General features: G+C 33.3%; 1 protein-coding gene across 2 annotated transcripts; it reads left to right on the forward strand.

The window, feature by feature from the left end:
• The first annotated feature begins 4,261 nt into the window (after positions 1 to 4,261).
• Positions 4,262 to 112,586, forward strand: LOC145239814 (MORC family CW-type zinc finger protein 3-like). 2 transcript variants are annotated; one of them, XM_080103342.1, is made up of 18 exons: positions 4,262 to 4,414; positions 6,850 to 6,922; positions 48,326 to 48,458; positions 51,996 to 52,213; positions 59,043 to 59,193; positions 61,217 to 61,355; positions 63,009 to 63,137; positions 67,185 to 67,316; positions 69,059 to 69,156; positions 71,954 to 72,049; positions 74,009 to 74,026; positions 90,787 to 90,921; positions 95,670 to 95,753; positions 98,838 to 98,871; positions 101,385 to 101,477; positions 103,884 to 104,084; positions 106,225 to 106,265; positions 111,885 to 112,586. In XM_080103342.1, the coding sequence occupies exons 1-18, from the start codon at positions 4,379 to 4,381 to the stop codon at positions 112,516 to 112,518; spliced, it is 2,445 nt and encodes an 814-aa protein (XP_079959468.1). In that variant the 5' UTR covers positions 4,262 to 4,378; the 3' UTR covers positions 112,519 to 112,586. The 2 variants fall into 2 exon arrangements, with proteins under 2 accessions (XP_079959468.1, XP_079959469.1); XM_080103343.1 differs by lacking the exon at positions 4,262 to 4,414 and adding an exon at positions 5,044 to 5,479.
• The last annotated feature ends 10,235 nt before the right edge of the window (positions 112,587 to 122,821 follow it).

Consider the following 122,821-nt stretch of genomic DNA (forward strand, 5'->3'; position numbering starts at 1 on the left):
TTCATAGGCAAAATACGACAAATGGTAAAGAAGAGCGAACAAACGTAGATGAACAGTTGTATTTATTTCGCTTTAAATACACGAGGAAAACGTAGAAAAACTAAAGGAAATCGATGATGTTTCTGTAAGCATAACGGTTGAAGGACAGAAAATGCTGTATCTGGACAGCAGCAGAGACCGGGTAGACGGGATTATGAGAAACTGGACAGCAGAAAACACTGAAGATATTGAAACTGGATCCTGACAGCATGGAATGAAGTCATATGGGGATTAAAGCGAACTTTTCTAGGGTGTGGTGATATGTCTAAGGTAGGTTCGGTCCGTGTGGACGTGGCTAAGGGCTGGATAGACACAAACAGGAGCTGTTGGAACAGTGGTTGCAGGAATTAATTCGATTGTTGCTGTTGTTACTGCTACTGGTGTTGATTTCTACTACCTCCGAATTCAATGACAGTTAAGGAAGTCGGGGATGGGGTGGGGAGCAAAAGTCCCCCCCCTCGCTTGAAATAAAAAAATTTGGGTCGAAGTTCACTGCATTTATTATGCAAGGGGCATATTACTGACTAACAAACAAATCACTATGATTAATTAATGACCGAATTTATTGCGGCCAAAAATATCTGAGATGTTGATTGAGAGTATTTACGTAGTTTTTGGTCAACATCTAGATGCTAGTATTTGACTAAGTATGAAAAAAAGGTGTAGATGCGTGTGTTTTTGTATCTGTCTGAAAATTTTTGCAGGGTGTTTTGGGGTCGTGGTTTAACGCCTATGCTTTTGAAAAAGATGTGTTTTTGAATTCTGTAACATTCTAACCTAAACAAGTGGAAAGGCGATCCGATACAGCAACAATCTGCCTTAGGAGAAATTGCAACATTTTGTCACGTACAATCATCGGCATTGTCAATGCAATATTACAAACGTACACCAACATAAATGCCCAGTCTCCACGGCAAAACAAATCGCATGTTTCCTGCCAAGAGATTCGTCCACCTTAGACCTCAAAATGAGAATCTTGTATAAAAAAATAATATCAGCATTGGCACGCAACAGCCAGCCTCCATGTCCGAATAAATCATCCTATTCCTGACAACGAAACAACCACAGCATTGATCTAAAGCTCAAACGCTTCATTAGGGAAATTACTACTAAACGTCGTTAAGCTAAGTGACCTGTGCAACTCATCAGCACCAATAAGAGTGAACAACACAACTACGGTGAACCGGTATCATCTGTATCGCTTTAACTTAAACCAGTAAACAACCTTACAAACTATTACTATTTCTGATAATGCACGCACGCATACACACAACTAGCAACGTCTACGTGATCAACAAAGCTAGCTACTGCTGATAACGTACACACATACATCTATCTGACAACATTTCACTTCTATGAAGCCAGCGCGAGAGACAATTTTCACACACACACAAATATTTTCACACTGCTACAAACAACGCGCACACACGAACACAAAGCACTGTCAAAGCTTTTTACTAGGTAAAGAGAGTTTTCCGTTTATGGACGATGTTTATCGTATTTCAAGTGTTTGTTTCACCATTTGTATTTTATTTATAAATTTTGTGGCCGTCTATCCCATAAGGGCCGCAACAAACTCTATTCACAATTATGATCACAATATATATATATATATATATATATATATATATATATATATATATATATATATATATATACAAACACATACACACAAACACACACATAATATAAATATTTTTGTGCATAAACAGTAATTATTCAAAATATATGTTTCATGGTCGCTAACAATCGTCAGTGTGGCTTATATATATACATATATATATATATATATATATATATATATATATATATATATATATATGTTCAGATACGTATTAACCTTGTATCTCTTTCAGTAAGTCTGATGAGTTGCAGTGCACACCTGTAAACTTTTTTAACAATATAAAGTTTTAAATCGTCTAAATGGTATCAAACAATTTTAGCATTCGAAAAAATATAAATATGATGTAATCTTTTTCCTTGTTGTTTTGGTTTTCGAAAGTATATATATATATATATATATATATATATATATATATATATATATATATATATATATATATATATATATATATATATATATATATATAAACATCGGGAAATCCTACACAGATTAATCAACGTTTCAACAATGTTAAGCGTCTCGTTGGGGACTCAACAACGACTTAAATAATTAACTTTAAAAAATAAATTGAATTTATTCATTCATTTAATATTATTCATTTAATATTATTTATTTAATAATATTTGCCTTTCATTTAATTATTTTAAGTTATTGTGGAACCTCTGACGAGACGATTTATATGTTCGAAACATTTATTAATCTGCCTAGGGTGCTTTTCTGATCTTTACTTAATTTCACTTATGCTCTATGTATGTACTGTGCATTTTTTGAAAAAAAAAAAAAATTTTTTTCGATACATACTACTTAATTCCATATATATATATATATATATATATATATATATATATATATATATATATATATATATATACATACTACTTAATTCCATATATATATATATATATATATATATATATATATATATATATATATATATATACTACTTAATTCCATATATATATATATATATATATATATATATATATATATATATATATATATATATATATATTCAGAATGTCAGAGATTTAACATATATATATATTCTTTGGAAATATGATTTCTCCTATTATATTTCACTTTTTTATATACTTATTTATGAAGCTCAATGTAAAAACAGAGCATATAACAGACAAATGACAAAAGTCTATATTCCAAATTTCATGATGTCATCTTGCAATTTATTCCTTTAATTACATTGACATTCACAATTCTTGACAGCAACTGTTTCGTAGCGCATAATCATTTATTCAATTATTATATAAATCAATGAATCTATTCTGTCCTTAACTCGTCCGAAGAAATAGCAACTATTAATTCATTAAAAGAAAAGAAAATGCATTTGAGTATGATTTAAAAAAATCCGAAAATTGGAAGAGAAGTTGTGATTATCTTTTATTTTATCTTTTATTACGCCAGAAGAGATTCGTTTAACAATTAAATTAATCATTTTGCACTACGAAACAGATACTGTCAAAAATTGTAAATGTCAATTGAATTAAAGGAATAAATTGTAAGATAGTGAACATCATGAAATTCGGAATATAGATTTTTGTCATTCATTCATTATATGTGTGTGTGTGTGTGTGTGTGCGCGTGGGTGTGTATGTGTGTGTGTGTGTGAGTGACCTTGTTTATGCGTGTGCGGTACGGTTTCAACCAAACTACTCTGTCACATTTTTGGTCTACAGACTTGAAACTTAATATACAATGAATTCAGATCTGTGGAATAAATTCGATTTGGTTTTTAACCGGTAAAATAGTGGTTAAGAGGTCAAGTCAAAGTTGAAAATTTTGAACTTTGCAAGCATAAGTCGACTTAAAGTGTTCCTTTGCCCATGCGCAAATATACATTTATGCCCTAAAGTCGGTTAATTTTTAAAGTTAATATACATCTGTTGTTGGCTCAGATGGTAATAAATAAGGCTGGAGCGAGCGCTAAATGTTTTTGTTTCGATTCTAGCTGACAACACCCGAGTTTTTTTTTTTTTATTATTACTTTTGAAATCCCTATTATATATTGGGTACAATATAATAACCAATAGTAAATTGGCTCTATAATAAAGAATACGAAATTTGCATAAATTAAAATATCATATTTAAGCGTAATTTACGACCAAGCAACGTGCTAGTATATATATATATATATATATATATATATATATATATATATATATATATATATATATATATATATATATAGTGCGTTGCGTTGCGTAGACTATTATTCTGGTTACTTTAAATGGGCCACCCTTTACATCTGGTTCTCCTATTTCCTCATTTCTTAACTCACATTGAGAGCGATTTATCTCTACTCTCCTCATTTAGACACCCTAGGGGACGTTATGAGAAATGAATGAAGACCTTTCTAAGAGAGAAAAGATTTCCCCAACATCTCTATACTACTTAATCGAATATCCTCAATTTACTTTTCTACTCCATTTATGCATTTAAATATTTTTTTAAAGGGTGGCTAATTTCACAAAGGGTATGACGAGACTTAGGAAGAGTTGGCGAAAAAAAAAAAAGGAGAAATCGGGGGAAGAAAAAGGAAACCACCTAAAGAAGTTGTTGCCCCCCCCCCTCATCGCTTAGCCATAGCGTGAGTGGCAGGTGCGAGGTGCGGGGGTACCGGCTAAGTTAGTGGAACTCTTCAGCGAAAGGAGGAGTGAAGAGCGGACATCACAAACAACACCGCGCCACAACCAGCGCAAGATGGCCGCTCCTACTCAAGGGATACAACTTAGCAAAGTAAATATTACCAGTTATTTTTTCTCTTTCAAACGAGTTTAATACTTCTTTTGTTATTGTTGAAAGTCTTAGCACTTGTACTATATATGTGTATAAAAACAATTACTTTATTTCATTAAGCGTCCGTTTTAATGCTTCAACTGCGGAACAAAGAAAATTATCTTTGTATATTATAGTATATATTTAATTTCAAAACATAACAAAGTTTTTTTTTGTTGTTTATTATTTGTTTTATTTTCAGCTTAACTTTATTACTTTCATTTTTAATGCATGTTAAAAAAAACTTATTGTTTGTACATACAATTCTATGTATATATCTTACTGCAGCAATGTTAAAACACGAGGTCTCAGATTAACGAGAGGAGAACCCAAATCCCCCCTCCCGCCTCTTGAGGCGAGGAGGGGGGGGGGGTCGGTATATATATATATATTTTTTTTTTTTTTTTTTTACGACCTGCCCCAGCGTAATATAAACACCCCCGGTATTTTTTTTTTTACAACCTGCCCCAGCGTAGTATAAACACGCCATGTTAAGAACGGCTTTCGGAATAAACACCATTCCCAACTTCCCCATATTAAGAACAGCTTTCGTGGTTGGGAGGTGTTTATTCCGAAAGCCATTCTCAACATGGGGAGGTTGGGGTGTTTATAAGACGCTGGGGCATGTCGTAAAAATTTACCGGGAATTTTACATGTTTGAAAAATTTGCCGAGATTAATATTTCTTGGTATCCAGAACGCGATCGTCAATAATCCGATCTCCCCTCTCCTCTTGAATGAGGAAAATACTTGGGAGCACTGAACACGGAACCAAATATCCCTACTCCACTCGCTATCACCTCCATCAATTTCTGATGTGACACAAGGTCGAGTTTAAAATGGGGAGTGTGCCTTCCCCGCACACACCAATAATGGTCACTCTGAAAACGAGTAAAAAAAAAAAAAAAAAAGAAAAAGATTTTGTTTAAACTTGTCGGCGTCCCCCGGTCATGACGCAACTGACAATAAACAGATTCGATCTCCCGAAGGAGGACTTATTGCTCGGGAGGATGTCCTCCTCCCTCTCGTGAGTTTGAAAGGAACAGTTACTCTACTCTGATATAAACACGAAGGCATGTTTTAAAAGAAAATTCGGTGCTTGTAAAGAATAGACACACAAAATATTTCAGTGTTTTCGGAGTCGGTTCCAATTATTAAAGAATCTTGTGTCTGTCCTGGAAATGATCGAAACCGTCTACGATTTGCAAGCCACAAGAAGTAATATAAACAGACACGCGACCCTAAGTATGTTAAGGCTAAAAAATAGTCCCCTTAAAAAAAAAAAATTTTTTTTCGGAAAGGTTGCTTTCAAATCGTAAAGTGTTTCAGCCATTTCCAGGACCAGTCTGAATTCGCTGTCAATACTCGAAATCTTCTGGGTGCCGGTTCCTTGCAACAACTGAAAATTTAATCATAATAATAACGATCTTCTTTTCACCGTGAAAATAAAAGTATATAAACACTTATTTTATGGAAAAAGAGGTCCTAATGCAGAGAGTGATCCGCGCTATTTTTTAAATCGTATTTCCACGTTTAATTAAAGATTTTTTTTTTTTTTATTCAAATGTAAGGTTAAAGTACAGAATAGGTACAAAACACCTTCCCCTCCCCATGTAAAGAATGGCTTTTTCAATAATAACGTTATTATTTCAGCACGGATCACTCTGTATGAGTATCGAAAAAAAAAAAATAAACATGGCGCTTATGCATCTAAGTTACCGCGCTGTCTTTTTAATAGTAACTTAGTTAAATTCCATTTTTACGATTTTGTTTTTTATTAAATTATTGGTAACTTGTGCTGAAATAATAACGTTATTATTTAGAAATTTATTCTTAAAATGGGGAGGGTGTTTTGTAACTAATCTGTACTTTCACCTAACAATTATAATATGTCGTAAAAATTGAATTCAACTCAAAAATACTATTTAAAAAAAATAGCGCTGTAACATAAATGCATAAACACCAAATTGTTAGGTGAAAGTACAGAATAACTACAAAATACCTTCCCCCTCATGTTCAAAATTAAAAAAATGGGTTTCTAAATTGTTATTTCAACGCGGTTTGCACAAGTACTAAAAACATTTCTTTTAAAACTAAATTAAAAATAAACGGTGTCGATTTAAAACCAAGTGAACAAACAACCTAATAGATAAAATACACACGGACGTTTCAACTATTAAAGTATTTCATATTCATTAACTTTTTAATCGTATTTAAACTTTTACTTTTGAGTCAACTTCTTCTGCCTCTCAACTTTCGCTTGACCATTTTCTTGTCATCTTCGTTAGTTTTGTTATTCACATAGTTTTAAAAAAAAATGATTTCGCTATAGATTAGCAGTAATTATCAAATAAAATATTTTTACCGGTTATTATTAATAATAAACTAATTTTTCAGGTGAGCCCATCCTTTCTCCACGCCAATTCGACAAGTCACACTTGGACTTTCAGTGCTATTGCCGAACTTATCGGTAAGTTTATGTATTTCTCCCCCTTTTTTTTCTATTTATTAAATAACGATATTATAATTTATGTATATTTTGTGTTTATTTAACAGCATTTAAAAAACTTTTTTTCTATAAAAAAAAAAATAAAATAATTCTATTTTGGTACCAGGTACTTCTGCAGTTTATGGATCGTGTTTTTTTTTTTTTTTTTTGTAGGTAGGATTTCCGGACTGTGCTGAAATAATAACGTTATTATTTAGAAAGTATTTTTACCGGGGGTGGGGGGTAGGAATCATTCTGTACTTTTATCTAACAAATTAATAAACAAAAGATACGATGAAAATTTGAATTTAATTTAAATCTATCTATATATTAAAAAAAAAAAAAATAGTATGGTCCGTATTCTGCAGAAGTTTCCAAGTTAAATTCAGTTTTTACAATGTCTTTTTGTTTATTAAATTGGGTGCTTATGCACTTACGTAAATACTTTTTTAATAGTATCTTCGAATTAATTCGGGGTTTGATATCTTTTTCCATTGAATTGTTAGATGAAAGTACAAAATAATTACAAATTACCCTCCCTGTCTTAAAAATGGCTTAAATAATGTTAGCTCAGCACGGTAACATAAGTGCATAAGTATAGTAAATATATAGTATAGAATAGTTAACAAAGCTCTCCTCCCCATGTTAAGAACGGGTTTCTAAATATTATTTCAGCATGATCCATAAAGTGCAGAAGTACCGTATTTTTTTTTTTTTTTTTTTTTTTCTCCAAGAATGTTAATTTCATTACACCACTTGTTCATTGCAGTAACTTTTGCTTTCATCGAAACAATACGCTTTCTCTTGATATCGAGCGCTTTTTATTTCTTCAAATAAAAACAAATAACTTATTGTTTACACTTACAGGTTCAAATTTTTATGGTGACAGTTTCACACCAACATTGATCATGTTGACGCTGATTATTTGTAACGAGACTTTTTTTTTTTTTTTTTTTTTTTTTTTTTTTTTTTGCATCTATGTTGCTGCGATATTTTTTAAATAGTACTTCCGAGTGGAATTCAATTCTTACGATATTTCTGTTCATTAAATTGTTAGGTGCAAGTACAGAATAGTTACAAAACACCCTCTCCGCCCCATGTTTACAATGTCTTTCTAAATGTTATTTCATGGCGGTAACATATATGCACTAGTACCGACTTTTTAGCCTTTTAAAAGCGGGCAAAAGTTCTATCCCCTTGTCTTAGAATAAGTGCTTTATGCTAATTTGATGGTTGAATATAGTTACATTTTTGCTCATTCTTGTATTATTCTTATTAATCCATAACTGTGTATTGAACGGATACTGTGATACTTAGTTCACTACGCCGTATCATAACAAAGGCACATACAAAATTTCGGTGCTAGTGTGACACTTACGTCACCCGCGTGTCGTCTAGTGGTGGAATGTTCCCCGATTGTTGGTCTCCGTGTCAAATGTCAGCGGCCAGTAACCTGAAATAGACTCGTCAAGCGCTCCTGCAATCATGCAAAACAAATTAAAAAGACAAGTCGATATTTGTTTTTTCTTGTGCAAAATTCCTTGTTATTCATAAAGGTTACAATCGTACGTTTCGTAATTCACTATTAAGTTAGGGACTGGCCATTTGTTAACTGCAATGTTCTTTTTTTTTTTTTTTTCTTCGATAAAACTAAATAACTACGTGACAGAGTCAATCGATGAGGCAGTCGGTTTTTTCGCTCGTTCGGACCCAGGGGAGCAAATCTCTCTCTCTCTCTTTTTGCGCTCAAAACTCGCTGCTTATATTGTGGGGGCGTGAATTATGCCTTCTCCTGATCTTCTTTTTTTTCTCTGATTCGGCCCTTTAGCCAATCAGGATGCCGGAACCACTGTCACTCAAATCTTCACCAGGCGACCTATACCCAAAAAATGGGACTGTTTTCTTCTGTTGGCAATTGAGTAGAATAGGCGGACCCCCAATCTTGGCCGGCGTGTGCCTAATGGAATTTGACAGGCCATTAAAACCAGAATGGTCTCGTTCAATTAACTTTGAGGGATCATAAAACTGAACTAAATCCAATTCCACAAAGGCCACCTTTTCAATAGAGGCCACTTACCCACCAGGGAGCAGCCAACAATGATCGCTTTGTAAATTGTAATTTCATTGGTACCCTTCCGCCACCCATGTCTTTGGCGATGGTGCCTCGGCTGTCATGGTCGATTAGTGCCTACCGCTCTCTTGGCCAAAAGAGGTGTCCTTTACAAATACCATTATGGCCTTATCTCCTTTTTTTTTTTTTCCGCTCGTTTACAACTGGGTTTTTTGTTCTACGCCTGTTGTTCGCCCCACCGCCACCTCTTTCTCGGTCGCATGTTCCCTCTGTCAGTGGCTATTTTGTTGGGTGCATTTAGCTTGCAGTTTACTGCACCTTCGAGCCTGTCTCACTAGTGCACTTACTGATCCGCACTATTTTTTAAATCATATTTCCAAGTTTAGTTAAAGTTCTATGATGTTTTTTGTTTTTTTTAATTCAATTGTAAGGTTAAAGTACAGAATAGGTACAAAACACCCTCCCCTCCCCATGTTAAGAATGACTTTTTAAATAATGTTATTATTTCAGCACAGATCAATAAGTGCACTAGTACCAAAATTGCAAGCAGATCGTAGTTTTCCGAGAAAAAGTAAAACAGATCATGCAGACCAACTAAGAGAAATATAAAATAGATACTTAGCATAATCCGTGTATTTTTATTTATGTGTGATCATTTATCAAGGCCAAACGCCACTTGAGGACAGGGGTTAATGAGGTGAAATAATTGTTAGTTGGAAGATGAACCTTACGAGAGGATTGAGAATGAAATCAAAAAATTTAAAACTAGAATATTTGAGAGTTCCAATTTAAGTTCTCTCACATGCATGGTCTCCATTTTTAAGAGACAATGAATATCCCCTACAAAGGTTACGCAATCTCGAACTGCACCTCTCTTGAATTAGCTCTGTTTGGAAAGAACGACTGGAAATGTCGAAATAAGCAGAGAGTACACACCTGGTATTCCCAAATAGTCATTCATTTTAGCACTGACTACGTTCAACGTCGCTTAATTTCTGTGATCACCGAAATTAAGCCATGTTTAGTCTGGTCGGTGGTAAAATGGATAACCATAAGGCAGGAAAGGGTACTCTAAGCACTCCCTAGTACTGAACTGAACACTCCATTTTTTTTTTTTTAAATATTTTTACGGGTGCTTATGCACTTATTGAACCACGATATTTTTAGTATATATTTAATAGTATTTTCAAGTTAAATCAGTTTTACTATATCTTTTTTAGGGTTTGTATTACTGTACACATAGATTCGAAAAAGTTGTCAAAAAAACAAATATATAACAAATAAATGTTACCAAAGGCAAGATAAGTTACTTTTCTACCTAACTGGATATATTTTTTGTGTTGTTATTTAATGTAACGTGTTTATTCAGCTCGAAAAACATAGTGTTTACCGATGTATTGGAAAATTCAAGATGGCGTCTGATTCTCTCTTTAACACGGTAAGTTTGGGAAAAGGTGTTATAAATAAAAAACCGGATAAAATACTGTTAAAAACTCGCTTAATATGTTACCGTGACATAGGTTGACATATATTCGGCGGGTTTTTAATAGTATTTTGTATAGTTTTGTATTTATAACACCTTTTCCCAAACTTACCGTGTTAAAGAGAGAATCAGACGCCATCTTGAATTTTCCAATACATCGGTAAACATTGTATGTTTTTCGAGCTGAATAAACATGTTACATTGAATAAAAACACAAAAAATATATCCAGTTTGGTAGAAAAGTAACTTATCTTGCCTTTGGTAACATTTATTTGTTATATGTTTGTTTTTTGACAACTTTTTCGAATCTGTGTACAGTAATACAAACCCCTTTTTTATTATTAAATTGTTAGGTGAAAGTACAGAATAGTTACAAAACACCCTCTCATGTTAAGAATGGCTTTCTAAATAATAACATTATTATTTCAGTACGGTTCAATAAGTGCACAAGTACCGTTTATTTATCAACTTTTTTATCCAATAGTTGCATTATTTTTTATTTTATTTCTTTAAAACCGGGGGGGGGGGGACAAATAAAATACTTTAACTTGACTGCCTAAAACGGAAGTCGACAAGGTATTTTTCTCTAAAAATGTTTCTAATATGAATAAAATTTTATAACCACTTCAGTTCACATGTGTTTTTGTGTCAGCGTAGTTTTATTAATAATTTAACATTTTAATTTTTTTTTAATTCTAAATGGAACATTTGTTTTTAAAAATTAAATTAAAATAAAACAGTTTCTTTTAAATCCTATTTAAAAAAAGATTTTATTGCAAAATAACGATACAAAAAATTCAGCCTCTTTAATGTTTTATCACTAATTGAAAAGAAAAAAAAGAATTTTACTTTAAAATTTGAAAGCATTTGAGCTGCTGAATGTAAAGTAATTTAAACTGACTTAAAAATTCGGGTATGTTTTACAATCCGTAGAAGTACGAAAAAAATGGTCAAAAAACGATTATATAACAAATAAATGTTATCAAAGGCAAGCTAAGTTACTCTTCTACCTATCTGGAAAATTTGTGGTTTTACATGCTTTAAAAAGTTTATTCGGTTCGAAAAATCATATAGCGTCGAGCACGAGCGTTAGGTGAGAACAAGAAAAATGGCCGCGAATTGACATCTAAATATTTAAAGTGTTGATAATGCTTTAAAAATAAAAAATTATACAAAATACTATTAGAAACCCACCCAACATTTTACCGTGACATATTTGTTTTTTTTTCTTCTTTTTTTCTTCGTACTAGCAACTATGAAAAGATTGGAGTTTCCGAAGTTATTTATATTTAGTATTTAGAAGTTAAGCAATATTACCATTAACAAAATTGGTCAATGTACACTAGTTGTTCAAACGGCAAAGGGTGTTTATTCCGAAAGCTGTTCTTAACATGTGGGGGCTAGATGCTTATTCCGAAAGGCATTTTCTTATTTTCAACCTCCCCATGTTAAGAACGGCTTTTGGAATAAACACCCTTATAATTTTATGACCGAACATTATCGTAATAATTAGAATTAACTTTCAAAAACCTTATTTAAAAAATAATTTGGTTAAAACACATTTTAAAGCGGAAAAAAAAGTTTAAGACACCAGGACAACGGCACAACGCAGGGTATATACTGCTGGTGCTGGTTTCTATACATTTTAGTTACTTTTTTAATACTTATTTATTGAACATTTTTTCATTACTTTAATTAATTTTTTATTTTTTTATTTTTTTTTTTTTTACTCGTGACATTTTATTTAGCTTCACTTTGAAATGTATTCGCATTTTTCCTTTAATGCAATAAATTACCGAAATACGATGAGATGAAAACTTTCGTTTATATGCCAGAGTTAAAACTTGCCCTAAATTAAATTTTTATTTTTTTTACCAATAATAATAATAATAATAATAATACCTAGTTTGATATATTAATGAAACGTTAGTAAAAGAAAATGCGGTTCTTTTATATGACGGTGTCGCTACAGAAAAATGTTGTTTTGCTTTTGTTTAGAAACACAAATGAACCAGTGGAACCACAATACTCAAACTTTAATTCATAAATTGCTTTTATATATTTGTTTCTTTGACACTTTTCTCATCTCGGTCATTTGTTAAACAGACCCTTACTTTCTATCATATTATGGATTATCCAAGCCAAAAGAAAACATTTTTCCCCACGGGTTCCTCTTGTCAAACAAAAAAAATAAAATAAATAACGTGAAATAATTATTCAAGATTTGTCAATGAAGTTTTTCTTTCAAAACTTGAATAATATTGTTAAAAATGTATATGAACTGATTCGTTCATGTATAACAATTTTAAATTATCGTAACAAATCTTTTTCCTCTCTCTCTCTCTCTCTCTCTCTCTCTCTCTCTCTCTCTCTCTCTCTGTGCCTACCGTTACAAAAATGTCGAACTTAGTTTTTTTAGTTCTATACTTTTTTTTTTTTCTCCCTTTAAACTTTGACAATTGTTTCATATGAAAATGTACAACCTTGTTTTTCCATACCCGCAATCTCTATCAATAAAATTGTGTGACTACTTCTGTGTGTTTTTCAAAACTAGTAGACTTACACGTCTTTATTTTTTTATTTTTTAGAGTTTGTATTACTGTACACATAGATTCGAAAAGGTTGTCAAAAAACAAATATATAACAAATGTTATCAAAAGCAACATAAGTTACTTTTCTATCTAACTGGATAATTTCTTTAGTGTTTTTATTTAATGTAAGATGTTTATTCAGCTCGAAAAACATAGTGTTTACCGATGTATTTGAAAATTGCAAATGGCGGCGGCACTCTGGTGAACACGGTAAGCTTGGGAAAATGAGTTAAAACTAAAAAACTAGCAAACATATTGTTAGAAACTCGCATAATGTTTCCATGGCATAGGCTGAAATATATTCGGTGGGTTTTTAACAGTATTTTGTGTATTTTCTTAGTTTTAACTCATTTTCCCAAACTTACTGTGTTTACCAGAAAATGCCCCGCCATTTGCAATTTTCAAATACATTGGTTGTTACCCGCCTGTTGCGGACGATCGTCGACCTCCGAACCCTTCTACTGCCGGTGATAATTCTTGGCCCTTGATTGATCAGGACTGGTGGTATTATCAGAAACCACGATAGTGTTCTTCACTTCATGCTCATCCCTATTCATTTCAAACATCGAATGGACTGTTCCTTTTAAGCGCTCTAATTGAAGGTTACCCTCATCCTCATCTATTTTATTAGCATCTTTTCTAGCCCTTAGTATGCTGTTGATGCGGTTTACTCTCCTTTTCCCATACACTAGAAAAGCTATTATCATCACGATCAAGATGATTATCATAGGATATAACCATTTATTTACTTCTTCCCATCGCCATTTTTCTCGTTCGTTATTACTCTTCACTGTTCGTAACTCATCTACTAACTCGCTCATAAGTCGTTCCGACCGGTCTCAGAAGAGGTGGAATTTCGCGAGCTTCTATCTTCGGAAATTCCTTAGTGATAGGGGTCCATACTTCCAACCACTTTACACGCGGTATTTTAATTAATGACAGAAAGTCATTCCGAAGCTCAAACTTCTCTGTAAGTTTATAGGATGGCAAGATCTCCAGAGTTGGGCTGACTGCTGCACAACTCATAGGTAGATCTATAATGGTCATAGGTGGATGAATAAGTACTTCACCTTGTTGCCGTCCCTTGCAGACTTTCGTCAACCTTCGCTTACTAGTTGAGGCCACTGCCCAAACACCATCCGATAGATGTATAGCTTGGGGGGGTGAGTGTATCCATCGACACCTCGGCTCCACAGTATTTATCGATTCCCTCCTCATTACCTTGAAATAATTGAATGACGCATAAGTTGTGTCCGTTGGTTGCATAGATGGGACTTTTTACTGCACAAACTTTCAGTGCATTCATGCTACATGCTAGTGCTTCGCTAGGCGACAACACTATGAATTTGGTTTGGGCGGGGTTAGAAGCTATTCCTTCCGTCTCAACTTTGTATCTTGCTACTGCCCCTTCCCCAGTGACGTTATTAGGAAACGGTATCGGTAAGTTAATTACGTTAAACACCTCGAAATCGCTCTCCACTCAACAAAGGTAACTCAACCATTACATAAATCTTATCATTTTCCATAATTGTAGCACAACTTAAGGCTTTATAATATTCCCATAGACTCTTCTTTGGATCTACTGGTAAGCGTAAAGCATGCGGCAAGTCTGACTGAATCATCCCGAGTATTGTTTTTAATTCTTTGGGAGGTATGATGCTCGGTGACATGTGCGCTAATCAAAGTAAATCTAATTGTGTCCTAACATGTTCCATCGCCAATGTCAATAACTGAATTGATGAGTCGAGTTGGTTTGTCATCATCAGCAATTCCAGTATTTGCCCAATTACAGCTTCTACGGTACTTATTCTTCCAGCCAAAAAAGTCAAACTTCCATTTAGGCTTGTGACCGTATGAGATAGCCAGTTAATTCTTTGTCTGTTCTGTTAGTTCATATCTAGTAACGTTCATTATTGATAAACTTTCCCCTACGACATGCTTTATCTTCTATTGATTTTCCTCTAAACTGCTTATATATTTTCTTAATGCCTCTGTGTCACTTTCTGATACTGTACCAAATAATACGTGTAGTGCTTTACCTACGAAAGGTAGTATAGATCTCTAACTCGTTTTTGGGTCCCTTCTGTTGCCAATAATCCAATATCCCTGAAATATCTTCCAACATATCGGAGTCTTTGCTTCATCTTAACTAATCGTCCTCCTAGTGATACAAATAACACTGGATCGGAATCTGTCCCTAGTTTTGATTGATTTTTCTGCAATTGTCGATTTAAGTCCATCGCTAAGTCAACTTCGTGTTTTAGTTCCCTTTGAACCTTCCGATATGCTCCTAGATCGATGACGAATGTCAAGATCCACTTGGAGCGCGTAATTGTCACCTCGCTGGTCTTCTTAAATATTGTGCTGTGGGTGTGGCGCAGCGCTACTGTCCAACCAGCCATCATTACCATCATCACTATCAGGCGACGTATCCTACAAGTACACATAGTAGAGCTCTTTTATTATTTATTCAATTTTTATTTCAATTATTCAATTTCGTTCCCCAAATAACTTTACGATAGAATTAATTGGATTTTCCTTGTCTTCATCTTCTTTATAACTATCTTTCATTTCCCCTCGTTTTGAGATAACATTGATAGGTCGGTTTATGCTGCTTCTCAGAAGTCTAGGTCCCATCACATCGCCTATTACTTCTGGGGGCTGTGTCGACGGAATCGTATTGCTCTCTAATTCATCAGCCCTATTCTCCTTACCAGCTTCCCTATCTCTCCGTACTGACAATGGAATGTCATCTTCAGATTCCCAACCTTCCGAATCTGGGGGTGTAGTTGTTGTCTCCGTCAGCAAGTCCGTATCCTCTTCCTCAAATTCTACCTCTAACTCCCGTCCAACTGCTATCTCATCATCAGCCCACCTATCCGGATCTTCCCGATCTCCTTCCGGATCTATCAGTATATCAGTCTATCTGACGCGTGAACCCTCTTCGTTTTATTTGTCAGTTGATCCCATATTTTATGTTACCGGTCCCGTTTGTTTTACTATCCTATAGTACGATTTCCATCTAGGATCTAATTTTCCTTTTCTAACCTGTGCTCTGTAGTATACCAGGTCGCCAACTCCATATGTTTTCTTAACCCTTCCATCGTTGACTCTTTTGTTACGCTTTTTCTGTGCTGAGTTAATCCTTCGACGCACTTCACTAAACAGAGAATGCTGCTGCTCGATCATTTTTTTATGATTTTCTTCCCCAGTATACCTTTTTTTTTTTTTTGGTAGTAGATTATCTAATGGTAACACTACATCTCTACTGTGCACCAGGTAATATGGAGAGAATTTAGTCGTATTGTTATGTGAAAATCTGGCCGCTGCTAAGGCCTGATTCAAGAACAAGTCCCAATTTTCGACTTCGTCCTCTGATAACTTCGACAGCGTATCTCCCAAAAACCTATGGAATCTTTCTACTTTAGCATTGCTCTGGGGGTGGTATGGAGAGGTGGTGATATGTTTCACTCCTAAATATCCCGTCACCTCCCTTATAGTGGTATTTACAAATTCTCTGCCATTGTCTGTCACTAACATACGTGGGACACCATACCTAGGGAAAATTTCATTCATAAGTATCTCCGCCATGGTTTGTCCATCCTTCCTTTGCACAGGGAATGCCTCTACCCAGCCAGTTAACCAATCGACCATGCTGACTATATACTTATTTCCCTTGTTACTACTATTATATGGTCCTGAAACATCCATGCTCCACTTCTCAAACGGATATGATGGAATATCAGTCTCCATTAGGGGTGTCTTAGCGCCCTTAACAGCCCGCTTCTGGCAAGTGACACATTCCGTCACATAGGAGTGGGTATGTTTATACATACCCGGCCAATAGTATTTCTTTGCTAAAAGCGAGTAAGTCTTATCAATACCTACATGACCTAACCCATCATGTGCTACCTGCACTACACTGGCCCTCACGTGGCCATCCGGGACATACAAGCGTAACATTGGGTTCTTTTCTTCTCCATTTACATAGTATACCTGATCATCTTCCAACAGGTATTTTCTCGATTTTGAAAGCGGTAATTTCCCTTCTACTAGCAATTTCTTAAGTTCGCTATACTCTTTTTCCCGGCTCGCTTCTAACTTAAGTAGTTTCAGGTCTATCGATTTCCACCCAATCTTATCGGAATCGTCTTGAGTCATTTTCTTCTGGCTCTATTTCATCTTCCATCTCCAAGGGCCTATTCGGCAATTGCTGAGAGTTGAGTACGCAGATTCTATAGTTATTATCATTAACTAGATTCTGATCACTAGCGTCAGCTTCTTCCCCTACCGCTTCGGGAATTCTAGATAATAAATCTGCACACGTGTTCTCTTTTCCGGACAGGTATTCTATCTTACAGCCGTAGCCACTCAGTTGCATAGCCCACAGTTGCACCTTTCGATTCTTCCATTCAGCATCGAACAAGTACTGTAATGGGCGATGATCAGATTTTATTACGAACGTCGCGCCCGCCAAATAAAAATGCAGCTTTTGCAAAGCGTACGCCTCTTTTTCAATCACGGGCCACTTCTGTTGGGCCTTTGTTAACTTGTGAGAGAGAAAGTAAATAGGCATTTCATCCTTTATTCCTGGGATTACAGCTTCTGCCTCTTCATATGGCTGAGTCAAGCAAGCTCCGATACACGTATCACTAGCATCCGTATATAGGACCATAGGCTTGTTAAAATCAGGATAAATCAATAAAGGAATGGAGGTCAGCTCCGCCTTTAACGTAATTAATGCTTTCTGACATGCCTCGGTCTAATTGAACCTAGCATATTTTTTTGTTAGATTAATTAGCGGTATAGCTATTCTAGAGAACCTTCTGTAATAACCTACAGTCCCTATAAATGCTCTAACTTGTCTAACTGTTTGAGGTTCTGGCATTGCCCTTATGATCTTTATTTTATCAGTATCTGGCCTTACTCCAGATTGGTCTATGATGAATTCTAAATATTTAGTCTCTTTTCTCATAAATTGACACTTTTCGATCTTCAATTTCAAGCCATGATATTTCAGACGATCTAACACAGCCTGTAAATGTTTAAAGTGTTCTTCCGGGGTTTTTTAGAAGATTAAGATGTCATCCAAATATGCCATGGCAAAATGTTCAAATCCCCTCAACACTATTGCCATTAATGATTGAAAAGCACCAGGAGCTCCTGCTAGCCCAAATGGCATGACACGGAACTGGAACAATCCCATGTGACAACAGAAAGCCGTTTTAGGTTTGTCCTTCTCATTTACTGCCCCTTGCCAGTAACCTGATCTTAAGTCTTAGGAGGAAAAACATGTAGCTTCCCCAGCATCGCTAAAATATCGTCTATCAAGGGCAGGGGATAAGCAGTAGATTTTGTTATCTTATTAAGTTCTCTAAAATCTACACAGAATCTATTTCCTCCGTCCTTTTACTCCACTACTACTACTGGAAAACCCCAAGATGATTGAGACGGCTCGATAATTCCAGCCTCTCCCATCTCCTTCACTGCTTTCTCAACCAACTCTCTCTTCCAAATAGGCGTTCTGTACGGCCTCATCTTTATTGGTTGATGGTCTCCCGTGTCAATCGACATTTTTACTGTACGTGTATTACCTAACTCCTTATCTGACTTAGCTAACACTCGCTTATTAGCTTTAACTAGTCTTCCTAATCTTTCTCGGTATTGGTCAGGACAGTCTAATTCCACCTTGTCACTAATTGCTTCGCTCTCTACAGGTATTTCTTCGCACCTCACCCTAGTTTTTAATGTTAACACTGAAGCTCTGCCCAACTTAGTTCCTGATTTAATATTAACTGTCTTTAGACTCGTATTTGCTACAACTACTGGAAAATTCTGCGCCTGACCTTCCTGCACTAATGCTGGTAACACTGTCACGTCCTCGTCCTCTTCTATGTGGGGAAGGGGTAACACCTGATAAACGGCTTTGTTATCCCTTATAGCCCCTTCTACCTCACCCCAGCTCGTCACCGCTGTTCTAGGTGGAATTTTTAAATCTTCACGAGACACGAGGTCCACTCGAGTGAGCATCGTGCTACCTAAAATAATTTCTTCCTCCCCAAGGACTAACTTTGGAGGGTCGAATTTTAATACGGCGTTCCTCTGTCTTAGCCAGTCTCCTCCCAGTATCACGTCGTGGGTCATTTTTGGTGCTACATACAGTGTGTGGGATGTCTCGGTCTCCTCCACTTTTATCTTCATTTCCAGCATCCAATCTAACCTGAATCTACCCCCATCTGCTTGAAACGCGTTCACCTTAGTTGGCATAAATCGGTCGGCGGGGAGTCTTAGTCTTTGCAACTCTAACGAACTAATGACTGAAATTTCCGATCCGGTGTCTATCAGTGCTCTGAGCGTTTCGCCCTCTACATCAATATTGCAGGTGAGTTAGTCATCTTCGGATCATATTTGACATAACTTAATCCCTTCTCTATCCTTGTCCGAAGGATTCTTAACTTTTCCTCTTTCTACGACTTTCCCATAAATGCCCATTCTTCCCGAACCCCTGGCACGTCTCCTTCTTCCAAAGTGGACAGCTAGTTGCGGTGTGCCCTCTTTCCTTACACTCGTCACACCGTACGAACCCCTTTGCCTTGCAACTCCGAATTAAGTGTTCCTCATTGCCGCACTTAAAACACTTAGGTCTCAACATACAGGTCCTCTTTGAATGTCCTGGGCGGCCACAGTTGAAACAGTGCACCCCGTCTCTGCACTGATAACTATAGTGCCTCTCTTTTCCGCAATTATAGCATTTTAATTTTAAAGCCCCATCTATGCTTTTCCGGACATTCCTATCTCTCCTAGGGGTCACCTGCCCTTTCGCTACTGGGCCGAACCTAACTAGTTTAAAGATTTCTTTGTTGGGGTCTTCCTGGGTTTTAATTTGGTTCTGGGTGGATTGTTTCTGTCCTTAATCCTACATTCATGTGCCCTGTGCCCTTCTTTCTGGCAAACAAAGCACAATAGACCCCTCTTTAAGTTAGGATGGGGTATGTATCTTCCCCCTACCCTTGGGTCCCGGTGTTCTGGATTCGTGGCTTCTTCCCCCTCAACTCTGAAGCTCAGGGCATTTTGCTCGGATGTGTCCTCGTCGACAGCATCCGTAGCAGACCTTCAACCAGTCTGTCTTGTTCTCCTCTAATTTTCCTAATCTCTGGAGGAGAGCTTCAGCTCGTCGAGCCTGTGCAAAGGCCTCCTCCAACGTGTTAGGTTCTGCTCTTGCCACGTCCTGATGCAACAGAGAATTACTCAATGCATCCGTGAAGAACTCTGTCAGCTGGGCCTGGGTAGCCGGATCATTTCTCCGATCTTGATCCGGGTAGGCTACCTTAGCAAGAACGCTCATGCGTCCCTCTAGGTGAGCAATGGATTCTCCATCCCTCTGCTTCACCCCTATCAGCGCTCGAGCTGCCTCTGTTCGGCTCAAGTGACTACCGAAGTGCTGCTGGATGTCATGTTCAAACCTCTCCCAGTTGGTTTGGGATCTGTACTTATCCAATTACTCCCCAATCCATTCTCGGTATAGTCATACGCCAGTAAGATCATATTGGGCCCCCGGCAGGTTATAGATGCGCCCTTTCTTTTCTATTGCATTGAGCCAGGGTCCCAACTCCACAGCTAAACCTGTGAACAGTGGAATTCTGGATCCCGTTACATTAAGTTTTGGGGTAAGCCGACCCATCATCTTCAATCCCGCGACCCAACTCCTCTGCAGCCCTAGCAGATTCCATATTAAAAAAAACAATTAAGCGCTCTTTGAAAAGCCCACAAGAAGTCCAAAACGAACAATGACAAAGCAAAAAGAAGTGAAAAGAACAAAAATAGTGGTTTTCCTACCTGATTGCTGAGATATTCCTGGTTCTGCGCTGCTTTTTGTTGACTCGCTTGTTGGGAAGTCCCACCTGTTATAAACAGTAAACATCCTGGTTTTTTTTTTTTTTGGTTAGCTAACACACCTTCCTGATTTCAATAATCCTGGTAAACGGTTCCACATGTCACCCCACCCCCACTCTCTCACCTTCACCCGCCTGTTGCGGATGATCGTCGACCTCCGAACCCTTCTACTGCCGGTGATAATTCTTGGCCGTCTAAGTTACGGGTATGAGGTAGTGACTGAATTATCGGTGGATCGTCTAGTTATACGTCCTGGACCTAGTTTGTTGTGTACCCTCTTAACGACGAACGCCGTCGAAAGAGGGCCGTGGATTTGTGGTGTAGTTTAAAGAAGAACAGGACAAACGATTATACACACCATATATTCAAATGAAACAGTAGAGTTCTTATCACTCTTTCAGAACTTTGAAGGAAGCGATGTGTTAGCGTTCTACAAACAATGTCGAAGGCGTCAGCTTTCAAACTTATTGAGTGTTGGTCTCTGGGGGTCTGGGTGGATGCGCATGTCTCAAAAAATCCTCGGCTCTATGCATCTATCTTTTCATCTGAGAGTCTGTCGCTCTGGCATTCTCGGCTTCTTCACCCCTGCCTCTTCCCGGCAGTCTCTCTCTTTCTCTTCTTCACCCCTGCCCTTCCCGGCAGTCTTTGTCGGCTTCTTCACCCCTGCCCTTCCCGGCAGTCTCTGTCGGCTTCTTCACCCCTGCCCTTCCCGGCAGTCTCTGTCGCTTTATCTCTCTAACTTGGATATATATATAACAGCCTTCAAGTTTGACCTCTGAATCCGACGCAGATATGATTTCACTGAAAGATATATATTTAATTGTCAATTCATGAGTTGATTTCGTCATTCCTAAAAATAAACAATCACTTCCCTCAAATATCCGATTGAGTTTCAAACACAGTTATTAATCTTCAACATACACAGAGTTCTCAGGTTCTTGAATAAACAACTTGAAACCAAGTGGTTTCGTCTTACTTTCTAACGGGGGGGGGACATAAAAATGGGGACAACTTTCTATAATTCAAATATACTAAATTTGTACTGAAGTTGATTCATAGCAACAACATTTTCTTTTTTTTTTATATTGTTTTACAGATTATATATCTAAAACAGTTACACATAGTTGTCACCCCCCTTACTTCGTTACATTGGTAAACATTGTATGTTTTTCGAACTGATAAACATGTTACATTAAATAAAAACACTAAAAAAAATTATCCAGTTAGGTAGAAAAGTAACTTATCTTGCCTTCGATAACATTTATTTGTTATATATTTGTTTTTTGACAACTTTTTCGGATCTGTGTGTATAGTAATTCAGATTATTTTTTACTATTGAAAAAAAAAAATTTAGTACAAAAACAAACTTTTTTAAAATGGTTGCAAAATCAAATCCACCTAAATGCATATTGGTTTCTTTATAAGCTCATTTAACTCTATTTTTAACAGGTTGAAAAATATTTCAAGACCTTTTGAAATTTAAAAAGAATTTGAAATCCTAAACTATCGAATAGAAAATCGTTTAAATTGACATTAATGTAATTGGTTAGTTAGAGTTAGGGAAATCATACACTTGTCACGTGCTGAGCAGTAAATATCTCTGATACTGGATGACGCATCTTCAGGAGGAATTGCTTCAGTTTCAACTTTATTCCTTGACTGTCACTGAAGTGGCAGGTCCTCTCCAACAGAAGAGGCTCATATGCTGGCATCTACTGCTAGGTTTTTAAGCCAGCAAGACTTTCTTTTTTTTTTTTTTATCAAATCCAATAAAACGCTTTTTCCACTGTCTCTTGTGGATATTTAAGCAGGATTCTAATCATATTGTTCTTCGAACAAACTCGTTTTGGAAAAAGATTGCCTGTGCATCAGCAACCATGATTTTGACACTTAATCAGATCAATATTTTATAAGTTCTTGTTTTCACTGTGATGATGCCTCTAGGTTTTCCTCCTGTGGCACGGCTCTAACACTATTCTTTTCTTCACACTATACATCTTGGCATCAATCTGTTTAGATTATTGGGAAAAGGTAATGAATTTACAAATCCTTAACCACTTCTCAGATCCTTTGCTAACTATCATTTCTCATGAGATTTGCTATAGCAATATAGTAGCTCCAATTTGTTTATTCTGGTGCATTTTGATTTATCTACGTTTCATGAATCTACTTTGGTGTGACATCTACACTTTGTTATGCGATCTACATCTTGTATTGTGATCAACAATGGACAAGAGCAACAAAAACTTCTAAGTGTTTTTTAAAACAAAGCCTGGAACTAGCAGTGACAGCCGATAATGTCTTTTCATTGGAAATCATCAAAATTATATTCGTCTTCCGATTTATCGAAGAGGGACCTATGTTTTCAGTGGCGTGCGTCCGTTAGTCCGGACAATTGCCACATAACCGTCCATTAGTTTTTTCTGAAATTTTGCCACAAACTGTATTTTGTCAAATAGATGTGCACCGTGAAAAAAATTTATTTTTGCAAAAATTCCAGTTGCATGACTAGGGGCTCAAAAGAGGTTAAAAATGGCCAAAAGTGACACTTTTTAACCCATAACTTTTGATCCATACATTAGATTTTTCTGAAACTTAGCCAAAATGTGGAGCCCATTGTTCTTAATATAAATCCAGTATGGGTGACCTTGACAAAATTCTGGTTCACGTTCCCGGGGATTTTAAGTGCTAAAAATGCCTATTTTTGTGGCTCTTTTTTATATTTCTCAAAAACTTGATATGTCTGACTATAGTGTTTTTTCACAGTGGTCAACTCAAATATACATGTGTTAAGGCCTGAAACTGCATCGTTATCCATTTACACCGGGATTTGGCGACCCCAGGGGCTCAAGAGATCAAAAATACCCCACAATGGCCAAAATTTACACTTTTTGCCCCATAGCATTTGATTCATCCATTAGATTTTCCTGAAACTTGGCCAAAATGTGGAGGCCATTGTTCTTTATATAAATTCAGTATGGGTGACCCTGGTAACATTCTGGTTCGCATCCCTTTAGGACTTTTATGGCTAAAAAAACATGCTTTTTGGAGCTCTTTTTTCATATTACTCAAAAACTTGATATGTGTTGGAGATGCCCCTCCATGGGATTAATGAACTCTCTCATTATGTCACTTCTGGTAACAAGTATCGGTGCCCGGCAGTCAGAGATTGGTACATGGCTAAGCAAGTCGTGTGCAAGAACGCCCAACAGTTTAGGAATGGTATTGCTCAACCCGCCTTGCCTGTAATATATGTGAATGCATGTTTGTTTCTAAGAGTCCTATGTTACTTTTGTTTTTATTACCATTTAACACTATAACAACTGGTGACGAACGGATTCGATCTTCACATGGGTTAACTCCATAAAAAAGGAAAAAATGAAATTAATTTGACTTCAAAAGAACTTCGGATTTACAAGCTAAGAATTTGGCTGGCAATTACTTTCTAAAAACAAAATTCTAAAAACAAAAAAAAAAAACAAGGTAAAGCTCTCGAGTCAATTGTAAGTAATCTTTTTGTCTCTATATATGAATTGAAAAGAACTCTACCAAACACATTTTTGTTAATGCTGTAAAAAGTAATTTGGTTGTTTATTGAAAGACAAAAAAAAAAAAAGAAAGATGTTGACCCAAATTCACCACAAAACAATTCTAATTGTAACTTGTCTACTGTTCATTATTATGCAAATTCGGACATTTTTCAAGTGAAGAGAAAAGTTTTTTTTGCCTTTTTTTTTTTTTTTTTTTTTGCTAACTTTATGCAAATTTTTAATGGAAGAGGAATGGTTTTTCCCATTTCTTAAGGAAAGACTTTTTCATTGAGTGAAATTTTCTGAACTACTCTATTTTTAACAGTGTGTTCTAAAGTGAAAATTTTTTTCTTCCTCGTGGGGACAAGTCCCGCACACACACACACACACACACACACACACACACATTTAAAAAAAAAAAAAACCTAGCCATTTTGGTTAATTTCCGGACAATTCCGCAATTATTTTTATTCTTTTGCAACTGTATTGTATCACAGTATATTTTCTTTTGTTTTTGTTTCGCAAGTAAAAATATTTTTTTTTGTCCACCCTCATATTGGGTTATCTCTAAGGTTTTTACCAAGAAGCAAGGGATACATCGCTCCCTCCCCATAAGCACACACTCAAGGAAAGGACATTTTCTGTTTTTTATTATTTTATCTCTCTTCTCCAGTTAAAAAACAGAAATAAAGTTTTTTTTTTTTTTTTTTTCGGGAGCTTGGAAAAGCAATTACAAGATGGAGGAGGTTAAAGCAGTATTAATACAGCTAATCAAGGCCCAGATGGACCAGCCACAGACAGCTGAGCAAAATTTAAAAGAACGTAATAAACAGCTCCAGTTACAATTTCAAGAGAGGCAACAAGCATTGGAGGAGAGAATGCTACTCCAACAACAGACAAGAAGAGCTATTGTTAAAAATACTCGCTAGAACGGAACACCGGGGCAACAGTTTTGCTTTTTCCCAAAGTACAATATGGAGCGCTATAGAAATGTTCAACTACCAACCGGAGTTGGATGGGACGTTTTGATGCTTTCTATTGGAGATATGAGGACGTATTCACTGTGGACTGTTAAGAGTGGAGCAACGCTAAAAAAGTTTGCCTACTTTTGAGGAAATTAGGGACCACAGAACATAGCAAGCTTGTGGATTATATTCTCCTCAAGAAGACGAGTGAATTGGAGTTTTCTGAAGCGGTCAAACTTTTATCCGAACTGTTCAGCCCGAATACTATGCTCTTTCATAAAAGATGGAAGTGCTTTAACCTGCAAAAAAGTGACGACGACGATTATCTGACCTTCACATCCATGGTAAATAAACACTGCGATGATTTCCGTCTGTCTGACTTCAGATGACTTCAAGCATTTAATTTTTGTGCAGGGTCTAGTCTCATCCAAAACTGTGGAGATTAGACGATGTGTTGTCTCTAGACTTGAGAGCGAACAGGGCCTCACCCTCCAGAAGTCAGCTGAGGATTATCAACGGGCAGTCTGCGTAAGGAACAATTCAAGACATGTCAAGGAGTCAGGTGCAACATTCATTAGGATGACCTTCAGACCAGAAAAATATTCATTCCAAAAAAGCAAAGCTGGAAGTAAGAAAACTACACCTAATAAGTACCACCCAGTCACAAGACCCGGATCCCCTACAAGCCGATGCTATTGCTGCAGCGGGAAACATTGGTCAAGTCAATGTTTTACAAAGATAAGTACTGCAACGAATGTGGCAGGAAGGGCCACAAAGCAATCCAGTGCAGGAAGAACAAGGACAAGAACAGCGTCCAACAGACTAGATCTGACTTGGATTCGGATAAGAACCAGATCAAATATGTCACAGTTAACATTGCAAATAAAACTGCATCTACAACTGGATTCCAGATCAGACCTGTCAATCATTAACCTTAAGACGTGCAAAAGGTTGAGGAAACCAACCATGCGGGAGACGAACAAATCAGCTCGAGCTATGACAGGCGATAAAGTGGAATTAGAGGTAGAGCTCACATTCCAGTTGACCTTAAATGGTGTTACTAAAAAAATGAGTGCATGTACATAGGACATCCGAAAACCTGTTCGGTACTGATTACATGGAGCGATTCAAATTGTGGGACCAACCTATGAATAAATTCTGTCATAGGGTAGAAGATTCGTCTACGGAAGCGCAACAACTGAAGGACGAGTTAAAAGTGGAATTTCCAGAAGTATTCTCACCAGGACTAGGAAAATGTACAAAGGCTATAGCAAGATTCAAACTAAAAGAAAACACTCTGCCTGTTTTCAAGAAGAAACGAAATGTCCCATTTGCAGCAACAGAGAAAATCAATAAGGAATTGGATCGGCTAAACGAGGCTGAAATACTATCGAAAGTAAGGAGCAGTGATTGGGCAGCCCCTACTGTATATGTGACCAAGAAAACAAACTAGATTTGTGTATGTGCGGATTTCTCCACGGGTCTGAACGCAGCCCTCAAAGATTACCACTATCTACTCCCTACACCAGAGGAGATATTCAACAAATTAAACAGTAGTAAAGTATTTGCTAAGGTGGATTTGAGCGACACATATTTGCAGATCCCTGTTGAGGCGAAATGTTCAAAACTTTTCTGTATAAATACACACAGGGGACTCTACAAGTTTGAAAGGTTAGCTTTCGGAGTCAAGGTCGCACCCGTAATTTTCCAGCAGGTCATGGACACCATGCTGGGTGGCCTCAATTTCGCTTGCGTCTACTTGGATGATATGTTCATAGCCAGTAAATCCACAGATGAGCACCGAAAACACATACATGAAGTTTATGAAAGAATTCAAAGTTTTGGTATGAAAGTAAAAGAAGCAAAGTGTGACTTCCTAATGAAGGAAATACGTTACTTATGTCACATTATTGATGAAAATGGTAGACGCCCCGATCCTGAGAGGGTGGAAGCCATAAATGACATGCCGGCTCCCAATAACGTGCAAGCACTACAAAGGTTTCTGGGCCTGGCTAATTTCTATCAAGTCTTCATCAAGAATATGCATGATTTGCGCGCCCCACTAAATGAACTACTGAAGAAAGAGAAAGCCTGGGACTGGACGCCAGAATGCCAGAAGGTGTTTGAGAAGATCAGAGACGTTCACTTCAGATTTTTTTTTGACACACTATGATCCAAGGTTGAGAATAATAGTAGCGTGTGACGCAAGCTTATTTGGTGTAGGAGCTTGCATACTTCATATAATACCTGACGGTATCAGGAAACCAATTGCACATGCATCTAGAATGCTACTAACGGTCAAAAGACAGTACTCTCAAATTGAAAAAGAAGTCTTGAGTATTATATTCGCTGTGACTAAAGTTTCATAGGTATTTACACGGCAGAAAATTTACATTCCAGATGGATCATAAGCCATTGCTCATGAATTTTGGTTCCGAAAAAGGCTTACCGACATATACGGCTAACAGACTGTTGAGATGGGGTACATTATTACTGAATTATGATTTCACCCTGGAGTACTTGTCTTCAAAACAAATTAGCCATGCAGATAGCCTATCTAGGCTGATACCATTGAAAAGGGATCTGTTTGAAGATTCCATCATTGCCACTCTTCGGATGGACGGGGAAATAAAAACTATGATGGGCAACACAATCAGAACTCCCTGTGTCCCTGCCGGAGATTAAAAGGGAAGCGGACAAAGATGACTTCATCTGTGACATAAAAAATAAGATCGCCATAAAGGGCGATGTTCTGGAAGTATTTTCACTTTGCAATGAGGTTTTACTATATGGTGGAAGAGTGGTGATTCCCAAATGTCTCCAAAAACGAATTCTATGGGATTTTCACATAGGACATCCTGGGAAAAATCGTATGAAGAGTTTTATGAGGAGCTATGTCTACTGACCTAAAATGGACAAGGACATCAATGAGAGGATAGACTCGTACACAGGCTGTGCCCTTGTGGCTAAATCACCACCGATTACGTTTAAACCTTGGCCAAAGACCGACCCGCCATGGTCTAGGGTGCACATCAATTTTGCGGGTCTACTCGAGGATAATTATTACTTAATCATAGTCAATAGTTTCACCAAGTTGCCTGGGGTATTGAGGTGCGGAAGACCGACAACTGAAACGACTACAAATTTCTGACATGAACTGTTTGCACAATTCGGGGTAGTCGATTGCATCGTAAGTGATAATGGAATCCAGTTTATGTCTGCTGAATTCAAAAGTTTTTGTGATACATTCCAAATTAATCATATCACCACTTCCCAATACCATTCTTGGTCAAATGGTCAAGCGGAACGTTTTGCGGACACTCTTAAGAGAGCACTGAAGAAGGCTCAAGGGACCCCAACAGATGATGCACTTCAACAATTTCTGCACCGTTTGTCCATTTTCACTGGGATTCGGCGTTCCCAGGAGCTCAAAAGGGTTCACAAGAAAAGTTTTGCATTGCAGAATTGAAGAATCCGGTGTTCCCACTGTTAACGAGTCCGACAGGGGGAAGCGTGTTGCTTGGGACGATTGAATTGCAATCGTGAGAGGTGATTGGGAGAGTACCACGAAAGCGCCGTAATTTCTTACGCTGCCCAGCCACCATGATTGGGCCAAAAAGAGCAGACAAATGTGATAAGTTCAAATCAAATTACTCAATTTTTAACTATGACAGAAGTAATATTTGTTTTTAGGACTAACTCAACCTTCACACTTCTCACATTCATCATTTCTTCACTATTTTTGTTGTGACGTCATCTCCCATGCAGCAGCAGAAGGGGACTACACATGCGCGACTTGTTATATGCTGAAACAAGCCATATCTTCTTTGCAAGTTATTTTTTAAAATAGTTACATGCATGGAAAAGTAATAAAATTGGCATTCGAATGTTACTTCATGTACGTTTATACATTTAATATTTTATATTCCAAGTTAAAAATGAAAAAATACAATAAAAAAATTGGACCAGAAAGGGAAATTTTTAATTGCTTATATTCCGATTAAAATTCGCAGGGTTACATTTTATTGGATATTCTTGAGATGTAAATATGCAGTGCATACAAATATTCTTGAGATGTAAATATGCAGTGCATACAAATGGCAGACGTTGTAGGTGATCGATGCTTGGTTAAAGGAAAAGCGCAGAGTTGGCACAGAAAACTCAAAGTATCTTTGGCTGGAGTTCAGCAACCCAAGATGTGTTTTCTTTGTTTAAAATAAGTATCTCCTTGAAGTCATGCTAGGAACAGTGTTTGTGAGAACACCAATGTCCAAGATTCTTTGCAAATGTGCTCCTTTGGATGGAAATTGTCTAGCCATTATCTCCATGGATAGCTTGAGTAGTCAATTGGTGGGTGGTCAAATGATGATCACTAGCAAAGGCCAGAATCAGCTGGGGGGGGGGGGGTGAAAGGTTTCAGGAGATGAGAAGGGAAGGAAATTACAGCCCGCTCATTGGGGAGGACATGCATTTGAAGTTGGATGCTCAAAAAAAGTAGTTTGCTTTTATTGAGGACTCATAGTCAGTTGAGCTGATGAGCCCTGAGAGCTTTTAGCTAAAAAGTTATATTGATGCAACTTATATATTTTGATTTGGTCAGACACAATTTTTATTCTGCAAGTCTGCCATTCAACCTAAGTAAACGAGTGGCACTTGTAATTTCCAAAAACTATTTATTTGTTTATAAATTGGATTTGGGATGAGAATTCTTTGACTGAATTTGACATCGAACTTCGACTGACACAGTAAATGGGACAATTATGGTTTGTATAGTGAACGCATGTGTGCATGTTCATAGAGATTTCACAATCTGTTTAAAACAAGAAAAAATAGTTAATGTGTCATGTGATATGGGTTTTTTGACCACTGCAACTGAGATCAAAATTAACTTTGAGTTATTTCGAAATTGATAAGATATATCGATATGCATCATTAAGTTTCACATAGATGATAGTTTCAGAATTATTTCTATGTATAATATGTAAATATTTGTTCTAAAAAAATGGTTCGGAAAATTTTTAGACCTTATGTTTTAAGTCACTAGTAAAATAATGAATTTCATTTAAGCTGTTAAGTGAGTTCATATTTCTATCTTAAAAATAAAAAAAATCTAAAAATGGTGCAATTGATATTAATTTTTTTTTTTTGTCAAAAAGATTTTGAAGTCGCAGGAATCAACAACCTTGATCAGGCTCAGTTTTTCATAAGCAAAATTGTCCCAACCTCAAAAATAGAAGCAAATCCTTTAAAAAACACTCCTTACTTGTTTTGTTAGATTTGTTAATGTTGAGAATTGACTTATTGATAATAAATGAATGTTTCGAGAAAAAATTTGTATAATTTTCATTCTTCTTTGTAAAAAAACATGCCAAAATTGTACAAAATTTTTTTACTCAGGTTGGGTGGTTTTTTTTTTTTTTTTTTTTTTTTTTTGCATAAATTGCAAAATATCTTCAAAAAGGCTAAACTCGCATATTAAAGTATATACTTTTTGAAATCCTTGGTTTATGGCCTATCTGATGCAATAAACAGATTTTTGTGAGATTTAGTCATTTGCAGAATAATTTACCCTGAAATATCCTATAGTTACAAAAATATTTTTTAGAAATATTAGAATTTCCCCAATTCTTTTCACAATTATGTCTTCAAATAGAAAGCATTTGTTGCAAATGGATGTTGAATGCATACTATGTTGTTTGAGAATTGGCCATTCAGATGTTCCCTGTGTCCGTTTGGGATTTCCTTGGTTTTCTTTTGTTTACACTTTCCTTTATATCATTTAAACTTTTTTTCAATGTTTTTTTGTTGCAGTAATTGTTTTATGTCATCAATATTTACATTTCAAATATACATTTACATAAGAAGGAAATCAGCAGTGTCCATTACACAAAAGCAAATCTTCCAAGTAATCATTTATTACAGGTCGCAGTTTCCACTAACCAAATTCCCTGGTTATGATGCTTGTATCAGTAAATGTGGAAAAAAATTCAATGTAATCCAAGATTCTTCTGACTAGTTGGAATTCTTCAAATTGCCATGGATGCAATTCACTCGTTTAAAGAGTCGGCACAAGAATTTGCTGCTACAGAAGTAAAGTTGTTTGATGCTACTGTTGTTGTTGGTGGTGGTGGTGAATGAGTGAGTGAAGATGTTATAACAACAAAGAAAAGAAGAAAGCATTTTCGTGATCAGTGTGCACACGTTAGCAATAAAGCATATAATGTAAGGATAAAAATTCATGACACCATGAAAGATTTAAAGTTTAAGTAGCATGTGGCAAGACTAGGTGTTGCAGATTGTATTTGTATTAACAAGCAGACAGACTGGACGGATCCTGAATTTATTTCTGATGGATCAGCAGATGTGCTGAAGATACTCTGAAGTTGTGGAAAAGTCTAGTTGATGATGATGGTGTGGTTCCTACTAAAATTAGTGACTTTAAGACCAGGCAAGTTGTTACAGCGAAACCAATTTCTGTATCAGACCAGAAAAGTATCACCATTACCCATGCCTGCATCAATGGCACAACGTAGTTCCTTCAAGTTATGTATCGTTGCCACATAGACTACCAATAATAGATTGAGAAGTATGAGCTACTAGGTGACCTAATTCATGCCTCCAGAGAAAAAGTCCTTAACAAAATTCACGGGGGAACTGGTCTATCTGGATAAATGTAATTATATGCTGGTAGAAAAGGTGAGACATCAAGGAAGACATTTTTCCTCTAATGAGGTTATTGATTGCATACAAGAATTGATTCCTGGTAATCACAGGGATGATTTGTTGCTTTTGCATTGCCAGTTTTCAACAATCCTTAGTGTTGTATTTTCCTCAAGACAAGTTAACCTTGATAAGATGAAAATTCTTTACCAAAGTACAATGAGGAATATGTGTGATCATTTTAAATAGGGGAAGCTAAATCCCTCTTCATGGGATAATTCAGTATTTAGTCAAGTTGATGGCTGCAGATTAGGAAACTTGTCAGGAATGTTTGGAGTCCAACAATAAAGGCATCCTTAATTATTTGCAATTCCTTTCAAGAAAACCATCACCAACTGAACAGTCAACTGATGTTATTTGTAGACTGCTTGAATGTTCTGATCCTGGTGTTGTAAAACCGTCCAATCAATTGCATCCCAATAAGTATTAATCGCACTATTAGATCTTTATGCAAAACTTTTCAAGCTATCAAAGAAATTTTGTTTCTTTTATTGAAGATCTCTTACTTGGTTGATATTTTGTAATATGTATACTATTTCGTATTCACATTATTAAACTTACAACAAGCCCTGAATTATTTTTCACTGATATGCCCAAATATCTAATTTGCACTTGTAAGATCAAAATCCCAAATTTAAGCTGTTTTTGCCGTTGGCTACTCACACCTCTGTTTGCAAGTCCATACGTCTGTACAAACTCTATGACCCCATTTGCAACAATCCTGAACATGACCTTTCTGCCGATCTTTAAAAGTGATATCACTTAAAAAATTGTCCAATTCTTTTAGCATTTCCTTTCTTAGAGGTGAATCCTTTCTGCAATTCACCATCTTGTTATAACATGTTTTTTTCCTCCACATTTCTCTGATCAAGCAGAATAATTTTACATGCAGCCTTGGACACTATAAGCCTTTTAATTGCACCATAACTGTAATGGTATTCATGGCAGGTTGGTTTGTTTTATATTAGGGATCCGACATCAATGTCAATTAAGTTAGCTAGTATTAATTTTGACAGGGGTCACACTGAGTGCATGAAGATTAAGGTTATCGTGATAACCTTAATCTTTAAACAGAATCATTCCCAGAAACTGGTGACATAAAGTTGAGGCAGGGGTCAAACATTGTAGACAAAATGAGTTTAATAATCACTAATGACATTTAGTTTTCCAAATCAGCCTCTCAATGGAAGCCATGCAAACAAGAGATGGCCAATAATGTAGAAATAATCTAAGGCAAATGTTACTTTGATGTCTGTCTGTGTATGTCATGCATTTTGTAAGTTGGAAAGTTATGTTTTAGAAGTAAATAACTAGCTTGGGAAATATTAGTCTTTGTCTGTACAGTCCATTCTCTTCAAATAAAAAACTTTGAAAAAAGACTTCTTAGCCGCATCAGACCCGGTCAAGATCAGTACCATCTGAAAGTTTTGTCAATGTGAGATTTAGAAAAAAAACGCTCAATTATTTCATATAGAAATAAATATTCATAACAAGGGAGGGTAAAAAAATTTCCCTCTTTTTAAATGACTTCGACAAGTACGCAAATGCGTCAGGCATTCTTTCTTGAATTGGTTTAAATAAAAAAAAAATGTTATTTCGCTGATCGCGTCATGGAGCAGTGGGTAACAGTCGAGTCGTAAGCTTTTAGTTTTCATGTTCATCTAATATAACAGTTGCCTTTTTTTTTTTTTTTTTTAAGTTTTAACATTTAAACAATTTTTATTTGCCATAACATTTTTCTTATTTCGAGACTTACGTAATGTGATTTTTTTTTTCCTTTTAAAACAAAAACTGAATTGTTTTCAAGTTCGCTTAAACTGGTTTTCACATACTTCTTTTTCTCGCTGATTACATTTTCGTGGGTTTTTTTTTTTTTCTCATCTCTCTCCACCTGGGCTGCGTCTAATATTCTTATTACACCACCTCTCTCTCCACCCGGGCAATGCCGAGTACCCCCTGCTAGTCTATTATATAAAAAGGAAAATTTGTGGCTGTGTGTGATTGTATGCCTGCCAAATACTTTTGATAGACACATTGGACCATGACAAACCACTAAAAAACGCATCGAAGCACAAAAACTAGGAACTCGTGACTTCTGGAAAATCTACAACAGTGTAGTAAATAATGGGCAATCAACAATTCCCCCACTAACCAACAATCACGAGGTTCTTTGCTCAGCAACCGAGAAGGCTAACATGCTTGCCAGTCGGTTTGCCTCAAACTCCACACTGGACCCTCTAAACCACCCCCTACCTCAATTTCCTATGCGGACAGACGTCACGCTAGACGATCTGATAATCACCCCTGCTCAGGTGCATGCTATCATAAAAAACCTTGACACTTCAAAAGCATGTGGACCCGACCTCATCCCAGCTGTGCTATTAAAAAAGTGCTCAGCCGAAGTAGCTCCAGTTCTCTCCAAACTCTACAACAAATGCCTTAATGAATCTTGCTTTCCGGGCTGTTGGAAAACTGCTTCTGTGGTACCAGTATTCAAGAATTCTGGCGAAAGAACTGACCCATTAAATTATCGCCCTATTAGCCTCCTCCCACTTTTTGCCAAAATATTTGAGACCTTAATTAACCATGCTCTAGTCCAGCACCTTACAGATGCTAAACTTCTGACCGACCAACAATATGGATTTAGACAATCCCGTTCCATGGCAGACATCCTCACTGTAATCTCTGAACGCATATACCATTCACTGGACAAAGCGGGAGAGGGCAGAGCGGTAGCTCTAGATATATCTAAGACTTTTGACAGGGTATGGCATGAGGGTCTCCTCAGGAAGATTAGATCTTACGGTATCACTGGTAGAATACTTAACATAATTAAATCCTTCTTAGATAAGAGAAAAATCCAGGTTGTCCTCGACGGTCGTACATCTAAACAATATGATATAAATGCAGGAGTGCCCCAGGGATCTATCCTTGGACCTCTGCTGTTCCTGATATTCATAAATGACCTCCCTGACAAAATTGCCTCTGAGATGGGTATATATGCTGATGACACCACACTCTATAGCAGGCACGACAGGAAAACAAATGAACATATATCTAAAGTAATGGCAGAAACACTAGAGGATGACCTCCAATCAGTAGTGGAATGGGGACAAAAATGGATGGTCACGTTCAATGCCGCCAAGACAAAACTGGTTTCATTCAATAATTACAAGAAACCTTCTCTACCACCTATAGCAATGGCCAACAACTCTTTATCTGAGAGTACGTCTCTCAAGCTCCTTGGCCTAACGTTCACAGGAAACATGAGTTAGAACAATTACATCGAGGGCATTGCCAGGAAGTTGGGCTCTCTCTACCGTGCTAGAAAACTTCTAACACCCGAAAGTATCCTGTACCTCTATAAGGCCACTATTCGCCCATGTATGGAGTATAGCTGTCATATTTGGGCTGGTGCATCGGCTACTAGTCTCTCGCTCCTTGACAGGGTTCAAAAGAGAGTCGCAAATCTGATAGGCCCTAAACTGGCATCTAAGCTTCAGCCTCTGTCCCATCGTCGAAACGTTGCATCCCTCTGCCTGTTCTACAAGTCTTATAATGGCAAATGCTCTGAAGAACTGCAAGCACTTGTGCCCCCACAACATGAACACCCTCGACAGATCCGACAAGCTGCAAAATCCCACCCCCACACTGTAGAGATCCCTAGATGTAAAAGATCTTTCTACTCCAGTAGTTTCTTCCCCAGAACTGCTAGACTTTGGAATTCCATTCCAGGTCACTGCTTCCCCAACTGTACTGACATGCATAAGTTCAAGTGCAACGTGAATCAACATCTCGCTGCCCTAATCCCTACATAGTACCCCAGTAGATGTTTCCCCTGATAGTAGCCCCCTACACCAAAGTGGCAATGTGCCTTGTTTGGGGTGAAAATGTAATAAAATAAAAAAAAATGACAAGATAGATCAATCTCTCAGATGAAAAATATCTAAAAATTGGCCCTAAAGATTAATTCTGGTCTGGTCAATTGGGCCATTTTTTGCAAGGAGGCGTCAACATTTTTTGCAAGTCATACGCCTGCCAACTTCAACGTACATTTATAAAACGTTATTTTGAAGGCCCGTGACCTAAGTCGCTGTGGCCGAGATAGCTAACATGTTAGCTTTTTTCACCTTTTTCTCTTTTGCATTACAGATTCGAGCCTGCCTACACTCGCATGGGTACTCGCGTCTATTTTGGTTGAAACATTTGGAGTGGAGGGATACTCAATAGGCTTTGTATACCACCTCTCTCCATCCAGGCAATGTCGGGTAGTCATGTTAATACTTAATAAATCCTCAACAAATAAAGCAGATGCCATGAGTAGCGGATAAAGTGCTCAGTAATAATCAGTTTTAAGTGACATTTTTGGAGGTTGATGGTTCAATCTTCAATACAGGCGATGCTAGTAATATAATTACTCAATACTTCTACCCAGTTAAGACTGATATAACAAGACTAATCTACCTCCATAGATTAAATAAAGGGTTCGGTTTTAAATTCTATTAAGATCAGAGAATAGAAAGTGGATTTTGGGTTTACTTTCGGCAGCCTCGTAACTCTCGCTTTTATTTTAGTCCTTTAATTTTCACATTCCATGAGCGATGTTTTTGACAAATAATTGCCATTTTCTTGGTCTGAATCCATGTAACACTCATCGTTAACTAGTTTCTGACCTTGAAACTTTTTATTTTTGTTTTTTTAAGCTCCTTACCTCAAGTGGCTCCACGTCTTGTCTGGAGCAAAAAATAAGATTCCAGAGTTCGACAAGACGCACTTGAAGGTCATAGGTTACATCATCTCAAACAATGTGAGAATAGCATCCGAGATTAGAATAGTAATCTAAATAATATAAATGTTTAGGGATTTTCAATTGCTGATATTTTTCCAGCGTGTCCTGATTGACAAGTGGGATCAGGGGAGGTCATTTTGTCTCACACATTGAACAAAATATCCCCTTTTTTGTTTTTTGAGATTAATTGTGATTTTTTACTTACTGTCAGTATTACTCATAATGTACCTAGCATATGTTTTCCAAAGCGATTATTCACAATAACAAGCCTGTCATTTCGGGGGACAGGTCAGATTGCTCTCACCCTAAATTCAACACAGACAAAACATTCCTTCGCTTATTCGTCTTGCAAAACTGGGGTGTTAGTATTTTAAAGTTTAGAATTTGCATGAGAAAAATCTTGATTCAGAAAGTATGATGTATTTTTTTTTCTGTTCCAAGTGGCTTTTTTAACCCTTTTCCTGGAAATTAGAAATATCAATCGACTCTATACAGTCTCGTCCAAAGGGTTGACTTCAGTCATATAGTTGTTTAGAGGAAAGGGCAGGTATATTCTAACATCACAATCATCATTATTGGTTTAACGTCTGTTTTACATGCTGCCATACACCGGACAACTTTAAGAAATTGACTTTCAAACTAACCTATCTCTAACCAGGTCTTCATTTGTCCCTCTTTTGCTCAGGTCTATTTCTATCTATTCCTCCCATATTTTCCTTGGTTTTCCCTTCTGAACTGAACCTGCTATCTCAACTGTTCTACATCTGCTAACCTAATAACTCCATTTTTTGGGTTTTTTTTTTTTTTTCAATATGGCCAAACCAACGAAATCTGCTCTTCTGCACAAGTTTCCCTCTTCTGTCCAGACTTGTTCTTCTTCTGACGTCATCAGAACTAAGACAATCTGTAAGACTCGCATTACACAGCCATCGTATCATTCTCATCATTACTCTCCATGAAACCATGTCCTCACCCCTTATTGGCCAGGTTTCATTTCTATACCTGATCACACTGTACACATATGCCTGATTGATGTTTCCTTTGATCTATGGTGGAAAAGCTGTGCTGAAGTCTCCTGAACTTACTCCAGCGATTCCTAACTCTTACAATCACACTAACACCTGTTTCAGTGGTATCACTTAGGTAACAAAACTTCTCAACAACTTCCAACATCTCTGATGTATTCTGGAATTGTTTAAATTTTACCAAAATTTGGATTTGTTGAAACACGAGTTTTGTGTATTTATTTATTTTTTTATTTATTTTTTTTTAATGGAAATCGTGGTGCTAATGCACTTACTGATCCGTGCTATTATTTTAATCGTATTTCCAAGTTTAATTAAAGTTTTATGATATGTTTTTTTATTCAATTGTAAGGTTAAAGTACAGAATAGGTAAAAAACACCCTCCCCCTCCCCATGTTAAGAATGGCTTTTTAAATAATATTATTTCAGCACAGATCAATAAGTGCGCTAGTACCGAAATCGCTCCAGGCAAAGCATAAGACCACTTAATATAAGAAACTAAAAAAAGATACTGCAATATCAAAAACTAGCCAACGATAAGTGTGAGATGGATAATTGGTTGACCAAGAAAACAACAATTCTTCCCTCTTTTGTCAAACATTACTAATCAACTGTAATGACTGTAGGATAAATTATGAGAAGTGAGAGTTGCTATTGGTTGTTACAGTTGCTTAAAACATTCTTCATATTGTTTAATCTTTTTATCCTTTTTTTTTATTCTATTTATCTAATGTACGATGTACCGAGTTGTCTAGTAAAGTGATAAAAATTATTTTCTTTAACCATGGAATTTTAATGGATCACATTATTAGATAGGGAATTGATCTAGTGACCAATTTGGTGAACTTAAATTTAAATTAAACAATTGTTGGATTGTAGCTAACAAAACGGATTGTCAAAATATTGCAGATGATGAATTTTTATTTGTAAACATTTTTGAATTTTTTTAACTGAATTGTTTGACAGATGCCATTGGAAACAATGGATTCTCTTTCCGTCTAATACCCCAAATTAGAAATCTATATATTTAAAGTAGTAGCGTTTATGTGTGTCTGTGTGTACAACTTTCCTACAGCCCACACCACTAAACCGATCATGACCAAAACTGACATCATGATGATCTCTGACCTAGGGATGGGGCACACCATTTTTCAAGGTCCAGTTCAATGGTTAAGGTCATATTTAGTGTGGCTCTTTATAAACTCACCCACCTAGGTATGATGCACAATAAGTCACCATCATGGCGCCAGTCAACTTTGTGAATTTGAATCAGATCACTCTCCTCCACCCCTATCCTCTCAACCAATTAAACAAATGTTAACGATTGTGATTCTTACAATTTTTATGTGTAACAATATAAGCATCAACTTTGATATAATCTATTTGCTTTAAAGTTCATAGTTGGATTTCAGTCACTTCAGGAGGTAGTTAAAAAATTTTAAACGCTATAATAAATAATTGCTCTTACAGCATCCACTTATTGCAAGGGTACCTGCGAAGCAAAGTCCCGTGCTAAGCGCAGATATCTTTGCTAGTGTTTTAATGATTTTAAAATAACTTATTAAAAACGAGCAGGGCTGTTCAGTGTTGCCCCAAGGTAGTAGTAATTTATCAATGACAATTGATTTGCTACTTGTGATTAAATGCCTTAAAAATTAGTACAAACCTGATTTTGTGCAGCAGGTAGTATTCGATGGCAAACAAAAAGAATAAAGAAAAAAATGGTTATTGCTTCTAATAAGATGTTGCTGGTTTGAATAAAAAGTGTAGCTTGTTTTTTTCAGAGATAGCGCCAAATTTGGAGTATCAAGTTTTGACAGGAGTATCAAATTTAACTTTCAGAAATTGTCAGTTGAAAGTGCAGAATAGTTAACGGTTATTGTTATTACACGAGGTGAAGCTTACTGTAAAAACCAAAACAACTAATTGAGGTAAAACTTTAAAATAAATAAAATTAATAAGAAAATAAAAAATACCAATTAAATCTTTACAAACAAATATACAAGTAAATTTTTATTAAAAAAAATATGGGAGATGAGTTTTTCTTAAAAAAAAAAAAAAAAAAAGGTGAACTAATCTGCTCCCTTTTCTGAATCCGTAAATAAAGCATGTGTGTGTGTGTCCATAGATTAATTCCTATTTTAAGGTTAAGGGAATGTCCTTTGTGCACATCTTGTAAAAGCGAAATCATTTTTATTTTTATCAGTTGAGATAAGGCCTCCTCCTTTTTGGTCATGACATTTTAATTTGCATATGTGATTATCCTTTCCTTTATTAAGATTAAATCTTTTGTTTGCGTGTGAAAATAAATATGCGTACATGATTATTGAAGCAAGCTGGGCACACTAACATGTTTATTATATAATCTACATGTGTAGTGTTGCCAAAGATGTGGTAAAAGTCATTTTATTCATTTTTATCATTTGTTTGCAGATTTTTTAAATTTAGAAATAAAATTTTAGTTGCCAGGGAGACAACTCAAAAATGAATTATTTCCCTTGCTGCATTGGATTTTCCGGTCATATTTGAAAAATGTTTCTATGTTATCAGTTGTCGAAATGGGACTACATAGTATTTTAGATAAATAGTATCAAAGTATATTGTTATAGTGTCAATAACACAGTACTATGGTAACAAATGAAAATTGGCTCGTCAGAAGCAAAGTTTTATTTGTCAGTTTAAATACTATTTGAGTTTGACTTTAGAAAGCCCAATAATATCACTTCATATTAACCACTCCAAGAACCTGTGCCTTGGTGTTGCCCAGGAAAAATTAAGGAAAGCAAGAACCACAGTTCGTAGAAGTAAATTTAACAGAAAGGACTGGAAAGACCTGTTTTACCCAAAATGCTAAGCATTTATTCATGATAAAAAAACATTTGTAAATACAACTGTGGTTTAGAGTAAAACTAGCTGGACTACTCAGCATTAAAAACAAATAGGAGAGTTTAAAAGGTTTGTAACATCTTTATATTAAAACTTCTTTGTACCTCTCAGCCCATCTCTCTCTCTTTCTCTTTCATCCTTCCCCATTTTTTCCACATTCCCCCCATCTCTTTCACCTCTACTCAGCCCATTCCTCTCTTGTTTTAAATGTATTGATAATAATAATGTTAGTCATTCATGTCCCCTTTATATAATAAATAACATTGGAAATAACTGAAAAGCTGAGCTGTTGTTCTTGTTTTTCTTTTTAAATATTTATATAGGGCAATGCCAATCAAGAATATATCAACTTTGGGTATTTGTTTTGTAGTTTTTGGTTTTACTTTTAGCTGCAAACATACGATTGTCTTTTATATAATAGAAGATAAAAATGAATAGTTAAATTAGATGTACTTTTTTTAACATAGCGTGGACAGCTTTAAGCAAATGCATATGAAATGACGTTGCCAATAAAGAAAAGAGACTAAAAAGGAGAAAGAGGACGATCATGGGAGAGACGTGGAGAACGGAACAAGATAACGTTCAAGATCATGTGAGAGACATGAATGACACTCGAAGACGATCATATGTGGGACGTTACAGAGTTAACGTAAAAATAAGGAAATAAACGTCCTCTTTGCTTTGCGACTGAAAACTGTTGGTTTCCAGACAATGGTGCACTTTTGAAAAGCGTAATATCAAAACTAAAACCAGATTTTACAAGCATATAAGAAAATACAAAGCAAGACTAAATTCCATATTTTATCCCTATCTTTCAGTTTGTTAGATTTTATTAAAACTATCAGTGAGTTGAAAATGTGATTTCATCCTTCCACTTCTATGTTTAAAATCTTTTTCATGCTAGAAAATACAATGTTACAAAATGTTTCTGTTCTGTTTTTGCCCAGGAGTGATACGTCACAAAAATCTTGGTAAGAGTTCATGTGACCCAATCTGTTTATCCTCTAAAACAAGGCATTCGTCTATGCAAAATGGGACACATGATCATCAAACATCTTATCACCAAAATTGAATATCTGACACAGACTGTCACCAGCTAAGACATGAAATTTCATCTCTCACAAAACAAATAAGAAATGATTAAAAAAAAAAGAACTTTCACAGATCAAAAATACTTTCAATATATATCTTCTGTGAAATTGTTGTGCAAACAATATTGCTTTTGAAATTTCAAATAATCTGGTATTCTTTTCAAGTGTAATACAAGTTGAATGTGAGAAATATTTACCTGATGTCTGCAGCCAAGGAAATTAGAATCATAACAACTGAGAACTGACTGGTTGATGGATAGAACTCGTTTTCAAAAATTTATGGTAATGTAATTCCATAGGAAAGTATGCCATTATGCAAAATTTGTATTTGAGGTGACCTCTATACACCATGCAATATACAGCATAATTACATTGATGCACCATTTCTCATTGGATCACTGAAGTTAAGCAACATTGAGCCTGGTCAGTATCAGTTAAGTGATCATTTGGGAATTGCAGGCTCTGTATGTAGGAGGACGGTGACACTTCTAGCAGTTCCTGCACCTCAGCTGTCCACCTGTGGAACTCTGTTCTGCTGATTTGCTTTCCAGCTGACTACAATATTGCCATCTTCAAGTCCAATGCAAACAAGCTCTTGTTGAACTGTCTTCTTAAATAGTCTTATTATACCAAATTTGCACTAGTACCGATTACGTTATTGTCCCAATGACTATCATGCACATATTATCCCTTATCCTCGAGTGGCCCCTGGACCTTGATAAGTGGTGACTTCTTTGTAAAAAAAAAATGCTAGCTCAGGCTGGTTGAAACAAGAAAGTGAGGCTAGCTCTGCACAAACCAGCTTTGCTTTAAACGAACTTCAATATATTATGGCAAAGAGATATATATTTTGTTTTGGTCTCCTATGTGGCAAGAACTGGTCTTATCCAGATATTTAGTTGTGATAAAAACTTTCCGAAGTGTATGTTTCTTTTTGTACTAGAATGGTGAAGTGTGATATAACTTATACTAGAATGGTGATGTGTGATATAACTTATACTAGAATGGTGATGTGTGATATAACTTATACTAGAATGGTGATGTGTGATATAACTTATACTAGAATGGTGATGTGTGATATAACTTATACTAGAATGGTGATGTGTGATATAACTTATACTAGAATGGTGATGTGTGATATAACTTATACTAGAATGGTGATGTGTGATATAACTTATACTAGAATGGTGATGTGTGATATAACTAATGTTACATAACCATTATCTTTAAAGCTTCTCTCTGGTTGGCAAATTCATCAAGCATTTCCAAAAATGTCTCCTAATGCAGGTTTCATCATAAATGATGGTTCAAAACAAAAACACCTTGCTTGATCTTAATCCTGATTAGCAAGTCTACCCGGTTTGCTGAGGGCTATAACAAAAATAGGTTAAAAAGTGTGTAACATCTTTATATTAAAACTTCTACGCCTCTACATTTATTTTCCCCTTATCTGTTTTTCAAATCCTTCTCCCTAACTCCTCTTTCACCTTCACCCAGCCCATTCCTCTCTCTCTTGTTTTAATGTATTGAAAATAATATTAATCTAAGTCATTTACTTCACCCTTATATAATAGATAACATTAAAATTGACTGAAAAACTGATACTCTGCCCTAACGAAACCTTCCCCAATTGACCGCAAAGAATGAATAATTTCTTTCAAATTTTAGATGTTATTTATTCAGGGCAACACTGATCAAGAATATATCAACCTTGTGGGAATTTTTGTAGATTTTTACTTTTAGTTGAAGAAACACACATACAACTGCCCTTTATATAATAGTAGCATTACAAGTGTATGCTATATTTTCGTGGACATCGGCAATATTAGATACCTAATGTGCTTCAAGTCATATCTTTTTTATTTGTTGGTCAATTTTTAAAAGAATTACATTGATGAAAAGAGAATAGAATAAGCATTCCAATGATGTTAATTTATTTTGCTTTTATGCATTCAATGTTTTTATGCTCCAAGTTAAAAATGAAAAAATTACTTATCGCACAACTTACTAAAATAATAACTTTGATATATTGTCTGGGCTGATTTTTTTTTCATTATGACACACAAATCAATTAACTCACATTTTTCATAATTCTTAGATATGTTAACTAATTTCGACAATCATTTTTATCATTTTAATCGACATCATCGCCCGCCCCCCCCCCCTTACTAAAATAATAACTTGGAAATATTGTCTTGTCTGGTTATTTCATTGCAAACACACTAATGCATTAAATCATCATTTTTCATAATTTTTGGATATGTTACTAATTTTGACAATCATTTTTCATAATTTACACCATCCTTATCGCCCTCTCTTAGTAACATAATAACTTTGATATATTATCTGGACTAATTATTTTATTATACACACACCCATCAATAAACTCACATTTCATCATTTTCGTAATTCTTGGATATGTTACTCATTTCGACCATAATGTTTTCTAATTAAAACCATCCCTATCACTCTCTCTTACTAAAATAATAAATTTGGCATATTGTCTGGGCTGATTATTTCATTGCAAGCCCACTAATGCATTAAATCACATATTACCGTTTTTCATAATTCTTGGATATGTTACTAATTTCGGCCATAGTTTTTTTTTTATAATTTAAACCATCTTTATCGCCCTCTTTTACTAACAAAAATAACTTTGATATATTGTTTGGGCTGATTATTTCATAAAAAAACACAACTATCTATTAACTCTCATTTCATCAATTTTTATAATTCTCGGATATGTTAATAATTTATTTTTGTTACTGAACAGAGTGCCCCTTTTGGGGAGCTGATCCCCCCCCCCATTTTTTTACTGACCTCATGTCCAACTCTGCCCTTGTGAGGGAGGAGGTAAGTAAACAAATAAAAAAAAAAAAATCAGGGCATGTTGTAATTAAATCAGAAATTACTTTCTCAGTTATTTTTGTGATATTAAAACTGTGTTACATTAAATGTAGTATTTATTTACAATGCCTCCCCACGGGACAGATTTAGACACCAGGGTCATTTTTTAACGTGGAGAAAAGGAACAAAAAAATTGTCTTAGTCGTAAAGAGAGAGAAGAAATTGAAATGTTGCACCTGAAGAACAGATGGTATTTATTTGCTCCCCCACCGAGCAAATTAGGCACAAGGCCGATTTTTAATGTGAGGAGTGAAAGGGAAATGGGGACCAACTCCCCGGGGAGTAGGGGAGTTGGATAGTGACAATTGCTATGAAGGGTTGCCCCTACATTGACCAAGGTCTTATATGTGAGGTTGCCCACACATATGGTCTTTGCTTGCAGTATCTGCCGGAACAGATACTACACTTTGATCTCGGCCCGAAGGCCAAGAAGAACAAATCACTTTTATTAGCTTTGCCTCAACAGTGACACCAATCTTTTTTTTGTTTTCAATTAAGCGTGACACACAAAAGAACACACACGTTATCGTATTAATATATAGATTAGGTGGTTTGATAAATAATTTCATTGTGATGCATTTTGTAAATTTTTACCCTATTTCCACCTTAACATTTTTCTTTAAAATGATTATCTTTTAAGGTTTTCAGTTATGCTGAAAACGAATATTGCATTTAAATTTTCCACAAATAAGTAGCTTTCTGAATATTAAGCAATGTCATTTCTTATGTTATTGCTGTGGCCATCTTGGTACGTGTGTTTGCACCTAGTTTCTTGGGGGTTAGGTTTGCGTGCTTGCGCATACCAAGATCACCACCAGCGATAACATAAGAAATGACATTGCTTAATATCCGGAAAACTACTTATTTGCAGAAAATTTAAATGCGCTATTCGTTTTCAGCATACCCTAAAACCTGAAAAAGTAATCATTTTAAATGTTAAGGTGGAAAGAAGGTAAAAAAATTACTATTTTATTTTTATTTTTTTGTTTACATAGTTGAATTTTCAGTAAAACAACAGAATCGAAATGACAAACATTACCATCAACTGGTGAATATATAGTTGTTGCTTATCAGGATTCCTGGTATCCTAGTACTGTGAAAGCTACATCAAGGATTCATGTAGAGTACGATTTATGGTTGCATCTCAGAAAATAGAGGTATTTTTTTGGCTAGATAGAGAGGCTTTACAAAATTGGACTAGTCCCAAAATGCGTAAGTTCTGGTCAACTATGGGAATTTCCATCTTTTACAGAAATCCAAAATCTATACGAAAAATTTTCTTCGATTTATTCATATATCTACTCACTTTTTTTTTTTTCTTTGAGGGGACTAGTAAATACCGGCCATGAATGCTCTTTAGGCATTCAATGGTTACATCCAGATTAAGCTCTCCTTTGGTGAAGAGGCAGGAAAATGCCTATTCTCAATAAAGCTATATTTAAATACTACTATAATACTTAGTTTTGTTCATGAATAGACACCCACTGTATGATACCATGCACCAGTTTAAAAAAATGTTAATTTGTACATCTGCATTTATAATTCATGGCTTATGGTAAAGAGATACATCAGATTTGACTGCATAATCAGAAAGAGCACACAATTTTACTTAAGAGTGCCAAGTTTCATGAGAATAGCTTGAAAAATAAATAAATGGTGGCGAAATTACCAAATTTCTTGAAATGTTGAGATCCGTAATTTAGCCCACTTTTTCTAAAGAAAAATGTCCACAGAAAAGCCTAAATTTTGGCACTTAAAATTCTCATATCTTTTGAACTACTTGATGGTATTTGCATAATTAAAAGGGTTTTAAGCGTCTTTTACATAACTCTTTTCATGCAAGTTGATAAAATAACAATTTGAAAAGAAAAAAATCAACTTGTAATAATAGATGAATATAACTATAATTTTATTCCCATACTCATTTCCTTAGCTAATGAGACTGTGCCAACCTTTGCTTTCCTTTTTTTTTTCTCAATCAATATCATAGAAAACTTTGTTTTTATACTTTCTATAAGCAATATTGTTTATTTTACAAATTCAACTACTGCATTTCATAAATCACAAACTGTCAAAACAAACTCCTTTGAATTTAATATCTGAGAATTTGCATTCCAATCTTCTATATTTGAATGGCCCACTATTTATAACTTTGCTGGCTCTCTTGTCATCAGCATAGCTATTACAAATTATAACTTTATTGTCATTAATTGTAAAATGCATTTTCTTGATGCACAAAGGGTGGTCTTCAATAACGCACTGTCCTCACTGCTAATTTTGAGTTCTGCATCATATCAGCTCAAACAGTAACATCGACCTTAGTCCAGACACATTAAATAACAAAAAGAAAACCATGTGGTTCTTATCCAGAATTCCCTCTATATTAAAAAACAAAAATAAAGAAAAAAATCTGTATGATGTATATACCCATGATGAAACGAAAATATCATATTCCAAAAATCACATAAATTGATCAATAGTTTTATTTTTAAATAACATCAAATTTTATTAGTAGGGGAGTGACTCTCACCATTTTGAAAAAAAAAAACTCTAAAAATAAGAGAGATAAATCAATAATTCAAAAATTGCAAAATTTGTTAGAATGCCTATGAATTCCCATTAATCGCTTAAAAACGTTTTTTTGTTTTTGATAAAAATGCAGTTCAATTAATCAGCTAAACAATTAGTGATCTTCAAGATAATTAAGACATAATATATTCTAATATGCAGAATACAGTTAGTATGGGATTATAATAATGTAAAAAAATAATAGGTGTTATTTTTTATTTATTTATTTTCATGACTGAAAATAAAGAAACATGAAAATTTGTATACAAATCAATGGAGTCTTGCTAAGCTTGAATTGTAAATGCTAACTCTTAAAGCCGATACTCCCTATTTATTTGCCTCCTCACACGAGCAAAGTTAAGTACAAGTTCAGTTTTTAAGGGAGGAAAGGGGGCACAGTATTGGGACAAACATTTTGTCTCAGGATAGGCACAGAACAAATACTACACTTTAATCCAAGCTTAATGGTTTGAATACTTTACCGTTGAATTGTTGCTTAAAAATAGGTATTAATTTAGGGATGGGAGTAAGTAACGTAAGGTGGGTTGTCTTTAGTTGAGGACAACTTTAAAACTTTTTTTTATATTGAATATTACACTAAAATGTAAAAGGAGAGTGACTCGCTGTTCCAGGTATTACTTGACTTACCCATGACTAATTTGAAGATTGAACCTCAATCCCCCAAATTTAAGTTTTCTTCAAAAAATAATTTTTTTTTTTTTTAATTTTTTTTTTTTTTTTTTTATTGCGAGAGGTACCAAAAATGAAAGTGGTTTTAGGTTGTGTGTTTTTTCTCTTTTCTGATGTTTATTTTGGTTAGATTTTATGGATTAAATGCATTTCTTTCTATTTTTCTTTTTCTTTAGACAATGCATACGATCCTGATGTCAATGCATCTCAGTTGTGGATCGATAAATACACAATCAACAATAAAATCTGTTTATCATTTGTCGATAATGGAAGTGGTATGGAACCCGATAAACTTCTCAGAATGCTTAGGTAAGTCTATTCCCAAATCGAAGGGCAGTGAACTGTTTTTATTTTGTGTTAAATGGTGAATTACTTCCCTTGCTGAATATTGGCATAAGTTTAAAATGTGGCTAATTCACAACTTTTAGAACATAATTTTTATTTTATTTATATTTATTTTTTTACCAAATTATTCAAAGTTCAAATTTTAAGTTGTCATTAGATGACTCTTTCACCTTTTGAAATGTTTATGAATTTTCGGTACTTGTACAGTTTAATCAAGACATTAAAAAAATGAAAAAAAAAATGAAAATATCAAAAAAAGGTTATATTGTACATATCAGTTTTGAACTGAAGATCTCTGGAAAAAAATTTCACTTAATTTGATCGTGTAGTTTTTTTTTTGTTTTTTTTTTTACAGTGGAAAAACACGTTTTTATGACTGCACGTTGAAGGTAGATATCTTTGAATTTTTTAAATTTTTGTTTGGAATTTTAGAACACGCTACAGGGAGATAACTCAATTTAAAGCGCCGACACTCTCTCCTCATCTTTTGATACTAGCTGTTCTTCCTAAAAATCGAACCTTTTGCTCAATATCATAAATTGTTTTTTTGCTGTAAAAAAAAAAACAAAAAAAAAACTACTTGATGAAATTAAGTGAATTTTTTTTTTTTTTTTTCAGAGAACTTCATTCCATAACGGATATGTACAATATAAACTTTTTTTCAATATTTTCATTTTTTAATGTCTTAATTAAACTGTAGAAGTACCGAATTTTCCTTAAAATTATTTATCAGTTTTATTGATTCGGTACTAAAGTTGATAATTGAGGGAAGGGATGACTTTCGTTCTCATCTTGGGATGAGAGGCACCAAAATAGCGAGCTCCAACCATCAGCTTCACCTTTGTAAATCCATGTCTTCAGTTAGCGACCTCCGTGCTTCCTCCAGCCAGCAGGTGCAATTGAGGCTACCAAATAGTGGATGAATTCTTCATAGTATTAAAAAATGTAACCAATAAAATCTCTTAAGAAGAATCTCTGATGCTGTTGATTCAAATGAATCAGCATGGTATACTACCTTTTGACCAGCTTCATTATAGTGTTGATATTGTTTTTCCAGATTTCTCCCCCCCCCTCTAAAATTATATACTTATAAGAGGGATCACATGATGGTTGCCAACATCCATAAGTAAAACTGGTTTTTATGTACAGCATAGCAAAATCCGTAGAATACCGGTAGAATCCTGTGAATTGATGTGAAAATAAAGTTTTGTTTTTTTTTAATTTTCCCCTTTACTTTTCCTTATTGTTCTGATGGTATAATATAAGTTTTATTCCTCATCTTTTGTTTAATACATTTATTTGCTCCTTTTAATAGTGTTGCACTTATCTTGATAAGCTCTTCTTTGTTAAAGATTTACTCTTTCATAACATAATTATATATGTATATATAATTTTGTTGGAATAGGACGGGGCATCCTGCTATTCACCCGCTATCTCATATATTCTAACTAAGAGATCTTTTTAAAATTCTGATTGTCCTTTTAAGTGTAATTGTTTGTATCTCTCTTGCTTTGGGTGCACCTGGTATATTTACTGGATAGTTTTTTTTGTTTTTTTATTTTGTTTTTTCATGAATCCGGTTGCTCTTATAATCACTGGAATGATGGAAATCTTCCTCAGATTCCATTTTCTTTTCAAGTCTTGTATATTCCATGTCTTGTATAAGTCTTTGGTATTTCATTATCTTTTCCCTTTCAGCTCTGTTTAAATCAGCATCGTTGGGGACACTAACTTTTACTAGGGTTGCTTCTTTCTCCTTCTTGCTCCATGTCGCTGTCTGGTTTAATGCTCCATTTTCTAGGTACATAGCTATAGGAATTGCATAGTCATAATGGATGGTGTACTAACTGTTCTTTCTGTTCCCAGTACTTTCTGCTGCATTTTATATTCAACTTTTTACAGATGGTTCAGTGGCAATATTTACACAATTCATTGTGTCTCGTTGTATTATAGCCGTTCCCCCACAGCCAGACAATGTAGCAGCTCACAAGGGCTCTCAAGTATAAAATTACGACCTGTGAGACGTTGGCTTGGGTTATAGCTGGTTGCGATGATCATGTCCCTTGTTTGGTACGAGGTAGGTTCAATCCACTGTCGGATTTTGCAGCGGTTTGCTTAATCTGTGTCAGATAATAGGCTTTCTTGTGTGTGTGGCGTGTTTGCTCAGTTGGTAGAGTGCTCGCCTTGCATGCAAAAGGCTCGGGTTTCAAATTCTGAGTTCGGATGTGTCTAACTGATAAATCCAAAATGAGGGTAAAACTCGAGTCTTAGACTTCCGATTTGTTGGCGTCATGGCTCCTGTGAGCTGTGACGTGTGGCTGTGGAAATAATGATATATTCTCTTTCATTCTGAAGAGTTTTTTATATGTAAGAACTTTATTAAAGACAGTAAATGATAATCTTCAACAATTTATTCTTCAACAGGATACAAAAAAAAAAAAAAAGAAAATATTAGGAACTCCTTAATCTGCAGAGTTTCAAAGAATGCATTCTTTTCATCAGAGGAAAGATTTTAGTAAAATAATTATTATAGCGAAGATATGATTTTGCTGATACTAATAAATTGAAACTGCATCATGAAACTAATCATAGATGCATAAAAAGTAGTAGAAAGGGTTTATGAAACGCAGAAATGAAAGAATATGCAGTTTTTAGATTGATACAGAAGATCATTAGATGCCATGTTCTCATAAGTAAGTAGTTTGTTAGGCAATATTGACATCACAATCTATTCTTAATCTGGATCACTGTCATTTTTTTCTTTTCTTTTTTTTTTATTTAGATGTATGGCATAATCACATTGACACACTAGTCTCCATTAAATCACCAAAGTTAAGCAGTGTTGAGCCTGACAGGTACAAAATGAGTGACCATTTGGAAATAGTAGTTGATGTATGTCATTCCCCTGACTGGGGACCATATGTGAATTTTTATTTCTCAAAGACTTTCAGTGGAAGTCTTACATTGGATGAATGCCACAAGTATTATCAGTTATTTGAATACAACCTAGTTGGCGGTTGAGGTCGTCATGCCATGGAATTTTTTACTTTCCTCTTAGCCTTCTCCATTGCCCTTGTGCTTTATTTTTTCATTCTACATGTGCACCTGTTTGTAAGGTGATCTGCCCATCTATGTTTTGTTCTGTTTATGATTTATTTTCGCATTTCTCCGTGAAGGATCATGAGAAACCATTTTTGTTTGTGTCCAAATTCTTCACCCTGCACCCGGATGTTCAAGTAACCATCATGCCATCCATCAAAAGATCAAATAACCCAGTATTTATTAAATATTGGTTAACCTAATTTAAAATAATGTCCATACTGATTTTTTTTTCCTTTTTTCCTTTTTTTTTTCTTTAGCTTTTTCTTTTTCCTTTCCTGTATTTTTCTTTTTTCCTTTCCTATTGTCTCTTTTTTTTCCCCCCATTTTTTTGTTTTCTATTTTTTTTTCCTTTCTGACAAACAAAAACATTTTTTTTATATAACTATCTTTTTCTTTCAGTTTTGGGTTTTGTGAAAAAATTGCTGTTGGTGGTCATAAACCAATTGGACAATATGGTAATGGATTTAAATCTGGTTCAATGCGGCTTGGGCGTGATGCCTTGGTTCTTACACGGACCAATACATGCATGAGTGTTGGTCTGCTATCTCAAAATTACTTGGCGGCTGTCCGAGAAGAGACCGTGCTCGTCCCCATTGTGACCTGGAAATTACCACAAAGTATCCTTTTATGGTAGTTGAAGTGGGGGGGGGATAAATTTTACTCTTTGCTTTTCTTTCAGTTTGTGTTTTAATTATTGTTTCTTTGTATCTATCTTTCAAACATTCAAATAATACTGATTAGTTGTTTGGATTAAGGAAGTAATCTTTCAAACATTTTGAAAGGGTCTAGGAATTTTATTTTTAAAAATTCTCTCAAGCAATCGTAGAGCAAAAGTTTGAACAATACTTTTGGAGAAAGGATTTTAAAACAACTGTTTGCATGAAGTATAGTTATACTTCGGTGGAGATCTGTACTCTCCAGGTGCTTTTCTTATAATTCAGTCTTGGGATCTACGAATTTGATTTTAACGAGTCCTTGGGAAAATTTAATGATTAAAATAGTGTTTATTTATTATCTTCTCTGCCTCTCCCAAACAGAACATAACTAGAATTTAAAAATGTATCTTTTAAAGAATGTTGATCCTAAGATGCTACTCTTGATGTACCATTGACAACTTCTCCAGGTGAGAGGTGATAATGAAGTTCTGACCTGAGAATCCTTGTTCACAGCCAGATGTATTTCCGTAATACTTGTCACAAAATTAAGCCCTTCTGTTTTTCTTTTATTTTTTTTTCTTTTAAGTGCAATTCTGTGGGTTTTAGAGGGATTTTTGTTGGGTGGGGTTTGCTTGTTTTGAGTTTTAGAATATAATAATTTTAGTAGCACTGCCTTGAAATCTGTGCTGATTCAAATCCATTTCACGGTTGGTTGGTGTTGCTAATTGATTCTCACAAAACTGAATAAATCAAAAATTGTTGATGATAGGTAAGGATCTGGAAGAATGACACAACTTGGTAAATAGTGGAAACAAAATATATTGAAAAGAAAAGTAAATACAAAAGATAGTGTGGCTATACATCAGTACAACTGCCAAGTGCATATGACTCGTGCATAGCTGGTGTGTTAACACCGGGGAACATATTCTCTTGCTCTTGATAGTAAGTAGAGTAGTTCATTATTATCACTATTATGAAAATAAGAATCAGATAGAAAGAAAATTTATAAATATTGTGTTATGGACAAAGATTCTTCATAGTCGTCTCCATTTCAATGATGACTGATGACACATCTGTTCAGTCTGTCATTTTCTCTCAAAGCAACTACTGGAAACTGAAAATGTAGTTTATACTTTTTAGTGGTGTGTTGTTTAAAACAAAATGTAGGGTCCATTTTATTATATACTGGGGGGGGGGTACCTGACGTTGCATGGGTTTTTAGAGGCGTGTGTGGTTGGGGGGGAGTAAAATGAAAACAAAGCGAAGTACTAACCCTTTTTGTAATATAGTATAAAAACAAACAATGTTAAAACTATTTAAAAAAAAAAAAAAAAAAATTGTGAAAAAAAACCATTAAAAACATGAACGTGATGCAATACGAACGCTCCGGCGGTTCCTGGATGTTTGTAAAATCCCAAAATGGGCTCGAACTCGAATCATTGAGGCGTAAGCGCAAAAAAAAAACAAAAAAAAAAAACGTGATGAATTAACTAAAAAGGGAATTAGGTCAAATATCAATTCCGCAGTGAAGTTTGTTTTGGTTTAGTATCAGTAGTCCCGCATCACACTGAATTCAAAATGAATGTTTTTGTTTTCTCGAATTCTAAATGAATTTATTTGTTTTAATTTTAATTTAAGTGTAATGCAAGTGAATTCACGATACCGTTGCGTTGTAACAATAAACAGTAAAGAATTAATTCTTTGTGTAAAAATAAATGTTGAGTTGAAAGCAATAATAAATAAAGGTCATAGTTAGATTTCACGGTTAGAGGCGTTAAAACCGGAAGTAAAAACCGGTTGCGTCTTGCACTAAATGAAAAAAAGCAAAAAGAAAACAATAATAATTGCGTTTTCGCGTTTTTTTTTTGTTTTTTGTTTTTTTTTATTTTTAATTTTATTTATGGGAAAAAGCATAAATCAGGGGGAAAACAAAAAAAACAAAAAAAAAAACGGCATAAATAACCTTATACGATTCCAAACTGGTATTTCCTCGTACTGTTCCTTGTGAATGCATCCGCTGCAGTGTAAATGGGGAGCGGGGAAAGGAGGAATCTAATAGAGAGAAAAGATGTTGCAACTTCCATTGAATCTAACCGATTTTGGCAGTGGACTCTCACCGGAAAAAATATAGGAATGTACCATTGTCGAGGAACTGTAGAGGTCTATAACACATCTAAGATAATGTGCTACAGTTTGTACGCATTACATTTGCATGTTATGTCATGATTTTTAATCCTATTATGGTCAAAGTCGGAGGGGAAAAATGAGTTGATTTTATTTATATATATGAATATATATATTTGTATATTTTGGCAGCAAGTCATTATTCAAGCACGTTTGACTGATCATGAGAGTTCTTCCTTTTTCCGATTTTGTTGGATAACTTTCAATTCGCTGAGTGGGCTTTTTTATTTCGGCGGGCATGTTGTATATTATGGCGCCCAGTAGTTGTTGTTCGGCCTTATTCTTCTCAAGTGCTTTTAATCGGTACATCCAATTAGTAATACACACGGACGAAAAAACGCTTTGGATAATCACAGATTTCATGCTAGTTCTACTAAAATAGCCATATTTTTTAAACCAAAGCACTTCAAGTCTTCAAATTACTACTGTTTTGTTCGGAAATGAATATACTTTCAAATGAATTAATAAATATGAATGTACATTATATATTTTAAGAGTTTTGAGCAAATAAAGTGATAGAAATGTGAACGTCATAAAATGGCGTTTTCGGTAAGGTTTTGTAATGACCCCCCTGTTTTCTAAAGGTCCGTACCGTGATTGTATGAAGAATTTCGTCATGAAATTTGGGAATCAATAAGAAGAGGTGTTAATCTTAATACTGTCAAGTGTCCGAAATATTTTTGACCATTTCTTTTTTTGTTGTGTTAAAAATAAGACTTTAATATGCCGAGTATCGAACATTTTGAAAAAAAAATTCTTCGGACACCCAGTAGTAAGTAAATCAATCTTTTTACTATCTTTATCAATTAAAAGTATTATTTTATGTTGAGTAGGACCGCGGTAATTGATAATTTAAAAGGACCTACCCGAAAAAAAAAATTGTTTCTATTTCGAGAATTTGGTCAAATGAAGTTAATATTACTAGAAGCAGCAGCAGCTCTAGCCTGTAGAATCAGCCATAGCACAGTGTATAAACAAACACGCGTTCTTTAATTTTTATTCAAGAACGAATTAAGAAAAACAAAATGAAACATAATGAAAATAATTAAGAAAAACAAAATGAAACCATAATGAAATATAAATATAAATGTTCTTATGTTTAATTAGAGCTATTTTGTTATCAGAATAACATTAGTTTAGAACTATTCGGTTTTCAGAATGTATAATTAATCCCAACCAATTCGGCATTATGAATCTGTTGCAATTGCTCACATTTTTCGTCAAATTTAAAAACATGGTTAAAAAAAACAAAATAAACTTTTGTAGATATATAGCTTGCATGCACTTTTATTCTTTAAATTAGTTTTGAACAGCGAATTAAAACAATGTTTTACTGCGAACAGCCACAAATGTTTTTTTTTCAAAATCAAAATAAGTATCAAAATCTCGTTTATACATAGATTTGAAAAAGTTGTCAAAAAACAAATATATAACAAATAAATGTTATTAAAGGCAAGATAAGTTACTTTTCTACCTAACTGGATAATTTTCTAGTGTTTTTATTTAATGTAACATGTTTATTCAGCTCGAAAAACGTACAGTGTTTACCGATGTATTGGAAAATTAAAAATGGCGCCCGGCCCGACTCTCTTTGACACGGTAAGTTTGAGAAAAGGAGTTAAAAATTAAAAAAAAAAAAAAACTATACAAAATACTGTTAAAAACTCACTGAATATATGTTAACCTATGTCACGGTAACATATATTGAGCGAGTTTCTAGCAGTATTTTGTCTACTTTTTTATTTTTAACTCTTTCCCCCAAACTTACCGTTTCAAGAGAGTCGGGCGGCGGGCGCCATTTAAAATTTTCCAAAACATCGGTAAACACTGTTTTCAAGCTGAATAAACATGTTACATTAAATAAAAACACTAAAAAATTATCCAGTTAGGTAGAAAAGTAACTTGCTTTTGATAACATTTATTTGTTATATATTTGTTTTTTTGACAACTTTTTCGAATCTATGTGTATAGTAATACAAACCCTCAAAATCTATATCAATATTCTTGAAATTTTAAAAGCAGTTAGAAAACACATCAAACTACAATTAGGAAGCTTTTTATTTCGTTAATTTTTTTTTCTACTTATTAAGCGAAAGATATTTTTACAACCTGCTCCAGCGTAGTATAAACGGCCTATGGAATTAACACCTTCAACCTCGAAAATAGAAATCAACAAATTTATGGAATTTTCTTTGAAATTTCGCAACGCAGTTTCTTATTAAATTAAAACTAAATATATAATATAAAGCCAATAATTATGAATCGCTAACAGTAAATATGAGTGATGAACGCTCTCTTTGAAAAAAAGCTCTCTTAACTTCACCTCTAATCCAAATTATGTGTGGCAAGTCTCCTCCTAAAACACTCTTTAACCCTAACAATAACACTAAGTTCGAGTGGCAAGCCCCCCTCCCCCTCCAACAAAATACCTCTGTAAGCCACATACAAGCATCTAAAACAAACAAAAAATAGATCCTTCCTTAAAGAAAATACACATAAAAATAAATTGGTTAACTGTCCTAAAATGCTAGAATGGCCAGGAAATGGTGAATTATTTTACATTAAATTTTTGTGAAACTAACCGCTCCCCCCTCTAATATTGTTTTTGTTAGCTTTGTCTCTGTCAAGTTTTCAGTATGTTCACACATAATTTTCCTTAGCCCTACAATTAATTCAAAGTCCGAATGGCAACCCTCCACATATTCTCATTGCATAGAAACCCTCTTAAAACTACACATAATCATCTTAAAAAAAAAAAAAAAGCATGCATATTTTCCCATAGAAAAAAAAGCAGTTAACTGCCCTAAAATGCTAGAATGATCTGTAATAGGAAATTATTTTACATTCAATTCTAAAATAATTTGTTTATCTTTCATTAAAGTTTTTCATGGCATTTTATACATAATTTCCTAAAAAGGTAGAATCACATTTTGGAGGGGTGGTCAGAAGGAGTTGAGTGGGGTTAAACAGAAGGTGTTAATCTACAATAATACCAAAGAAATATTGCAATATATTCATTTTTAAATGGTCTTATGTTTAGATTTAAGTTTTTTGTACATAAAGCACATTACAATTCAACTTTGAGTTCTCCAACTTCTTTTCTGTTTATGGATACATGGCATTTTTAAGGAATTGCTGCATATTTATGCACATTTACTGCAGATTATTTGGAAACCATAAACTTTGGGAGATTTTCAGTTGCATATTCTGATTCCTTGTACAAAAATACACTTATACAGTAAATTTCATTTTTTAGTCTTGTGTTTTAACAAAGATATGACATTTTTACTGAAAAAGTAGTGTAAAAAATGTGACGAAACGCATATGGTCTTAAAGACGGGAAAATATCCAAACGTGTGAGGCACAAAAATAGCCATAACTTCCTTAATTTTAATCAGATTTAAAAAATTTAAAAAGATTCTTTCTTAGCTCATCAAGCTCTTTCTACGCATACTAATATTGAAATATTTCAAGCTATTTCAATTTTTTCATGTGTATTGCTAATCCAATCGTTGTACGGGGCGATTGTTGTTGTTGTTATTTTCTTTATTGAGGCTTGGTGTATTTATAGTTAGTTCTTTTTTTTTTTTTTTTTTTTTTTTTTTTTTTTTTAATATATTGGTTGTAAGGTGGGTGCAGGTTGGGTAGGGCCGAATTATTTATTTTTAATTTTGATTTTATTTATTGTTGGTTGTTAAATATGGTTAGTATATTATCCCGATATTAAATGAGATCCGGTTAATAAGAGGCTATAGTTTTTTAATTAGTATGGTTTCTACTAATTTTAGTCTTTGTGTGCAATTGTTAAGGTATGAAATTTAGTATTGTTAGTTGAGATGTTTCTAATGTTGGACGATTGTAGGTTTTTTATCATGGAATGTTAGGTGTTTTATGACGCTATTCTTTGCTAAATGGTAAGTTAATCATCAGGAGAGTGTTGTCATGGTGTGGCATATCTATGCGTTGTATGAGTTTTTAACATGGGTTCGAAGAGATTCTTCGAAGAGGCAAATAAATTCATACCCTACATTAGTTTGGTTTAGTGTCATGTTAGTATTATTATATAATATATATATGTTCACACAAAGGAGATTGTTTGTTAGTATATTCTGTAATTAGAAAACAAAATTTTGTTATTTTATTAGCTGTTCAACTATAAATTGGCATGATTAATATTACCCTATGTAGTACAGGGTGTAACAAAAAAAAGTTATTGCAATTAGATTTGTACACATACTTCTGATATGGTGTTCTGGGTTTGTTACTAGGAGAGAGAATGTAATTATTCTTACTCCCATGCTGAAATTGGTAAGCAAAAATAAAACTGATGAATGAATAAAAAAAAAGTTGCTAAATTTAAATGTAAAAAAAAAAAATAATAATTTTTATAAGTGCACATCAATAAGTAAACTAAAGTATATACAAAGCAGAATTTTATATACAGCTCTTGTTTATGGGGTTATATCGATCAAAGTAATAGGGGATATTCTTTTATTTTATGAGATGTAAAAATTATGATAATCTGATTTACTATACTACTGAATGTTAACTTGAAAAAAAAAAAATGTCACTGTGCTTTGTAATTTGCCTTGACACTTTCTCTCAGAAATTCGTTCACCAAGCCAAGGTAGTCTAAACAGCCTTCGCGCTATTTTGAAATACTCTATTTTCCGTACAGAGAGGAGCCTCTTGGATGAACTGGCTTCACTAGAAATGCTGAAGACAGGAACAAAGATCATAATCTACAATCTGAAAAGGTTAGTTTCTAAGAACGAAATTTTATTTAATTATCAGAACGAAATTTTGTAATTGATAAATGGAGTTTTCAAATGAAAAAACAATGGTTGCTACTGATTTTTTTGTACATTCTAATAAGTTAAAATGTTAGCTTCCAAATTATGCAGTCGAAATTACCTGAATATTACTGAATTATTAAAAAAAAAAAAACAACTTTAATCATATTAGCAGGTGAAAAATTGCGGCTATCTTGTTTAAATCGAAATGGAAAATTACCTCCCTTTTGAACCCTCCTGTGTTTTACATAAGCAAATACAACCGTTTCCTTCAATTTTAATTTCTTCAATAATTTTCTACCATATCAATTTTCTTAATTTTTTATATATAATCATATTAAAAAGATGAGAAATACGTAGATACCATTGTTTTTATGTGAAATTCAGTATTACGATTTCCGAAATTTCGTTTATTATATCTTATATATTCACATATGGTTTGTTGCGCATCATGAACAAAGTTTATATACCTAGATCAGTGGTTCTAAAACAATTTTCTTTGGGTTACATTTACAGAATAAATTTACTTGTGGCAGGCACACCAATATTATAATCTGATGAATAAAAATCAAGAGAGTATAAAACCATGCAGCTATATGAACATTTTAAATATATAGTGCTTGTCCAGAATTTTCCCTTCATGAAAAAACAAAAATTAAATAAAATCTGTACATGCCTGTGACAGAAAATATACTTAAAAAGTTACGTACAATGATAAAGTAGTTTCATGTTTAAAGAAAATTAAATTTAATGGATAAACAATAATCTTGTGACATAAACTTGAAAATAGTCTTAAGGGACAAAAAAGGAGGAGCAGGGGGGGCATTGAAAATAAAACTCAAATTTGCTTAAAACTTCTTGATCAATTTACGTAATTTTTTATGGATGTTTTCTTTGTCACAAGTATGTGTATCATGCAGATGTTTCTGTATTTTCAATTTTCAAGCACTGAAAATTTTTCTAAATCTTTGATTATATTTGAATCTCTCAGCCACTTTTGTGCTATACTGTTTGGAAACATCAGTGTAGGTCATTTTTGATTTGGAAACTTATAATCAGTCACTGTAAATTCAGTAGTCAAAAATTACATGATACTCTTGTAAATCTTATGTAATCAGACTTGGTGGGTTCCTGACTTAGTTTCTATTTTCTTGCTTTCTTAAGAAGGTAATGTTAAGTACTAGGTCATTTTTTGTGGATGTGTGGAGCATATCCACCCCCCCCCCCCACTCATCTCCAAAAAAAGGACTTGCACCAATCAAGACCGAGATGAAATGTCTTGGCAAGTTGTGTTTGCGTGATCTGCAAAAATTGTAAACATTTATCTGAAACATTTCATTGCATTTCTGGATCATGTGTTACATTATGCACTATGATGTGTAAATAGTTTCATATTTTATGATGGTATTTGACCTGTAATTATGCTTAAAATTTTTGTTTTGATAATGTTTTCTTCGCCCTTTTTTTTTCTTTCTGTATATGAAAGTATGAAAGACCTTTTTTATCCTGATCTATTGCTAATAATTTTATGTTTTGTATAACTAAAAATAAACATTGTTTAAAAACAGTCGTAAACTTGTATATTGATATTTGAAGCCTTTACTTGGTATATTTGAAAATCTTTTTAAAAAATATATATATCTAGCTCTACTTGACACAAATATTGAGCTGTTATTGATTTTGAAAGTGAAAAATATTTGTAAACTGAAAATTATGGAAAATAATCAAGTAGAATTTTAATAAAAATTCCAAGTCTCCCTTCTAAAAGAATGACACAATGTTAACTTGTTGTTTAGAGTTTGTGAATTCAGAATAGTAAATTCATTTTATTTTTAAGTCTGTGCTTATTTTCCGTAATTTTTGGTGTACACAAATATGTTTTACTAATAAGTATATCCATAAGTTTTCCTAGTATTTTATTTTAAACTGATATATTTCACTTCAAGTCTCAAAAATAAACACAAAAATATCTTTTTTCTCCCTCAAGAGGAAATGATGGTAAGCTCGAACTGGACTTCGAAAGTGACCCCGTGGACATCCGAAATCCAGAAAGTCACGAGTTCGATTATTCCTCCATTAACCGTCCACTCAGTCAGTACTCACCTGAATATCGCAGATCCCTTAGGGTAAGACTTTCTTTTTTTTGTTTTGAGTTATTGAGATGGATAGATTTTCAGTTGAATGATGAATACGGAGAGAATTGAAAGTGATGAATGGACTGTTATTTTCTTATGGAGATGGTTTATCGCACGCATTCATAGGTATAGGATTTAAAGGTGGCCCTGCTATAGTCTCCAGATATAAAGTTTTGGGAAAAGTGTTCTCCCAGATGTGGTATTGCTCCATTTTAGGACATAACTGATTGTCATATAGAGGATTGCTTTAGGAGTCGGTACTATAGTAGAATAATCCAATCATTTTGGCAGCAACTTTAACAAAGATTGGATACAAGTTTTCCATTTTAGATCTAGTGTGAAGTTGGATGAAGACCAGAAGCTTCCTCAAGAAGACATGTATTCATTTCGACTTTGATAGAATAAGGATCTAAGCATTGGTGTTGAAAGATCTTGGTTTTGGAGGTATTGGTGTTAAAAGAAACAACCCTTTTTTTTTTTTTTTTTTTTTTTTTCTTGCGCCATGTGCTCTGTTGATCACTAATGCTCTTCTAAGTGCTGTCATAGATAATTATTGTCTACATAGATATCAACAAAGGATCTAAGAGCATGATGTGGCAGATCATTAATGAAAACTAGTGGGACCTGTGGAAATTCCACAGGGGTTTGATTCATATATAATATATTGATGTTGGCATTTTGTGGATATTCAGCATAAATGGAGATGCTCTGATATTATTGTAGCTATTTTGTTTAAACTGAAAAGGTATTTATCCAAGCTAGCAGGGACGCCCGGCGTAGCCAGGTCGTAAAATATGCTTAAATATGATATTTTAATTCTTGCAGATTTTGTATATATTATAGAGTTATATTGATTTTTATATATTATAAAGTTGCGATTTCAAAAATAAAAAATATCTATATGACTTCGGTTCATCAGCTTGAATCGAAACCGAATCCCAAACTTATGAATATATATATATACACATATATAACTTTAGTTCCTTCAGCTATAATCGAAACCAAAACTTATGAAGAATTTTGATTAAATTATTTATAAAAAAAAAAATAGATTACTAAGGTGCCATCAGCTAAAACCGAAATTAAGTCTTGTAAAAAAAACTCTTGATAAAATTATTTTTTAAAAATAGATTATTGGAGAGCCATTAGCTATAACCGAAGCCAAAACTTATAAAGAATTCTTAGTAAAATTATTTATAAAAAAAATTAAATGACTTGAGTGCCATCAGCTATAACTGAAACCAAAACTTATGAAGAATTCTTGATAAAATTATTTATTACAAGAGATAGAAGTACATAATAATTAAACGGCCCGAATGTAAGCATGACATAGAAAATAACACACACACTATCGTATTAATATCTAGATAAATTGGGCCCATAATATAACGTTATACTATATCAGGGTTGATGTTATTTCATTTGACTTCTGTCAACAACTACTTTTATAGATCTATTAGGATGCAAAGCTAAGCATACATCCAGAGCCCACTTCCTTTTAGCTACCATAACAATATTTTGCTTTTATCTAATGTCAAATTTTCATTTTCGTGACTCTTTTTTAGTTATCAATTATTACACAATTGATATATTTTTTGTGCTTTGTTTATTTATTTATTTATTTATTTTTTTCCTTTATTTTAGGAATATGGTTCGATTCTGTTTTTGAAGCCGAGAATGAAGATAATTCTTCGTGGCAAGAAAATACAGACTAAACTGATCTCCAAAAGTTTATCACAAACAGAAACAGATATTTATCGACCAACATGGCTGGTATCCTTTTGAAAAAAAGCTCTTATTATTCAATCTCATTACTTGATTTCCAGTTCTGATTTAGACAGATTTAAAATGTTAATTTTACAAAATGACACGATCCGGCCTGCAGTACGGCAATGGATGGAGAAATTTGCTGGTCTCACTGTATAAACCTTGCACAATGTCTCAACTGTTACAGCCACGTCACCTGCAGTCGGTCATCTGAAATGCTTAAAGTTTGCTACATGTCAATGGCTCAAAGCCACACAGTAGGCTGTTCAAGACATGGAGATCGGTTAATAAAGATCTGAAGTTGACAGATGGCATAATGGAAATGGCAACAGACGGGAGAAATAACCAAATTTTTGCCTTTGTAATGGTCTCATTTCAAAATAGTAATTCTATGTGTAAAAAAAAAAAAAAAAAAAAAAAAAATTATGAGACTTCATCTCTCACCTCTTTGGTAACTGTTTTGATTAATTACAGAAAAAACAAGGGAATGCAGGTCAAGAGCAGCCAACTCCAATGGATTAAAGAGTTCATTTCAAATCTCTAAGAACAGTACTGTCTATTTGGATTATTTGAACTACTGCTTTTATTTTTATTTTACATTTGACCTTAACGTGCATCTTTTTGAACTTGAACTGTACCTTTTATTTAATCCAAAGGAGTAGATTGTTCTTGTTTCATCAGCTATTAACAGTGCAACGGTTAAAGGCATTGATTAACAATCAGTTCTAAGTGACAGTCTATCTCCATGGATTAAATAATAGGTTTAATTCGAATTCTGTATAGTTAGTCCAGCACACAGGCAACAAAATGTGCTCAATAGCCAGAGAATAGCTTCTCTTCATATCCCTTCTGCCAAAATATCTGTTGGGGAGGTTGTCACATACTTCTTTTTTCTTGAACGATTACATTTTCGTACTTTTATCCATTTTTATTTTTGAAATTGTTGTGGGGATATCGATGAAAGTGCTCAATATTCTTAGTATAGCAGCTGTGTCCAAACTGTACTTTACATGACCCACACCACACCCCACTCCACCCCAAGCCCATCAGATTCTGTGGTCGTTAAGGTAGAAAAAAAATGAATATTTTGTTTTAAATTTCACTATTATGCATCCAAGTCCCTGTTCTTTAAGACAGTACCGGAATCATTTTTATTCAAATTGGATTTCAAAAGATTTATCAAGACATACAAACACACACACACACACACACACACACAAAACTGAGATTTATATAATAGACTAGCGGGGGTAACCGGCATTGCCCGGGTGTTTGGAGGTGTGTAAGGGGAGGGGTAAAGTAAAGAATAATTGAAGTAATAACCCTGTTTAAATATTATTTAAAAAAAAAAACGATGTTAAACTTAAAAAAAAAAAATCGAAAAACAAAAAAAAAAAAACAGCGATTGAACATAAAAATTCTTTTAAAAAATTTGATTAAAAAAAACAGCGAAAAGCGAAAAAAAAAAATGGCATAAATAACCTTGTTTTAATATTAAGTTTAAAAATCAAAAAAAAAAAAAATTTATCTTTTACCTCAGATTGAACCTGCAATCTTAAAATAACGACGCTGTCACTTTGACTATTTTGCCATGACCGTGTGGGCGAATGTTGGTCGGTTTTTATAATATTTAAATGAATTCAAGGGACACCGTCTTTTGCGCATGGTTACGCATGCAGAGAAGCTATCTTGTCATGAAGAAACGATTTTTTGCTGCCCCTCCCTGGAGAAAAGTGTCCAGTTGTTGGTGAAGGAACAAATATTTTTAGCCAATTTTTCAATATTTGTCGTCGGAAGGTTCAAGCTTCAAAATGATACCTATCTGGTGAAAATCCGTCGCCTGTGCGGAAAGTTTTTGCGAGACATATAAACACACATACACACAAACACACATTATCATTCACTCAATAAAGATAACTGTCATAGTTACATACGTAATTCCTCAACTTGGTAATATGATAGCAACATAAGCAAATACTATGGATAACAAAATCTAAGTTGAGTATAGGAATTGTATACGAAAGAAATATTAATGGAGGCAAAAATCAAACAAAATAACTCATTTTGTCGCTAGGTAATCTCTACTATTATATAAAAGGAACTTTGTCTGCGTGTGAGTTCATTGCCTATGGACTTGGGGAAACAACCGAGCTGATTTTTATGAAATTTCACACAAAAGTATTTTACGTGCGTGGCAGTGTTCTTAGTTTTTGTACCAGAATGTCTTGTATGAGTATCAATAATCGAAATAATCCAATGAAATAAGGAACGGACGATTTGGACCAAAGTTAACACCTTACACAGCCTAATATCGCAAGTGCATTTGAGAATTTTTATTACCACACAAGCCGAAAGGCCCAACATAAAAATCAACAGTAGGTTTTCTGATATGACAGAGGTGCATTCAAAATGAATGTTTCTGCTGTAAGCACAATTGAACCATGATACTTGATTTTTTCATTTTTAAATGCAAGCCATTATCACTACATAAGTAGTAAGGCCAAGCATATAAAATCAACAGTACAGTTTTTTATATATGATGGGCACGTTTGAAATTAATGTTTTTGTTTAAAGCACAATTGAAGAACAATACTTGATTTTTTTGCATTTTAAACTTTACTGCAAGTGATTATGTATAAAAAATAATTTTATAAATCAACAGTACGTTCTCTACAGTGCAATGTAAACTACAATGTATTGTGGACTAAGTCACTGCGGGGGAGGCATGTGAAGTTACCCTCAGTGGACTGCAATGAGTCCTCAACTAGAGCAGGCAATCAATCGGTTTAATTGAAAAATGGACAATTTTGCCAACTTTGATTATAATAAAATATGGGAGGGTGAAACCTTCATTGATCCTCATTCAGGTCTGGACAACATAGTGTCATCCTGCTACTAACCTTATAAACATATGCAACTGTCAGGTTGAAGATTGCCCATTTGCATTTCAAACGCCAGCTCTTGTGATTCGAAACAAAACTGGTTTGTTAATCATTTGTCCATCATAATGTGGTAATTTCTACTGAACTCTTTTAGGGTTTCATCTATAGACCCTTAGTTTACAGAGCAGAGAGCCATAAAGTAAGGCATTAAGAAAGGCTCTTACCACCTGCCGACTAGGCAATCTTCACTTGAAAATAATAGTTTTCCAAACAAGAAACACTCAGCTTCACACAAACCCTTGTCAGACACAATATGATTACAGACTCCTTGTGGGCAAATTAAATTTAGCCTTGGTCGCTAGGTCATAGGTTCTTTATAGGCAAACTAAAAGTTATGAACTATTAAACGGAGCAGCAGTTTCACAATCTCAGTCACATACAAATCCACTATGAAATTCCTACAGCTACATAGCTAGAAAATGGGGCTATTAAACCTGACATAGTGATATGGAACAAGAGGGAGAAAGTGGCAGCCCTAGTTGAAGTAAGCGTCCCTAATGATGCTGGCCTTAACAGAGCAGAGAGGAAGAAAATAACAAAATACCAAGGACTTATGTACGACATGAAAAGAAACTGCAATCTTAAGGAGATATCAATCATACTAGTCATTATAGGAGCAACCGGGCTAATGAAAATGAATTTCAAAAACTATCTGGTGAATAGACCCGGTGAACCAAGTGCAAGAGAAATACAAACAATAGCACTTAAAGGGTCAGTTAAAATCTTAAAAAGATCTCTCGATTCAGATAACTAAACTAATGGGAAAATGTTTGGCATCCGGTAGAATGCCCCATCCCCAATAAAAACAAAGTGATAAGAAAATTAAAACAAAAGAGTGTATAGGCAAAACCTTTTTCTTCGAGATACTTTGAACACTTATTAACTCATTAATTTTGGTTGTGCTAACAAATCGTAAATAAAATGTTTATACTTTTATATGGATAGACTTTGTTATTCTTTTGATATTGACTTTTCCATTACAAAAAGGCCCTGGAAATAAAGTTTAACTTCTAACTGGTAAGCAGAGAATGATATTTTTTATTTAAAACAAAATGAGTAAAAAAAATGTCATATGTCCAACAAAAAAAAACTTTCCTTTACCACTCTCCAGCCAAAACCAATTTTACTGACCTTTGGATTCAGTCCAAATAAAAATGACCATAATACTGAAAATTATGGTGTGCTCATGTATCATAGAAATCGACTCATCAAGGCATATGAAAAAGTTGGTTTACAGAGGCAAGTGAGTATTAAGCTTTTGTTTTAATACTGTTAGTGTATTCTTCAATACTGTATATGTATATATATGTTTGTGTGTTCTAGGTTAAAGATAATCAAAAGTAAGAACTAATGAATTTAACAAGATTATTAACGATAAAGAAAAGAGTAAGATATACTTTTATTTATACTGTATATAATATTTTGATTGCAGAAATTCCCCTTTGAATCAAATTACCATAGGTTTGCAATAACAGATGCCACATACAAATTTATTATGTCTAAACTAATATCCACCATCTTATGTAACTTTTAATTTTCTCATGCATGAATTCTGCAATAATGGATTTTTGTCACCACTTAACATGATCACAGGCTTCGTTCAGGTGAAAGCCGATTTTATGGAGATCTCTGTATGAGGTGTTTGCTCATCACATCAGTTTTCCTCTGTCGCTTCCCAATAACTTCTAATCTAAAGGCACGTTTGGCAATGATGTCATGGTTTACCCTCAGCACGTACAGTAAACAAGATAAAAAAGAGTAGCTGTTTTGGCTAACCCCACCCTTGCACATTAATTACAATGGTTGGGCAAGCCCACTACGCATCCCTTATAGGGGATACCCTAGTGTGTACCATGTTTGAAGACTTATTTGTAGTTGTACAGCATGATACAATACTTTGGCTTGTGCATTTTTCATCTTCCGCCAGTAAACCCACCTTCACGTTAACCTATAACATGGTTCCTCTGAATCTGAGAATTCTAATGCTTCTTTGGCCAGTGCCATACTTAAATGGTGATACATAATAGTGATATTTTTATATCTGAAGCACAAAAAATGTTTAATATAAAATCTAAATGTTTCAAACTTTTATTGATGCTTTGTATAACTCCAAGTGCAAAGGAAACTTCAAGCATTTATGTCTATTTTTTTCATGTTTGCATATTTCAGAATTATCCCATTATACAGGACTAATCATTGAGAATTTCGTTTTGTCTTTTTTTATGTAAACTAGACTGGATTTCCTTGTGAAACCTCAGTTTCTTTAAGGTTTTAGTCTTATATATATATATATATATATATATATATATATATATATAATCCTGCACATACTTTGAATTCTAACGGCTACATGTCAAAAAAAATTTTCACTCGTTCTATGTTATCCATACTTTGAATGATAACGGCTATTTATTCATTTGAAAAACGAATAAAAACCTCCTTTTTACATTACAAACATGACAAATATATTTTTAAATATTATACTTGTATTTTATTTCTTCAAATTAATCATCCCTAGGAAGTCTTGAAATAAAGACAAAACATTGATAAACAGATAAATAATTTTGGTTTGTTCCATTTTCATTTCGTGTGTGTGTGTGTGTGTGTGTGTGTGTGTGTGTGTGTGTGTGTATATATATATAGATAGAGAGAGAGGGGAAGTCACCAAAGATGATTTTTTTTTTTTAAAAAAACATCTTTAATATCAAAAACAAATCTGTTTTGAAAATAGGTAGAAACAATTGCATATTTGTTTTTTAAAACAAATTTGGAACATTTATTAAATTATATTTTGAGCTTTATTAATATTTTATCTAAACTAGACTGGATCTCCTTGTAAAACCTCTATTTAGTTATTAACCCAACTTTTGTGTGCTTTTAAATAAAATTAAATAATATATAAGCAAATTACCAAAATCTGAAATTACATGTTGGTTGTATGTCTTTGTTTTATCTGTTAATCTTGAATTTTTTTTTATTTCTCAGGCCAATGAATTGGGAATTGGTGTTGTCGGGGTCGTGGAGGTTGACTTTTTAGATCCTATTCATAATAAACAAGATTTTAAGCGAACTGACAGATACAAGTGAGTTTTTGTTTTTTGTTGTTTTTTTTCTTGATTTCTTTTTCTTTTTTTTTCTTTTTTATTTTTTTTTATTTTTTATTTTTTTGGATTTTTTCTTTTTTTGATTTTTTCTTTTTTTGATTTTTTTTCTTTTGATTTTCTTTTGATTTTTTTTTTCTTTTGATTTTCTTTTTTTTTTTCTTTTGATTTTTCTTCTTTTTTTTTCTTGATTTCTTAAATTTTTTCTTTCAATCTTTTATTGTCTATGCCCAGACTATTCCTGGATCGAATATGGCCATCTTAACTAAAAGTAGTAAAGTGTCATAGTTATTGACAATTTTGTACATCTTATCGAGGTTTGCTTATAATTGAATAATGGTAAGAAACTGAACATTCATGGCTGAAACTTGGACAAGTCAGGCATCAACTGAAGTTTATTTGTACTAAATATTGTTAGACTGCATTGAAGTGATTGTGAATTTTATTTTTATTTTTTCACATCAAATGCATTTGTCGTTCATCTGCCTTACTGGGGCAATTTTTGCTCCGTGTGTGTGTCTGTGTGTCTGCATTGTAATGAACCAAAGGTCATTGGAATACTGGAATTAAAGAAGTCAAACTATTCTACAAAGCACTCTTAGAGAAAGGAGAATTCATTCCATTGCATGCTGTTTAACTCCCGTCCGTGACTAGTGATATCTGTCGTCGCAATGATCACCTGGTCACTGAAAATGTCAAAGGGGGAGAGAAAGTTAATTACATGCTAAGTGCATAACATAATTATATTATTTTGTTAGACACCTTTTTATGTGTTATATAATGTGTGTGTGTGTGGTATCTGATCACTTGGTTGCTTCTGTCAAGTGTCATTTCATTAGTCTATCTATCATATCTTGTTTGCTTAACACTTCCACTAAGGTCAAGAAACCCTTTGCTTACTACTCTGTTGTTCATTTGAATGCCTACTAGACACTATCCTTGAATGTCTAAGATTTCTCTGTACAGGGATTTGTCAGAAAAACCTGGCATAAGGATACTTTCCCGATAAGTAAACTCTTGCTAAATATTCCAAATCACAATATTTGTAGCCCAACTAAGATCTCCTCAGTATGGCTAATCCACACACTCTTGTAGGAAGAATGTTACACCTTCTCCAACCTCAAGTAACAACATGAAGCTGGATACTCAGCTAGGTTAGATGAATTCTTGTCCTGGAATCTGGTAAGACCAAGAGATGACAAAAAATATATAACATTGAAATGGTCAATTGGGAAGAGGAAAATTATGTTCACAACTTCTTTATTAACTCAGTGTTTGAGATGTAAAGGAGAACTTTAATGAAATATTCGAATATCTATGGAAATTGAAGGGGGGGGGGGCTTCATTTCTCAAAACTTTGAAGTAAAGCAAAACAGAAAGTCTAAATATTGACTCTTCCAATTCTAGCTTACACAGGTGGAAATAACTTATTGATCTCTCTTGGCACATTCTGTCTTGTCACTAAGATGTACGAGTCAACATATCTAATAGCGAATCTACCTTCATATATATATATATATATATATATATATATATAGTGAGAATGTGTGTGAGGACACTTTTCAACCTATATATTAAATGAATTTTTTATCTACAGACTTGAAATTTGGTATATAGAGTGTTCAGACACGTGGAAAACTTTTTAATCGGTTTTCATCCAGAAAGGGCTCAAATTAAAAAATTTGTGGAGGGGGGGGGGGGCATCTGATTGTTATCTGTTTAACTGTTTCACGAATGCGTATGCATGAATCATTCAAATGATAAATTCCTGATAAGAATAAGTAAGTTTGAAAGCACTATTTAAAGATTTTATCAAGCTGACTAATGGTTATCGTACTTACTGTTTTTAGGTTTTGGTTTTAGCTCGTTTTTTTTTTACTTACAAGAAGTGAACTGTTTAGAAAAAACAATACTCGCATGCATATGTCTCAATTTCTGTATGAATTGAAATATAATATTTATACATATTTTATGACTGGACAACGCTGGACGGCCTGCTTGTGTGTATGTATATATATATATATATATATATATATATATATATATATATATATATATATATATATATATATATATATACACACACACACATATATACATATAAAGGGCGAATGAACTCTTTTTCTGGGTCAACGGCCAACTAGCACCATGTATATTTGTGTGTGTGTATATGTGTATTGGGGTGGAGAGGACTCCCGTAAGCCGTGGTGAAGGCAACCTTTCTAGGAAAAGCAAATCTCTGATTTAAAAAACCATAAAGCAGAAGACCATTACCCGCATTAAGCTGGTCTGCAGTTTAATTTGTTGCTGGCTATCTTGCTCTTGCTTGTTGCTGGATCTCAACATTTTGAACCAAGAGAGAGACTTAGCTGTCGTACAAAGCTAAGACTCTGTAACATCATATTTGTATAGATACTCCCTCAGACATTTGGGCTCATGGATTTTAAATGTCTGAGGGAGTGGCACTCGTCTGACAAGACGTTGCAATCATCATATATATATATATATATATATATATATATATATATATATATATATATATGCAAGCTAAATCTTGCTTTCTGACATTTGCATCTACAGCAAATTCTACCTGACCACTAATATTTACTAATAACCCTATGTACATCAATATTTGTAACACTTTATTTTTTTTTTTATTTGCTTGTGACCATATATACTTTGCATCATGAAATTGATGCAGCTCATGAGATCACAAGACAATAGTGAAAATGTACAAGTATAAATAATGCTTACATGATTTGTTTTTTGTTTGTTTCAGTTCATTCATGTCATCACTTGGCACCAAATTAAATGATTATTGGAATGAAAAATGTGGAACGGGAGTAACGGGAAAAAGTAATTCAAACCCAACCAAGTGAGTTATTTTCTAAGACATAAAATTTTAATGAGTCCCTTTTTTATCCATCATTTCTTCAATAATATTTGAAAGTGTATCAAAAACTAAATATCAACATATGTAATATTTGGAAATATTCAATTTACCTTGATACATTTTTTTTTTTTTAGGCGAGTAAATGTTTCCTCCCAGGAACATCTTAATATGTAGAGGATCATGTATATATATATTGTGACTATTTTCAGTATTTACTTCAACAATTCTAAATACATTAGGAATTCTGAAGATACTAGGTACTTAATCTTAACATTTTTTCCTTTCCCTTTACAAAACTCAGTCATTTTCTGCAAAGTCAAAAACAAAATTTCCTTCTATGAAACAACCAAACCAAATATCATGAATAAATATTTGAAAATATTTAAAAAAAAAAACCTGGAGCATCAAAACTTACCAAAATTGTTGGATTTGGCATTAAATAACCAGAAAAGGGTTAATATGACGTCAAACCAAACAATCAGTATGTCAGTAGAGAATGTTAGTAGCATGCCAAGTATGTTGTACAGAAACTTTTGGATTAAAATTCATTCCCAGAATAGTTTTGTACCACTTATATGTCCCCCTACATGGATATGTTTAACTGTATTTCTAAATTCATAATGGTCAGTTAGTCAGTTTGAGTGAATCCTGTGCACATAAATAAACATGTATGCATATCAGATTTTATATGAATAGAAATATGGAGATACATTATTAGAAATCTACATATGATAAATAAACTACACTGAAACGCATTTCATTTCTGATGATTCTTAATAAGCTTTACTCATGTAATTGAATTGTTGAAGTACGTATTAAAATCAAAAAAAATGTTAAGTATTATTATACAGACTGGAACGATAAACTTGTCGCCCTAAAGAAAACAACATTATAGCTTTATTTGAAAACTTTTATTGAAAAAAATCAAGTTACCTGAATTGATTCTGTACTAGAGCTGATATCTATTCAATGTAGACGCTTTCAGCCTCAATCACTGCCTCGATACAGGTCCAGAACTAGGAGCATGCCTTTTCCACAAGCGCCAGCGGGAACCTAGCAGATGGCGGCGATTAGGCTGGCTTTGGTGTTGTGGGAGGTCATGTTGGTGATGTTCTTGCTGTGTGACCAAACGAAGTAGTTCAGCAGGTTTAAGTCTGGGAGTGGAGGGACTAGTGAGAGAAGGGTACAAAGTCGTAGCACTCTTTCTCAAGCTAAGCCTGGGTCTCTTTGGACTTGTGAACTCGTACTGTGTCTTACTGCCACACCCAGGGTCTGCCAGCAGCCACTTGATTGCACCAGGGAATCACCACACTTTAGTACATCAAGGTACACTTTGGTGTTGACTTTCAAGCCGACTTCGTAGATGTGTGGTGGCATGATATGGCCCTCACTTGAAACCACACCAAAGACCATAACTGTGGCTGAAAACTTTGTTGAGCTATGCTCTCAAGTGTTGAACTATTCGGATTTTCATTTTGGGGGTGCTGGTAATGGTCCTGTTGTCATAACTTGGATCAGTAGAGAGCATGAGTTGTACAGCGGCACATCTCTGATCTCACTCATTGAACATTGTGTCACTTTCAGACATGATAGAAAACTTCTATTGCTCTTGGGATTTGTACACAACTGGCCAATTAGTAGATGGTCTGCAACAAAAAAGAAAAACAGTTTTCATCAAACAGAAATGGGATCCTTTATCTTTTCTAGGGCGACAATGTTATCGTTCCATCCTGTATCATATAACTAAATAAAAATGTGTTTGTGTGAATTTGTAAACAAAATTATATGCAAGTATTGTACGTGTACATTTTTTATAGATAAATCCACCTACAAGCAAAATAAAGTTTGTAATTTATTACTCTTTAAAGGAAATGAATTTTTAAATTGCAAAAAAGAAAAAAAAAAAACTTTATCATAAAATTCTTTTTTTCTTTTTCTTAGAGCCATTCCATTCGCAAGGTTAGTATTGAATTTTCTTAATATTATTTGATGATGGTGAAAGAAAAAGTGAATGATAAGATAAGTGGTGAGAGAAATTTAATGATATAAATATTTGAGATAAGAGAGATGGGGTTCTATTATGACATCACAATATATTGTACAGTAGAACACCAGGATATGGCATTAAAAATTAGTAACAAAATACAGTACAGTATCCTAGGGCCACCCGATACCAGGGTTCTACTGTATTCTGAAATCTTTTGTGAAATCTAAGTAAAAACATTATCAAAATGTTTGAGTTAAATTATTTATTGAACCTGTCCCAGGACAAATAAAATTAATTCTCTGAACAAAAATTTTGCACTATTATATGTCTCGTATAATGGATCAAATTCTGTACAAATTTGATCTATTTTAATTTTCAAATGGAGGATTGGGCTCATATTATGCTACCTAAAAAGTCTTTAAAATATCACAAAGAAACTGAAATTTTGCAAATATTGATTATCTCATACCGAATTCGTTTAGCTATTCACATCCTTATATATATATATATATATATATATATATATATGTTTTTTTTTTTTTTTCGTTTATCACTCCTATGTTACAATTAAAAAGGTTACTGTTATTACAATCAATACATAATATTCTGAAATACTGTGAATAGAGTACACCTCAATGATTAAGAGAGTTTTGTTTGTTTTTTAAATAAATTAATGCTTGATGTTATTAATTTGGAATTGTGTGTGTGTAATGGAATATTTGTGACATTTATTCAATTTGAGAAAACATTAATTTGTTAAACTTTCATATTGTTCTGTGTATTTTATCAGCTGTGTTGCTTTTATTCGGGCAATAATATTCTTATTTTTAACTGTTAGTATTTATTGTTATTTATTTTATCCCATATAACAGTTTCATTATTTTCATGATGTATTACAGTGTTCGTATGGACTTGAAAAGTCCTTGAATTTTTGCTTTTGCCTTGAAAAGGTCTTATTTCTATTGTTACCTTGAAAATTTGTAAAATGCCTTGAAAACTTCTTGAAAATTGTATTTATATTCAGTAAAAATTTGTTAAAATATTAAAAATAAAGTCGAAATAAATACTATCAAATTATATTTTAAGTATTAATCAAAATACCATTAAAATGTTTTTAAAAATATTGGGTAGTTTTGTGAGAGATTCAAATCTCTGTCTATTTTTGTTCTCATTTATAATTTAATGGGGGGGGGTGTAATGGCAGACGCTATAAATAAAATTACACCCATCCTTTCTACAAAAAAATACTTTCCTTGTGCGGATAGGACTGTCTAATATTGAAACTCTAAATTTTGATAATTTAAAATTAGGCCGGCTGAGAAAAAAAAAAAAAACCTTGTTAGGAAATTAGAAGCTGTAAAGAGAGTTAATATTTGAGATGAAATATAAAGCATTTAAAACTTTTTAAAAACCACAAAAAATGATGCAGGTCGATTGCAAAGTAACTTTTATTGACTATGGTAACATTTGTTTGTTGTATATTTGATTTTTTTTTTTTTTTACCACTCTTTCGAATTTTTGTGGATTGTAAAACAAACTCCAAATTTTGTTTTGAAAACTTGAATTTTGTCTGGAGAAAGCTTTGAAAAAGTCCTTGAAAATGGAAATTCAAAATCTGTACAAACCCTGTATTAAAAAAGTTTGTTTTGATTTTACATATTTTCATCAATATTAGTTAGCAGCTAGTGATGAGATGATTCCAATACAATTATCAATTCTAATTCTTTTAAAACCTCTAAATATTTTGCTTTATTTTTGGATTGCTATAAGAATACATCTAATATGTTCATATATTTCGACACAAGTAAAATTACACTTGTGAAAGTGATCTATAGATTTTAGTTTTACTGGTAGTTTAAAATCAATCATTTTGTAAATAGTACAAGTAAAAGAAAATTAATTTTAAAACAATAAAAAGAATCGTTGTTGGCATCAGGAAATAAGCACATATTTTTCCGATTCTGATTAATAGTCGCAAAACTAATTGTAATGTGTCGTGTTTAATATGTTTATTTTCAGGTTTCAATTTTACATATGCATTTATCATATTAACCTCTAGAAAACTTATTTTTGGATTAAAAACTGCATTAATCATCTGCTTTGCAATTAATTATGTTATGAATTCGTTGTTTTTGAAAAGTAAATGTTTTTGATGTAATATGATTTGCTTATTAAAAACATTTACTTTTTCTTTTTTGTATCGAAATTCTTTTTTTATCTAATTCATATTTTTAATGTAAAATAATAAGGATTCATTTTTTTTTTTTTTGTATTATAGTAAATTAACACCTCCAGCTATATCACCTCTCTTTCTCTCCAGAAACTATACTTTTGTGATTATGTTTGAACACGCTGAAGAACTTGACAGAAAGGAAAAAATTTGGCATGATTGATTTTGCATATAAATTTAACATAAAATTATCCCCCATTTCCTGGCCACTATAAAATTTTAGGGCAATTAACAGCTTTAAAAAAAAAAAAAAATGGGGGATTACTTTGTTAATTTTATATATGAAACTGATCTACTGTTGTGTTGCGGAGGTTCATATTGGGGATATGTTGAATGGGGCTCCGAAAAGGGGCTGATAATGACATATCTATTACACACACGGAGCTGGGACATTTATACAAGAGTTCTTGTTAACAAAGAGGAGGGGATATACATTACTTGAGGGGGGAGTTATACAAGGTTCATTAAAATGATGAAAAAACACATTTACCTTTTCGGTTGTAAAGATGACACAAAGATAACGGTTACAAAATATAGGCGGTGATTTCTTTATTCATCTGTCAGCTGATTGATGATATCAGGAATTCAAACTTGTATAACTACATGGCCTCTCTTCTACCCTTTGCTTCTAAGGGAGTAACTCCGCTAAGTCGCTCCCGACTCTATCACTGTCACAGTGATTGTGTTCTGATTCTCTCTCTAATTCTCCTAATTTCAAACAATATATTTATTTAATAATAATTCTTCTAATTTCAAACAATATATTTATTTAATAAATAAACATCAAATTTTCTGTTGAAAATATTCAATATATTGAGAAATTACTTTGTTTATGACGTCAGAAGTCTACTGTCAACCATCGTGACTATATCACATTTTCTACATGTCTGTGCAAACACACTTTTGGCAAACAAAGAATTCTCCATTTTAATTGTTCAATATCTAACCTATTTTTAATTATTTATAACTCGTATTGTCCATTCTTTTTGCTGACATATTTAATATCCAGTTATTCTAAAAGAATGAACAATCGCCTTTTTTCTGACATAAATAACTTTTAGTTATTTCTAAAAGAATTAACAATGGACTGCATTTCTAGGATTTCAATTATCCACTTGCCTACAGGGTTCGATTCTAGCCTTTTCCTAATATTATTTTCAATTATTTAGTCTGCCTTTTTACTTACATGTGAAGGGGACAGCCCTTCTCATGTAACACTACTCTAAATTTTAAAATAATGGAGGGGAGGTCTCCTTTCTGTCAAGTTTTTCTAGTTCATACATAATCACAATATAAAGTAGAATCTCATTTCAGGAGGGAGAGCAGTGGATTAACTCAAATGAGGGTGTTAATCTATAAATTTACTTGTTTGCCTTTATTAATTGAACTGCATAATTTTAATGACAAAATTTCAGATTAATCAACGACTTTCTTAAATCTTTGTCAACAAATATTAGAACTGTTGTTTGAATTTTAAACTGTCTTACATTTTTTAAATGAGGGTGTTTCGTTGTTAGCAGTAATTCTTTATAAAATGAACCTTACAAACCAAACACTTTTTTCTTAATATTAAATCATCAAAATATTAAAATCATCTCTCAGATGAGGATTAATGCAATGGATAGCTTATCAGTTAAATGTTGCTAAATATTGAGAAAACAATATACACTTTTTCTTTTTTTTTGTCTACCATATTAGATGACTATTGCATGTTGACCATGGTAACACAAAGTGACCTTCTCCATGAAACTATTATTTACGTTTTTTTTTCAATGTCCCATTGCAGGGCTCTACAGACAAATTTATTTTTAATTGGCCTTTGACAATTACGTTTATTGGCCACATAGAAAAGTTTCTAGCCAAACCCACGTGATTTTTGGGATATGACATCTTTGGACCTTAACAAATGTGTACATCATAAAGATTTTTCTGAATATAAAATTTTTTTTTTTTTTTTTTAAATAATAAATAAACATCAAATTTTCTGTTGAAAATATAAACATTTGGATTTCTTCAAATGTTTTTTTAAACAACCTTCATTAAAAAAAAAAAAGGGTATGTTTATTGTTTTAATAATTTGACTTTGCTCATTTTATTAAAAAAAAAATAATGGCTGAAAAGACATTTTTCACTCTGTAATGAGCTTTGGAAGATTGTTGATGGAAAAACACAATTGGTAAAAGATAAACATTTGATTATTTGTAATCGCCACTTGGAAAAATCGCTCACAAATGCGAATGCTGAACTCAATGTAAAGCCCTGCATTGCTTGGGATCATCTTTTACCAAGTAATTCCTAGTCGTTTTTGGTCTGCTACATCTGTTTAAGCAACAGGTGTTTTGTTCAACATGTATAGACATATTATACAAAACACCAGTTGGATATTATACATGATGCCAATACATAGATAAAAACTCTGTGAGTGTCTGTTACATACTTTTCAAGTTTTAGATAGACATAAAAATTTGTCTTTTAGATAATTAATGATTATCCAATAGGCTGTAAATCAATTAACTTTTAAGCTTGTTGCTTAATGATATACTTGTTAGATTAGCAGGATAATTAATCTTGTCCAATTTAAACTCCCATCAAGATGGCCTAGGGGCTCTTGCTACCCTCTGTTGTGTTTGATAATATATCCTTCTAAATGTTAATCGATAACATTTCTCATGATCTTAGCTTGTACAGGAAGGGTCAAATGTTTAAATCTTTTGTGATCCCTTGTTTAAAATGAGTTTCCTGTTTCCATCATAACACCATCTTTGTCTAAGCAAATATGTCCCCCCCCCCCAGTAATATTTCACTCAAGAAACATAGAAAATTATGTTCATGAAATGTCTAAAACATCAACTATTGTGAGCATTCTGTGCTACCATAGTTTTCAATAAAGACAAATCCTAAATTAAATATTTATTTATTCTTATACTGAATATGATTTGATCAACACTCGTTTCCTGAAGGCTTTTTTTTTTTTTTTTAAGTTCTGGGGTTGAGTTGTTTTAGAAAAATCTCTTTTGTTCTACTTTGATATAATCTGTAATCAAATTTAAATAAGTCATTCATCTTTCAGCTTTCTCTGTATTTCTCCCATCCACACTCATTCCATGTTGACCCAACTACTTTCTAATGGTTCTTGATATGAGTATTTAGAGAAAGAGTGACTCTCTTTGTGTTGTCATCTAATTTACATGTCTCTCTATGCACCATAAACATGTAAATTAGATGGCAAAATTAGTATTTTTATTTCTATTATAGAATAATAAAGTATAATAGTCTATATAGTAATAAACATAAAAGACTAATAGAGATTTATTATTATTACTTATGCGAGAAGAATGTCTCCAAAGATGTCACAGTTTATGAATGTTCAAATGACATCAAAGTAAAATGAATAGTGGTTCTTACAACTGTTCATGGGTATGTTATTCATATATATATATATATATATATATATATATATATATATATGTGGTGACAGATCAGAGTTATAACATTGAGATTTAATGTCAGTTTCAAAGCAAAAAAAAAGCTAACACTTACTTCTAAGAGAATTAAAAATGTACATTGAACAAATCAGTTTATTGTTTTGTGAAAACTGTACATCATCAAAATGAAACTTCATGCAAAATCTCTTCAAATGTCCAGAAAAATAACACCAAAATCTAATGGCAAAATTGGTTTGACAAATATCGAAAAACAGTTTTAAATCACAGAAAACTTGCATTCAAATATTCAGAAAAAAATATTGAGTTTCATTTTGCATCAGAAGTTGATTCCCATAAGAATAGATCTGAACTAGATAAAATAATTGTTTTCTTATATTATCACATACACACGCACGTACATACATTAGGCGAAGCTCTTTGTAAATAAAAACAAATGGAGCACTGTGAGAGTGGCAGTTGATGTTTGTTTAAAGTATTATTAGATATTATTGCCAAAGGCACCAATCCTTTGGTTTGTTGGTTAGAGCTACTATCAACTATATGGTTGTTGGTTCGATCCCCGGCTCTGGATAGGTGTTGATCTAGCCACACTGAAGAGCTGCGATACAGCAAAACAGTCTGTTTGGATGATTATATATACATATATATTGAAATCTAGATTTTAAGAATCTATCATGCCAAAATTTTTACTTTTTTTTTTAAATTTATTAATAGCATTGAAATTTAAAAAAAAAAATTTTTATTTATGTTAAAAAGAAAAAATTAACTGAATTTCACCATAATATAACTTTGAAGGTTCTTTTTGCAAATTTTTCTATAATCCAATCTTAATTTTTTTTATTTCTCCATTGTTTTGACAGAATGTTTTCTGGGTATGTATATATTTATTTCTGGCGTGTTATCCTATTGTTATGACTTCCATCAGATTTTTATTAACTTGTATTATTTAGCCTGAATCGCAATAACAGAATGTTAAAATAACATTAAACGACATTAAAAAAAAACTTTTTATTTTATACTTTATTTGAAGAATTGATACAATATATTTCTTGATTTTTTTTTTTTTTTTTTTTTATATATTTATATTACGCCTGTTTTTAATTGCAAATATCGCTCCATACATGACCAGGTATATAATCACCTCCTACCTGGTTTAGAGAGTGGGTTAGTCTATTGGAATGCTATCTACTTCAATCCAAATTTGTTTTTCTGATAATTGGAAGGAAAATTCATCCCCTCCATATATTATTGCACTTTTTTCTTTTGCTAGATACACAATACACACTAACATGACTGTCTTTTAAACTTTATGATCTTGAACCACCGTGTTCACCTGTTTAACGTCCATTTACACACATTGTCTCTTTTTCTTTTGTTCTTTCAACAGATTTTCTTGTATTATATCTTCAACACATATTATAAATAGTTCCACACTGAAACCCTTAGTGTGGCCAAAATAGACTTTACATTTGAGGCCATTGATGGGACGTTTGGATGTGAGTTTTTGTAACTTTGTGACCAGATAGTTTATGATCATTTTTGTAACTTTGTGATCAGATAGTTTATGATCATAAATGAAGTGCATGATGTGGATTGGCAAAGTTTCTACTTTCTTGCGCAGTTTTACAGTCCAGTTGATACATTCAACTCCCTAGAAGACTATAGAAAGGACATCAAGTCCAATCAGAATCCTCAAGGGTTTAAAGCAAGGTGGGCCTTTCAACACTTCTATTCTGCATTGTTATGGGATTAGTTACTTGGGAAACAGAACAATGTAAGTCTGGTCTTTTGTCCAATCTAAGCTATACGAATGACATAGCTGCAATGAATAACTCCAGCTCTGATTTGCAGTTATTTCTGGTTAATCTTGTGAAGTACTCATAAGTTGGTTTTCTATTAACATAGCCAAAACTGAATGTATGGTCAACATCAACAAATCAAACAAGTTTGATAGCTTGTTTACTTTCAGCACAAACTGTCTTTATCTAGCGATGGACAAACGGCTGTAAATCACAGAATTGGTTTAGGTTGGAGACCGTCTTTACAAGAAAAAAAAACACGTCAACTTCTTAATGCATACTATAGAAATATATCAATTTTGTAATCAAATTATTTTGTGGCAGGAATTTTTTGTTTGTTTTAGAACTCGACATTAATCGATTAATAGTTAAGAAAAATCACATGTAATTTATGTGGAGACAAGAAACATGTTCAAAATTGCACAATTTAAGTTATGTTTATCCTTAGAAATTTTAGGAAACCTAAAATATAGTTTGTTTGCAGAAAAAAAATGAATCAAAATAAAGGTTTAATAACAGTGGAAAGAAAAAATAGGCTACTTTAAATGAAGTATCTATATGCCCATATGAGTCTTACTATGAATGGCCGCCGAAATAATTTTAAGAGATGTGTATATATACAAGGGGCATTCCAAAAGTAAGATCTATTTTTTAACTAAAAAACTAAAATGGTAAAAAACTGAAAACAGGAGTGGTTCCATTAAAATGAGCAACCTTTTGTGCTCTAGAACTTATTTTTCTACATAGTCACCACCATCCTCAATGCTTTTTTGCCGGCCTCTTTTGATTCCTCGGTTGTAAAAGTCTGCAATGTGCTTTGTCATTCACATCTCTGTCCCCAGTCTGAAGTTGATAAACCTTTCCCATGACTGTGTGCTGATATCAATTGCGTCAGTTTCATAAACGTTCGACAGGCATCTTTGAATGTTGATTAGACAATTTTCTGAGGAATTCAATGATGCATCTGTTTCTGACACACGTCCATGACAGGAGTTGCTTTCTTAGTTTCACACCATGAATATCTGCAACAAGGAGATAAAAATTTCAGGTTACGAATGCATAAGTTCAGTCATCATAATGATGCAATTTGCAATGGTCTACTTGGGCAGAATAAAATGAATAAATAGGAGGAAATACTTTTGAAAAGTCTCTCATACAATAACTTGCCGGTCATATCAAACATTACACAGGAGGCCATCAAGCCAGACATTGTTATATGGAATAAACCTGAATAGACTGCTCTCATTATTAATGTAACTATTCCAAATGACTATGGTCTCAATAGAGCTGAATGCAAAAAGATAATGAAATACCTGAAGAATGATTTAAAAACAACATAATTTTTTAAACAAATAAACATTATACCGGTTGCAGTAGAGAAACTATTCTAAAAAAAAAAAACTTTAAAAATATTTAGACATCATCGCTGGAAGACCAAACTGTAGCAAAATATAGATAACAACCATAAAAGGGACAATGTCTATTGTTAAGAGCTCTCAGATCTAAATTTATTTTGTAATGAAATTAAATATTAGCTCCAGAAAAGATCCTCTTGATCTCTTCGAATAAACTGAATTAAAATAAATTTTTTTTAGTCTTTTTTTTTTTTTTTTTTTTTTTTACTTTTATTTTGGTTATTACTTTTGCTATTTATTCTCTTTGTTAATTTTCTGTAAGTGAATATTTACATTCTTGTAATAATTAAATGGAAGAATGTTATTTAAAAAAAACAATCAGTTTGTCACAAAATTGATTAGATATTTTACAAAGTTTCAACGTTTAAATTTCATAAATACTTGAACATTTTTTTTTTTTTTGTTACTAATCAATTCATAAATAAGCAGATAGAGGCTGATATGCCTACCAGTTTTTTCATTTCTAGAAAATTATTTTTTTTAAGTGCTTTTATTTTTATTTTTTTAAGTGCTTTTTAAGACTAGTTACAAGAAAATGACGTTTTGTTTTTAGAAAATATCACCAGCATTATTATAAAAGTCGAGCAAGATGAGATCAAATGTGAAGAAAAAAAATTGATCTCCCTTGAATAATATGATGGTGGCGATATTTAGTGTACAGCTAATAGTTGAATTTATTTTCTAAAAACAAAGCGATCAGATGAATTTCCATAATTTTTGGTGACTGGTATTTATTTTCTCTCAAAAATACATCATACAGCTTTGTTGCTATATATTTTTTTTTATTTATTTGATCTTGGTAGAACCAAGGAGAAACACTGGGTTTTAAAACATAAAATCTATTGATTACATTTTTCTCTAAATTCAGCATTTGACTTTGGTATTAAATGTGCCATTGGGTCTTCCAGCCTCTGCGGTGAACAACACAAGGCAATACCTCACGCCTCATATTCATTTGGTCCAGTCACTACTACAACTACTACTAGTGCATGATTTCACATCTTCTGTTCCCAGTTGCTGGGGTTGGACACCTTGTGGCACCACTGGTGTTGATGACTACAATCATTGGCCAAGTGCTCTGTGAAGTTTAGAAAGTGAGTCAACTATGATGTGGTCCAGCCATCACTTTGGCCAGCCATGGTATTTGTCTCTGACATCAAAAGACAACATTCTGTGTTGCCAAAGGTTGTCATCCATTCGCTTCGCATACCCAGACCATCTCCATGCCACAGAATAACTTTCAAAGAGTGGATGTCAGGATATCCTCTCGGATTAGCTGTGTGCCTCTCGTTCATAATTTTACAAGAGCAGAGCCATCTGACCATGGCATTGTCATTTCTTACAAGCCTGTTTTATCATCAACAGTGACAGCCCAATCAATAGGATTGATATCAATCATGTTGCAAGCAGTTAAGTCAAGTTTTTCTTGGTTTTCTATGCAGCCTCATGCCTAGGGTATGCATACGTATTATTGAGTTGATATTGAAAGTCGCATTATTTTAAGTAAATTATTAATTAATAAAATTCTTAATTGTTTTAATTTGTAAAAATCATTCTTATTGTCTGTTACACACGCACAATATTTGATCAAATATTTTCGTTAATATAGATTTAACTGTATTGAAATCAATAAATTTTATTTACTTTTTTGGGGAGTGGGGGGGGGGGTATTCAAACTACCGTTGTCATTTTATTTTCACATTTCTACTAATGTAACCTTTAACTCTGTCATCTTTGTTAAATTGGGAAATCCATTTCAAACTGAATAAATCAACAGTAAGATGTAGATTGTTCACAATCCCTTAACTATGACTGGATAGAAATGTTATTAGTTACTATTGTCGGATTGAACCTTCAACTTCTGGAAGACTGTCACTTAGAACTGGTTGTTAACCAACATACTTACATGTCTATGTTGACAATTTTAGTCTGAATTTTTGCTGCCATAAAGGCAATCTGGTCTAGATGCATATTATTATATATCACAAGACTTTCCAGGATTGAATGAGGAGTTGTATATTCTTTTGTGGCAAAACCATAACACCTTATCTTATACTAGCAAAGTTCCGACCTTGAAAAATAGTGTACACCATCTGTAGGTTGGAGATCATGTCAGGTTTGATCATGATCGCTCCAGTGGTGTGCGCTGTAGGAGAATATATATACATACACTATGACCTTGACCTTTACTTTGGAAAATGGTGTGCACTATTCCTGTGGGGGACCATTATCATGCCAGGTTTGGTCATGATCGGTCCAGTGATGTGGGTTGTAGGAGAGTTGTACACACAGACACATGAACGCTACTACTTTATATATATATATATATATATATATATATATATATATATATATATATATATATATATATATATATGAACAAATGATTAATAAAATATATATATATAGAGAGAGAGGGAGTTTGTATTTTTTAATTATAAGCCAGATTAAGAATTCTGTTAAGATTCTTTCAGTAATATTTAAAGTTCATTCAGTAAAATTTGCTTGTAGGTTACTGAATTGCGCAAATGTGATTAAATTGCATTTTTTTTTTTTTTTTTTTTTTAATTTTACTATTTAGCTTTTTTTTTTTTCTTAATATTGCTTGGTTGCTTGCTTTTTACTATACTAACCTTGACACACTGATTTAACCAATGTTTGTTACTCAACATTTTTTATATATATTTTTTTAATCGCACAAAATATATGCTAAAATATTCCTTTGGTTTTAGGATTGAGTTATACTTGGAAAATAAACTCCATTTTAATTGTTCTAATTAGCCGCAATTGCAATTAACTCAATAAGTGACCCATTTCTTACTAGATTTCTATTTATCCCTCTTATTGTATGCTGTTTGACCACCTGCTCTTATCTTTTACAGTATCTATCTCTTTCTCTCTCTCTCTCTCTCTCTCTCTCTCTCTCTCTCTCTCTCTCTTTATTAACAGTCAAAGATAATAGAGAATAAAAAGATTGGAATATGCCATTATCAACAATAAAACAATATTACAATTGTTATTCTTTAACTCATAATTGTAGGTGATATGAGTAGAAAGAACTCCATATTTGATTTAACGGATCATTTTATTCACACAAAATATGCTTAAATATGCCTAGATATTGTGATTGAATTTTGTTTAGAAAAACTTCATCTTAATTATGATTGGTTGGAATTCGCAATTTTTTGATCAGTTTATTCCTTTCAACCTTTTTCATTGAATGCTGTTTGAACTCCCTCCCCTTTCTTATTTTTGATACAATGTCTGTCACCTTCACTTTTATCTGTTGATATCTCTCCCTTCTTCTCTTTCTGTCGACAATCAGGGTTAATAAAACTTACTATGAAACAGAATTGTCTATTAAAAACAGAAAATCAGCACAAGTATTAACACTATTTAACTTATAGTGGTCCGAATCTGACTAATTTTGAATTTTGTCTTTTCTTTTTAACTAGCTTTACAAACTTACACATTCCAGGTTCAAAAATTTAACCCCAAGTTCAATTTGTTATATTTTTTTCTTGTATTTTGTGAGTGGTAAGATACAAATATGGAGAAATAAATTGGATGAAAGCAATTCTAATAAGGTCAGCAATATGAAATGATTTATTAACAATTTTATAACTGAGAAAATTACTCTAAAATGAGGTTTTAATCGTCTGTCACTAAGTCAATATCAAGAACAGTTTCCATTAATTTTCCTGTGTTGACGTCTGATCACTAGCAAGGGCAGATAATTTTGAGCAGGAAAACCTTTCTTGGAAAGGGAGATAGCTTTCAGATACAAGTTATTTCCCACTTGCAAGTTGATAGGGGAGGAGGTGCCAAAAAGTTCAGTTGCAACTGATTGTTTTTGTTATAAATATGACTGAAGGAAGCTTCATTAATCTTTTGGCATTAATGTTTAGAACCTGAACGTGTGGAAATTAATAGAAGCAGGGAGAAGTTCATGTTAATTTGAGTTCTCTCTCTCTCTCTCGGCCACTCATTCTTGATATCTGTTGCAATTTGGAGGGGAGGCATTCTATACTCGCCTTCCCTATCACGAGAGAATATTTTGAAATTCATTTCCTTTAGTTTTTTTTTGTTTTTTTTTTATTGACTACTTATGTTCCTATTGATCATCCAGATGTCTTCTTTTTATTGTTTTGTTTTTTATGAAAATCACTCCAGACAAGGCGTAAAGCACCTTGATGTGAGGCACTAGCAAAAACGAAAAAATGATTATTGAACAGACATGAGATGCCTATTCACCTTAGTTTTGAAAAGACCATAGTCATAGATAGGAGGATAGGAGGAAAACCGTCAGCTGGAAGAAAATTACATAAGCCTGCAGTTCTTGGAAAGAAGGTGCTGGAATGGGGAGCTATATTACAATGGGGTATCGAAACAGAAAATTGATGGAGACCACTAAACCAATGAGTTAAACAAGCTGGAACAAAGGAAGCAGGAAATATATCAGACAATACTGAGGAACACATGCCATATTTACAGAAAAGACTGAGACTAGCAACATCGTATCTATGAGAGAGAAGAACCCTCAAATTGGACAGAAATTCACCAACATAAACATAACAATACTCCTATTTTTGCTCTGCATAGACAACCTTCCTCTTTGAATTGTTTTTGTGCCATGTCCAATTCTGTGCTGTTATTTTCAACATTTTAAGAGAACTCTCTCACAATTGCAATCTTTGACTTTCAGTGCCCTGTAACACAAAAAAATGTTTTTTCCCTACCAATGAATGATATTTCTATGCATGTAACAAGAAACACATTTTTAAACAAAAACATCAGTCAGTTCTAAGACTATAAATTCACTCAATGGGTGAAAGTCTTATCTGGGCCTTCTTCATATTTTATGAAGGATTCCTGAAATTATGCCATGAAAAAGTGAACTCAAAAACTATCTGATGAGGCTGACGTTTTGCATGGTGGGTGTCAAAGAATGTCAGATCCATACATCAAATTTGGAAAAATTGGAATTTGTGATTCTGTCAAAATTTTGATCTTGACCAGACTTTTCATGGTCAAAATCATATAAGATATGGGACTTCATTGGTTGCAATGTGGACCAAGCAGTGAGGCTCTCTGATAAACAAAACTAAAATTATCAAAGAAAAGAATTTTGACCTAGATATCCTCAAATTAAATGAATTCTTAGGCTATGAAGTTTGATGATTAGTCAAGCGGTGTGGATGCTATGTTGTATACAAACAAACGGTGACAAATTCAACCGAATACATAACCTCCTTGTAAATGAGCATTCACTCGTTTTAGGCTGATTTGAATTTAGTCACAGTGACAATTATGTGACCGCAATTAGTACTTTTTTTTTTTTCTTTTTTTTTTTTTTTTAGACATCACCACATTATCAAGGCCAAGAGGCCACTCAAGGATAACGGTTAAAGAGTGTACAGTAGAAATTGGACAATATAGTAATCATTAGTAATGAAAATTCGGTAAATTTGATAACTTATATGGAGCGGCTCATCAAGAACTTATTTACGTTAGACTTGAACACAACCATATTGTAGTCAGCCGGAAAGCAGGAAAACGGAAGGCAATTCCACAGGCGTGCAGTTCTAAGAAAGAAGCTTTGTTCATGGAATCTACATTTAGGTTTAGGCACAGATAAAGAGTGGGGGAAATTATTGATAGTGTTTTCAGCTAGTCTAGTGTTTCTTGTGAAAGTTAGGTGAGGGGGGACCATAGACTGAAACTCAGTCGAACACTTTCCATGAAAATAACGATACATCAGAGACAAACTCGCAACATCTCTTCTGTGAGATAGAGGTTGCAGGGAAAAGAAAAGGACATCTCCTATGAGGCTACGAAGTCTATTTTGAACTCTATCAAGGCAGGACAAGTCCTTTCTAGCAGCTCCTGCCCAGATGTGGCAACAGTATTCCATCCTTGGACGTACCTGGCTCTTATATAGATAGAGAATTGCATCAGCAGTGAGATATCTACCGGATCGATAGAAATATCCCACCATTTTTCCAACGGCCTTGGCAACAGATTTGATGCACGTGTTCCATTTAAGATCAGGAGTAATGGTCAAGCTCAGAAGCTTGTCAAAACTTGAGGCCTCCTGAAGATGAGAGCCATTCATTTCAGTTGATGCCAGATGTGGATTAGAATGTTGATGATGTAAAGAGAGAAACTTGGTTTTAGATGCATTAAAAGTAACCAGCCACTCCTTTCCCCATTGTACTACGTGCTCAAGATCAGAGGAGAGAGAATCGGAGAGAACTTAGTCGTTTACTGTCTTAGATGTGCTACCATAAATGGTAGTGTCGTCAGCATAAATGTCTACAAATGATGTAAGGATGTGATTTGGAAGATCATTAATGTAGATCAGGAAAAGAGTTGAGCCCAGGATGGACCCCTGAGGGACACCAGCATTAATACTGTGAGCTTCTGATTTTTGCCCCTCAACTACTACACTTATGAACCTATCAGAAAGAAATGATTTAATAATTGAGAAGACATTTTCAGCTATACCATAGCTAGAGAGCTTGTGAAGTAAACCTTTATGCCATACCCTATCAAAGGCCTTAGATATGTCGAGCAATTGCCCTAGAAAGGTTGCCTCCGTCGAGAGATTCGCTAATCCTATGAGATATAACTAAGCACATCTGCTGTAGATCTAGCAGAACGGAAACCATATTGAGTACTGTAACAGAATAGTACTCCTTATAGGATGAAAACTCCAGTTTAAAACAAATCACTACATTTTATTTTTTGGGAGTTGCAATGATACGCATTTTCTTCTGCTGAACAATGGATTTGCAAATAATAATTCTTAGCCTAACCAGACCAAAACACAATCTATCAGCTAAGAGCCCTGGGGCCCATCTTGCTTCTTTAGAGAGTCACACAAACTTCAACTGAGTATGAGATGCCTAAAAAAAACAACTGATTGCCCCTGCCCTTCCTCTGAAATATATATTCTGGCCTGTCGCAAGATAGGCAGATCAGTTAACCACTTAAAAAGGCTAATCTAGAGACATTTAAAAAAAAAACACTGATTAAAGGATGCCATCATCCGAGATAGGTAACTTTCAGGGTTTGCATAGGCTTGAAAAGTCCTTGAGTTTTAACTTTTGTCTTGAAAACGCCTTATTTCTATTATTACCTTGAAAATATGGGAAATGTCTTGAACTGCTTTGACAGTTGTATTCTTTATGTCCAGTAACAATTTGTGTGGAAATATTCAAAATAAAATCCAGATAAATACTATTAAATTATTTTTTAGTATTAATAAAAATATTATGAAAATATTCAAAATAAAATCGAAATACATTGTTTGAAATTGCATAGTTGATACAAGAGTTACGCTCCATTATTGCAAAACAAAATTACTTTAGGATAAAGACACATAACTTTATTTTTTTTATTTGTTTTTTATTTGTTTTTTATTTTTATTTACTTTTGCTTTTTATTGGTGGTGGTGGTAGGGGGTATCAAATCTCCCTCTATTTTTGCTTTCATTAATTTAATTGCAGCTGCCATAAAAATCTCTTCTTCTGCTGACAGGACTTTCCAATGGTGAAACTTCACACACACCCACAAAAAAAAAAAAAAAAAATGCGATAACCTAAAATGTGACTGGCCGGAACGAAAAGAAAATGGACAAGACAATATTATTTTTTTATTTATTTATTTTTTTTTTTTTTTTTCAAATCCTTGTCATTTCTTATTTATATTGCATTAAGTAATAGTTGGAGAATCTCAATACAGAATACATCAAGGATTTTTTCTTTTAAATGAATTGATATTAGTTGTCGACTTAAATTTTTTTTTTTTTTTAAATTTATGTTTATTTTGTTTTATTAGCATGCCACCAGAACCTGATTGGCTGTGGGTACAGTGTGATAACTGCCTGAAATGGCGCCGTCTACCTACAGGGATAGGCTTTAGAGACCTGCCAGAAAAATGGTACTGCCATATGAATCCAGATGCTTCGCACAAGTAAGTCCATTTTTAAGAAAAGCAGATGCAAAAATATTGTTTCTAAATTGTCAATATTTTTTTTCTCTTTTGTATTTACAAAAAATTTGAACACATCCAGATTAAAACTAAGCCAGATTTTAACACAAAAGATGGCCCTATTCACCCCTAATACTGAAACAAAGAAAAGAGTGAATTGGCAGTTGAGTGAACCTCTGCCTGATAAATACACGCCCATTGGCTGCGATCAGTGAGTGTGTGAATAACAAAGAATTTGATTGGCTCACTAGCAATGTGGAGCTATAAAAACATGCTGCAACATTAATTCCATGAATAGCCTGATGACTCCTCGCACGGATGAAACACAGAAAATTCAGTGTAGCTTAATTGCCATATATATTTTAAAAACTTACTACCTAGCTTTACTCAAATATTAAGCACTGTTGGAGTAAATACTGAAAATAGAAAAAATTTTATGCAGATACATAATGATATATTTATATTACTAAATTTATTCATTAAGCTCTGTGTAGAACTTTTAGAGAAATTAAAGTGAAAATTCTAATTTAGTTACCTTGCAAGTTCTCTTCCGTTAGGAAATAAAACATTGTCTGCATTTCATTTCTTGTGTTTACACTTCATTATGTAAGATACATTTCTTTCGCATTTGAAAGTTTGATCAACATAGCAATCTAGTTGTAAGAAGTGGTTCAAAATACTTGGATTAGTGTAAGCTAATATGAAACGTGTCTTTAAGTATAAATAAGTCTGTGGACCAAAAATAATTATTTATTAAAAACTATATATATATATATATATATATATATATATATATATATAAATTACAATTAAATTTACCAAAATGATCCAAGATGGTAAAACTAAAGTATATTATAAATATTAAAGAATTAATATTTATAAAGTAATCTCAACCAGATGTAAAAGCTCAATAAAACCAAATAGGAGATAGAGCTTATAATAAGAGCAAATAGTTAATAAAACATGTTAAAAAACACTTTGAAAAAGAGTTAAAAACATATTTAATCTGAAAAGAGAACACTTAATAAGTGGATAGTCCTTAATCCGCAGAGTTTCGAAGAAATACTTTCCTTCTCATCAGAGGGTAGAAATTAGCAAAATGCGGGATCGGATTTTGCATACAAAAGTATTTGATGAAACTGCAAGTAAGTCAAAGATCTTACTTGATAACAAAAAGTGAAGCAGAGGGAATATGGTGAAGAAAAAGGTGATTTCACGTGAATGGATAGTCAGGTGAAAGGTAAATAATCCAATGACGGTAAAATCCAAAAATGTAAGTCCAAGAAAGTTCATTTAATTTTCCATTCGCACAAGTAAAATCCAAGGAAATCGCGTAATTAGAAGATGGTCAAAAATAATCCAATAGGCCGAAATCCGTGGAATAATTCACAAATATGTACAAAGAAAATGGGAAAAAATTCCTATAATATTAATAGAAAAATAAGATATGCTTTTAACACGACTGCCGAGAACAAAGTGTAATTAAAAAAATCAGTAAAGAAGAAAGAAAAAAAAAGATTCAATGGTGATAGAATTAAATATAAATTAGAAAAGCAAATGTCAAAATGACCCAGACAGGATAACGTTAAAAGACGCGAATAATATAGGGCAAAATAGGAGGTCAACTGAAATGTACAGGTTATTACTTAAGAAAATGTCAGCAAGAATAATTAAGACACTAAATGGCAAACATTAATAAAAAAAATTTTTTAAAATAAATATAAAATATAAAAAAAAAATTTTATATTCATTTTTATTTTTTTTATTTATTTTATGGAACTTTTTCCATTGCACCAATTTCAGCCACAGCAACGTGTGGCAGGGTACAGCTAGTGTGTGTGTGTGTATATATATATATATATATATATATATATGTGTGTGTGTGTGACAGTCCCTTTTAAGAAACTCGTTTCTTATCGTTGAGCACTTTCAGTTGAATGAAGTTGGCTCTTATGCATAGATCATCGTATAACAATTAAATCACTGTGACTGACGTAAAGAACATTTAAAATTAAAATGCTTAAATTCAACTTTATTTCATGCGGTTAATGGTAGCTGATTGGATAGTCTTTGCTAATCGAGCTAGATATGGCTCGTGTTGCAGAGTTTGAATCTGTCGACTGGTGTTAATCGTGACACCCTGCACTGAAGATTCCCGAAAGGATGAAATGCTAGTGTCTGTAGGTATTTAATTATTATAGTAAAAAATAATTATAATTATATATATATATATTATTTGTAAGCATTATATTTATTTTAATTTTGTCAACTTATTTGATTTTTAAATAATACCTTGTAGATTATTTCTAAATATTTACATTTTCTGTGAAAAGTTTTTTAGTGTAAATAAACAAAAGCAATTCATTGGCTGCCAATCACCATATCATTTCTTGCAGTCCTGCCATAAAACATCAGTCGACATGAGTTTCAGGAAATTTGAGACCCCCCCCCCCCCCACCTTTTTTTTTTATAAAGAGATTGTACCTGAAAATGTACTATGGAATACACACACATTAGATCACTGTGTAGAAGTTGTGACTAAACAAGTGAGATTTACTATAAAAAAAATTTATTTTTTAAAATGACCTTGTTTATGTCCTTAACACTGACACATTTTCCCTTTCTTGTAGAGTGATAGCATTTTTATGACTTCTTATATACATAATACACAGAAAGTTTCAAGCAAACTACATCACAGTATTAAAAATAAAAAACATTAAATTACATTATTATTTTTTTTTTTAAAGATATATACCCCTTTTTTTTTTTTTTTTTTAATTCTGACATCTTTGTTAAATTAATAGCAGATGATAGCTACTCAACATGCGACTATGAATAGACTGTAATTCCTCTTTCATAAATTTTATGGAATCTGTTTTACTAAAGAAAGTAAATTAATTGATTATAATTGTTCAGGTACAGTATTTGTATATTAATATTTTTCATTTCTATTCATTTTTGTTATTCAAAAATTTGTGTATTCATTTTTATTAAAGTTTGTTAATTAATGTGCTTCATTTTCTTAAAACGTTTCAGCAATTTCCGTTACTAACACATCGCAAATTATTTATTGCAAAATATGCTCTTTTGTCTTTTTCCCTTCGGCGCCCAAGTTATTTTGTTTTACTGCTTTCATTTGATTTATCTACAAAATTATCTTATACATAAAGTAAAGTCAGTTTCTCTTACCAATACTTTTGTGATCAATATCTATTTTATTATAAGCTATATAAAATAAAAAATAAACCTATTTGATCAGTCACACAAGGCATATAATTGGTCTGTGTTTTTTAGAAAAAAAAAAAACTCATTTTCAATCAGTGTCAATATTTAATCTGATCAACATTTTTTTTGTTTTAATTAGTAATATGCTAGGAGTTGGAGGAATTAATCCTTTATCAATCACATCGTCTTCCATGTTTTTTTTTGTTTTTTTTTTTTTAATGAAAATAGCTTCAGACATGGTAAAGCCACTTGATGTAAAAAGCTAATATATATATATATATATATATATATATATATATATATATATATATATATATTACTTGAAGTTCAAAAACTAGACAACAATGTGTTTCATGATTCCAATTCAGAAAACCACAATTCGTCCTTTGTCAGAAACATAGCTTATGCAATATGATGACTAAAGGACAAAATAAAGGAAGTGAAAGTTACGAGGTTGACGAATATAAATCCAAGGTTCACTTTCTACTCCCTTGCTGTCCAGATCACTGAGTACTAATTATATAAGAATATAACATAGCACTTTGAAATCCTTAATACTGGTAACTTATTTATTAAAATGAGCTTTGTTATCAATATTTTATTTAAAACTTGGGCACTTGTACAGTTTAGTCAAGACATTAAAAAATGAAAATATCGAAAAAAAAAAAAAAAAAAAAGATTATATTGTACGTATTCGTTTTGGACTGAAGATCTCCAAAAAAAAAATTCATTTAATTTGATCGAGTAGTTTTTTTTTTTTTTTTTTTTTTTTTTTTTTACAGCGAAAAAAACACATTCTTATGAGAGCACGTTGAAGTCAGCTATTGTGAAATTTGCTGAAGTTGAACAACATGCCACGGGGAGATAACTCAATGTAAAGTGCTGACACACCCTCCCTATCTTTAATACTAGCTTTTCTTCCTAAAAATCGAACCTTTTGCTCGGTATCATAACAAATTGTTTTTCGCTGTAAAAAAAAAAAAAATAAAAAAAAAAAAACTACTTGATGAAATTAAGTGAAATTTTTTTTCGGAGAACTTCGTTTCATAACGGATACGTGAAATATAACCTTTTTTGACATTTTCATTTTTTAATGTCTTGACTAAACTGTACAAGTACCAAAACATGAAATTACTCAAGAAAAATTTTACTTGATAGATATGATATAGATTAAAGAACAAAAAGTCGACCCTCAATTAAAATTATTTCAGAATTTATTTTTTAATTCTTAGAATTTTATTGATTAATCACCATATAAAAAAACAAATATAATATGAACCTTTTATGGCAATCTCCATTGGTAGAGGATCATTCTTAAAGATTTTCAAGTTACTTTTCTAACTTAAAAGTAGTGAATATACCGACAACTTATCAATATTGTATCTTTTTCGTATTAAATCTTAGTATTACATCTTGTTCATATTACATCTTATTAGTATAGCTTGTATTTTTCTATTAATCAGTTTTCCTTGTGATGTTTTATTAAAAAATGATCAATTTTACAGTCGCTGTGATGTAGAAGAAGAGCCTGAAGATGAAGATGAGGCATTACGTCGACCTTCATATGAAAAAACATTCAAAAGAGCTCAGTAAGTTGTGTGCTTTTATGCTAACATAATTTCCTTTTCTCTAGAATCTTTCACCCTTAGTGTGAGTTCTGCACATTTTAGCAGATTTTCATTTACATTGATTTTCTCACTTCCTCTTCGTTTCCCATCTATCAATGCTTTTCTTTCACTTTTAACTTTTTGGATTAATTGGAATTTTTTTTAGGCGGAAAAAAACGTGTTTGTGGTGCTTTTTGCACACAGTGGGATGGGTAAAAAGCTCCTTAGATGGGTAAATTCATCTCCATGCCTTTTTTTTTTTTTTTTTTTTTTTTTTACATTATTGTTTAGAAATTTCTTTATCTGTGTGTGTGTGTACCAAGAATAGGGCATTCTGGTTACCTGATTATGCAAATATGAGTGCCGTTCCAAACTAAACTATCCTATTGTTTTTTAACTCAGAAAGTTAGGAGCTACGAAGACAGGAGTAGTACCACAAAAACAAGCAACTTTTTTTTTTGTGCTTTGGAATTTTTTAGTCATCACCATTCTCAATGCACTTTTGCTTGGAATTCAATGACGCATCTCTGCTTCTAGTGCACGTCTTAGTCTCATACTGTTAATATCCATAACAGAGAGATGAAATTTTCAGGTCATAAATGTATAAGTTCAGTCATAATAACAATGCAATTTACAATCCCCTCTGATCCATTCGGGCAGAATAAAAAAAAATGGGAGACATTACTTTTGGAATATCCTTAGTATAAATAAGCATAATAGACTTCTTTTAACGTGTCCTGGTTCTGATAACATAGGTAGTAGTCTTCGGCTGCTTGCAAAGCATTTAGGTTTTGACTCCGTTTAAAACACTCGCTCATTCTCACCACATTAAAGAGCCATGATACAACAAAAACACCATCTGTAGATGATATATATTTGTGTCTTCTGTTCCGCCACGTCACTGCTCTTCTGTGCTACTGATATTGAAAGTCCAATTACCAGAATCAGATGCTTCTATTATGACTCCTTTATAATATTCGAAAGAAACTGAAACCTTGAGAATATATATATTGATTTCTAAGTTTTATCGGAATTGTCATTATCTAAATTCCCAACTTTTCCTTATTGGCATGAAACTGAATATAGCACAAATTATCCAACCTCAAGTCAAGCAGCTGTTCCAAAATTCATAATGATTGGTTTTTGAAGTTTTTAAAAGCATATATACATATCTAATTTTATATACATAAATATTTAAAAGTTTATTGCAGTAAGATACTGTGAAAAGCAGATTATACCAACCTTCATCGTCCAATATGTTTGTTCATCATGATATCATCTTCCCAGGCATTGCCTCTTGTTTTTGTAGGAAAAAATAGCGTCATATCTGTTCTGTGGTTATATCGTCCTACCAGACATTAGCTCCTCTTGGGATGAAGATGTAAAATATTGTGACAAAAAATTGTCACAATCGGCTGTTCATAAACAAACCCAACACTTATATAAAAGCAAAAATATATGTCATTTCTGGGAACGTTTTGCTTGTCTGACCTAATTTTTGATTCCTCAACACGTTAAAGAAAATGCTTTCAATTAATCACAAATTCAAGTATTTAATTTATTTTGAGGCCAACCAGAAAACTTGTAGAAAACATGATTTATCTCACATGAAAAAAATCACTTGGAAATATAGGATTTTCTCAGGCGCCTCTTTGTCATCATCAGAGGAAAACTCTGTCTTCAGTTTTGTAAGCTGATAGGCTTATAAGAGTAGTTGTTGATGAGCAGAAATTTGAAACCCATAGTATTAATGCTCGCATCCCTAAAGGTTCCATCGTGGGCCCAACTCTTTTCCTGATCTTCATCAACAATTTCCCAAATCACATTCCTAGATCATTCGTAGACATTTATGCAAATTACACCACAATCTATGGCAACACTTCAAAGGCCGACGATGATAAAGATCTTTCTGATTCTCTCTCTTCTGATCTTAAGCACATAATGCAATGGGGAAAAATGTGTCGGGTTAATTTTAATGCATTAAAAACCAAGCTTCTCTCCTTTCATCATAATCGCTCTGACCCCAATCATGCCCCAATTGAAATGAATGGCTCTCGTCTTAGGGAGCACCATGTCTTGACAAGCTTCTGGGACTGACTTTCACTCCTGATCTGAAATCCACTCTAGTAGGTATCTCACTGTCAATGCAATAAGAGCCAGCTACACTCTAAAATAGAGTACTATTGACACATCTGGGCAGGAGCTGCTTGGCGCACCCTATCCAGTCTTAAGAGCGTTCAAAACCGGCTTTGAAATCTAGTAGGTGATGCCCTTTTCTTTTCCCTGCAACCTTTTTCCCACAGAAAAGACGTTGTGAGCCTGTCTTTGCTCTATTGTTATTTTAACAGCAAGTGCTCAACTGAACTCCAATCTATGGTTCCTCCCTGCCAGACTTTCACAAACAAAAAACAAAAACACTTGACTCTCTACAACCACTATAAACGATTTTCCCCACTGCCTAAATCTAAATGCAAATTCCATGAACAATTGTAATGCTGTCCTGCTTCCAGGTTGAATACAACATGGTAGCCTTCAAGTCTAATGTTAACAAGTTCTTGTTGAGCTAAATAATCAAATTCTACCCAATTAACACCATTAGCGATTATTATACTACCATCTTACATGCATTAATCCTTATCCTCGAGTGGCCTTCGGGCCTTGATAAATGGTGATACCCTAGTACAAAAAGAAAATAATATCATATACTGTATTAATGGCATAATGCTATTACCGTAAACTCATGGCAGAACACACACACACACACACACACACACACACACACAAAGTGAAACAAGCAAACTTCTTTCACGAGCACTACTTAACTGTTGCAGTTAAATGACTCCCATTCTCTTTCTTTTCTTAAACATTTTTTCAAAAAATCAATACCTTTTCATTCATAGTTTTTTTTATTATTTAGATCATCATAGGAATAAATTTTTATTGCACCATGAAATAGTTAATCAATGAGTTTTATTTTAAATATTGAATAAAAATAATGGGGGGGGGGGGCATATGCATTTGCCAAAATGTATCTATTGATGATCATTTTTTTTTTTATTATTACAGAGAAGAAAAGCGGCGAAGAAAACAAATTGAAGAGGTACATTTTTACTTAATTTCTTGTCTTCAGCTAAATAAAATCATTTGAGACAATTATAAAATTTTTGTGTTCATAGATACTGCAAACGGTCAACAAGGCAAACATCTGTTTCAGCCTGTAGCATAGCTTTTCCATTATATGTTGCACAAGATATTTGAGAACATTATTTTTACTATAGCAGGAATATTATTAGATTGTTTTCTATATTTCATAATTATCAATGGCATCCGCTATATATTTCATAATTATCAATGGCATCCCCTATAACTAAGCAACAACTGAAGACACCTACACTCTGCAGTTTTTATATAAAAGTCATTTTGCGTGTGCGCGTTCCTTCCTCATAGGCTCAGTTGTTTTGGAACTTATCTTTGCAAATTTCACATAAAGCTAATTTATATGTCTGGTAGTGTTCTTAGATATGTTTTGTATAGAAATTTATCCAATAAGTATTGAGAATCGAAAAAAAAAAATCCAATCTTAAAAATAGACTTTTCTCTCTTATAAATAAAACAAAAAACTTTTTACAGGAGAATATTTTGTTACAGTGGCCAAGGAAAATAATAAAATCTCAGCAAATCATTTCTTTAAAAAAAAAAAAAAAAAAGATTTATTATCACCTGGAGATATAGCTCAGTGGCAGAGCATTCGACTACTGATCGAATAATTCCCTGTTCAAGCATGGGTGTATCTCACGATTTCATTTTAATTTTTTCAATTTACGATAAAAGAAGAGGTACCATTTAAAATCGCCACAAATTATTTCTTTCTTTGCATATTTTGTAACTAAACATTAATCAGAAGTGACTTTTCCGGGGCATTCATCATCAAACCCAAATATCAGTTAACGTGATATTGTAAACAAACACAGACGGAATTTGATGAACGACATTAACATTGTTTTTGTTTTTGTGTTTTTTTTTTGTTTGTGCAAATTAGTCCACTGGGCAAATTATTCCTTGTAACATATAATAATTAATAGAGGATTGATTCTATAATAATACATACGCAATCTGCATAAATTAAAATATGTTTAAATGTATTGTACGACTGGGTAACACTGGACGTCCAGTTAGTGTGACTATAAAAGTTGAATAATTGAACTCTCATTTACAAATTTCACAAAGAGTTAAATGCTTTAACGGTATTACCATTATAAAAACATAAGACATTCTTGATGCACTGATAACATGAAAATACCTAAATTTATTTAGCATTTACAGCATACTGTTGGTAGTAATTCAAGAACTATAAAATCAATTACAAAAGAACATGCGACAGACAATCTGAAAAACGTTAAATACAAAATCTTCTGTGAAGAATAAAGTTCATTTCATGTTACAACAAAGTAAAGGAACTGCCACACCAAGGATCATTTTGTGATATTATTTTATTAATCCTTTTCTTTATTTTGTTGCATACAAGCTAGGAGATCATAAAAATGAATGATGACAAATTTTTACAACTTCTTAACTCAACAAACCTCACCCTTTTGGAGTACTATGCATGGAGCAAAGTTAAGAAAAGGGTTAATAAGTGGCATCAATATGAACAAGGACCATGGTAGATCTATAAAGTACAATATAAACTAATATTTATTGTGAACGAAGTCATTACGGTGTTGCATGTGATGCTTCCTTCGGTACATTGCGGTGGGTCCCCAACTCTAGCAGGCAATCAATCAATTTGATTGAAAAAATGGGCGATTTCGCCAATTTCAGTGACAATAAAAGTATGGTGGAAAATTTGTTGATCCTCTTTCAATCCCGGACAACAATATTCGTAACTATGAGTAATAGTAACATGAAAACAATCATTAAATTAAACTATGAGTAATAGTAACATGAAAACAATCATTAAATTAAAAAAAAAAAAAAGACTAAAGATAATGAGTCTATTTTGCAAAGCAGTATGCGAGTTAGTTAATCTCCAAACGTCAATTGCATAGACATAACTGTATAGAGGAACTTAGTCACGTCTTTGAAAACATAATTTCATAAGTTTGATTTGAAAATTTGGAAAACCAAATATTGTTCTGTAAGTTTTTTTTTTTTTGTTTTTTTTTTCTGCGACTTTTGTTGCAACAACTTATTCATAGAAGACTTTTTGTTTTTTTATGGTATTAATCCTCACTCTGAAAATTGTCTTAACAACAAAAATCTCAGAAAAAAAAAAATAATCATTTAATAAAAAAGTATGTAACATTACTTAGTTTTCTAAATTTTCACAACAGTTGATTATATTGCTATTGGGATTATGGAAATGGCCTTTTCTTTCACTGTCAGTACAATAAATGGTTCAACTTTATAAATATATAAGATTAAAAGACAAAACATAACAAGTGTTGCATTTTTGAATTTGAGAAAAATTACAAGTTCTATTATGTAAAATCTGAAAAGATCTGGTGCAAATAGCAATCGAAATGTGGTTCTAAAAAAAAAAAAATCAGAATTGTATACAAACCATGTAAAAAAATTTGTGCTGTTAACCAATTTAATCTATTTGTGTTTCAGTTTCAAAAACAGCAAGAAAAGGATACTCAGTTAGCGGCAATGAGACGAGAACTTGAAAGACGTGAAGAAGAACTGAAAAAAGTTACTGCTGAGGTATGGAAAATATCTTTTTGTTAATCTAGCTGGTCTGGAAACAGCTCAACTGAAAACTGGCCAATCTTTTCGTTAATCTTGCTGGTCTGGAAACAGTTTGACTCTGAAGAGACAAATTATTTTTTTTGAGAAGTAAGCAAAGAAAACTGTATTTTCTACTTTTAGTCGTTCTGTCTCTTTATCGTTTATTTCACAAGTGAAATCTATATTGAGCCTATCAGTGTAATTTTTATAAATATCTTTTGCATATGGTTTGACATTAAAGTAGAATAATATCTACTAACTTCTGAAAATACATGTACAATTATTTTGGAGTAAGAAAAAATAATGAATTAAAAAAAAATTAATGTATATTTCGGCATATAGGACGACCCTTAAAATTAAAAAAAAATCATCATTAAAAACCAATATTTCATAAGATACCGGGTGTTGCAATCTCTAGCCTAGGCTAAACAAACATGGTTTTGTGATTTAGCAGTCGTCTTATATAACCGATATATGATAAATTTATTTAAATTTGCTCCAATTTTGTACCTCGTCTTATCTGACGGCCGCTTTATATGCCAAAATGTATGGTATTTGCTTCAAAAAGGAAATAATCCATTCATTTCATATGAATCAGATGCTTCTACTGTTGGCATTGGGTTCTTAGTAATTGACTACCCTCCTTGTTGCTTGATCTGTGTTAGTGTCCTTTTTTTGTATGTGGTGATTCAGGTGGCAGAGTACTCACCTCACATGCAAGTGACTTGGGTTTTGAATCCTGAGTTTAGATGAGCAAAAAGGAGGGTGAAACTCAAGTCTAAAGACTTCTGATCTGTGGCTGTCATGGTTTGTGTGACTTGCAGCATTATCTGATTAGGGAAATAATTTTTGCCACTGGAATCAAGCAGTAGCTATCGGGAAGGGGTGTGGTTGAGATTGTTTCATGATTGCACGTGCAGCAACCTTTATATATAATATCTATTGTCTCTCAAAACTGAACGCAGGCCACAATGATGCATTACTGTGTTCGTTGGGATATCCATCCTTCATTTAAAAGAAAATCCAGTTTCTTTATGTTGATGAAAAATTTATCTGTCACATTAAAAGTCAATAGCTCAAAGTCATTAACTGGCAACTCCTCTACATACATAATCACAGAAAAATGTTTAGAAACCAATTAAAAAGATTTAAAATTATAAAAACCAAACACTCTACTACTAACATTTCCTATGAAACCAGTAACAATAGTTTAAAGTGTTTGATGTAATACAATTTTATCCTGAAAAGCTAATTCTGACATCACAGAATTTAAATTATATACGTTTTTCCTGGAACAATGTTAGACCAATCTTTTGCTGTTAAACTGGCTTCATATGCATATTTTAGGTCTACTTTTTTTTTTTAATTCTATTTTTTGTAGAACTTTTTTGTTCTTTTACTTTTGTTGCTTAAAGATGATTCAACAAAGAATCAAAAATGTTCATGATAGATCTAGAACATACATTGTTTTGGATTTTAACACAAAAAAAAAACAGTAGCAAAAAAATATCCTATACTCTCCCAGAATATAAAATAAAAATATATTGATTAAATTATCTTAAATATATTATCTGATAAACCTCAAAAATGTTCTCAAAAAATCATTTTTTTACAATTATTTTTTTATCTATTCAGGTTATTCATTAAAGTGCTTTACACTAGGTTAGGCAATTTCTTCCAAAAATATATTCTAAAAAAAAAAAAATTCCTTGAATTGCATGAAATGCAATTTTATATTTATGAAAACTAGAGGTGAGTTGAGGGAGTAGATATCCTAAAAATGTCTTTTATAAGAAACTAGCAGGATTACCTGGCATCTATCTTTCTCTCTCTCACTCACTCTTTCAACCCCATTTTTCTCCTTTGCTCACCCGATTCCTCTCTCTGGACCTACACACACAAAACTCGAGTCAGCGTAAGGAAAATAACTCTGATCAAATGTCAGTTACTTCCCTTTATACGATAACATTAAAAGATGTGTGTACATCTTGATAACATTAAAAGATGTGTGTACATCTTGATAACATTAAAAGATGTGTGTACGTCTTGATAACATTAAAAGATGTGTGTACGTCTTGATAACATTAAAAGATGTGTGTACGTCTTGATAACATTAAAAGATGTGTGTACGTCTTGATAACATTAAAAGATGTGTGTACGTCTTGATAACATTAAAAGATGTGTGTACGTCTTGATAACATTCAATCGTATAAATGGCTTTTATTTTTTTATTTTAGATATTATACACCCCGGGGTTTTGCCAATGTAAAAAGAAAAAAAAATTATAAACTTTGTGTCTGTTGTGTATTTTCAAGTTTTAACCGAGACAGTTGCCCTTTATATAATGAATCCAGTCCAAACATTGTGTCTCTCCCCTTCCAGGTATCGAGTTCAACAGAAAATAAACCCAGTTCAACAGAATTATCACAAGCACAGAAAGCCCTCGAAGAATCAATGCACAAACAGAAAGCTCAAGAGAAAATCATTCGACAATTGCAAACGCAAAAGACGCAAATTGAAAACCGACAGGCTGAAATTATCAGAGCAGCTGAAGGATTGCAGTTAGCGAAGAGAAGAAATGAAGTAAGTAATGCCCTTCACCATTATCCCATCCTTTTTTGAAAGAATTGGTCTTTTAATAAAAACCAAGACATTAAAACTGTCCTCATGTGCAGTCAGTTTCTTAAAATTCCTGCATTATTCAAATATGACAAAAGTTATCTTGTGAGATTTTAAAAGTAAGACTTTAATAGCATTGAAACTGACATCAAACTTTGATTCTTATTAGCCAGTTTTAAATTGTTATTGTTGTACTATACTATTAACAACACTGCTAAATTTTATGTAAAAATTTATGTAATCCCATCCAAACGATTGGTAATTTGGAAAAAATTTTCACTTATATCAAAGATAAATATCGCCCAGGAGAATATCTTATATTTTTAATTAACAATAAAACAAAACAACCAAACCAAACTCTACAAATAAATATTTGAAGATATAAAGAACTTGAAGCATAAAAACTGTTTCCAAAATAACTGGATTCTGCATTAAATAACCTGAAAAGGTTGATATGCTGTAAAAGAAAGCAACCAAACCAAAATTAATAACATAAAAATAAAAAGGTGCTTCTTTAGTATAATGGAATTTCAAATGCATTTCAGGTAAAACACTATTAAATTTTATAATTTATCAAATTATGGAGTTTTATCATGTGTTTTCTTGTGGAACAATTCTCTGCGACCAATTCTGTATGACCTTTCAATAAAAAAAATTGCCATTTCAAAATATATTATGTTGAACTGAAAGTATGATTTTTTTGTAAAAACTATATCTAACACATCTTCTATTGGATAAATTTTATTTTTTACTGATAATTATTTTTCTACTGGATCATTTTTCATAAATTTTGGAATTCGTACTAATTTTGACATAATACATAAGTGTGTACTAGTATTTATGCATTTGTTTGAAATTCCATTATAACGCAGGAGCATTAAATAAAAATCTACTTTAGAAAACATTTAGAGTTCTAGGTTTCAAATAACGAGTCTGAATAAGTTAAACTACAATGTTTTGTGTTTGTATGTTTTTTGCCTATAGGTAACTTGGATAGATATATATGAACTAGAATAGAATTATATTCTAAATAATAGTTCACTTTTTGGTCTATGGATGAGTGGAAATGGTCTATAGTTGCACAAGTATGTCATAAGCGCAATATTTTTTGTAACAACTGAATCCTTACAATTCTAAAATTAGTGTTTTGTAAGTGAAATTGTTGGTACTGAATGAAAGAGTAATGTTTGTTTAGTATTCAGCAATAATCTAATATTCCATGAATTGGATTGAGGTCAGCCAATCAGAACACAGCAAAAATAAGTTTGAGAGAGCATTCTGTATTTATTAAATGAAGTTGTTTTTGCTGAAAGACAATATAATTGGATAACAAAATGAAAGAATAACACCCTTAGCTTGAAAACGTATAAAATAAAGAATTCCTGGTGATTGACGGGAGAGTGGAAGTAGATATTTTTGAGTGAAACTTACGTCTTTCTTTTTCTTTTTACATAGGCGTCATTACTTATCCAAGCCAAAAGGCCACTCGAGGATAAAGATTAAAGAGTGTACAGTAGTCAATTGGACAATATAGTAATTGTTAGTAATGGAAATTTGGTAAATTGTTAACTTAAGTGGAACGGCTCATCAAGAATTTAAGTTGGACTTGAAGACGACCATATTGTAGTCAGCTGAAAAGCAGGCAAATGGAAGACAGTTTCACAGGCGTGCAGTTCTAAGAAAGAAGTTTTTTTTTCATGGAATTTACATTTAGGTTCAGGCACAGATCCTGTGGAGAAAATTATTGATAGTGTTTTGATGTACTAGATTCAAATATGGATTCTGTAAGAAAAAAAGCTATTGATAACTAGGGCTGTGACAACTTTCATTAAAAGTATCATTGATTTGTGGGCATCAGGATTGTTTGAACTAACTAAGGAAATTATAAAATCCAATGAAAATGACTGTCAATTTTTGAAAACCTGCATCTGTTGTGATCATATTTGAATATTGTAGTGCTTGAGTTTATAGTCATGTGGTGTCCGAATTTAGATGGGGAAAAATCTACTTGATTTTATTATATATGCATGAATTTTAAGTGAAATAAAAAAAAAAAAATAAAACAATTATTAAATTCAAATTAAAAAATTTTCTTTTGTTATAGAATGCACGTGATTCTAGTTGGTCTCCTGTAAGTTCTACAAGGTAAGTAACCCCCTTTTTTTTTTCTTTTCAATTAAAAACTGTTTAAATTCTTTCCGAGTTTCATTGGATGAAGTAGGAATAAGGACTCTGACCGACTTCGCTACAGAGAAAGAACAGCTTCCCCTCGACACTGGTTTGACCTTTATCTTCGCACACACAAACAAATATCGCGACAAAAAAATATTTTTAATCTAATTTTGTGTGTGTGTGTATATAAAATAATGATAAAAATGAATTATATTATTATATTGTGACGATAACTTTTAAAATCAAACTTTGGATTGCTTTTATTTTTTTAATAATAAAACAAGTTATATTATTTACTTGCAACCAAGATTGATTTTTCTGTAGAGTGTGTTTATATATTTACATAACTTTTTTAAATCCACTTTCACCTAAAACAAGATACAGTGCCACATGAGTAGCAAGACATTTGTTCACATTACACTTGAACTTCTGCATGTCAGTACAGTTGGAAAAGCAGAATCCCAGAAGGGGATTCCAAAGTCTAGCAGTTCTGTGGGAAGAAACTATTGGAGTAAAAGGTTTACTTACACCTAGAGATCTCTACTGTGAAGGGGTGGGATTTAGCTGCTTGTCCGGGGTAGTCATGTCAAGGGGATACAAGTGCTTGAAGTTCGTCAGAGCATTCACCATTAAAGTACTTCTAGAACAGGCAGGGGAATGCAACATTTCATCGGTGGGACAGAGGCTGAAACCTACATGACAGTTAAGGACCTATCAATTTGGCAACTCTCTTTTGTACCCTGTCCAGGAGTGAGAGACAAGCAGCAGATGCACCAGCCCAAATGTGACAACAGTACTCCATACATGGGCAAATGGTGGCCATATAGAGGTACAGGATACATTCAGGCATAAGTAGTTTTCTAGCACGGTAGAGAGAACCCACCTTCTTTGCAGCAGCCTTGGCAATGCTCCAATATTTCTATTCCAGTTCATGTTGCCTGTAAACATTAGGCCGAGGAGTTTAAAGGAAGTACTTTCAGGTAATGTGTTCTTGGCTATTGGTGATAGAGAAGGTTTCTTGTAATTGTTGAAGGAAACAAGCTTAGTTTTGGCAGCATTAAATGTGACCGTCCATTTTTGTCCCCACTCCACTAGATTGGAGGTCGTCCTCTAGTGTTTCTGCCATTTCCTTAGATATGTGTTCATTTGTTTTCCCCTTGTGTGTGTCTGAGTGTGTCATCAGCAAATATACCCATCTCCGAAACAATTTTACCAGGGAGGTCATTTATGAATATCAGAAATAATAAAGGTCCAAGGATAGACCCCTGAGGTACTCCCGCATTTATATCATATTATTTAGATGTACGACTGTCGAGGACAACTTGGATTTTTCTCTTAAAAAGGATTTAATTACATTATGTATTCTTCCAGTGATACCATATGATCTAATTTTCCTTAGAAGACCATCGTGCCATACCCTGTCAGAAGCCTTAGATATATCTAGGGCTACCACTCTACCCCGCCCCTGTTTTGTCCAGTGAATGGTATATACGTTCAGAGATTAGTTAAGATATCTGCTGTGGAACATATTGTTTGTTGGTCAGGAGTTTTGCAGCTGTAAGGTGTTGAAGTAGGGCTTGATTAATTAAGGACTCAAATATTTTGGCGAAAAGTGAGAGAAGGCTAATGGGACGATAATTTAATGGGAAAGCAAGATTCGTTTAAATGCCTTATTAAGGCATTTTTTGTAAAGTTTGGAGAGAACTGGAGCAACCTCAGCTGAGCATTTTTTTAATAGCACAGCTGGGATGAGATCGAGTCCACTTGCTTTTGAGGTGTCTAGGTGTTTTATGATACCATGTACCTGAGAAGGGGTGATTTTCAAATCATCTAGTGTGGCGTCTGTCCGCAAAGGAAAGTCGAGGAGGGAGTGGTGTGCCGGGTCCAGTGTGGAGTTTGAGGCAAACTGACTGGCAAGCAGGTTAGCCTTGTCGGTTGCCGTGTAAGCAACCTCATGATTGTTTGATAGTGGGGGAATCGTTGACTGCCCATTAGTGAGGGTGCTGGCTCCATGCCTAACCTTCCCACAAGGTACATACAGCAACTAGCCTTCCTAAATGGTCACCCATCTGGTAATGGCCAGGATCAACATTGCTTAACTTCGATTATCTGCTGAGAACCGGTGTGTGCCGTACTTATTAAATGTACATGAAAAGAATTATATGGATTTGATGGACGCTGAAAAATACATGAAATAAAAAAAATTTGTAAAACATTACGATAAATGCTGACTGCATTCTTTGATTCATTTGAAATTCTATGACGATTAGTTGCACAAAAGTCAGCAAATGTCTGCACAAAAATTTGTATTCTTTGCAGTGAGTTGCTGAATATTCCTTGACTTTTTAGCATAAATCGAGCTTTTCACCTGAAGTAGACGTAAGATTAGATGAACAAGCAAGATTCTTTATAGATCACAATCTGAAGTCGATCACACACAGCTGTGATCTAATGGGGATATATATACCCTCTGGCTGAAACAATAGGAAGGCATTTACTGCTCGCTTATTTCTAATGCAGCCTCAATATATGATGTGCAACATTAAAGCATTGTTACAAAATTATTTTAACGACAATAAGTTTTTTTACTCTAGAAATTGTTTTTTATTTAATGTCAATGTTTTACTTTGACAGAATTACATGGGATGCTTTCTTTTCTTTTTTTTTTTTTTCACACTATATTGAGAAATGTGTTAGAATTTTTTAGATGAGAATTGCTTATTCTTATTGGATTCTTCAGATTACTGTTCTCATCTTGAGTGTTTTTTTCATGTTTCAGTTGATGTAAGCCCTGATCTTCAGATGTATCTTGTCAAACTCATGAATCATGGCTGACAGAACAAGACTATGCTACCTTGTAGATTAAATAAAAGCTTCTGTTCAAAATTCCATGCAGATTCCTGAGTTCAACAGAAAAATTCTTGAATTCGACAAGATATACCTGAAGAAGGTCAGAGGTTTCAGCAAACAAATGTTGTGAAAATAACATTCAAGATGAAAACAGTAGGTCTAGCAATACACACGGACGATAAAATGTTTTAGATAATTATGGATTTCAAGGGGGTTCCACTAAAATCGTTATATTTTAAAAATCAAAGCATTTCAAGTTTTCAAAATATCAATGTTTTGTTCAAAAATGAATACACTTTTAAATAAATTAATAAATAATAATATACATTATATATTTTAAGAGTTTTAAGCAAATAAAGTGATAAAACTGTTAACATCATAAAACAGTGTTATTGGTAAAATTTTGTAATTACTCCCCCCCCCCCGATTTGTAAATGGCCATACCACGTTTCTCTTGAGAATTTTATGGAATTTGGAATTAACTAGAAGAGATATCACTTTTAATAGATTCAGGTGTCTGAAATTCTTTTGACAACTCATTTATGTTATGATAAAAAAGACTTCAACATGACAAGTTTGGAAAATTTTGAAAAAAAATTTCTTTGGACACCCACTGTTAAATAAATCAATCTTTTTACATTTATCTGTTTCAAATAAAATTGTAACCGGCTTTCTCTTGTGGTACCGAGTAATTTAAAATAATGATACCTGGAAAAAAATTGTTCTATTTTTAAAAAGTATCTAAAAACGATCTGCAGGAGCAGCAGCATTAATATCAGTGATAGTATTGCTGACAGTAATACTATCGCTGATATTAATTACTTTACTGTAAACAAACGTTTTTGTTTTGTTTTTTATTCCAGAACGAATTAAAAATTTTAAAAATGAAAATATGAATATAAAAAAATGTTCTTACATATTTAGTTGGAGCTCATATTATCAGAACATAATTAGCTTAATTAGAGCTATTCGGTTATCAGAATATATAATTAAGGCAATCCCAATCACTCCGGCGTTATTTTTGGTCAAATTTAAAAGATACAGTTGTAAAGACACAAATATATAACGTTTACACTTTTATCCATTACATTAGTTTTTTACGGTGAATTAAACGTTTTGTTTAAAAAAAAAAAGATGTGAAATATGTTTTTTTTTTTGTTTTTTTTTTTTTTTGCTTCATGTGTGCGAGCAGTACCTCCCCTCGCCAATATTTTTTTTGTCTTCTTTACAATTTTTTTCAGCAGATTATACTTGAATGAACACTAATCTACTCAATTATATATAAAAATGCAAAATCAATATATAAACATTTGTAGGAGATGCTCAGTTTCTAGTTAAGTTCCTATTTACTTGCATCCCCACGAAGACAGTAAGACACAAGGTCAGTTTGTAATGCAAGGAAAATCCAACTTCCCAAAAAGGGGTAAATTTGGATAGAAACAAACATAAAAATTATCTCAGTCATGAAGGATTTCTCCTTCACTGACAGAGGGCAGAAAATGTGAAGTGTAGCATCAGAATACTACACTATGATCTTGGCCCGAAGTCCAGGTAGAGACAGAAAAAAAACATCTTAAACTGGAAAGTTTAATGAAATAATGTGTCACTCAGACAAGAAATGTAATTGAAAATAAAAACTAAATTTATCCAAAATTTGTGAACGATTTATTAGCCTTAGCAAAAAATGGTTTTTAATATTTAAATAAGTGGGCAAAAAATACTTAAGTTTTTCAAACGTTACGTTTTCTGTTAGTGACGTCACTTATGTTAAATGAAATTTATTTTTGTCTATTTGTCGTAATTCTTAAGTTTCACACCCCTCATTTACATACAAATGAAGACTATTTATTCCAATAATACAAATCACATGACAAACTACAAAACAAACATTAAAAACAACAAAACGTTTCCAAAACAAACCCATATCTAATGCAAGTATATATCCCATGCCATAATTGTCATCACATATATATTTGTGAAACTCAATGTCAACTAAAGAAAAGTTTCAATGAACAGAAGAGATATAAAAAATAGTAATTCTCTGAATGCATTATTCTTTTATTCATTACAACATGGTCATTCTTTTAACTTTAAACAAGCAAAACCCATTAAATTCATTTTAAATAAATCTTGATGAAAACTTCTTGAATCGGCATTCATTGCAAACACGAAAAGCGTGGCGATTTCTACAATTTATCTCTTTTGATCAATAAACTTATCTAAAAAAAAGAACATAAATTTAGATACAGGTTAACATATATCACAGAAAATAATACAGATAATAATAAAAAAAAAAGTCAGTTAAGAAATAAATAAAGGAACATTCATTTCATATATACACATCTAACATTTTGAATCTAACAATGAAATTCATGACAAAAAAGAAATTGCATATCTTTGTAAATTTCTAATGGTTTTATGCAGTTGACAAAAAAAAATATTTACTTCATGAACACTTTGAATGACAACAGCTTCTTTGATTCAGAAGTGGAACAAAGACATCCATTTCACACTACAAATACAAGTATATTTTCAAATAATTTTTCAAATCAACAATCACAGGAAGTTTTGAAATAAAAACGGAATATTGATGAACATATAATTTTGGTTTGTTCCTTTTTTTCATCTCATCTCTCCAGAAATATTATATATATATATTTGTTTATTTATTTACATATATTTATTTATTAATCTAAAATGCCTCTATTTTCATTTTTCTTTTTCTTTTTTTATTTTTGTTAGTTCTGTCAATCGACGTGTCTCTGAGAGTGGTGATGCTGATGAAGCATCAGGGGCCAAGCGCATCAAAACAGAAGATGGCAGCTTCATCACTGTGAACCTCAATGCTGACACACCCGCTGGTCCTGATCTTGCAACGCGAAGAAAACAACAAAAGGATGTTTCTGGCAAGTCTGTCGAGCCCACTTCTGTAATAGACTTAACTAGTGACACAGAAGAAGATGACAACAACAATGAAAACACAAATAAGGCTGATAATAATAATGCCAAGGAGAGCTCGGAAACCGAGACCCCTTCATTAGCTGTGGAAACCGCAATCGATGAAGAAGATGCTCCTTTGTCTGGCACACCAAAAGACGTTCCTTCAAGTCCGCTGAACAATGGTGATGGGTTAAATATAGTTTCTGTTGTTTCCAATGCTAGCTTGACAAAAACTAACACACATACAGGCAATACCACCGACATTGCCAACTTGAAATCAGAACTAAATGAGGCTAAACAGAAATTGGATGACCTGAGGAACAATGTGAAGCGGTTGATCGAGATAATTGTGCCAAATATTGATTTTGGAGAGCACAAAATTGACGATGTTGTAGTGGAAATGATACGGATTAATTCGCAAGTGAATTCGTCATAAAAAAAAAAAGCAAAAAGTAAAATTTTCTTAATAAAAATAGAAAAAACACCAAAAAATATTAGGAAACAGCTCTTTTTCTTTTTTTTTTTCTTTTTTTTTAGGAGAAATTTCATTATATTTATTTGCTTTTTTCTTTTTTTTTTCTGTTTTTCTTTTCCTTTACACTTTTCTTTTATTTGTTTTTATTTCTTTTCCCTTTTGTCTTTTTCCCCTCTTTTCCTTTTTTTTTTTCTTTCTTTTTTTTTCTTTCTTCCCTTTTTTCTTTTTCCCTTTTTTTTTCCTTTATTCTTTCTTTTTCCTTTATTCTTTTATTTCTTTTTCCTTTATCTTATTTTTTCTTCTTTTTTTCCCGTTGTCCTTTTTTTTCACCAATATTTTGTTTTCTTTGTTTTACTACAATTATTTTTTTTTTTTCATTTATTCCATTTTTAGTTTTTTATTTTTGTTTAATGTTAATGAAGTTTGGAAACATGCTGATCATAATGCATATCAGCACAAGTTATGGAATTAGCATGTTGAGTTTAAAATTCTCATCAGATCCATTTCATTTACTTATATGCTAATGACATGGGGAAAGGTATGAACCCTTTTTCTCGGCCAGGGATATAAAATAGTTCATTTACAATGAATCATATTGTTTCAACATTAACACCTCATCTACAAAAAAAAATGTGTGATATGCCATAAACAAGAAAAAATTTTTAATTTTTCCCAGGTTTTTGTATAAACCTTTTTTTTTTTTTTTTTTTTTTTTTTTTTTTTTTTTGTAAACCCAGACACTTTATTGTTTAAAGAAGTACTTAGGCCAAGTTTTGTAAATTTGAGACCTAATCAAAGGTTTTTTCATTTTTCCTCTTGTATATAAATCAGTAAATATGGTCAACAATGACTATTGTTGTACCGCATTGTTTTTGCTGTTTCTCTACACTTACCCTGACCCTCTTCACCCAAATCAAAAGTCACGGACTGTGTGTGCCATATTTTCAGAAGAATGGAAAGTGTTTTTACAAGAAAGAACATGTTTCAAACGGCATTCAAGTTTGTAATTATTAATTGAAATTAGACATAATAGTTAAAGTATTTTCTCTCTCCCTCTCTTTTTTCTTTCCGCATCGCTCTCTCTTTCTGCTTCTCTTCGTCTTTCCGCATTTCTCTTCCCTTTCCTCTCTACTTCAGTGCCAATATACTAAAAAGAACGAATCCTATGATCAAACACGACAATCTAAAAGAAAAAAAAAATTGACATATATTTAAATATTCAATATTTTTATCAAAAAGCTTGAAAAAAAAAAATGAAAACAAATACGATGACAATTTTCATTGCAAATATTGTATATATTAAAATAACAGCAGGATTCTATTTCCACTCAGTCCTCAAGTCCCACATTTTTTTTTTTTTTTTTTTTTTTTTTACAAACTAATAAAATGTGGTTATTTTCTTTTTCGTAAGTGAAAAAAGAAAACTGCTAATTTCAATGAACAACCATTTTTTAGCATTTCATGTTCAGTTCTTTTTTGTCTTCTGCTGGTATAAAAAAAAATATAAATTGACTGAATCTAGAATTTTTTTTATGTTAAATAAATGTGGAAGAGTATGATAAGGCTATAGCAATGCAGGGAACTGGATGTTAAAATAATGTGATGTACAAACAAAAACTTGTACAATTTTTATGTCTTCGTACATCCATTTTTTTTTCAGATCAACTTTCCTTTGTCCATTTTTTTTTTTTTTTTTTTTGTCCGCAAGTCACATCACTTTGGCACCCGGTTCCCTGCATTGCTATAGCCTTATTATACTCTTCCACGTTTATTTAGCAGCAAGTCTTTTAAGCAAATGGCCTTTCCCTCTTAATGCTAAATATTTATATTGAAACTATTTTAGAAAAAGAAAAAGCTTTATTTTATTTCCGCTTGTTGCCTATCATGCAAAACACTTTCATTCTTCTATTTCTATTGCAGCTATTAACCAAATGCGATACTTAAAAATGCATCTGATTTCTTTTTCTTTATTTCTCAGAGCATTTTATGAAAAAATCTTTGATAAGATTGCGATAAAACTGCCCATTTTGGATCGCTGTTCAACCACAAATTCTAAGGGATAATTTCTCTTTCTTTGCGACGTTCCAAAAGTACAGGCTGAAACGATAAGTGTCGTCCTAAAGAAAGCAACACTACAGTTTTATTTTAAAACTTTTATTAAAAAACTCAATTCAGATAACTTGATTATGTAGTGGAGCTGATATTTATTCAATGGAGCTGTCTTCAGCTTCAATCACCACCTCGGTATAGGTTCGAAATTGGAAGCATGCCTTTTCCACAAGTGTCAGCGAAAGCTCGGTGAATACTCGGCAGATGGCGGCAATCAGGTTGGCTTTGGTGTTGTGAGAGGTCATGTTGGTGATGTTTTCGACGTATGACCAAATGAAGTAGTCCAGCAGGTTCAGGTCGGAGAGGAGGGTAGTGAGAGAAGAGTACGAAGTCATAGCATATCTTCTGAAACCAAACCTAGGTCTCTTTGGACGTGAGCCAGCGTTGAGTCCTGCTGCCACACTCAGTGTCTATCAGTGACCACCTGATTGTACCAGGGAATCAGTACATCCAGGTACACTTTGGTGTTGACTTTCAAGCAAACTTTGAAGATGTGATGTGGCCCTCAAAACAATAACTATGGCCAGAAACTTTGTTGAGTTGTGCCCTCAAGCATTGAACAATTCGGATTTGCGTTTTGAGAGTGTTGGCAATGGTCCTGTTGTCATAACTTGGATCGGTGGAGAGCATGAGTTGTACAGCGGCACATCTCTAATCTCACTCATTGAACATTGTGTCGCTTTCACACATGATAGAAGGCTCCTATTGCTCTTGGATTTGTACACAACTGGCCAACTAGTAGATGGTCTGCAACAAAAAACAAAAAAACTGGTTTTCATCAAACGGAAATGGAATCCTGTTGTCTTTTCTAAGGCGACAATTTTATCGTTCCATCCTGTAATGCCTCTGATTTTTATTTATTCTGCCCGAATGAATCAGAGGATTGCAAATTGCATTGTTATGATGACTTAAGCATTTATGATCTGAACGTTTCATCTCTGTTGTGAGATTCTAAGAAAGCGTCATGGACGTGCGTTAGAAGCAGAGATACAGCATTGAATTTTTCCATGTACGAAAAATTGTGATGAGCAACATTCGTTGGTGCCTGTTGTACGTTTACGAGGGCAATATGGTTGGCTTTGGCGTTGTGAGAGGTCATGTTGGTGATTGTGGTTGAATAAATGTCAGACTCTTACAACCAAGGCATCAAGTTCATCACTCATAAAAGTGCCAAGAGAATGGTGATAATTAAGTAGAAAAATGAATATTGGAATGCAAAAAAGTCGCTCATTTTAATGGTATCCCTCCCATCTTTGTAGCTCTTCAATGTTTTAGTTTTTGAATTAAAAATGGGAGGCCTTACTTTTGAAACAACCCTTGTGTTATGAACCATCGCAAACCCAAGATTGTCTGCAAACTGTTCCTGTCGTAAACTATTGCACAATTCACTGCCACATGTAAAAACTAACTCCAAAATATTGACCTACAAGCAGAGTTACCCGACGTTGTCCGGGATTGAAAGATGATCAACGGATGCTTCACACTCCCATATTTTTATTGCTATCGAAATCAATGAAATAGCTCATTTTTCAATCAAATCGATTGATTACCAGCTCTAATTGGGGACCCATCGTGAATCACCTGGATGAAACTTTATATGCCTCTTGCAATGACTAAGTTCACAATATACTGTAGTCTACATTGCACTGTAGAGAACGTACTATTTTTATAAAATTATTTTTATATATAATGGCTTGCTAAAAATTTAAAATGAAAAAGTCAAGTATCATTGTGAAATTGTGCTCTAAACAGAAACATTCATTTCGAACATGCCCCTGTCATATCAAAGAATCTAGTGTTGATTTTATGTCGGGCCTTTTCGGCTTGTGTGGTAATAAAAGTTCTCAAATGCATTTGTGAGATTAGGCTGTATAAGAAGGTAACCTGTTCCTTTCATCGGATTTTTCAATTATCGATACTTATAGAAGACGTTCTGACGCAAAACTTAAGAACACTGCCAAACACATAAAATACCTATATGTGAAATTTCATAAAAATCGACCCAGCCGTTTTCAAGTCTATAGGGAAGAAACTCGGACACAGACAAAATTCCTTTTCTATAATAGTACCATACTTTAGGGTAACTGCGCCAACTAAAAAAAAAAAAGTGCCCCTTATGTGTGGTTGCTAAAAGAGCACTTTTAGCTAGTTGCCACAATTACCCCAGAGTACGGTAGAGAAGATAGAGATAATGTCTGGTCTGCTTGTTACTGTCATACCTTGATTAACAATCCTATTCAGCTTTCTTTTATATGCATTGAACAACTTCCTCTCCATTGAAACTCTTTCTCCCAACTACCCTGATAAACTTTCTTTTTTTTTTATGTTCTCTTCTTTACATCACATCTACATTTTTTTTCTCATCTAATATTAATCAATTATTCATAGAAATTAAAACTGCAATAATATAAAGTACGAAAACCAACATCTTTTTTTTTTAAGTGGATTTTTATTCAGTCTACCGTTCCCATCTGGGATGCTAACTCACAATTTTTTTTTTTTTTTTTTTTTTCAGACTACCGTTCCCAACTGGGATGCTAACTCACAATTTTTTATGCTCATGTAACCTCTGACCTTTGTGTATCTTGTCGAACTTTGAATTTTTTTTTTTTTTTATCAAATGCAGGCATTTGAGATATTACTTTCTTTAATCTACGGAAGTGCTAGAGTTGTCCACTAGGATTCGTGCGTAACGGATAAAGTGCTAAAGTAATAATCAGATTACTTCTCAGTGAGTACATCATTTTAATTGTACTAACTAAATGAAAGTAATTCTGATTTTAATTTTTTACTAAGTAGTTACTTCCCGTATGCCGATTCATTCGTCAAGGAATCTATATAAGGGAGAGTTGTTTGTGTGTATGTTGTACAGTTGTAGAGAGAGGAGAAGGAGGCGGAGATAAAGACATAGAAGATTTTTTTTCTGTCCCCTAAGCAATCCCGGAGAGCTCTGTTAAAATTATTTTTTAACTGTTTTTTCTTGTCATAAAATAATCTTGTCTTTTGTTTTATTAATGAACATTGGAATGATTGATGAACATGAAAATAGTTTGTTAATTCACTCCAAAAAGTGAATTTAACCTCTGATTGGAAAGAAGCCAAGCAGAAATCAGATAATTATTCAATCGTAATGAAACATTCAATAGTTAATCCATTAAATCTAGATCAGTTGTCCGTGTGTGTATGTGCCCAGATAAAAGTAAAAAAAACTCTAAAACAAACACCCACAAAGTTGATGTATCCTTGATTGGCATTGCCCAAGATGAAAAATATCTAAAATTAAAAAAAGATTATTCATTGTTTGGGTATTAACTGTGTTAGATTTCATCCCTACCCCCCCCCCAGCTATTTCTAATGTTATCTATTTATATAAAGGAGATGTGAATGACTTAAATTATTCTTTTCAATACATTAAAACAAGAGAGAGGAATGGGCTGGATCGAGATAAAAGAGGGGTGGAGTAGAAGGATGTAGAAAAAAAATGAAAGAAAAAAGACAATACTTATGTTCTGGGACCGATTAAAATAAAAAAATAATTTGAGATAATGATGGGAGGAGGCTTATAATTCTGATGATGGATGCAATTGCTATCTATTATATAAAGAGTAGTAGTCTCTGTGTATATCCAGCTAAAATTTAAAAAATACAAAACAAGCCCCCACAAAGTTGGTATATTCTTATACCCTTATCTTCGAGTGGCTCTTGAACCTTGATGATCAAGATCCCTTCGTAAAAAAAAATCTAGGTCTTTATTGATCTCTCTTTCGCCCAAGCACATCCTTATCACTTCCTCCCATGTTTCCTTTGTTTTTTTTTCCCCTGTGAACTGAATCTGCGACCTCAATTGTTTTACATCTACTAAGTCAAGAACTCTTATGCATTCTATCAACGTATAGCATCAAGCTCTTCTGTTCTGCACAGATGTCCCTATACTATCCTGATATAATCTTCATTTAAGCTTATCTTTAAAACTTAAATTGCATATCCTTCCTGTGCTCCAAGGTAACAAAACTTCTGAACAACTTAATTAGCTTTGCTATTTTCTTCACATCTGAGTTCTTATCTGCCTCTGATCAGCCAATTTTCACTTGTTATTGTTGACCCATGTTATTTGCAATATAACATACCTTGCTACAATTTTTTTTTTCTTTTTTATTACTTCATTCAACCAAAATGATTGCGACAACATGTTTTAAAATAATCATCAAAAATATAAATCAGGAATCACTATTTTATAGCGAGGAATATAATAAAAATTGTTTAACTTTACTGAAATTTTTAATTTTTTAAAACACATGCAAATAAATAAAACTTAAAACCTAAAATGACTTCATTGCATGCCAATCAACATCGGGTTAGTATAGCCGGAATTTGCAGAGAAATTATTTTCCATGTGTCTATCCACATGAGTTTTGTTATTGGACCATTTTTTTCCTCTTCTATTGAATGGCCGTTCTGGGTCCCGGTTGGTATTCGGCGGTCACTGACAAAGGCCTTGGATGTTGAACAAACAATCTTGTATGGCAAACAACCATTTACCTCATGTTGCAAAAAGATTGAAAAAAAAAAAAAAGCTAATCGAGTACTGGTCACCAAAGTCTCTATCACCGAGGATCAAAGATCATTTCAAGCCCCCCCCCCCCCAAAAAAAAGAATAGCACTTTCGTGACTGATCTTTTTGCATAAAGTCAAAATAATTTTTCGTTGAAAGATTATACAACTCTGATGCTTCACAAGTCTTAACTTAGGCGTTTAATATTCGTGTCTGGACAGCATTTTTTTGTAAAATTTGGGCGATTTTCAAATTTAGCAATTTCAACCCTAAGTCCGAGGGTCAGTCTCAGTGACATAAGCTAATAGAGTGAAGTCCCTGAAGCTTATTTATGCACCGACTTATATCGATAATCAGGAGGACTAGTTCTGCCTCTCCCCCGAGAAAATTCAACTCCCAATTCTTGATAATACATTATCATTCGAACTTATTGCCACGTTTGTTGGTTCTAATTTAGGAGTATCCACCCTTTTTACATTAGAATGGTGAACGGATTTATGACACATCCTTTTTTATCTTCCTTATCTAATTTCCATCTCTCATAAATGGGTGGTTACGTTGATTGGGTCTTCATGACTTTTTTTTTTTTTTTTTAGATTGTCGCCAGTTACAATTCTTCAACCACAGGGAAGGATTCAGGCAATTCAATTAACAACCATTGCAGTGAATGTGGATGGCTTTTTCAGATTTTTTATAAGCAATTCTTAAAAACTTAACAAATTTACAGAAAATTCGGTCAGTCGTGTCCTATCCCACCTGTCGGTTAAGGATCATAATATTCTATTAATGTAATAATGAAAACAAATGGAGAGCCAAATCTTCCGAGATGTCAAAACCACCCTCTTTGAAGAAGCTCAACATGGCCAAACAAAGAGCCCTTATTTCGGTTATCAATGAAAGCAAATTTGTATCTCACAAATCTTCAAAAAGTGAATTTATCATCAAATCAAAATTTCTTTTTATAGCTCAGAAAATAACTCCAATGTTTCCTTTGATAAAAACCACAATATTTCTTTTATGATTTCTATGAACAATTAAGTTACCTTTTCTTTTCTACTGTCTGAATTCTGATGTTTATCTCCGTGGCATATTAACTCTTTTTAACCTGCCAACATTGACTCTGGAGATTGTCACAACAGGAATCAAACATTCATAGACAAGGTATTTGCCTCTTTTGAAATCCACCTTCCTGAAACTTTCAACCAACTACCCTAATTAAGACACAAAACTGTATCCAATGGCGAGTCTCTAATTTGAGAACTTTGGGATGTGTAGAGTCACAAGCTAGCTGCCATTACTCTAACGACCACTCTCTAACCTGGAGTGGTAGTAACTGTCATGGCCTCAGTGGGTTTTGCGACAGTTTACAATGGTTAGGAACAGTTGCGGACAATCTTGGGTTTGTGACAGGTGAGGACGTGTGTGAATTGACAAGTTATGAATCGAGAAGAGTGTCTAATTTGGGACAGTTGGCAGCTCCAAGGTTCTCTGAGAGAGATTAAGCTCAAAAAAGAACAAGATTAGCTGACAGCAACTGATGAACATTGCTTTGACAGCAGAACATAGATGTGGGCCTTAGCATAAGGTTCACTGGAATCGCACACAGTGCAACTGATATTCACAGAATGTGTCAAAGTTTTTTTGTTTTTTATTTGTTTTATTTTTATATTTGTGAGCCACTGCACAACTTTTAGCAGCCGCCAATGTGAGAGAGATGACGACAGCTAGAACGAGAAAAAAAGGTGGGGTTGACAGCCTAATTGAGTGGGGAACCAGCCATTTTGATGAATTTTTTTTTTTTTTTAAAGATTTATAATTTTTTTTAAATAGAACATAACCAATAAAGTATTAGGCAAAATTCAGTTTTAAGTGACATTCTGGAGGTTTAAGGTTCAATCTTCAGTGCAGGCAATACTACGAATATTATTATTATATATATATATATATATATATATATATAATTAAGACATCTACCCAATTAGGGCTAAATATGTGGAATAAAGGGTCCTATTCAAAATCTTATACAGATTCTCATATGCGACAAGATGCACCTGAAGAAGGTTGCATCAACTAAACTTGTGAGAATAATAGGTCGCTAAACAAAAATAATACAAGTGTTTTGCTTGCATCTTTATTAAGAGTTATTTCCCTTGTCGCATGATAAGGTGCTCCCTAAATCTGATGTTGCATCCATATGTATAGAGGTAAAAAAAAAAAAAAAAGTATAGCATGTTGATGATGCATAATCAACCTATATACAGCAAAATAGTGTCAAGCTGACATGATAATGTACAAAAAAGATGAAGCTTTGACCTAAATTATCAAATTTGCCATGGTAAAAAAAAAATGGTAAAAAATGCCTGATAAAAAAAAATCTTTTCACCCACGTCAAATTTTTTTTAAAAATGTCAAGTTTCAATAGAATTTAGTGGAAAATCTCCATATTTATCTTTGCCTGTTCCATTTTTTCTTTGAAACTACTATATCGATGTAGCTGAAATTTTGTATGGACCTTTATGATAAGGTGCAGTGAACTAAGTATTATGGTATCCGTTTGATGTGCAGTTAAGAATATTTAATGCAATAATGAGCATAGATTTAATCCTATTCAACCATCAATTTGATATAAAGCACTCATTTTTCATGGGCTGAAAAGTCTATTCAACTTCCAACGATTAATTAAAACCTTCATCTATCATATAAATTTCACCTGTCTGTTTAAATGTATGTCTCTCTGGCTAAAACTTTTGACAGACGCAACAGATTTCATGAGATCAATATCGTTTTAAAGCTCGCCTCTTCAAACAACAAATATTGAAAAATTGTCCAAAAACATTAATTCCTTCATCCACAACTGGGCACTTTTCTACAAGGAGGGGGTCTCTTTTTCCAGAAATATTCTTGAAGGTCATCCCTCTTTTCGATTGATTAGCTTTAATTTAAAACTTTGCCACTTCCAGTTTAGCGATGAATGCAACGGCAAAAACGTCACGCCTTTTTCTTTTTCCATCTTCTTTTCCTTCTTCGCGGTACAGGTTCGAGCCTGCCCTTTTCTTTTTTTTTTTTTTTTTTTTTTCTTTTTTTTTGTTGCTCAACACACACCTCTGGGCACCCAGGCTAGTGTCTAAATAAACCTGAATCTTCTCAATATTAAAATCAATACATTAAATCAGATTTTAGTATAATTTTCAGGATACGTTGTGGTTACTCGCATTGAAAAATATTTTTAAGTCTTATGTGATAGATTCTTTGGTAGCAAGCCATTATCTTAGTGAATGCAAAATTATGTTTTTCAAATTACAATTGTTGGTGCAGACATGTGTGGAATCCTGTTATTTGCTAAAAGTTTAAAATAAAGATTGTAAGAATCGAACATTTTCGATTCTTACAATTTTTACCTAAATGTGACGTTGTCACTTGAGCAGAACCTTAGTATAGCTGGTACCAAAAGATTCTGAAAGACTTTGGTTTTTGACACCACATTCACTTAGTGGGTCTGCATACACTAGACGACTGATCACGTGGTTTTTTTTTTTTTTTATGAACCCTTACTTCTTACTGTCTTCGGTATCTTTGTGACACTGTTGAGCACTCGTAAGTTTT

The sequence above is a fragment of the Euprymna scolopes genome, chromosome 19 (assembly GCF_053919585.1).
Source record: "Euprymna scolopes isolate OS-2025 chromosome 19, ASM5391958v1, whole genome shotgun sequence".
NCBI classification, from domain to species: domain Eukaryota; kingdom Metazoa; phylum Mollusca; class Cephalopoda; order Sepiida; family Sepiolidae; genus Euprymna; species Euprymna scolopes.

What these genes read in the sequence shown, in the direction of transcription:
- LOC145239814 (XM_080103342.1), top strand. Translation starts at nt 4,379, where the DNA reads ATGGCCGCTCCTACTCAAGGGATACAACTTAGCAAA. An exon ending in TTTATCGACCAACATGGCTG is followed by an intron (nt 63,138 to 67,184) that starts GTATCCTTTTGA and finishes ACCACTCTCCAG; the next exon opens with CCAAAACCAATTTTACTGAC. An exon ending in TAGCGAAGAGAAGAAATGAA is followed by an intron (nt 104,085 to 106,224) that starts GTAAGTAATGCC and finishes CTTTTGTTATAG; the next exon opens with AATGCACGTGATTCTAGTTG.